Genomic DNA, 117,331 nt, shown 5'->3' on the forward strand with positions numbered 1-117,331 from the left:
ACTGGGACTTTTTTCCCTGGAGGGGCGTAGGAGGCTTCGGGGTGATCTTAGAGAGGTCCATAAAATAACGAGGGGCACAGATCAGCTAGATAGTCAATGTCTTTTCCCAAAGGTAGGAGAGTCTAAAACTAGAGGGCATAGGTTTAAGGTGAGAGGGGAGAGATACAAAAGTGTCCAGAGGGGCTATTGTTTCACACAGAGGGTGGTGAGTGTCTGGAACAAGCTGCCAGAGGTAGTAGTAGTAGAGGCGGGTACAACTTTTAAAAAGCGTTCAGACAGTTACATGGGTAAGATGGGTATAGAGGGATATGGGCCAAACGCAGGCAATTGGGACTAGCTTAGTGGTTAAAAACTGGGCAGCACGGACAAGTTAGGCCGAAGGGCCTGTTTCCATGCTGTAAACCTCTATGACTCTATCTCATATTTACGGAGGGCGGAATAGTCTGTTGGAATAGCCGAGTCGGGGGGTAACAAAGACAAGGATGAGGGTTTCAGGAGCAGAAGAGCTGAGGCAGGGGTGGAGTCGATCACTGTTACAGAGAAAAAAAACTACCAATTAAAACAGAAAATGCTGGAAATACTTGACAGATCCGTCAGCTACTGTGGAGAAAGAAAGAAGAGTTGAAGGTCGAATCTTGTGTCAGTTGGAGAACCGGCAAGAGGCCCGTGATGCCTCCTTCGGCTGCTGAACCTTGGGGTGAAAATCAGAGGCCAGCAGCTCCTTTGAATGGCAGTGCTATTGAGGACATGGCGGCTGCTGCAGGAACTATCGGAGTTCCAGGATCTCGGAGTAGCCTAGGCCACAGGAAAGCAGCAGTGGGATTGGCACCAGGGGCGGGAGGGGTGGGGGGGGTCAGAGGATTAGCAATCCACTAGCCTTAAGTATGGAGGGATCGCACCAATAAAGTGAGATAGAGAATCTGGTGAACTGGTGCGGCAACAATAATCTCTCCCTCAATGTCAACAAAACGAAGGAGATTGTCATCGACTTCAGGAAGCGTAAAGGAGAACATGTCCCTATCTACATCAATGGGGATGAAGTGGAAATAGTCAAAAGCTTCAAGTTTTTAGGTGTCCAGATCACCAACAACCTGTCCTGGTCCCCCCCACGCCGACACTACAGTTAAGAAAGCCCACCAACGACTCTACTTTCTCAGAAGACTAAGGAAATTTGGCATGTCAGCTACAACTCTCACCAACTTTTACAGATGCACCATAGAAAGCATCCTTTCTGGATGTATCACAGCTTGGTATGGCTCCTGCTCTGCCCAAGACCGCAAGAAATTACATAAGGTTGTGAATGTAGCCCAATCCATCACGCAAACCAACCTCCCATCCATTGACTCTGTCTACACTTCCTGCTGCCTCGGAAAAGCAGCCAGCATAATTAAGGACCCCACGCACCCCGGACATTCTCTCTTCCCCCTTCTTCCTTCGGGAAAAAGATACAAAAGTCAGTACCAACTGACTCAAGAACAGCTTCTTCCCTGCTGCTGTCAGACTTTTGAATGGACCGACCTTGTATTAAGCTGATCTTTCTCTACACCCTAGCTATGACTCTAACACTACATTCCGCACTCTCTCCTTTCCTTCTCTATGAACAGTATGATTTGTCTGGATAGCGCGTAAGAAACAATACTTTTCACTGTATCTCAATACATGTGACAATGATAAATCAAGTCAAATCAACTCTCTGAAATCCCCAGCCTGACCAATCAGGGTGCTTATTAGCACTGCTTCTCCCTGAAGGAGAATCCTGGGGTAGCACCTAGAAGAAGCAGTAGACAACATAAAATTAGAGAGCTGGAGGTCACTAGAGGAAGGGCTGTCAGCAACCACGCTGCGACTGCAACGCTGTTTAGGGGAGTCCAACAGAGTGCTGCTGCAGGAGGTGGTGCCGACACAGCGTGAAACCCAGGCCAACACTGCAAGGGTGCTGACCGCAGTGGAAAGTCTGGCTCAGGGGTCTGTCCTCATGGGGGACAGGGTCCAGGCCATCCTGGAGACACTACGGGTCACGGGCAAGTGTGTTTCCGGCATCCAGGAGGCACAGCGTTCGATGGCCATGGGTGTCAGGGGGATGTGGGAGATACTGCTGGTCATGGCTGGGACTCTCACTGACATTCTGGAGACACAGCAGGCTGTGGCTGTGAGTCTCGACAACTTAGCCCAGCCTCAGCGGGCAACTGCTGAGGGGCTCCAGAGCCTGGCTTGCTCACAGAATGCTGTAGCGGAGGGGCTCCAGAGCTAGGCCCAGTCTCAGAGAGCCAGAGCTGAGGGATCACACATCATGGGGCAGACGCATCTGGGCCTCCAGGACTGGCAGAGCCAGGTGACGCCAGAGCTTCTGGAGCTCAGTCCAGCCACCTTGGCATCCCATGGAGTGCCCCCGGGGCCTCCGGGCACCCCAAGCGAGGAGGAAGGGCTTGAGGCCGTGCCGGGGTCTTCCACCCAGGAGATCCCGGGCATCCAGAGACCTTCCGATTCCCCCCCTGCCTCACACCAGGGCATCTCAGAGCCAGCTAGATGAACAGGGTGGCACCGAAACAGTGCCATCCACAAGTCAGCCGGGGCCCTCCAGGTCCCGGCCACCCAGGGGACGTCTGCCAAGGGCACCACAGGCAACGGGACACCTCCACCTCCGATGTGCATCCTGGGGGAGCACCCAGAAGAAGCAGTAGACGGCACAAAGTTAGAAAGTTGTAGTTAACTCGAGTGCACGGGTGAAGGTCAGCATTAGTCAGGATTTGGTTATCATTTATGTTAAGAGCACAATAAACTGTTAATTGCACATCACGCTGTGACTAATGTGTCTCTGATTCTCTTCCCCACCCCTCACAGCTCAGTGTTTCCGACTCCCAAATATAGAGGTGCCGTCTGTTGAACCTTGCAGACTCCGCCCATGTTTCAGAGTGCCCGCCCTACCTTCCCCAACATCCACCAGACCCTTGGTGCATGGGGGTCCCGCAAGGCGATGTGTGTGCCATCCACCGCACCCTGCACGTTCGGGATCCCGGCGATAGATGTGAAGCCAAGAGCCTGGGCCTCCTGCTGTGCACGGCCCACATCAAAATTAATGAACTGCCCTGCCCGGGCCTACAGGGCATCTGTGACCTGCTGCACACATCTGTGCATGGAGGCCTGGGAGATCCCAGCTAGGTCGCCACTGGGAGCCTGGAATGATCCAGACGCATAGAAATTGAGGGCTGCCGTCACCTTCACATCACAGGGAGTGGGTGGCTGCCCCTCCCCTGAGATGTCAGGTGTGAGAGCACCTCACAAACATGGCGCACCGTGGTCTTGGACAGGCGCAGCCGGAGACGGCACATCTCTTCCAAGAGGGCCTCGAAGGAATTGCGGGGCCTGTACCTCCTTGGCCTCGGCACCTCTCGGGAGGCTGCTCACCCACCTCCTGGCCCTGGTACATACCTGGTACATAGGAAGATGGTTGTGGTTCTGGAGGGTCAGTCATCTCAGCTCCAGGACATCTCTGCAGGAGTTCCTCAGGGTTAGTGTCCTCGGCCCAACCATCTTCAGCTGCTTCATCAATAACCTCCCCTCCATCATAGGAGGCATGGTTAGTAAGTTTGCAGATGACGCCAAGATTGGTGGCATAATGGACAGTGAAGAAAGTTAGCTCGGGTTGCAACGGGATCTTGATCAATTGGGCCAATGGGCTGACGAATGGCAGATGGAGTTTAATTTAGACAAATGCGAGGTGATGCATTTTGGTAGATTGAACCAGGGCAGGACTTACTCAGTTAATGGTAGGGCATTGGGGACAGTTACAGAACAAAGAGATCTAGGAGTACATGTTCATAGCTCCTTGAAAGTGGAGTCACAGGTGGACAGAGCGGTGAAGAAGGCATTCGGCATGCTTGGTTTCATCAGTCAGAACATTGAAAACAGGAGTTGGGACGTCTTGTTGAAGTTGTACAAGATATTGGTAAGGCCACACTTGGAATACTGTGTGCAATTCTGGTCACCCTATTATAGAAAGGATATTATTAAACTAGAAAGGGTGCAGAAAAGATTTACTAGGATGCTACCGGGACTTGATGGTTTGAGTTGTAAGGAGAGGCTGGATAGACTGGGACTTTTTTCTCTGGAGCATAGGAGGCTGAGGGGTGACCTTATAGAGGTCCATAAAATAATGAGGGGCACAGATCAGCTAGATAGTCAATATCTTTTCCCAAAGGTAGGGGAGTGTAAAACTAGAGAGCATAGGTTTAAGGTGAGAGGAGAGAGATATAAAAGTGTCCAGAGGGGCATTTCTTTCTCACAGAGGGTGGTGAGTGTCTGGAACGAGCTGCCAGAGGTAGTAGTAGAGGCGGGTACAATTTTGTCTTTTAAAAAGCATTTAGATAGTTACATGGGTAAGATGGGTATAGAGGGATATGGGTCAACCGCGGGCAATTGGGACTGGCTTAGGGGTTTAAAAAAAAGGGCGACATGGACAAGTTGGGCCGAAGGGTCTGTTTCCATGCTGTAAACCTCTATGACTCCAAAAGGTCACATGTGGGGCATCACGGTGGCACAGTGGTTGGCACTGCTGCCTCACAGCGCCAGGGACCTGAGTTCAATTTCCGGCTTGGGTCGCTGTCTGTGTGGAGTTTGCGCGTTCTCCCCGTGTCTGCGTGGGTTTCCTCCGGGTGCTGCGGTTTCCTCCCACAGTCTGAAAGATGTGCTGGTTAGATGCATTGACCCGAACAAGCGCCGGAGTGTGGTGACTAGGGGAATTTCACAGTAACTTCATTGCAGCGTTAATGTAAGCCTTACTTGTGACGAATAATAAATAAACTTTTAAAGAAGTGGGGATGTTCGCTGATGATTGCACAATGTTCAGCACCATTCGCGACTCCTCAGATACTGAAGCAGTCCATGTTCAAATGCAGCAAGACCTGGACAATATCCAGGCTTGGGCTGACAAGTGGCAAATAACATTCGCGCCACACAAGTGCCAGGCAATGACCATCACCAATAAGAGACACTCTAACCGCCGTCCCTTGACATTCAATGGTGTCACCATCACTGAATCCCCCACTGTCAACATCCTTGGGGTTACCATTGACCAGAAACTCAACTGGACTCACCACATAAACACAGTGGCTACAAGAGCAGGTCAGAGGCTGGGAATCCTGTGGTGAGTAACTCACCTCCTGACTCCCCAAAGCCTGTCCACCATCTACAAGGCACAAGTCTTGATTTGATTTTGATTTGATTTGGTTTATTATTGTCACATGTATTAACATACAGTGAAAAGTGTTGTTTCTTGTGCGCTATACAGACAAAGCATACCGTTCATAGAGAAGGAAAGGAGAGAGTGCAGAATGTAGTGTTACAGTCATAGCTAGGGTGTAGAGAAAGATCAGCTTAATGCGAGGTAGGTCCATTCAAAAGTCTGACAGCAGCAGGGAAGAAGCTGTTCTTGAGTCGGTTGGTACGTGACCTCAGACTTTTGTATCTTTTTCCCGATGGAAGAAGGTGGGAGAGAGAATGTCCGGGGTGCATGAGGTCCTTAATTATACTGGCTGCTTTTCCGAGGCAGCGGGAAGTGTAGACAGAGTCAATGGATGGGAGGCTGGTTTGCGTGATGGATTGGGCTACATTCACGGCCTTTTATAGTTCCTTGCGGTCTTGGACAGAGCAGGAGCCAGACCAAGCTGTGATACAACCAGAAAGAATGCTTTCTATGGTGCATCTGTAAAAGTTGGTGAGAGTCATAGTGGACATGCCGAATTTCCTTTGTCTCCTGAGAAAGTAGAGGTGTTGGTGAGGCTTTCTTAACTATAGTGTCGGCATGGGGGGGACCAGGACAGGTTGCTGGTGACCTGGACACCTAAAAATCTGAAGCTCTCGACTATTTCTACTTCATCCCCATTGAACTCAGGTGTGTGATGGAATATTCCCCACTTGCCTGGATGGTGCAGCTCCAACAACACTCAAGAAGCTCGACACCATCCAGGACAAAGCAGCCCCGCTTGATTGGCACCACATCCACAAACACCCACTCCCTCCACCACCAACGCTCAGTAGCAGCAGTGTGTACCATCTACAAGATGCACTGCAGCAACTCACCAAAGATCCTTAGACAGCACCTTCCAAACCCACGACCACTTCCATCTAGAAGGACAAGGGCAGCAGATACCTGGTGGTGCATCTGTAAAAGTTGGTGAGAGTCATAGTGGACATGCCGAATTTCCTTTGTCTCCTGAGAAAGTAGAGGTGTTGGTGAGGCTTTCTTAACTATAGTGTCGGCATGGGGGGACCAGGACAGGTTGCTGGTGACCTGGACACCACCACCTGCAAGTTCCCCTCCAAGTCACTCACCATCCTGACTTGGAAATATATCGCCGTTCCTTCACTGTCACTGGGTCAAAATCCTGGAATTCCCTCCCTAATGGCATTGTGGGTCAACCCACAGAACACGGACTGCAGCGATTCAAGATGGCGGCTCACCACCACCTTCTCAAGGGACAACTAGGGATGGGCAATAAATGCTGGCCCAGCCAGCGACGCCCATGTCCCACGACAATATAAAAAAAATACATTTTTGAATTTTTTTTTGTTTTCCCCTCTTAAAGTACTCACTCATGATTCCCTTTGGCCTGACATGGGACTGTTCTTTACTTGAATTCAGCACTGCCCATTGACAATGGGCCAGAACAGTTTTTGTTTTATTCATTCGTGGGACATGGGTGTCGCTGGCTGGACCAGCATTTATTGCCCATCCCGAAGGCAGTTGAGAGTCAACCACATTGCTGCGGCTCTGGAGTCCCATGTAGGCCAGACCGGGTAAGGACAGCAGATTTCCTTCCCTAAAGGATGTTAGTGAACCAGAAGTATTTTTCCGACAATAGACATCCATTGACTCTGTCTACACTTCCCGCTGCCTCGGGAAAAGCAGCCAGCATAATTAAGGACCCCACACACCCCGGACATTCTCTCTTCCACCTTCTTCCATTGGGAAAAAGATACAAAAGTCTGAGGTCACGTACCAACCGACTCAAGAACAGCTTCTTCCCTGCTGCTGTCAGACTTTTGAATGGACCTACCTCGCATTAAGCTGATCTTTCTCTACACCCTAGCTATGACTGTAACACTACATTCTGCACCCTCTCCTTTCCTTCTCTATGAACGGTATGCTTTGTATAGCGCGCAAGAAACAATACTTTTCACTGTATCCCAATACATGTGACAATAATAAATCAAATCAAATATGAAGCTGATCTTTCTCTACACCCGAGCTATATCTATAACACTACATTCTGCATTCTCTCCTTTCCTTCTCTATGAACGGTATGCTTTGTCTGTATAGCGCGCAAGAAACAATACTTTTCACTGTATGTTAATACATGTGACAATAATAAATCAAATCAAATCAAATGTTTTCATGGTCATCAGTAGATTCTTAATTCCGGATATTTTTCCTTATTGAATTCAAATTCCACCATCTGCCGTGGCGGGATTCGAACCCGGGTTCCTGAGGTGAGTTTCTGGATTGATAGTCTAGCCATAATACCACTAGGCCATTGTCTGCCCAGTGTGAGCGCGAATGCGATTCCTCCCACAGCCGATCATTGCGCCAGGTGAGGAATGAGATCTTTCAAAGGCCGGAGCTGGGAATGTGCTGGAACCCTGATTCCCAGCCAACCTGCCTGTTCAACCCAACAAACCTTAACTAATAGCAGACACCGTGAAATTAAAGAGTACATATTGTCCCTCTGAGTACGCCTGTGGTTTACTGAATTTCATTGATTATAAAAAGCAAGAGTATAATAATCCAAAGTTCCCCTGGAGCAATTCTCCTGCAGCCAGTTTGTTGGTTTTATTTCTCCACAGCGGGGCTGCGAGATGTGCAAGAGCGGGCACTGAAGCCTCGTTGCTAAGTTATCCTTCTGTTGTAGTCACAGTACTCCCCTCACTAATGGCTCAGACCAAACTGGAATCCTGTACTGCAGGGGAAATTGTCGGATGGGTGGGGCACAAACACACATGCCACTGTTCCCTGGCACAGCAAGCTATTACATTAATGTCCTGCTCCAGTGCCTTCCAGAACACCCTGGGAGGTGGCTATAGTAATATCACCAAACTACACAAGGACATACCGGTCTGATAATGTAATGCAGGCTGTGGTGATTCTGGGAAATCTTAGTATCAGTGGCCTGAGGCCTACTCCACACCTGGCGTCGTTGTCAGCCAAGGATCACCCCGCACCCTCGCCTCTTGCTTAGACAGGCGTGGATTCAAGTCCACAATCTCCCCAAGGGCAATTAGGGATGGACAACAGATTCTGGCCTTGCTGGTGATGCTCGCATCCCACGAGAGAATTTTTTGAAAACATCCAGGCTGATGTTCCAAGGGAGATGAAGTCAGTGGCTAGGAAACAGAGTTTCTGGCTGGAAATGACAAGAAGAAGTCTCAGGTTAACCTGGCGTTGTGAGACTTCTTCCTGTGTTTGCCTCAGTCCAACGCCGGCATCTCCACATTATGGAAATGACAAACTCAGGCTGGGATCCAGTTCCACCAAATCCCAGCAAGTAGCAACATTTCTGGGATGATATTAAAAGGCCTTCAATATAAAATGGGGAAGCAAAAACTCAAAACACAAGAAATAGGAGTAGGCCATTTGGCTGTAAAGTAAAATTTATTTATTAGTCACAAGTAGGCTTACTGAAGTTACTGTGAAAATCCCCTAGTTGCCACACTCTGGCGCCTGTTCGGGTACACTGAGGGAGAATTTAGCACGGCCAATCCACCTAACCCCACACGTATTTTTGGACTGTGGGAGGAAACCGGAGCACCCGGAGGAAACCCATGCAGACATGGGGAGAACGTGCAGACTCCGCACAGACAGTGACCCAAGCCGGGAATCGAACCCGGGTCCCTGGCGCTGTGAGGCAGCAGTGCTAACCACTGTGCCACTGTCCCTGTCAAGCCTGCTTTGACTGATCTTTGCCTTCAACTCTGCTTTCCTGCCTGCTCCCATATCTATCGATGGGGGGGCGCGGGGTGGCCTTGTCGTGATACCCCATGGCAAGAACTGAAATGATTGAACACTTAGAATTCTTTGATCTAATGAAGGGGGCAGTGAACATGATTTTGTGATGGCACATTTGTTACTATTGCAGGTACATCACAATTAAATTGTGGCCTCTGTACTTGATCTCTGAAGGCGAAAGGGCATGTTCATAGGGTAGTGAAAAAGGCACACTTGCCTTTATCAACTAAGAAGTCTCACAACGCCAGGTTAACGTCCAACAGGTTTATTTGGACACTCTCCACTCACCTGATGAAGGAGCAACGCTCCGAAAGCTCGTGATTCCAAATAAACCTGTTGGACTTTAACCTGGTGTTGTGAGACTTCTTACTGTGCCCCACCCCAGTCCAACGCCGGCATCTCCACCTCATGATTATCAACCGAGGCTTAGATTACAAAAGCAGGGAGGTCATGTTGGAGTTGTATAGAACATTGGTGAGGTCACAGCTGGAGCACGGTGTGCAGTTCTGGTTGCCACATTATAGGAAGGATGTGAACGCACTGGAGGGGGTGCAGAGGAGATTCACCAGGATGCTGCCTGGGATGGAACATTTTTATGAAGAGAGGTTGGGTAGGCTTGGGTTGTTTTGGTTGGAGCAGAGAAGACTGAGGGGTGACCTGATCGAGGTGTACAAGATTCTGAGTGGCATGGACAGGGTGGACAGGGAGCAGCTGTTCCCCTTAGTTGAAGGGTCAGTCACGAGGGGACATAGGTTCAAGGTGAGGGGTGGGGGGTTTAGGGGGGATTTGAGGAAAACTTTTTTTTACCCAGAGGGTGGTGAGGGTCTGGAATGCGCTGCCTGGGAGGGTGGTGGAGGCCTCACGTCCTTTAAAAAGTACCTGGATTAGCACTTGGCACATCATAACATTCAGGGCTATGGGCCAAGTGCTGGCAGAACGGATTAGATGGGAGTTCAGGTGTTTCTGATGGGTCAGTGCCGACTCGATGGGCCGAAGGGCCTCTTCTGCACTGCATGATTCTATGATTGATGTTCGTGCACTCCCAGGACACAGCGAGCCAGAGCGCACACAGAGTGTTGTGATTGTGTTAAGACCCAGTCACTGTGAAGAGCCACCACCCTGTTTAGACAAACAGTGCTCTCCTGCTACCCAACCTTTGGGCATCAAGAGGTAAAAGTAGTCAAACCCCTCCGCAAGAAGGGCGCCTGTGCTATGCCAGAGCATCAGAAGAGCACAGACAATTCTTTGACACCATAACAGGGGATTCTAGCAGCATGTGGAGGCTGCCTTCAGTAGCAATGAGTAGTTTGAGAGAAGTTGAGACCTTTCTCCACAAGGCCAAGGGAAGCCAGTGTGGTAGCTCGAGTGCACCACCTAGTGGCTATATACAAATACATTTTGGAGAGACCTGAGAGAGGAATTGCCTGAATTTTATCAAGGATATTTGAATCCAATACTACTACCCTTTTAGTACATTCGAGAACAGTGGTGAACATTAAAAAAAGGAAGGAAGGAAGACCAACAAAAATGGACAAGGAACGTGTTCCACAAAACAATTGTGGCACGGTGGCACAATTTATTTATTAGTCACACTGTAATGAAGTTACTGTGAAATTCCCCCAGTCACCACACTCCGGCGCCTGTTCGGGTCAATCCACCCTAACCGGCACGTCTTTCAGACTGTGGGAGGAAACCGGAGCACCCGGAGGAAACCCACGCGGACATGGGGAGAATGTGCAGACTCCACACAGACAGTGACCCAAGCCGGGAATCAAACCCAGGTCCCTGACGCTGTGAGGCAGCAGCGCTAACCACTGTGTCTCCGTGCCGCCCCAATGGTTAGCACTGCTGCCTCACAGCGCCAGGGACTCGGGTTCGATTCCCGGCTTGGGTCACTGTCTGTGTGGAGTCTGCACATTCTCCCCGTGTCTGCGTGGGTTTCCTCCGGGTGCTCCGGTTTCCTCCCACAGTCCAAAGATGTGGGGGTTAGGTTGAATGGCCAAGCTAAAATTGCCCCAAATGTCAGGGGGATTAGCAGGGTAAATGTGTGGGGTTACGGGGATAGGGCCTGGGTGGGATGTGGTCAGTACAGACTTGATGGGCCGAATGGCCTCCTTCTGTACTGTAGTGATTCTAAAACGAAAGAAAAACTTCCATTTATATAGGGCTTTTCATTACCACAAGACAACTCAAAACGCTTTGCGACCACTGGAGTACTTTAATTACAGTCACGTTGTAATGTAGGAAATGCAGCGGGCAGTTTGTGCACAGCAAGATCCCATAAACAGCCATGTGATGATAATCTGTTTTTATGATGTTGATTGGGGATAAGTCTTGGTTAGAACACAGGGGATAAATCCCCTGCTCTTCTTTAATATCCACCTAAACGGTAGATGGCATCTGAGTTTAACATCTCCTCCATGAGAAGGCAACAGTGCAGCACACCCTCAGTACTGCACCAGAGTGTTGGCCTTGATTGTTGTGGTAAAGCTTGCAGTGACACTGGAGCCCAGAATCCTGTGACTCAGAGGTGAGTGTGCGACCAACTGAGTCATGGCTGACACTGTTTAAACATAAAATCATGTAGCTTTTTACAGGGGAGGCAATGGCTATTGGCAATGGTATTATCGCTAGATTATTAATCCAGAAACTCAGCTAATGTTCTGGGGGACCTGGGTTCGAATCCCGCCACGGCAGATGGTGGAATTTGAATTCAATAAAAAATATCTGGAATTAAGAATCTACTGATGACCCATTGTCAGAAAAATCCATCTGGTTCACTAATTCCCTTTAGGGAAGGAAATCTGCTGTCCTTACCCGGTCTGGCCTACATGTGACTCCAGAGCCACAGCAATGTGGTTGACTCTCAACTGCCCTCGGGCAACTAGGGATGGGCAATAAATGCTGGGCCAGCCAGAGACGCCCATGTCCCACAAATGAGTAAAGAAAAGATTTTCCACTCAGACAAAATGCCAGCTTTCTCGGAAGATTTATACACATCACAAACCCTGTGGGATGGGCTTGCGGTGGTGGGAAGTGTGAGGGCAGGGAGTTTCTCAGCACCCCTTGGTTCAACAAGCAAGCAGCGCCACTGTATCTCAGTACGGTTCAGCAAGGGGGAACGGTGGTTGAGGTTAAACAAATACAGGCCCCAAAAGAGGCCCAGCAGTCGGGGCAGGAGGTGCCACAGCAGGGAACAGCAAGTACAACATGTAGGCAGAGATCCCACATCACAAGTTGCCAGTCTATTTCTCATCCTGCCCAAAAATTAAGTGGCAACCCAAAAAGACCTTGGTTGATTCTCACAGCCTTGCTACTTACATCACCAATCACGATAATATTACATCTCTCATTCAGCCATGTAGCAGTTACTCAAATTGCAGTCAAAATCTAGTGTATAAAATTCTGTCAGTGGTATATGCCTACTCATATGCCCACTCACTCAGCCTGTCCAAATCACACTGAAGCATCTCTGCATCCTCCTCACAGCTCACCCTCCCACCCAACTTTGTATCATCTGCAAATTTGGAGATAATACATTCAGTTCTCTCTTCCAAATCATTAATATATAATGTGAACAGTTGGGGTCCGAGCACAGATCCCTGCAGAATCCCACCAGTCACTGACTGCCAATCGGAAAAAGACCCATTTATGCCAACTCTTTGCTTCCTATCTGCTAACCAGCTTCCATCCATCTCAAGACACTATCGACAATCCCAAGCACTTTAACTTGACATAGTAATCTGCGATGTGAGACCTTGTTGAAAGTCTTCTGAAAGTCTAAATAAACCACATCCACTAGTTCTCCTCGGTCAATTCTACTAGTTACATCTTCAAAGAATTCCAGTAGATTTGTCAAGCATTATTTTCCTTTTGTAAAGTCACCATTTCTCCTTCAACTAACACCACTGAAAGCAGATTATTTGATTATTAATTTCAGGGTGTAGTCTGTGGGAGTGTGCTGTTAACATATTGGCTGCTATTTGACTACAAGCCACAAAACAAGAACAAGTCACACCGGTTAGTATCCCCGCTTGTCACAGGAGAGACTGGGGTTCAATTGCCCGACAGGGAGCTGCAAAAATTCCTGACTGTGTCCGGAGAGCAAGTCTTTAAGGCGAGGCGATGGCCTAGTGGTATTATCACTTCACTATTAATCCAGAAACTCAGCTAATGTTCTGGGGGCCTGGGTTCAAAACCCGCCACGGCAGATGGTGAAAGTTTCAAGTTTAGGGCGGCACGGTGGCACAGTGGTTAGCACTGCTGCCTCGCAGCGCCAGGGACCCGGGTTCAATTCCCGGCTCGGGTCACTGTCTGTGCAAAGTTTGCACGTTCTCCCCGTGTCTGCGTGGGTTTCCTCCGGGTGCTCCAGTTTCCTCCCACAGTCCAAAGATGTGCGGGTTAGGTGGATTGACCGTGCTAAATTGCCCCTTAGTGTCAGGGGGGCTAGGAGGCTAAATATGTGGGGTTACTGGAATAGGGCCTGGGTGGGATTGTGGTTGGTGCAGACTCGATGGGCCGAATGGCCTCCTTCTGCACTGTAGGGATTCTATGAAGTCATTGGGTGTGAAATGAAGACATATTGAGATTGTGACGCATACTGTGTACATGCAAGTTTGCTCTTTTTTGGAAGGGCTTGTGAAGATCAGCAGATTTGTGGCTCTCCGGTTGAGCACTGGATTCTTGGTACCCCGAACTCAAGTGGAAAGTACCTCCTTCCTCTGACTGCCCAAGGGAACAGAGAGTGTGCAGAGTGACAGTCAGCAGGATGCACACAGAATAGCTCAAATTCCTGAACTGACTGCACTCTTTTATGAGATGTGGCGTCCTCACTAAGCAGTCACTAGGAGAGGCCGTCTAGACCCTCTACTATCAGCCTTGGGGCTGGGTGTCACCTCCACGCTTATTGAGAGAAGAGAACAGTTACCTATCTGTGAAAGACCTCTTGGTTGTAAATATATTTATGAGATAATGGCCACTGGGGATGTAGCAGCGGATTGCAGACAGGTCAAGGTGGTGTTCCTTTCAAAAGAATGTCGCAATGCAAACATAAAAGCAACCACACACCTATGAGCCTCACTGCTACAGAAAACAGTGTAAATACATTGTAAATAGCTAGCATTGTAGAGGAGGCTGTCAGGATCTCAGATAAGATCTAAATAAAGAGGACTAGAAAAACTGGCAGCTTCAAGTTGGTAAGTTACCCAGTCTTAATTAGCTGCATCTCAGTTGCTGAGGAAAGTAAGGGTGGAAATTGCAGAGATACTGGCCACCATTTTCCAATCCTCCTTAGATAGTTTGGTTCATTTATTTATTAGTCACAGGTAGGCTAACATTAACGCTGCAATGAAGTTACTGTGAAAATCCCCTAGTCGCCATACTCCTGTTTGGGTACACTGAGGGTGAATTTGGCACGGCCAATGCACCTAACCAGCACGTCTTTTGGACTGTGGGAGGAAACCGGAGCACCCGGAGGAAACCCATGCCGACACGGGGAGAACGTGCAAACTCCGCACAGACAGTGACCCAAGCCGGGAATCGAACCCGGGTCCCTGGTGCTGTGAGGCAGCAGCGCTAACCCACCGTGCCACCTAAAACAGTGAGGAAAATGGAAATAGACTTCAGAAGGATGTAGGCAGGTTGATGGAATGGCTGGTCGCACTGCAGATGGGTCATCAATACAAGTGTTCATTTTCTATTCCAACATGTTTTGCTTTCACCTTTCAACATTGGGGCTTTTCATTGGTTGAAGAGCGTTTGGAGCTGGATTTTGACCAGTAAATGCCCGGTTTCTTTAGAGTAGCTCCCACCTTCAGGTTGAGAACCTGGCCCCAACCAAAAGCAGAACAAAAATGATAGCTTGGGCATGCAATTTGCCACCACTGGCATTTCTCTCTGATGGCACACGGCAAAGTCTTAAGCAAAAAAAAACACACTCCTTCGGCATACACTGCTGCTACATTCACAGGTGCCAGCATTCGCCTCACCCAACTGGTTTTCCTAGACTGAGTGTCCAGGCAGGCTATTTGCCTATGGAGGCCATCACACACAAGTCCAATATGTTCTACAACATTTATAGAAATCATAGAAATCGTAGAAACCCTACAGTACAGAAAGAGGCCATTCAGCCCATCGAGTCTGCACCGACCACAATCCCACCCAGGCCCTACCCCTATATCCCTACATATTTTACCCACTAATCCCTCTAACCTACGCATCTCAGGACACTAAGGGCAATTTTTAGCATGGTCAATCAACCTAACCCGTACATCTTTGGACTGTGGGAGGAAACCGGAGCACCCGGAGGAAACCCACGCAGACACGGGAAGAATGTGCAAACTCCACACAGACAGTGGCCCAAGCCGGGATTCGAACCCAGGTCCCTGGAGCTGTGAAGCAGCAGTGCTAACCACTGTGCTACCGTGCCGCCCCTATATACACCTATGTACACGGTTTTCAGCAGGAGTCTCTGGATAGTGATTCGGGGAAGATGCACTGGCACCAAGGCCAATTATAGCAGCCACTGAGATCAGGCAACGCAGCACAGCAGTCAACAACAACCTACATTTAGCACCTTTAAACCTCACAAGGCACCACACAGGAGCTTTATGAGGCGGCACGGTGGCACAGTGGTTAGCACTGCTGCCTCAGAGCGCGAGGGACCCGGGTTTGATTCCCGGATTGGGTCACTGTCTATGGGGAGACTGCATGTTCTCCCCATGTCTGCGTGGGTTTCCTCCGGGTGCTCCGGTTTCCTCCCACAGTCTGAAAGACGTGCTGGTTAGGGTGCATTGGCCATGCTAAATTCTCCCTCAGTGTACCCGAACAGGACTGTGGCGACTAGGGGGATTTTCACAGTAACTTCATTGCAGTGTTAATGTAAGCTTACTTGTGACACTAATAAATAAACTTAAAACTTATAAAATAGAATTTGACACGGACCCGTGTGAGGAAATATTAAGACAGGTAACCAAAAGCATAGTGAAAGAGGTAAGTTCTTTTTTGGAGTATCTCAAAAGATAAGAGAGAGGTTTCGAGAGGAAATTCCAGAGCTTAGGGACCAACAGCTGACGGTATAACCACTGACGGTGGAGCAATGGAAAGGGGCCTTTTACTCTGTCTGGCCCAAGGTGCCTTTAGCATAAGGTTTTTTTTTAGCATATCTCATGCACTTTCGCGGGGAGGTGGGAGGAAGGCTCCCAGGCTAAGTATCAGCTCATTCAGCCACACCACGAACACTCATTCCGTAACTACCAAGTCGTGGCGTGTGAAGGCCATCAGGTGTGTGTGTGCGTGTGTGCGCACTTTGGATTTTATGACATCTGGACTGGCGCAATGCTTGCAGAACTGAAGCACTCCACACCTTGAAAAGATTTGCACACATCTCAGGCCCCCAGCACAAACTATCACTTCATTTTGCAATCACAGGAGTCAATTAGCATGGCTCTGAGAACGAATTCTAACTCTTTGGGAAACAAGAATTCTGTCATATTTACAAAATGTTGCTGACAGGCAACAGAAAGGAGCTGAGTTTTTTTTCTGGCCCAATTTAAAAGGAGAATGAGTCATTGGTTCAAAGAACAATCTGGAATGTCTGATTTTACTAATCTCTAAAGCAATCATTTACCACTCCTTGCAAAAAGATTGCATACTCCACCACACCCTCTTCCCACACACCTGGAGGTTCGCCATTGGCTGTTGCTAGGTAACTTTAGGCTCCTGGTTACCAACTTTCAACCTTTTTATTTGAAAGGGCCCAGTCATGACAGGAATAGTATTCAGCTCAGGGCTGGGAGAAGGTGCCACAGGTTAAATAAAAGCCTGTCATGCCAATTCCAACTTGCGTCCTTGCCAACTAAGCTAAGCGAGCCTTTGCACGTAACCCTGGTATTACACATTAAACTTCACACCACCACTACTAACACAGTAAAGATATTGGGCAGAATGCTCCTAAGGAAACCGGTGAGGTTCCTGCTGGGAAAGTCGGTGCAATTCAGTTAGCAATTCACTCACACTTAAAGGACCTAAAGACACCAGTAAGGGCTGGTTCCTCGAGGACTCACAGTAACTTCATTGCAGTGTTAATGTAAGCCTACTAATAAATAAACTTTAAACCCCATATCTCCTGACAACCCTGCGCATCCTGCCCCCCCGACCCCCCTCAGCTACCCACCGGCTAAGACCACCCTCCCACTTGCTGGCATCGTACCCCCTCGCCACACGCTAGTACCAGTACACCGCCCCCCCCACCCCCAAGTGAGCAACACCCCAATATGGGGTTGCCAAAGGCCCCACCCTACAGGAGTCCCCCACCATGGACCCCTGCCCCCCCCTTCCACTGACTTTAGGCCCCTCTTTGGCACTGCCAACTGGGCACCTAGTGGGGTAGGGGAGAAGGGTGGGTGGGGTGTTATGGAGGAGTGTCAAACCAACACCTCACCCACCGGCCACGGCACCTTCCCATGCAACTGCAGAAGGTGTAACGCCTGCCCCTTTACCTCTTCCCCACTCACCAACCCAGGTCCCAAACACCCCTTTCAGGTGAAGCAGCGTTTCACTTGCACCTCCTTCAATCTGGTCTATTGCATTTGCTGCTCCCAATGCGGTCTGCTCTACATCGGAGTGACCATAGACTGGGTGACCGCTTTGCTGAACACCGTCAGTCACCCGCAAGCAGGAGCCAGACCTTCCTGTCGCTTGCCACTTTAACACCCTGCTCTCCTGTCCACGTGTCCGTCCTTGGCTTTTTGCAATGTCCTAGTGAACACAACACAAACTGGGGGAACAGCACCTCATCTTCCGATTGGGCACTAATGGACGCTATTAGCTCCATTCCCAGCCTTTATTATCACAATTTACATTCCCTCTGTCTTTTTGTTGTGACATCTCGGTCAATGACACCCCTCATCCCCCCACCTTACAGTATAAAGCTTGCCCTATTTTCTCTATCTTCATCTCTGACGAAGGGTCAACCAGACTCGAAACGTTGGCCCTATTCTCTCCCCACAGATGCTGTCCAGACCTGCTGAGATTTTCCAGCATTTTTGGGTTTTTTTGTTTCCGATTCCAGCATCCGCAGTATTTTGCTTTTATTTAAATATGCTAGATGTCAGGGTGCAGGTGCGGGTTCGCCCTGCGCTAAGCGCGCGATGGACCCTTCCCCGGTGAATCTCCGGCCCTGCACGGCCTGGCACGATCTGCACATGAGCGTGCAAGGCCGGAGAATCACAACCGTGGTTTCCTGTTCGCCTTGCCAAATTGAAATGTGTTCACCTCTTCACTGGCCACTCCCTTCATGACTCATTTGTTGAAGGCAATCAGAGGAAGTGATTCACAGCCCAGTGCTGACAAGGTTGGACCTTGGAAAATCAATAACTATGGACCTACCATCCCCAAAGATATGGGAGCAATTTTAACCTCACTCAAAACCCACAGGAGCACGTGCAGTGATAGCCTTGCCCAATTTTACTCCTCATTGAAAAAGAAAGGACAGTATTATTTTTCACAAATACCACATATCATAGAAATCATAGAAACCCTACAGCACAGAAAGAGGCCATTTGGCCCATCGAGTCTGCACCGACCACAATCCCACCCAGGCCCTACCCCCATATCCCTACATATTTTACCCGCTAATCCCTCTAACCTACACATCTCAGGACACTAAGGGGCAATTTAATCATGGCCAATCAACCTAACCTGCACATCTTTGGAACGTGGGAGGAAACCGGAGCACCCGGAGGAAACCCACGCAGACACGAGGAGAATGTGCAAACTCCACACAGACAGTGACCTAAGCCGGGAATCGAACCCAGATCCCTGGAGCTGTGAAGCAGCAGTGCTAACCACTGTGCTACCGTGCCGCCTATATTTCAAAGCACTTTACACACGAAAGACATACTTTTGATTTGTAGTGGTCGGTGCAGACTCAATGGGCTGAATGGCCTCCTTCTGCACTGTAAAGATTCTATGATCTTGCCTCTGGGGCATGAGATTGAATGGGACAAAGGTCTCCTCTGCCTGTTTTCTTTCACAGTCCAAACTGAAATGACTTTGGATGGTCAGACACAATGAATTCTTCACGTGCGCGGGCACATAGCCCAATATTGCCAACTCCGAGATCTCAGTCCTTTAGCACTCAGCAATGACACCATGCCAGTGAGTGCCCAGAATGGTAAACCGCAGTAACTGTGGGTATCCAGACTGCCCAGTCACGACTGGGCATTCAGAATGGCAAAGTGGTCCCATTGGCTGCACAATGCAAGGGCCAACCTCAATGCATGGAAGGGGTCAGCGACATTTCATTGATGAATTGGAGACAGTATCAGAGACTAGAGACTCGCTGGTCACAAAACCGCCCCGGTGAACTAGGAGCTAGTGCTGCAGTCACCTGAACTTTCCAGATCCACCCCCCTCCCCCAACTCCAGCGGGATCTTCCAATCCCGTGGAAGTGAATGGAAGTTTGAACGGACTGCCACGTTCGCCGGAGCACCGAGGTCGGAAATAAATCCCAGCCACGGACACATCTACATCAAGGTTAGTTTAATTCAAGTGCATTGTTTTGGCAACAGGGCATGCACTCAAACTACAGGGTGCAGATGCCAGCTTCTTTCATCATCTGTTCTGAGCATTGGATAAATATTTTTACATGACACAAGATTTACAAAGAGGCGAAGATATCTGTGTCAATTATTGAAGGTGTCGTCATGAGAGAGTCACCGACTGATCAAGCTGAGAAAGACTTTGGGAAATTGCAGAACGATCTTATTGAAACTTACAGGATACTGCGAGGCCTGGATAGGGTGGACGTGGAGAGGATGTTTCCACTGGTAGGAAAAACTAGAACCAGAGGGCACAACCTCAGGCTAAAGGGACGATCCTTTAAAACAGAGATGAGGAGGAATTTCTTCAGCCAGAGAGTGGTGAATCTGTGGAACTCTTTGCCGCAGAAGGCTGTGGAGGGCCAGGTCATTGTCTTTAAGACAGAGATAGATAGGTTCTTGATTAATAAGGGATCATGGGTTATGGGGAAGAGGCGGGAGAATGGGGATGAGAAAGATCAGTAAGAAGTCTCACAACACCAGGTTAAAGTCCAACAGGTTTATTTGGTAGCAAATACCATAAGCTTTCGGAGCGCTGCCCCTTCGTCAGATGGAGTGGAAATCTGTTCTCCAACAGTGCACAGAGACACAGAAATCAAGTTACAGAATACTAATTAGAATGCAAATCTCTACAGCCAGCCAGCCCTTAAAAGGTACAGATAATGTGGGGGGAGGGAACATTAAACACAGGTTAAAGAGATGTGTATTGTCTCCAGACAGAACAGCTAGTGATATTATGCAAGATCAGGGGGAAAGCTGTGGCGAGCTGTGGGGGTTACTGATAATGTGACATAAATCCAACATCCCGGTTTAGGCCATCCTCATGTGTGCGGAACTTGGCTATCAGTTTCTGCTCAGCGACTCTGCGCTGTCGTGTGTTGTGAAGGCCGCCTTGGAGAACGCACACATGAGGATGGCCTAAACCGGGATGTTGGATTTATGTCACATTATCAGTAACCCCCACAGCTCGCCACAGCTTTCCCCCTGATCTTGCATAATATCACTAGCTGTTCTGTCTGGAGACAATACACATCTCTTTAACCTGTGTTTAATGTTCCCTCCACCCACATTATCTGTACCTTTTAAGACCTGGCTGGCTGTAGAGATTTGCATTCTAATTAGTATTCTGTAACTTGATTTCTGTGTCTCTGTGCACTGTTGGAGAACAGATTTTCACTCCATCTGACGAAGGGGCAGCGCTCCGAAAGCTTATGGTATTTGCTACCAAATAAACCTGTTGGACTTTAACCTGGTGTTGTGAGACTTCTTACTGTGCTTACCCCAGTCCAACGCCGGCATCTCCACATGATGAGAAAAATATCAGCCATGATTGAATGGCAGAGCAGACTCGATGGGCCGAGTGGCCTAATTCTGCTCCTATGTCTTATGATCCAAGTGTGTCCATTTCTGGATGGACAGGGCTTCAGGGGAATCTCCGCAGCCTGCTCTCAATGTATATTACGGAGAGGACATGTTCCACGCCGCCCCGCTTGCTCTTCTGCCCCAAACAAGAGGGACACCAGACATCAGAGGGCTGATTTTTACGTTCACATCCTCACACAAATCCAGCACCCACTCGCAGCAGTTGATGTTTAGCCGGGTGTGCATTCCTGGAGACAGCTCCAAGAACGCGGAATCCTGCGTCATGGAACTGCTCAGGATGAACCTCAACAAATACCACTGCAACTCTTTTCAAACCTACTTTGCAAAAGCACGTTCCAGAAGGAGGTGGACTCAATTTCTTCCAAGTGACCAGAAAGACCCCCTCCAGGACAATGTCTGGAGGTAGTAAGCCTCCAGGAGGGCAGGAGAGTTCAGAGAGGGACAGCCCTTCTTGCCATCAGCCATTCTGGTTCAATGGAATTGCCAGGAAAGGAGTCCCTGGACTGCGTATCCCTCCCCTCTTGTGGAAGTTAGTGGAAGGCTTTGGTAAGTTTTCATAGAGTGTGATGGGGCAGCACGGTGGCACAGTGGTTAGCACTGCTGCCTCACAGCGCCAGAGACCTGGGTTCAATTCCCAGCTTGGGTCACTGTCTGTGCGGAGTCTGCACGTTCTCCCCGTGTCTGTGTGGGTTTCCTCCGGGTGCTCCGGTTTCCTCCCCCATTCCAAAGACGTGCAGGTTAGGTGCATTGGCCATGCTAAATTCTCCCTCAGTGTACCCGAACAGGAGTGTGGTGACTAGGGGATTTTCACAGTAACTTCATTGCGGTGTTAATGTAAGCCTTACTTGTGACACTAATAAATAAACTTTAAACTACAGAAAAATGGAGTGCTTCCTGCATTTGGAGTCTTTGTGGGAACAATGTGCCCATTGTAAAGCTGGGAGGTTGGTTACACAAAGTGTTTACACTGTACCTGGCAATCTGCTTCGAATAGCTGAGCTGGATTAAATTTTGTAAGTGATCTTTCCCTTGATGTGCAAACTTTCAGTCAAAGATGACTGATTCTCAAAAATCTTAATCTCCAAAGCAAGGCCTTCTGATGCGTTTGGTTGTAAAAGGATTAGAATGGGAGGGTTGTAACTGTGCCGTTGCTATATGAATGGCCACTGTAAAACCAAGCATAAAGGCAGGGCTGAGTTCAGAGGTCTTTTCATTCACTCCTGCTTTATTTGTTGCTGGGTTATTGCAGGAAATTAAGGTACGTACACTTTATTGAAAGATACTGTTGTCCTCAGGATAATATTTGTTAAGTTTAAAATTAAACCAGTAAGGGAAAAGACTGGACAATTGGCCTCCTGTGAGACAGAAATTCCACCTGCCTCTCCATATCGGCTCCCAACTTCAACCCATTTATCTAGATTGGCATGACCGCCAATGAATCACACATGATGCAAGAGCCATGTTACAATCAGAGAATCATAGAAACCCGACAGTGCAGAAAGAGGCCATTCAGCCCATCGAGCCTGTACCGACAACAACCCCACCCAGGCCCAAGTATTTACCCTGCTAGTCCCTCTGACACTAAGGGGCAATTTAGCATGGCCAATCAATCTAACCTACACATCTTTGGACACTAAGGGACAATATAGCATGGCCAATCCACCTAACTTGCACATCTTTGGCCAATGTGTCCTACACTAGCACAATATCAGGAATTTGATAGATTCATATCGGGGGAGGTGGAATGGAGGGAGAGGAAGGCCACTTCAAGATCCTTGGAGCTGCCTCAAAAATACACAATCATCGTCTTGCAAAGGGGTCAAGGGAAAGCCATGCCTTAGTTGAAAAAAAAATACTTGCATTTATGTCGCCCTGTTCACGACCACAAGACGTATCAAAGTGCTTTACAGTCAATGAAAAAGAGTGGGGCAGTTCTCCCTCAATCTAACAAATTATCTGGCCATTGTCACATTGCTGTTTGTGGGATCTTGCTGTGCTTCCAACATGTCAACAGTGACTACACCTCAAAAAGTAATCCATTGGCTGTAAAGTGCTTTGGGGATCCTCAGGTCAGGAAAGGCACCATAGAAATATAAGGCCTTATTTTCTTCTTTTATTGCCCTTGTGAATGATGTGGCCTGCTACCTCATCCAAAATGGTCACGTCAAATGGCCCTCCATACACAGAACTTGGGCATTCTGTCTGTTGGGAAGACTTGAAATGCCCTCTCATTCTGAGATGGCTTTTCCATGGAGGAACTGCTAACAGTGTTTATGCCACTGAACAATTGGTTGGCATCAATGTCCTGCTTGATCCATTTGTGCACTGCTGACTAGCGGGTGGCATGGTGGCACAGTGGTTGGCACTGCTGCCTCACAGGGCCAGGGACCCGGGTTCGATTCCCGGCTTGGGTCACTGTCTGTGCGGAGTCTGCACATTCTCCCCGTGTCTGCGTGGGTTTCCTCCGGGTGCTCCGGTTTCCTCCCACAGTCCAAAGATGTGCGGGTTAGGTTGATTGGCCAGGTTAAAAATTGCCCCTTAGAGTCCTGAGATGCGTAGGTTAGAGGAATTAGTGGGTAAATATGTGGGGATAGGGCCTGGGTGGGATTGTGGTCGGTGCAGACTCGATGGGCCGAATGGCCTCCTTCTGCACTGTAGGGTTTCTATGATTAGTCCCATAGTAGGTGCAGCTGTCAAAAGACGGAAGGCCGACTGCCTTTGATGTTTCTAAGCTTCCTTGGCATTTCCTTCATAAGACCATAAGGCACAGGAGCAGATTTATGCCACTCGGCCCATTCACCCATCTCATATCCCTCAGCAAAGGAGGCAAGATTGAAAGATTTTACTTCTGTGATCTCCCACTGCATATTTTTATCAAATATATATCAATATGCTCAGCACTATTTCTAAAATTAAAAACATGACTCTAAAATGGTTGCAATTGTGCACATCAGTGGGCCCTAAGCAAAAGGAACCAGTTGGCATCTTTAGGAAAACTCATGCCTCGTAACGTCTGAGGATTCACTAATGACCCCCTGCAGACTATATGGCAAGTGCTATTCATGCCACACAAATGCCAAGCAATGACCGTCTCCAACAAGCGGGAATCGAACCATCGCCCCTTGATATTCAACGGCATTACCATCGCTGAATCCCCCACTATCAACATCCTGGGGTTACCATTCACCAGAAACTGTTGAGTTCAGTTCACTGGATGGATTCCAGAGATGAGGGGTTTGTCGTATGAAGAGAGATTGAACAGTTTTGGCCGACACTCTCTGGAATTTAGAAGAATGAGGGGAGATCAAATTGAGGTACACAAGATGATAAAAGGTGTGGATAAAGTAGACGTGGAGCGGATGCTTCCTCTTGTGGGACGTTCTAGGACGAGAGGTCTTAGGATAAGGGGCAGCAAATTTAAAACAGAGTTGAGGAGAAACTACTTCTCCCAAAGGGTTGTGAATCTGTGGAATTCGCTCCCCCAAAGTGCGATGGATGCTGGGACAGTGAGTACATTTAAGGAGGAGTTAGACAGATTTTTAATTGGGAATGGGTTGAAGGGGGGAAGGCAGGAAAATGGGGATGAGGAGCATATCAGCCATGGCGGAGCAGACTCGATGGGCTGAATGGCCTAATTCTGTTCCTATGTCTAATGAACTTATGATCCTATCTCGAGTGTGCTGTGGAGTTATTCATAGAAAATTGGTCACACCAAAACCAAGAGTTGGGAAATATGCCACCACTTAAATAGAGGGAAACAAATCAAATTTCTGTTGAGAATGGGGATGAGAATCATATCAAATCTCTGATTTAGTGCAGAATGAGGCCATTTGGCCCATTGAGTCTGCACCAACAACAATCCTACCCAGGCCCTATCCCCAAACACCATGTATTTACCCTGCCAATCCCCCCGACACTAAGGGGCAATTTATCACGGCCAACCTCACCTGGACTGTGTGTGGAGTTTGCACATTCTCCCCATGTCTGCGTGGGTTTCCTCCGGGCGCTCCGACTTCCTCCCACAGTTTGGAGTGTGACAGTGACTCACGCCGGGAATTGAACCCGGGTCTCTGACGCTGTGAGGCAGAAGTGCTAACCACTGTGCCACTCCAATGTACAAATAGAGCGTGGAGCGTGGCATTACAAATTGCAGCCACCACACACTGAAAGCCCACAACAGGGATAAGAAAATTCACCCCACAAATAACAGTCCCAATATTTTTGCTCGTTATCCCGAAAGGAATTAATTATCAAAATTATTGTGGCTTTTCAGATTAGCACTGCGGCACCAAAACATTGTGTGGTGGTCACAGCAGAGCTGTATGTTTCAGGGCTGTATGTTTCAGAGCTGTATGTTTCAGAACTGTATGTTTCAGGGCTGTATGTTTCAGAGCTGTATGTTTCAGAGCTGTATGTTTCAGAGCTGTATGTTTCAGAACTGTATGTTTCAGAGCTGTATGTTTCAGAGCTATATGTTTCAGAACTGTATGTTTCAGGGCTGTATGTTTCAGAGCTGTATGTTTCAGAACTGTATGTTTCAGGGCTGTATGTTTCAGGGCTGTATGTTTCAGGGCTGTATGTTTCAGAGCTGTATGTTTCAGAGCTGTATGTTTCAGAGCTGTATGTTTCAGGGCTGTATGTTTCAGGGCTGTATGTTTCAGGGCTGTATGTTTCAGGGCTGTATGTTTCAGGGCTGTATGTTTCAGGGCTGTATGTTTCAGGGCTGTATGTTTCAGAACTGTATGTTTCAGGGCTGTATGTTTCAGGGCTGTATGTTTCAGGGCTGTATGTTTCAGAGCTGTATGTTTCAGAGCTATATGTTTCAGGGCTGTATGTTTCAGAGCTGTATGTTTCAGGGCTGTATGTTTCAGGGCTGTATGTTTCAGAGCTGTATGTTTCAGAGCTGTATGTTTCAGAGCTGTATGTTTCAGAGCTGTATGTTTCAGGGCTGTATGTTTCAGGGCTGTATGTTTCAGGGCTGTATGTTTCAGGGCTGTATGTTTCAGGGCTGTATGTTTCAGAGCTGTATGTTTCAGGGCTGTATGTTTCAGAGCTGTATGTTTCAGAGCTGTATGTTTCAGAGCTGTGGTCAACGCACATCTGTAACCTCAGGTACAGCAAGGCTCTCAACACCACTGAGTTCTCCCGAATGAGTTGAATTAACGACCGCATTCATTTCTCAAAGGGTTGGAAGTGTCTGAATGAGGGCGTCGGTTGGTCAAACAAAGGAAACTGCTGTGTTTAAACTTACCCGATTGAGAATTGTGGCCTAGGTGGGGTGGGGTGCTTTTTCCACTCCCTGCCTGAGTTCCCCAAAGGAATTACATGCAAAACAGCTTACTAGTGAGAGTTACACAACAGCAACATATTTCAGTAAATAGCAATAAAACTATAATGATTGCCTGTACACTGTCCCACACATATTACATTGTCAAGTGAATCATTTTTAAGTACTGAAACTTGATTGCCTTCGAATGTATATTGTTAAACTGTACAACTGTCTGCTGGCACAGTGGGTTAGCACTGCTGCCTCACAGCGCCAGGGACCCGGGTTCAATTCCCATCTTGGGTCACTGTCTGTGTGGAGTCTGCACATTCTACCCGTGTCTGCGTGGGTTTCCTCCGGGTGCTCCGGTTTCCTCCCACAGTCTGAAAGACGAGCTGGTTAGGTGCACTGGCCGTGCTAAATTCTCCCTCAGTGTAACCCGAACAGGAGTGTGGCCACTAGGGGATTTTCACAGTAACTTCACTGCAGTGTTAATGTCAGCCTACTTGTGACTAATAAATAAACTTTAAACTTTATACCACACTGTGCCTCTCAATAGAGCATTCTAATGCTGTCACTATTAGCACAATTAAGGGTTTGGATAGAATCATGAAATATTGTGGCTTGTTTCATATACGTCACAAATCAGGCTCTCTCACCAATATTTTTAATTTGGGCTTGCCACAAAAAACATCATTTTGACAAACAGACCAGGAGAAACGGGATTCTCAGATCTCGTTCGCCCCGCCACTGCTGCCAGCGAGTGTCCAAAACTCCATTTACTGCAGCGGGACTGCAGAGTCACTGCAGCGGGACTGGAGAATCCCAGCCATGGGCGAGGTCAGAGGTTTCTGGCACAAGTCTTCGTGAGCCGTAGCCAGCATGGTGGAAGTGGAATAATGCATCACAAAACTATTACACCTTGACAAAAGCAAAATACTCCAGGGCCACAATTTGATGGTCCCCCACTGGTGGGTTATTTTTAGGTGGGGAAAGGAGGGCGAAATTGAAATGGAAATGTATTCCCTCTGGATTCCCACCTGTCCTGACCATGCAGCACTTTTACTCTGGGGTGGGCAAGGCCTCAGGTGGGTAGGCCACCCTTGCTCCAATTGAGGACCTTAAGTGGACAATTCAAAAAGATTTTGGCCAAGATGCCAAAGTGAAAAGCGCTACAATTTCTGTCAGAAGTGTGTGTAAATTGGCTTTATACACCTGCAACCACAAGAAACCATACAATAGTCTCCCAACAGGTCAGAGAAGATAAAGAGTGGTCTGTTCACTTCAATAGACACACATTGCTCAGCTGGAGGAGAAAATCAACCACAAGCTGCATTTATGAAGCTCCTTCAACATATTAAAAAGTCCCAAGGTGCCTCTCAAGCATTATCAAAGTTGGACACTGAGCCACATTAGGTCAGGTGACCAAAAGCTTGGTCAAAGAGGAAGACTAATGGAGCGCCGTAGAGAAGGAAAGCGAGGCAGAGAGATTAGAGAGGGAATTCCAGAGCTTCAGCTCCAAGTGGCGCACGATCACCAATGGTTTAAAATTGGAGATGCTCAAGAGGCCAGAATTGGAGGAGTACAGAGATTGTGGAGGGTTATAGAGCTTTTGATTTGATTTGATTTATTATTGTCACATGTATTGGGATACAGTGAAAAGTATTGTTTCTTGCGCGCTATACAGACAAAGCATACCGTTCATAGAGAAGGAAAGGAGAGAGTGCAGAATGTAGTGTTACAGTCATAGCTAGGGTGTAGAGAAAGATCAGCTTAATATTTGATTTATTATTGTCACATGTATTGGGATACAGTGAAAAGTATTGTTTCTTGTGCACTATACAGACAAAGCATACTGTTCATAGAGAAGGAAAGGAGAGAGTGCAGAATGTAGTGTTACAGTCATAGCTAGGGTGTAGAGAAAGATCAACTTAATGCGAGGCAGCTCTATTCAAAAGTCTGACGGCAGCAGGGGAGAAGCTGTTCTTGAGTCAGTTGGTACGCGACCTCAGACTTTTGAATCATTTTCCCGATGAAAGAAGGTGGAAGAGAGAATGTCCGGGGTGCGTGGGGTCCTTAATTATGCTGGCTGCTTTATGCTGGCTGCTTTACGACGATAGGGAAAGGGCCATGGAGGGATTTGAAAACAAAAGCTGAGAAATTTCAAATCAGGCAGTTTCACTCCTAATCATTATTCACTGAGCTTGGCTGAAAGTCTATTTGATGCGAAGAAGATTGGGCTTGTGTGTGGCACCCTGATGGTTACACAGCCTGTTAACACTGCTCACAGGAGGATTGACTACTCAGATGAGTTAGGTGTCAGGATGCTATCGGCACCGGTGAACCTGTACTCAATACAAGACCACTCTCTGAGCAGGGGTTGTACTGGGGTGGGGCCAGCAATCAAAAGGGAAATATTGTGGGTCTTTCAATCCTAACAGCAATGTTGGTAAAGGAGATTTATTTGACCACACCTCTACCCAGGAGTCAAAGCGACAACATTATTAAATGAGTGAGGAAGCACCCCAGACATACTCTCTTCTTCCGTCAGGAAAAAGATACAAAAGTCTGAGGTCACGTACCAACCGACTCAAGAGCAGCTTCTTCCCTGCTGCCGTCAGACTTTTGAATGGACCTACCTCACATTAAGTTGATCTTTCTCTACACCCTAGCTATGACTGTAACACTACATTCTGCACCCTCTCCTTTCCTTCTCCCCTATGTACTCTATGAACGGTATGCTTTGTCTGTATAGCGTGCAAGAAACAATACTTTTCACTCTATCCCAATACATGTGACAATAATAAATCAAATCAAATATTAAGTTGATATTTCTCTACACCCTAGCTATGACTGTAACACCACATTCTGCACTCTCTCCTTTCCTTCTCTATGAATAGTATGCTTTGTCTGTATAGCGCGCAAGAAACAATACTTTTCACTGTATCCCAATACATGTGACAATAATAAATCAAATCAAAGAATGAAGGAAATGTGAAGCATCAAAAGCTTTTATGCTGTGTCAGTGATCTGTTTTGCATAAGAGGTTATATAAATGTCTGTTTATAAATGAAATTGGTTAAAAGTGTTGGTCAAAAATCCTGTGCAACAACCATCGCTTTAGTCATCTCTTGAAGCAGGGAATGTCACCTGAGGAATGCAGTGTGCAGGTTTAAACCACGCTTCACTAACATTCAGGAGTTCCCCCACCCGATTGCTATCAGGCAGTAAATGAATGCTTTTCTGTTTTGCTTATTGTCTGAAATGAATAGCCCAGTTATGCTAAAGGATGTGCATTAAATTGGTAGTGAGTGAAACCACCAAACTCACAGCAGTCAGTCCAAGATCACCTCGAGGGTATTGCCTCACATCATTTAGTTTCCGCACTAACTGACGGCCTACTATTTTTACTTTTCACAGACTTCAGCCCATCTGCAATTCTGTTGCCCATATCCTAACTTGCACCAGGTTCTGCTCATCCATTACTTCCTGTTCTTGCCAATACACACTGGTTCCTGGTCCAGTAATGCCTCAGTTTTAAAATGCTCATCTTCCTGTTCAATCCCTCCCTCGTCCCCACCTTCTCTCTGTAATCTCCAGCTCCATAACCCACTGAGATCACAGTGCTCCAGACTCCTCCTACATGGTGGATTCCCAGGACAACCCTCAGAAGAAATGAGACCCTATCGGACTAAGAAAGACGTGCTCAGTGTTGCGGATGGGATGATTCTCTGGGGGTCCCGAGTAGTTGTCCCTCACCCAGAGTCCGATATTAATGGAACTACATAACAGCCACCCTGGAGTATCCGAGATAAAACTGCCAGCTAGGAGTTACAAGGGTGGCACAGTGGTTAGCACTGCTGCCTCACGGCACCAGGGAGCCAGGTTCGATTCCCAGCTTGGGTCACTGTCTGTGTGGAGTCTGCACGTTCTCCCCGTGTCTGTATGGGTTTCCTCCAGGTGCTCCGGTTTCCTCCCACAGTCTGAAAGACGTGCTGGTTAGGTGCATTGACCCGAACAGGTGCTGGAGTGTGGCGACTAGGGGAATTTCACAGTAACTTCATTGCAGTGTTAATGTAAGCCTTACTTGTGACACTAATAAATAAAGTTTACTTTTACTTTGCTTTATCAGAGGTGCCGCCTTTTGCTGAGATGTTAAACCTGGGCCCTGACTACAAATCAAAAACAATGCGATGTTTCCTGTAAAGTGCTTTTGGGATGCTCTGGGTTTGTGGAAGGTGCTATAGAAATTCAGCTCTTTCTTTAGCTGCTGCTCTGAGTATGAAATTGAGACTGACAGACCTCTGTGCTGAGCTTGCAGATACTGAGGTGAGGTGCTGAGGCATCCATCTCCTCTAAACTCAGGAGCGAGAACAGTTGACCACCTTTCCAGTTTTGGACATCAGTCAGTCCCTGTGGTGTAGGTACACCCACTGTGCTGTTAGGGAGGGAGTTCCAGGATTGTTATTGGACATCAGTCAGTCCATGTGGTGTAGGTACACCCACAGTGCTGTTAGGGAGGGAGTTCCAGGATTGTTACTGGACATCAGTAAGTCCATGTGGTGTAGGTACACCCACAGTGCTGTTAGGGAGGGAGTTCCAGGATTGTTATTGGACATCAGTCTGTCCATGTGGTGTAGGTACACGCACTGTGCTGTTAGGGAGGGAGTTCCAGGATTGTTATTGGACATCAGTCTGTCCATGTGGTGTAGGTACACCCACTGTGCTGTTAGGGAGGGAGTTCCAGGATTGTTATTGGACATCAGTCAGTCCATGTGGTGTAGGTACACCCACTGTGCTGTTAGGGAGGGAGTTCCAGGATTGTTATTGGACATCAGTCAGTCCATGTGGTGTAGGTACACCCACAGTGCTGTTAGGGAGGGAGTTCCAGGATTGTTATTGGACATCAGTCAGTCCATGTGGTGTAGGTACACCCACAGTGCTGTTAGGGAGGGAGTTCCAGGATTGTTATTGGACATCAGTCTGTCCATGTGGTGTAGGTACACCCACTGTGCTGTTAGGGAGGGAGTTCCAGGATTGTTATTGGACATCAGTCAGTCCATGTGGTGTAGGTACACCCATAGTGCTGTTAGTGAGGGAGTTCCAGGATTTTGATCCAGCAACAATGAAGGAACGGCCGATATATTTCCAAGCCAGGATCTTGAGGGGAACTTCCAGGTGGTGGTGTTCTCATAGAATCCTACAGTGCAGAAGGAGGCCATTCGGCCCATCGAGTCTGCACCGACCACAATCCCACCCAGGCCCTATACCCATAACCCCATGTATTTACCCTAGCTAGTCCCCCTGACACTAAGAGGCAATTTAACATGGCCAATCCACCTAACCCGCATCTTTGGACTGAGAGACAAAATCGGAGCACCCACAAAATCGGAAACCCACGCAGACACGGGGAGAACGTGCAGACTCTACACAGACAGTGACCCGAGCCGGGAATTGAACCCGGGTCCCTGACGCTGTGAGGCAGCAGTGCTAACCACTGCACCACCCGTGTGTCTGCTGTCCTTGTCCTTCTAGGTGGTTGAGGACTTGGTTTTGGAAGGAGCGTTGGTGAGTTGCTGCAGTGCACCTTGTAGATGGTACACACTGCCGCCACTGTGTGTCGGTGCTGAAGGGAGTGAGGCCTAGACAGAGAGGATGTGAAGAGGATGATTCCACTCGCGGGAAAGACTTGAACTCAACTAGGGACCCAACCTCAGAGTGAAGGGACGCTCCTTTAAAACTGAGATGAGGAGGAATTTCTTCAGCCAGAGAGTGGTGAATCTGTGGAACTCATCGCCACAGAGGATTCCAGGTCATTGAGTGTCTTTAAGACCGAGATAGATAGGTTCTTGATCAATAAGGGAATGAAGGGTTATGGGGAAAAGGCAGAAGAATGGGGATGAGAAAAATATCAGCCATGATTGAATGGTGGAGCAGACCCGATGGGCCGAGTGGCCTAATTCTGCTCCTATATCGTATGGTCTTATGGTCTAACTGGCACTATTATTGTTTTCCACATCAAGGTGACAGAACTGGAGGTGATTTTGATTCTGCCACCTCGCTGGCGTGGTAATAATCTCTGGGAGGTCACACTGTGGTGCAAGTGGTTCTACTGCGGAAGATGAGTGGTTACAATGGAGGGTGAGTGGTCACACGTGTGGGATGTAACTGGTCACAACGTGGGATATGCATGGTTATACTGCAGGGTGTGAGTGAACACACTGTGGCACTGTTGGAGAGGAGAGCTCTGGAGGGCGTCGGTGGTCACACTGTGGGACATGAGTAGTTATACTGCAGGATATAAGTGTTTTTGCCAGATGTGAGTGGGGTGTGAGTGAATATAGCACTTGGGGCAAATGGAATCAAGTTATGGGGAGAAAGCAGGATTAGACTATTGAGTTGGACGATCAGCCATGATGGTGATGAATGGCGGAGCAGGACCGAAGGGCCGAATGGCCTCCTCCTGCTCCTATCTTCGATGTTTCTTTGAGGGTCACACTATGGAGTGTCAGCAAGCTACATCACTCTGGATGTTGGACTTTAACCTGGTGTTGTTAGACTTCTTACTGGGAAGACAATTGTCAGTGCGTTTTCTGCACACTTCAATCTGGTGAAACTTCTTGTGTCTAATGTTACCTCCACAAACCTGGAACCTCGAGGGTGGTATGTGCTGAAGGCTGAGAAAATGTTCAGGTGATTCAGCTTGTGAGAGAGTTTCTGGTTCTCAGCAAACTCATGGCTTTTAAAGAAAGGTGTGACTTGCATTTTGTAAGTGGAGCTAAACAATGATCAAGGCGTATTCAGGGGTGTAGTGTTCGTGTGTGTCACCACCTAGAACTTTGCTAAAACAGGCAAAGTGCAAATTCAGCAAGAAGTGTCGTCTTTCATCCCTTTTCAATGATCATTCTGGCTGCTGTGGTTTCGATGGCCCTTGGCAAGGGGCAGATACAACTACATTTTCAGAAGCACATTCAGAGAAGGTCAGACCACAAAATAACAGGAAGGCTTGCTGAGTGAATCATGCTATTAGTAACTTGTCTGCTGTGTGTTTCATCTTGCGTGGAGACTGTAGCTGGAGCCAGCTTGAGAGCAGTGCCTATTAGTGAGAGTAATCAGGACTGAGTTTCACAACCAAGTCGTGGCAAAATTTCAGTCTCATTGTCGAGCAGATAGGATATTAAAATGACCAAATTGGCATTTGTTGAGTGTACAGTCCAGTTTGAGTAAAACTGCAGAGAACATGAAGGCAATGCGATTGTTGGCACATCACAGATCTACCTTTGTCTTCGATCCCACATTGTAACAGTCACAACTTTCAGAAATCCTTCATTGGTTGTAAAGTGGTTTGGAGATCTCCTGAGGTTGTGAAAGGCACTATAGAAATGCATAACTTTTTTTTAAGATAACTTCACAGCTATTCATATCGCACCTTTAATACTGTGCTGTGGGATCTTTAAAGTTAAACTTTATTTATTAGTCACTAGTAGGCTTACATTAACACTGCAATGAAGTCACTGTGAAAATCCCCCGGTCACCACACTCCTGTTCGGGTACACTGAGGGAGAATTTAGCACCTAACCAGCATGCCTTTCGGACTGAGGGAGGAAACCGGAGCACCCGGAGGAAACCCACGCAGACACGGGGAGAATGTGCAGACTCCACATGGACAGTGACCCAAGCCGGGAATCAAACCCGGGTCCCTGGCGCCTGTGAGGCAGCAGTGCTAACCACTGCTGCCTCACTGCGCCAGGGACCCGGATTCGATTCCCAGCTTGGGTCATTGTTCCACATCTCCCCGAGAGGGCCTCGAGTTACTGTGGATTGAAACTGCACTCAAGCTTTTCAGAGCGGCTGCAGATATTGGCTGAGAAAGCCCAGTGTGACACTGTAACTGGGAAGGTTTCAGGTCCTTTTTCCGTGTCGGTAACTCCTGCGGTCTGGACCAAAGCAATTTGCCAGTGACAGGATCCATTGTGATGCCTCCCCACCCGCCCCATGGCTAAACAGCCCATCCACACTCAGCCTGTACATCAGGAATGGGTACATAAGGTGTGACAATGTGCCTGCACAAAATTCCTCTGTCTATTTATTAACAAATACTCGACAGGCTGAAAATGAATGTACTTATTAAAATAGAAGATAGCTCAAGTTCACTCTGAAGTGTTGCTATGTGCACTTTCAACTCATTGGTGCCTGCAACGACCGATGGACTGGGACAGGGCTTTGCAAGCCTGCAAAGAGCCACTGTAAGGACGTAAATTCAATGGAAACGAGAGGGTGCATCAACTCAGGACACCAGTGGAGGGTCCGGACACAAAATGCCGTTGTCAGAGTGTGAAGCGCTTGGAATGTGCACAATGTAAGGTGGAGTACACACAGGAAAGAATGTGGAGAGGGAAGTGCTTAGTATTTTCTTCTGCCTAGTCCTGTCCTAGTTTGTACTAGTCAGCACACTGAAGAGCTTATGAAACTGAACACATCATAGAATGCTGAGACGTCTATTATAGAATCCTGCAGTGCAGAAGGAGGCCATTCAGCCCATCGAGTCTGCAGCGACCGCAATCCCACTCCGACCCTATCCCCAAACCCCACGTATTTATCCTGCTAGTCTCCCTGACACGGGGAGAATGTGCAGACTTCACGCAGACAGTGACCCGAGGCCGGAATTGAACCCAGGTCCTTGGCGCTGTGAGGCAGCAGTGCTAACCACTGTGCCGCAATTAGAAAGAGTGTTTCTGTGTTGGCGTGGACAAGATGGCCGTGCTGTATCATCTCTATGGTTCCACTGGGCTGGTGGGACTTGAACCCACAATTTCCTGGCTCAGACCTCCTTGCCAGACATTAAATCCGTACGGCCATATTGGGCTGACATTGAAGAAAACAAATGATCAGAAGCTGTTCTATTCCTGTCCTCTGGGGTTCTGTATTTGCTTAAAAGCTGTTCATCGCCGTCATTTTCCTGTTCTGAGGAAAGGTCACAACCTAAAAGGTTAATTCTGTGTTTCTCTCTCCATGATGTGGAGATGCCGGCGTTGGACTGGGGTAAACACAGTAAGAGGTTTAACAACACCAGGTTAAAGTCCAACAGGTTTATTTGGTAGCAAAAGCCACACAAGCTTTTGGAGCTCCAAGCCCCTTCTTCAGGTGAGTGGGAATTCTGTTCACAAACAGAGCATATAAAGACACAGACTCAATTTACATGAATAATGGTTGGAATGCGAATACTTACAGCTAATCAAGTCTTTAAGAAACAAAACAACGTGAGTGGAGAGAGCATCAAGACAGGCTAAAAAGATGTGTATTGTCTCCAGACAAGACAGCCAGTGAAACTCTGCAGGTCCAGGCAACTGTGAGGGTTACAAATTGTGTGACATGAACCCAATATCCCGGTTGAGGCCGTCCTCGTGTGTGCGGAACTTGGCTATCAGTTTCTGCTCAGCGACTCTGCGCTGTCACTGTCTGTGTGGAGTCTGCATGTTCTCCTTGTGTCTGTGTGGGTTTCCTCTGGATGCTCCGGTTTCCTCCCACAGTCCAAAGATGTGTAGGTTAGGTTGATTGGCCATGTAAAGGCGCCATCAGACTCGATGCGCCTTCGCGACACACGACGGCGCAGAGTCGCTGAGCAGAAACTGATAGCCAGGTTCCGCACACACGAGGACGGCCTCAACCGGGATATTGGGTTCATGTCACACAATTTGTAACTCCCACAGTTGCGTGGACCTGCAGAGTTTCACTGGCTGTCTTGTCTGGAGACAATACACATCTTTTTAGCCTGTCTTGATGCTCTCTCCACTCCCATTGTTTTGTTTCTTAAAGACTTGATTAGCTGTAAGTATTCGCATTCCAACCATTATTCATGTAAATTGAGTCTGTGTCTTTATATGCTCTGTTTGTGAACAGAATTCCCACTCACCTGAAGAAGGGGCTTGGAGCTCCAAAAGCTTGTGTGGCTTTTGCTACCAAATAAACCTGTTGGACTTTAACCTGGTGTTGTTAAACTTCTTACTGTGTTTCTCTCTCCACACAGATGCTGCCTGACCTGCTGATTCTTTCCAGCATTCTGTTTTTTTTTTACTTTAGAATCATAGAATCCCTACAGTGCCGAAGGAGGCCATTCAACCCATCAAGTCTGCACCGAGCCTCTGACAGAGCATCCTACTCAGGCCCATCTCCGTAACCCAATGTATTTACTCCAGTAATCCCCCTAACCCACACACCCTGGGACACTATTGGGCAATTTACCATGGCCAATCCCCCTAACCTACACATCTTTGGACACTAAGGGGCAATTTAGCATGGCCAATCCCCCTAACCTGCACATCTTTGGATACTAAGGGGCAATTTAGCATGGCCAATCCACCTAACCTACACATCTTTGGACACTAAGGGGCAATTTAGCATGGCCAATCCCCCTAACCTACACATCTTTGGACACTAAGGGGCAATTTAGCATGGCCAATCCCCCTAACCTGCACATCTTGGGATACTAAGGGGCAATTTAGCATGGCCAATACACCTAACCTGCACATCTTTGGACTGTGGGAGGAAACCGGAGCATCCGGAGGAAACCCACGCAGACACGGGGAGAACGTGCAGACTCCACACAGACAGTGACCCGAGCCGGGAATTGAACCCGGGTTCCTGGCGTTGTGAGGCAGCAGTGCTAACCACTGTGCCACCCACGAGTTCTTTTAATTGAATACTTCTGTCTGTTTATGTACATTACACTATGTTCACAGTTTGCCGTGTTAGCTTCTGTTTTGTGAATGGTGCACTGATGAAGCTGGAGGATCTTGAAGTGTTGGAGAGCGGAACACTTTACAGCTCAGGCCCACAGTGGCAGCAGCAAGCACGGCCAAGCTAGGTGCAGAGTGCAAACAGAAGCAGCTGCTTCTGCCTTTGAGACATTTCAATGACTATTTTACTGACCAACCAGGGGGTTTGAGTGCCAGCTGTCTCGGGTTTCATTATCAAAGAACAACAGACCATCTAATATTGCACATCACTGATTAAACCAGGCGACAGAATCTGTAAACTTGCTGATGTGCAATTAGTCGATTGTCAGCATCCTGGCAATTATCACCCGTTTCACTTAAATGGTTCATCACCTTTGTTATACAGGCAGAGAAAATAAATCAATCTGAAGGCATGAAACGCTCAGACACTCACCATCATTTCCAACCTGATACAAATTACTGCCCATGTAAGTATTTCCTGAATTTCTAAAAATTCATTCACGGGATGTGGGTGTCGCTGGCTGGACCCAGCATCTATTGCCCAATCCTAGTTGCCCCTTGAGAAGGTGGTGGTGAGCTGCTTTCTTGAACCGCTGCAGCCCCTGAGGTGTGGGTACACCTACAGTGCTGTTAGGGATGGAGTTCCAGGATTGCTATTGGACATCAGTCAGTCCATGTGGTGTAGGTACACCCACAGTGCTGTTGGGGATGGAGTTCCAGGATTGCTATTGGACATCAGTCAGTCCATGTGGTGTAGGTACACCCACAGTGCTGTTAGGGATGGAGTTCCAGGATTGTTATTGGACATCAGTCAGTCCATGTGGTGTAGGTACACCCACAGTGCTGTTAGGGATGGAGTTCCAGGATTGCTATTGGACATCAGTCAGTCCATGTGGTGGAGGTACACCCACAGTGCTGTTAGGGATGGAGTTCCAGGATTGCTATTGGACATCAGTCAGTCCATGTGGTGTAGGTACACCCACAGTGCTGTTAGGGAGGGAGTTCCAGGATTGTTATTGGACATCAGTCAGTCCATGTGGTGTAGGTACACCCACAGTGCTGTTAGGGATGGAGTTCCGGGATTGTTATTGGACATCAGTCAGCCCATGTGGTGTAGGTACACCCACAGTGCTGTTAGGGATGGAGTTCCAGGATTGCTATTGGACATCAGTCAGTCCATGTGGTGTAGGTACACCCACAGTGCTGTTAGGGAGGGAGTTCCAGGATTTTGACCCAGCAACAGTGAAGGAACGGAGATATATTCCCAAGTCAGGATGGTGAGTGACTTGGAGGGGAACTTCCAGGTGATGGTGTTCCAAGGCATCTCTGCCCTTGTCCTTCTAGATGGAAGTGGTCATGGGTTTGGGGGGTGCTGCCTAAGGAACCTTAGTGAGTTGCTGCATGGAATCTTGTAGATGGTACAGACGGCTGCCACTGTATGTCAGTGGTGGAGGGACTGTGGAAGGGGTAGCAATCAAGCAGACTGCTTTGTCCTGGATGGTGTCGAGCTTCTTGAGTGTTGTTGGAGCCGCACCCATCCAGGCAAGTGGGGAGTATTCCATCACACCCCTGACTTGTGCCTTGTAGATGGTGGACGAGCTTTGGGGAGTCAGGAGGTGAGGTATTAGCCATAGCATTCTTAGACTTTGACCTGCTTTGGTAGGCACCCCCGCCTCCCCCTTACTTGCCACTTGTCAGCCCAAGCCTGGATATTGTCCAGACCTTGTTGCATTTAAACATGAACTGCTTCAGTACCTGAGGAGTCGCGAATGGTGCTGAACATTGTGCAATCATCGGCAAACATCCCCACTTCTGACCTTATGATGGAGAGAAGGTCATTGATGAAGCAGCTGAAGATGGTTGGGTCTTGGACACTACCCTGAGGGACTCCTGCAGAGATGTCCTGGAGCTGAGATGACTGACATCCAACAACCACAACCATCTTCCTATGTACCAGGTATGACTCCAACCAGCGGAGAGTTTGCCCCCTGATACCCATTGATTCCAGTTTCGCTAGAGCTCCATGATGCCACGCTCGGTCGAATGCGGCCCTGATGTCAAGGGTTGTCACTCCCACCTCACCTCTGGAATTCAGCTCTTTTGTCCATGTTTGAACCAAGGCTGTAATGAGGTCAGGAGCTGAGTGACCCTGGCGAAACCCAAACTGGGCGTCACTGAGCAGGTTATTGCTGAGCAGGTGCTGCTTGATAGCACTGCTGGTGACCCCTTCCATCACTTTACTGATGATCGACAGTAGACTGATTGGGTGGTAATTGGCCGGGTTGGATTTGTCCTGCTGTTTGTGTACAGGACATACTTGGGCAATTTCCACATTGTTGGGCAGATGCCAGTGTTATAACTGTACTGGAAGAGCTTGGCAAGGGGAGCGGCAAGTTCTGGAGCACCAGTCTTCAGTACTATTGCTGGAATGTTATCAGGGCCCATTGCCTTTGCAGTATCCAGTACCTTCAGCTGTTTCTTGATATCACGTGGAGTGAATCAAATTGGCAAAAGACTGACATCTGGGGACCTCCGGAGGAGGCCGAGATGGATCCACTCGGCACTTTTGCGAATACTTCAGTCTTATCCTTTGCACTGATGTGCTGGGCTCCCCCACCATTGAGGATGGGGATACTTGTGGAGTCTCCTCCTCCAGTCAGTTGTTTAATTGTCCACCACCATTCTTGACTGGATGTGGCAGGACTGCAGAGCTAGATCTGATCCGTTGGTTGTGGGATCACTTAGCTCTCTCTATTACACGCTGCTTATGCTGTTTGGCACGCAGGTAATCCTGTTTTGTAGCTTTGCCAATTTGGCACCTCATTTTTGGGCATGCCACTTGCACTCTGAGTTGAAGCAGGGTTGATCCCCTGGCTTGGTGGTAATGGGAGAATGGGGGATAAGTTGGGCCCTGAGGTTACAGATTGTGCTGGAGTACAATACTGCTGCTGCTGATGGCCCTATAGTGCCTCATGGATACCTGAATGAGATGAATCTGAGTGCAACAATATTGCCACCTAGTGGCATTGTTTCAATTCAGCTCAAAAATCTCATTGTAGGATTGTTTAAAATGCTTGGCCCAAATTCTCCACTAATCTATTAAGGTTTTAAGTTTATTTATTAGTGACACAAGTTGGCTTACATTAACACTGCAATAAAGTTACTGTGAAAATCCCCTAGTCACCACACTCCTGTTCGGGTACACTGAGGGAGAATTTAGCACGGCCAATCCACGTAACCTGCACATCTTTGGACACTAAGGGGCAATTTAGCATGGCCAATCCATCTAACCTGCACATCTTTGGACACTAAGGGGCAATTTAGCATGGCCAATCCACCTAACCTGCACATCTTTGGACACTAAGGGGCAATTTAGCACGGCCAATCCACCTAACCTGCACGTCTTTGGACACTAAGGGGCAATTTAGCATGGCCAATCCATCTAACCTGCACATCTTTGGACACTAAGGGGCAATTTAGCATGGCCAATCCATCTAACCTGCACATCTTTGGACACTAAGGGGCAATTTAGCATGGCCAATCCATCTAACCTGCACATCTTTGGACACTAAGGGGCAATTTAGCACGGCCAATCCACCTAACCTGCACGTCTTTGGACACTAAGGGGCAATTTAGCATGGCCAATCCATCTAACCTGCACATCTTTGGACACTAAGGGGCAATTTAGCATGGCCAATCCATCTAACCTGCACATCTTTGGACACTAAGGGGCAATTTAGCACGGCCAATCCACCTAACCTACACATCTTTGGACTGTGGGAGGAAACTGGAGCACCCGGAGGAAACCCACACAGACACGGGGAGAATGTGCAAACTCCACACAGACAGTGACCCAAGTCGGGAATCGAACCTGGGTCCCTGGGGCTGACCGGATTAGCACCGAGACATGAATCGATTCATTTTAAACTCCTTCACGTCACCTTTTAAACAGCAGGGAGAGGAATTTGACATTTGCACTAAAACCGATGATATGGTCATATTTTAAAATTCTTTCATGGGGTGTGGGTGTCGCTGGCTGGGCCAACATTTGTTACTCTTCCCTCATTGCCCCTTGAGAAGGTGAGCCGCCTTCATGAACCACTGGAGTCCATGGCGTGTAGGTACACCCATAGTGCTGTTAGGGAGAGTGCTTCATCCAGCGACAGTGAAGAAATGGCGATATGTGCCAAAAATCACCATCCTCTTTCGCAGCTGGGATTCTCCTGTGCCGCTAAATTCTCCGTTCTCACTGGCAGTATTGTGGCCACGGATAAGATCGGAGAATCCCACCCGTAGTTTCAAGTCAGAATGGTGTGTGGTTTTGAAGGGAACTTAAGAGGTGGTGGTGCTCCTGTGAGTCTGCTGCCCTTGTCCTTCTAGGTGCTCGAGTGTTTGGGTTTGGAAGGTTCTGTCTAAGGATCTTTGGTGAGTTGCTGCAGTGCATCTTGTAGATGGTACACACTGCTGCTACTGAGCGTCGGTGGTGGAAGAAGTGAATGTTTAAGCTGGTGGATGGGATGCCAATCAAGAGAACTGCTATGATCATTTATCTCATTGCTGATTGTGGGACTTCAGTGTCCTCAAATTGCCTACTGGACTTCCTACTGTTACTACACATCAAATGTACTTCATTAGCTGGAGCTGTGAAACGATCTTGGAAGTCCTGGGCCGGACTTTTACCATCCCGCCCGCCAGGGGAATCGGAGTGGGCGAGGGGCAGACCATGGAAAGGTCCATTGACCTCGGGCGAGATTTCGGGACGAGTGAGGGTGTAAAATCCTGCCCCTGATCTTTAAAGTCACTATAGAAACGCAAGTCCTTTCTGCTCACGAAGGTTTAATTAAAAGCTAAAGTTGAAGTTTATTTATTAGTCACAATTAAGGTTTACATTAACACTGCAATGAAGTTACTGTGAAATTCCCCTAGTCGCCACACTCCGGTGCCTGTTCAGGTCAATGTACCCTAACCAGCACATCTTTCGAACTGTGGGAGGAAACCGGAGCACCCGGAGGAAACCCACGCAGACAAGGGGAGAGCATGCAAACTCCGCACAGACAGTAACCCAAGCCGGGAATCGAACCCGGGTCCCTGGCACTGTGAGGCAGCAGTGCTAACCACTGTGCCACCCCTTTAATGACTGCACCATGCCGACAGACACAGTTATTGCTCAAAAGCACACTGCAACAGAAAAAGGTACAACTAAAAGGAACGCAGAATTGCATTGCATTGATCTGAACTTTCCTTGTAATCAGTGTTGCAGGCAGGAGAGAGGGGCAAGCTAAACTTTTCACCAGCTGTCCAGAAACAGACGTGTTTTTAAGACTAGACTGTGGTCTAGTCTTAGTTGGTGTGGTCAAATTTTAGAAATAACTTGCAGCAAACTCTCTTTATGATGAACTCAGATGGTTAGTTTATTCTCTGATTCTATGAGTTTAGAAGAGTGAGGGGGGGATCTCAGAAAAACTTATAAAATTCTAACAGGGTTAGACAGGGTAGATTCAGAAAGAATGTTCCCAATGGTGGGGGAGTCCAGAACTAGGGCTCGTAGTTTGAGGATAAGGGGTAAACCTTTTAGAACTGAGGTGAGGATAAATTTCTTCACCCAGAGGGTGGTGAATGTGTGGAATTCACTACCACAGAAAGTAGTTGAGGCCAAAATGTTGTGTGATTTCAAGAAGACATTAGATATCGCTCTTGGGGCTAAAGGGATCAAGGGATATGGAGGGGAAGGGGGGCGAAATCAGGATATTGAATTTGATGATCAGCCATGATCGTGATGAATGGCGGAGCAGGCTCAAAGGGCCGAATGGCCTCTTCCTGCTTCTAGTTTCTATGTTTTACTTCTGTTGTGGGCAAAGTATTGGAAAGGATTATAAGAGATAGGATTTATAATCACCTGGAAAGGAATAATTTGATTAGGGATAGTCAGCACGGTTTTGTGAAGAGTAGGTCGTGCCTCACAAACCTTATTGAGTTCTTTGAGAAGGTGACCAAGGAGGTGGATGAGGGTAAAGCGGTTGATGTGATGTATATGGATTTCAGCAAAGCGTTTGATAAGGTTCCCCATGGTAAGCTTTTGCAGAAAATACGGACACATGGGATTGAGGGTGATTCAGTGGTTTGGATCAGGAATTGGCTAGCTGTAAGAAAACAAAGGGTGGTGGCTGATGGGAAATATTCATCCTGGAGTTCAGTTGCTAGTGGTGTACCGCAAGGATCTGTTTTGGGGCCACTGCTGTTTGTCATTTTTATTAATGACTTGGATGAGGGCGTGGAAGGATGGATTAGTAAATTTGCGGATGACACTAAAGTCGGTGGAGTTGTAGACAGTGCGGAGGGAAGTGGCAGGTTACAGAGGGACATAGATAAGCTGCAGAGCTGGGCTGAGAGGTGGCAAATGGAGTTTAATGCGGAAAAGTGTGAGGTGATTCACTTTGGAAGGAGTAACAGGAATACAGAGTACTGGGCTAATGGTAAGATACTTGGTAGTGTGGATGAACAGAGGGATCTGGATGTCCATGTGCATAGATCCCTGAAAGTTGGCACCCAGGTTGATAGGGTTGTTAAGAAGGCGTACGGTGTGTTAGCTTTTATTGGTAGAGGGATTGAGTTTCGGAGCCAGGAGGTCATGCTGCAACTGTACAAAACTCTGGTGCGGCCGCATTTGGAGTATTGCGTACAGTTCTGGTCGCCGTATTATAGGAAAGATGTGGAAGAGTTGGAAAGGGTGCAGAGGAGATTTACCAGGATGTTGCCTGGTATGGTGGGAAAATCGTATGAGGAAAGGCTGAGGGGCTTGAGGTTGTTTTCGTTAGAGAGAAGAAGGTTAAGAGGTGACTTAATAGAGGCATACAAGATGATCAGAGGATTAGATAGGGTGGATAGTGAGAGCCTTTTTCCTCGGATGGTGTTGACTAGCACGAGGGGACATAGCTTTAAATTGAGGGGTGAGAGATATAGGACAGATGTTAGAGGTAGGTTATTTACTCAGAGAGTAGTAAGGGTGTGGAATGCCCTGCCTGCAGCAGTGGTGGACTCGTCAACGTTGAGAGCGTTCAAGTGGTTATTGGATAAACATATGGATGATATTGGAATAGTGTAGATTAGAGGGGCTTTAGATTGGTTTCACTGGTCGGCGCAACATCGAGGGCCGAAGGGCCTGTACTGCGCTGTAATGTTCTATGTTCTATGTTTCTATGTTTCATGTCTGACTGACATGCCACCAGAGCAGCAACAAAGGATAATCGAGGTTTGGAGCAAGCTGTTCCAGGGGCTATATTTGTTTGAACAATCCACAAAAAGCAATGATAGATTAACTCACTTTTCCTACTATAATCCTATCTATTGTTGCCACTGTTTCTATTGGCTTCTCTGCACTGTAGTATGTTCAGAGACATTTGCTTCTGAATGCTTTGTGACATCTCATGTAGCTCTGAATCATGTGGACCAGGAGGTCACAGATTTGATCCCCAATAGCAGCTCTATAATTGGAGTCAGAACGCCAGAGATTAATGAGGGGATTGAATCAGTTATATCACTAACCAGTCACCCCCACCCCGTTGGTGAGAATGAATAGATTCTGCTGCATGGTGATGGAATATCCTGCTTACACTCAAAGGACAAAATGGCAGCATATCCCAATGTCTCAGTCTTGATGCTGAAGTGAATCACTTGATGCCAGTACCTGAAGTTACTTAAAATGAAGGCAGAAAATATTTGAAATCAAGACTAAAGGGGCGGCACGGTGGCACAGTGATTAGCACTGCTGCATCACAGCGCCAGGGACCCGGGTTCAATTCCTGGCTTGGGTCACTGTCTGTGTGGAGTCTGCACATTCTCCTCGTGTCTGCGTGGGTTTCCTCCGGGTGCTCCGGTTTCCTCCCACACTCCAAAGGTGTGCAGTTTAGGTGGATTGGCCGTGCTAAATTACCCCTTAGTGTCAGGGGGATTAGCAGGGTAAACACATGGGGTTACAGGGATAGGGCCTGGGTGGGATTGTTGTCAGTGCAGACTCGATGGGCCGAATGGCCTCCTTCTGCACTGTAGGGATTCTATGATTTTCTTCTGAATGCTTCATTAAGTCACAAGTCGTTCTGAGTCACACAGATAGGTTCTTGCCTTTCTCCGCTTTCAGCCATTTCTTTATAGCGAGGGTCAGGAGTTTTCCAGAAGGCTCTTTCCGAACTCCCCCAGTTAGGTGAAGTTTCTCACTAAATATTGGTGAGCAGGGCCTCAAGGACAATGGGGGATCTCGGTTTCCAACAGATCCACTTCCTGGGTTAGTCTGAAGTGTTTGAATTTGCTGGTGGCACCCTCGGTTAAAATGTCCCCTGTGTGGCCATGAAGAAAAGCTTTTCAGCCTTGCTGGTAAACGAAAACAAAACCTGTTCCATTCTTCTCTCATCCTGAAGTGATGTCAAACAATGATGTTTCAAATTGAAGGGGTCTCAACAGCTAGGTTAATTTATACAGACAAGCCTTTTCAGTGCGTGGTGCTCTGCATAAAAGACAAATCCAGTGACGTCTGTAGTCAACCGAGGACAATCCAGACGGAAATGGAAGGAAGCTATCATTCAACAGAGCTCAGACATGTCTGCCTTTACCAACTGTCCCCAGCACAATAGAATTAAGGACGCTTCCATGAAATAAAAATGAACAGAGTTAGTGATATTTCACCCGAGCCATCACTGAATCACAGTGTTGTGACTCAGGCTACTGAGACTGCTGCGACCATTTCAAACTCCACTTTTCACAATAACTTCATTGCAGTGTTAATATAAGCCTGCTTGTGACACTAATAAATAAACTTAAATAAATAAACTCTCTGAAGATACAGCTCTATAATGAGCAGCGCTAATCGTGGAAGCCTTTCACAAAATCATTGGATGAGTACAGATGAGAAAAGTTGGCACATCGTGCAAAGGGCAGCACGGTGGCACAATGGGTTAGCACTGCTGCCTCACAGCACCAGGGACCCGGGTTCGATTCCCAGCTTAGAATCAGAGAATCCCGACAGTGCAGAAGGAGGCCATTCAGCCCATCGAGCCGACATCGACCACAATCCCACCCAGGCCCTATTCCCGTCACCCCACATATTTACCCCACTAATCCCTCTCATCTACACACCTTTGGACACTAAGGGGCAATTTAGCATGGCCAATCCACCTAACCTGCACATCTTTGGACACTAAGGGGCAATTTAGCATGGCCAATCCACCTAACCTGCACATCTTTGGACACTAAGGGGCAATTTAGCATGGCCAATCCACCTAACCTACACATCTTTGGACACTAAGGGGCAATTTAGCATGGCCAATCCACCTAACCTGCACATCTTTGGACACTAAGGGGCAATTTAGCATGGCCAATCCACCTAACCTGCACATCTTTGGACACTAAGGGGCAATTTAGTATGGCCAATGCACCTAACCTGCACATCTTTGGACACTAAGGGGCAATTTAGCATGGCCAATCCACCTAACCTGCACATCTTTGGACACTAAGGGACAATTTAGCATGGCCAATCCACCTAACCTGCACATCTTTGGACACTAAGGGGCAATTTAGCATGGCCAATCCACCTAACCTACACATCTTTGGACACTAAGGGGCAATTTAGCATGGCCAATCCACCTAACCTGCACATCTTTGGACACTAAGGGGCAATTTAGCATGGCCAATCCACCTAACCTGCACATCTTTGGACACTAAGGGGCAATTTAGCATGGCCAATGCACCTAACCTGCACATCTTTGGACACTAAGGGGCAATTTAGCATGGCCAATCCACCTAACCTGCACATCTTTGGACACTAAGGGACAATTTAGCACGGCCAATCCACCTAACCTGCGCATCTTTGGACACTAAGGGACAATTTAGCACGGCCAATCCACCTAACCTGCGCATCTTTGGACACTAAGGGACAATTTAGCACGGCCAATCCACCTAACCCGCACATCTTTTGGACTGTGAAATACACCTCACAATATTTTTTACAGTGCCAAGGGGGCGGAGCCAGAGTGGGGTGGAGTTATGAGGGGGGAGGGAGCTCCACAGGGGGAGGGGGGGGGTAATCAGCTGAGGGGTCCTGAAGCCCGTAGTGGGGGGGGGGGGGGGGGGGGTGACAGGAGATCTCCCAGTACACTGGGAGATCGGGGTGTCGGCGCAATGGCTCCCCAGCCATTTCCCTGACCATCCAAGAGCTTCATTGGCCTCTGAGCGCCGCCTCCCCCCCCGCCCACCCCGCAAGGTGGCCATCATGACTGGTTTCTCTTTTTAGCGCACGGTTCCCGCTGTCCCTGCGGGTCAGAGAATCCTGGGAGCAGGGGAGAATCCGGCTTAAAACCAGAGTATAATTCAATGATGATTTCAATGTGCTAATCTGGTTCCCGCCCAGCACTGGCGCTCAGGGGCGGGGAAAATCCAAAAGGAGGTTCTCCCTGATGCTAAATGCACTGTGGCCCACAATTCCCTGGCCCCGCGCAGTATCAGATTGATCTGCGCATGAGCGCGCAGGACATGCCAAATTTTCTTAGTCTTCTGAGAAAGTAGAGGTGTTGGTGGGCTTTCTTAACTATAATGTTGGCATGGGGGGACCAAGTTGGTGTCAGCATGGGGGGACCATGTTGGTGATCTGGACACCTAAAAACTTGAAGCTCTCGACCCTTTCTACTTCGTCCCCGTTGATGTAGACAGGGACATGTTCTCCTTTACGCTTCCTGAAGTCGATGACAATCTCCTTCGTTTTGTTGACATTGAGGGAGAGATTATTGTTGCCGCACCAGTTCACCAGATTCTCTATCTCATTCCTGTTCTCTGTCTCGTCATTGTTTGAGATCCGACCCACTATGGTGCAAAGATGTGTAAGTTAGGTGGATTGGCCATGCTAAATTGCCCCTCAGTGTCCAAAGATGAATAGGTTAGGTGGATTAGCCATGGTAAATGCGCAGGGATAGGGCAGAGGGGTGGGGTGCTCCTTTGGAGAGTCAGTGCAGACTCGATGGGCCTAATGGCCTCTTTCTGCACTATAGGGATTCTATGATTCTATGGTGAATAATGGGCCTGAATTTTACATTCGGGGCTCATCCAAAGTTGGCATGGACTGGAGCGGAAGTAAAACCTTTTCCCACCTGAGATCGCAATATTAGGCTGACTGGCCAACTAACGGCTGTCCAGCGTGAAACACGCTCTGTGAAAGTCTGAGTGCTGCCGGGTGGGGCGGGTGTTGAGAACAGGGAGGGTGTGGCTGGGGTTTCCAATGTTCACCCTCAGGGGGACAGCTGCTGTGGACCTGTCTGAGGGAGCTGCTGACCTGTCAAATATAAATATCAGTGGAAAGCTATGGCACGATGTCTGGGCAGCACGATCATACACGGAGCTCAGGCCCCAAACACATTTGTTCATTTTATCTGAGCCCTGACCTTTCACCCCACCCTGGATCGAGGTTGCAGCGTTAAATGTAAAGGCCGCCTGGCCAATCAGCCCACCCACCAACTGTAAAGGCAGACAGGCAACGGAAAATCCCAGGTCAATTACTGTTTAATTACTCATTAAAACAGCTGCCCGCCAGTGCCCACTGCCAGCGGGTAATCGTGTCAGTGTCAAACCCGATTACTGAAGAGTGTGTGGACAAGGTGGTCCTCATTTCACCAGAGACTTTGAGGGGAGGGCAATAACTTTCTGTCACAGTGCTGTGCTGCTCAAGGTGCACTGTTCACCACTCTGCCGGGGCAGACCGGTTCCTGCCCTCCATCCCCATGCCAAGCCGGTCTTCATGAACAGCACCATGCTACTACACCCATGGACCCTCCTGTGTCACTGTCTCGGATCAGTGCTGTGCCTGGGGTTGGGGAGTACAGGGGTCTCATTGTCCCCTGGTGCCACACCAGTGTCTATCTGGACAGCACGGTGCTGTGGGACTCATGACCCTCTTGTGTCACTGTCTTGGATCAGTACCATGCCTGGGGTTGGGGAGTACAGGGGTCTTCATGTCCCCTGGTGCCACACCAGTGTCTATCTGGACAGCACCGTGCTGTGGGACTCATGGACCCTCCTGTGTCACTGTCTCGGATCAGTGCTGTGCCTGGGGTTGGGGAGTTCAGGGTCTCCTTGTCCCCTGGTGCCACACCAGTGTCTATCTGGACAGCACGGCGCTGTGGGACTCATGACCCTCTTGTGTCACTGTCTCGGATCAGTGCTGTGCCTGGGGTTGGAGAGTACAGGGGTCTCCTTGTCCCCTGGTGCCACACCAGTGTCTATCTGGACAGCACCGTGCTGTGGGACTCATGGACCCTCCTGTGTCACTGTCTCGGATCAGTGCTGTGCCTGGGGTTGGGGAGTTCAGGGTCTCCTTGTCCCCTGGTGCCACACCAGTGTCTATCTGGACAGCACGGCGCTGTGGGACTCACGCAGCCACCACAACAGAGGTCTGAAGTTTGACCGGGGGTGAAGTGCGAGCCTGACATTGGCAAGGGGGCAATTTGGAAGGAGGGCTGTGCAAGGAGTGGGGAGCAAGGGCGAGGGCTCACGTAGACAGGCAGAGGGGCAAGGATGAAGAAGACAAGCAATGGAAGGCAGAGGGAAGACTGAGGGGAGGGAATCTGGCCCCCGACAAGGCAGCGTGAAAAGCTCACAAACAAGGGGGTCAAAGGGATAGCACATTATTTACTGGGAGGGGATGGATGAAGACTCCAGAGGCAGAGGTAAAAGTGGGGCATGGGCTTCTTGCAGGGGATGGACTCGGTGGTGGTGGAGGTTGAATTGAGGAACAGACTTCTTCCTTTTCCCTCTGGGTTGCTGCCATCCTACACGGTCTGGTGAAGACGGGGCTAGAGAGAGTGATGTGAGTGTGCTGGACTGGTGTTTAAATATGGTGCCGGAACTTTCAAACCCGCTGAGGGTGGGCAGACAAATCAGCTGCCGGCCTGCCAGGATTAATCTAGCCATTCAGGTCGGCAGAACAGGCACCACGAGAGCTGCCCACCAGTGCACTCAGTCTGAAAATAGGAGCATTCCACCCCATGTTTAACAAACCTGTTGGAGTTTTTTTGAGGATGGAACGAGCAGAATAGATAAGAGGGAACTGGTGGTTGTGTGGTGTATTTAGATTTTCAGAAAACCTTTGATAAGGTCCCACACAGGAGGTTGGGAACAAAATGAGAGCACGTGGAATTGGGGAGAATATACTGGCATGGATCGAGAATTAGTTAACGGACAGAAAATAGAGAGTAGGAATAAATCGGTCATTTTCAGGTTGGCAAGCTGTGATTAGTGGTGTCCTACAAGAAGCAATGTTTGGGCCCCAGTCATTCACAATCGATATCGATGATTTGGATGCGGGGACTAAAGATAATGGGGGCAATTCTCCCATCCCGCTGCACTGATTTGTTCGCACAGTGGGCCGGGAGATTTAAGCAGCGCCTGACTTGCGCGATCCATGCTGGGTGTCCGGTCCCAAGCACAGAGCGCGGAGCTGCATAATCTATGCAGCCCTTCGTTTAAATATGATTTGAATGGCATTAGCGGGCCCGGTACTGAAGTCTCCAGGCCCGTTAGCCTCCCCCCACCCCCACCAGGAGTATTTCACTCCAGCGGGGTTTACAGTAGCTCCCCACTCGCGACCAAGCTGGCCAGCAATCGGGAGGCCGGCAGTGCGGGGCTACTGCACTTGTACCAATCTTGGCGCTGACAGATCGGCAGTAGCCCACTCAGTGCTGTGCTGTGCTGCCGGTCTCTCCTGCGGGAATAGGTCCCACCCACTGATTTTTAGCATGACTCTTGCTGGTGCACTCTGCAGTGCACAGAGTGTGGGAGTTTCAGAATGAAACTCCCATTGAAAAAAAAAGTGTGATTTAGTCCAGTTTTTACGCAAATCCGACACTTAGAATTCTTTTTGAGAGAATTGGCCCCAATATTTGCAGGCGACACAAAACTAGGAGCAGATGTGAGTTGCGAGGAGGACGCAAAGAGACTTTGGGGAATTTGGAGAGCTAGGCAATGGGCAAATGTTTGGCCAATGAAATACAATGTGGAGAAATGTGAGGTTATGCGAGTATTTCTTAAATGGGGAAGCTGGGAGGTGTTGAACTTCAAAGGGACTTGGATCTTCTTGTTCATGAGTCACTGAAAGTTAAGATAGATACAGCAAATGGTACATTGGCCTTCATTGCAAGAGGATTTTGAAGACAGGAGTAAAGAAAGATGTAGATCATAGAATAGAAACCCTACAGTGCAGAAAGAGGCCATTCGGCCCATCGAGTCTGCACCGACCACAATCCCACCCAGGCCCTACCCCCACATATTTACCCACTAATCCCTCTAACCTACGCATCTCAGGACTCTAAGGGGCAATTTTTAACCTGGCCAATCAACCTAACCCGCACATCTTTGGACTGTGGGAGGAAACCGGAGCACCCGGAGGAAACCCACGCAGACACGAGGAGAATGTGCAAACTCCACACAGACGGTGACCCGAGCCGGGAATCGAACCCGGGACCCTGGAGCTGTGAAGCAGCAGTGCTAACCACTGTGCTGCCGTGCCGCCCTTGTATTCATTGGAATGTTTGCTTGAAGGGGTATGTCTTACTGAAATTATATAAAGACCTCATCTGGAGTATTGTGGTCTCTTTAACTAAGGAAAGATATTATTGCCAAAGAGGGAGTATAACAAAGATTCACTCAATTCCTGGGATGGAGGGATTGTCCGATGAGGAACAATTAAATTAAATAGATTGGGCACTTATTCTCTGAAGTTTAGAAGAATGAGAGGTGATCTCATTGAAACATACAAAATGCTGACTGGGCTAGACCAGGTAGAAGGACATTTCCCCTGGCTGGGAAGTCTAGAATCCGGGACGCAGTCTCAGAATAAGGGGCACGCCATTTAGAACTGAGATGAGGAGGAATTTTTTCGGTCGGAGGTGGAATCTTTTGGAATTGTGTCCCAGAGGACAGTGGAGGCTCATTCATTGATATGTTCAAGATTGCGATCGATAGATTTTTACATATTAAAAATGGCAAGGGAGAAATATTATTAAAGTAAAAGATCGGCCATGATCGCATTGAATGGTGGAGTGGGCTTGAAGGGCTAAAGATCATTTTAAAAAATGGTCATCCAGTCATTTATCTCATTGCTATTTGTGAGTTCTTGCTTTTCCCAAATTGGCTACCACTTTTACCGATATGAGAACAGTGGCTACAGCACAGAAGCAACTCACTGATTCACGGCGGCACAGCAATTAGACTCACGTCACCAGGGACCTGGGTTCGATTCCGCCCTTGGGTCACTGTCTGTGTGGAGTTTGCACATTCTCCCCGTGTCTGCGTGGGTTTCCTCCGGGTGCTCCGGTTTCCTCCAACAGTCCAAAAGACGTGCAAGTTAGGTGGATTGGCCATGCTAAATTTCCCCTTTGCGTTCCAAGATCTGTAGGTTAGGGGGATTAGCGGGGTAAATATGTGGGGGTTATGGGGATAGGGCCTGGGTGGGATGGTCTGTCGGAGAATCGATGCAGACTTGATGGGCCAAATGGCCTCTTTCTGCACTGTCAGCGTTCTATGATTGCGAAGTGTATTTGTGGCATTGAAACAAATAAACAGAGATGACAGCAGAGCTGGAACAGCTCCAGGGAACTGCACGACCAATGGACTTGTATGACATTTCCCCATCTGCTATTTGGCTGAGAGGGTTATCCCTTCCAAGATAAATAGGTTCATGATTTTCTTAAAATAGCAGACAGAGGAATGTCACACACTGGGCCAAATCTTCCCAGGAAAAGAACAATACATTGTGTTGTTCATGTGCAAACTGGCCAGCAAGTTCATGGGGGTTTATGAATCTCTTACTGGTTGATTTGTAATGCTCCATCATTTGCTTTGCACAAATACCATCTTGCCTTTAGCTTCCCCTTCGTTTTAAGAACTTGCTGGGATTTGCACATTAATTGTCCATTAAACTCACCACAGAAAGCGGAGGCTCGTAAACATCCTAACGATACGATAATTACCTCCACCACTGAAGATGAGCAAAGGTAATGTTTTTGCCCCTTTTTGTCTGTAAACAATAGATCTAAAAAACGAATGGACTTATTTCAACAAAATTTGACAGGGTATGGCCCAAGGAAGAACTTATTAGTTTTTGAACCTGGATTTTTTACATCCGAGTTAGGAGAGTAGGTCGAGTAGGAGTGGGCTGATCGGATTGTAACCTCAACCCCATGTTCCTGCCCACCTCGATAACCTTTCACCCCCTTGTTAATCAAGAATCTATCCAGCTCTGCCTTAAAAACATTCAAAGACTCTGCTTCCCCTGCCTTTTGAGGAAGAGAGTTCCTCGCCACCCTCAGGGAAAAAAATTCTCCTCATCTCTGTCTTAAATGAGCAACTCCTTTTTTTAAAGTGACCCCTAATTCTAGATTCTCCCACAAGAGAAGGCATCCTCTCCATATTCGCCCTGACAATACCCCTTCAAGCAAACATTCCAATGAATACAAGCCTAACCTGTCCAATCTTTCCTCATAAAGCAACCTGCCCATTGCAGGTATTAGTATAGGAAACTTTCTCTGAACTGCTTCTAATGCATTTATATCCTTCCTTAAATAAGAATCACAGAATCATAGAATGCCTACAGTGCAGAAGAAGGCCATTCGGCCCATCAAGTCTGCACCGACCACAATCCCACCCAGGCCCTGTCCCCATAACCCCATGTATTTACCATTGCTAGTCCCCCTGACACTAAGGGGCAATTTAGCATGGCCAATCATGCACATCTTTGGACTGTGGGAGGAACCAGAGCACCCGGAGGAAACCCATACAGACATGGGGAGGATGTGCAAACTCCACACAGACAGTGACCCGAGGGCGGAATTGAATCCGGGTCCCTGGCACTGTGAGACAACAGTGCTAATCACATAAGGAGCCCATACTGTACATAATACTCCAGATGTGGTCTCACCAGTGTCCTATACAACTGAAGCATAACCTCCCTACTTTTGTAATCAATTCCCCTCACAATAAATAGTAACATTCGATTAGCTTTCCTAATTATTTGCTGTACCTCCACACTCGCTTTGTTAACATCGGGAGATGGAGCAAATTCTTTTTCTTTTAAGAATGGTGCGGGTTGTTTGATTTGGAATGTTGGAGATTGTCCCAGCTGCCGTGGTGCAATTTGTCACAGCTGTCAAAAGTGGGCAGAGTTTTCTGAGCAGGTTGTCAGATGTGGATTAACCTGAAGCCTCCTCAGTGAGATGGAAGCTTGTAATAAAAAGTTTATTTTTTCAGCATTCTAGTTATAGAGCATCAACTAGAAGGGAAAAGCCTCAAGGAAGAGCTGTGTAATTGTCATAATGTTGAGTTAAAACAGTGTGGCTGAGGTATGCACTCTACTGAATGCACACTTCGCTTGTTTCTCCTTTCCGTACCCAATTTCAATCTAATTCATCCTCCCTCTCCATCATTCCTTTGTTTAGTTCTCAATCCTTAAATGTCAGCACGGTGGCACAGTGGTTAGCACTGCTGCCTCACAGCGCCAGGGACCTGGGTTCGATTCCCGGCTCGGGTCACTGTCTGTGTGGAGTTTGCACGTTCTCCCCGTGTCTGCGTGGGTTTCCTCCGGGTGCTCTGGTTTCCTCCCAGTCTGAAAGGCATGCTGGTTAGGGTGCAATTGACCCGAACAGGCGTTGGACTGTGGCGACTAGGGGAATTCACAGTAACTTCATTGCAGTGTTAATGCAAGCCTTACTTGTGACTAATAAATAAACTTTAACTTTACTTTACGACAGTTCCATTGCTCACTTCGGTTCCTGACACACTCACCATGCCATTATCAGCTCACATTTCCAGCACATTGCGGCGGGGACTGTATTTGAGCTGAAGGTTCCAGGAAAAGTCTAACCAATGGGTCATGCCACAAGATGCTACACTTCAGCAAGATTTGACTGCTTGGTGTACAGATACGCACAATCTCATCAATGCCATGTCAAGGCCACAAAGGGTTTGAGAGACATCAGTGGCAAACCGGGTATTTGAAGAAAGGGGCAACAGCAAAAGTCATTTGGAAGAAGACATTGCCCCCTCACATGGTTGCAGGCATTATGATGATGATGAACACAGTAGCCATTTGGTGCACAGCATGGTTGAATGAACACTCGATCTGTTTTCTTTCATTGTTGACCAGCATACCTGGAAAACTTACCCTGCTCTTTAAATCGTGCTGCAGGATCGATCTGAAGCACTGTGGACGGGGTCTTTATTCATAGAGTTCATTGAATCCCTACAGTGCAGAACGAGGCCATTCAGCCCACCATGCCTGCACCGACCACAATCCCACCCAGGCATTATTCCCGTAATCCCTCATATACACCCTGCTAGTCCCCCTGACGCTAAGGGGCAATTTAGCATGGCCAATCCACCTAACCTACACATCTTTGGACACTAAGGGGCAATTTAGCATGGCCAATCCACCTAACCTGCACATCTTTGGACACTAAGGGGCAATTTAGCATGGCCAATCCACCTAACCTACACATCTTTGGACACTAAGGGGCAATTTAGCATGGCCAATTCACCTAACTTACACATCTTTAAACACTAAGGGGCAATTTAACATGGCCAATCCACCTAACCTGCACATCTTTGGACTGTGGGAGGAAACCGGAGAGCCCGGAGGAAACCCATGCAGACACGGGAAGAATGTGCAAACTCCACACAGACAGCGACCCAAGCCGGGAATCGAACCCGGGTCCCCAGCGCCACAAGGCAGCTGTGCCAACCACTGTGCCACCCCAAATAATGATTCCTTTTCTCTGAAGAATGGCACCTCTGACAATAAGGCAGTGCACTTGATAATACACTATTAAGTGCCAAGAGAAAGTTGGAATTAAAGAGGCACGACTGCCAGGCTGGCAAAACACCTTCAAATGGGCTGACAGCTTGCTTCTATTTTGCTGTGTTTTATCTGCTTTAGGTAGAGCTAATTTAAAGGCGCTCGTCGGAAGTGGTTATTTATTTGCAGAATACTGAATACTGGAAACCCTTTTCCTGAACAGATGTTGAAAATGCAGGCAGATGGGAGAGTTAGGTTGCCGAGTGAAGGAAGGCCTGTTCATCTTGCGGTGCTGTGACCACAGCTTTGCAGCCTGACATGTAACCAAAGTCACCACATGGGGGAGCTAAGTGACAGAGAAAATTCCAGCCTTCAAAATCTTCTATTTGGTATACAGGACGTGGACAGATTTCATACGCAGGCCATGCAGAACATCAGTGTGGGGCCTTCAATAATTATTTCCAGTTACATAGCAAATGCTGTCCACTTCCTGAGAGCCAGCATTTGCTACAATTAAGAAAGTATTGTTTGTTGCGTCATATCTCATACCCCATTGTCCATTGTTCTTCCTCTGTTTAGATATAGATATAGAATCCCTGCAGATTCTATGTAGGGAGGTAATCAGAAGGAGGCCATTCGGCCCATCGAGTCTGCACCGACAACAATCCCACCTAGGCCCCTATCCCTTTAACCCCACATATTTACCCCGCTAATCCCTCTAACCTACACATCCCGGGGCACTAAGGGGCAATTTAGCACGGCCAATGCATCTAACCCGAACATCTTTCGGACTGTGGGAGGAAACCGGAGCACCCGGAGGAAACCCACGCAGACACGGGGAGAACGTGCAGACTCCACACAGACAGTGACCCAGGCCGGGAATCGAACACGGGTCCCTGGAGCTGTGAGGCAGCAGTGCTAACCACTGTGCTACCGTGCCGCCCATTATTACACAGTAAGGAGTCTAACAACACCAGGTTAAAGTCCAACAGGTTTATTTGGTAGCAAACGCCACTAGCTTTCGGAGCGCTGCTCCTTCGTCAGGTGGAGTGGGAGATCTACCCATTATTTTCCAGGAGAAATGTAGCCCCTTAACACAACGGGTTTAACCAATATACTTGCACAAAATGTTCCACTCAACCTCTGCAAATACAGCTAGAAAAATAGTGTTATTACTGTTAACATAATGTATTAAGTCTTAATATCATTAATTAATTTATTATTAATTTTTGAGAGTGGGTGGGGCAGTGATCCATTCGCTTTGCTGCCTGGTTGTGTGACTGTGTTTGATCCTCAGAGTGTAAAACACTGAATAGCAGCGGACTATCTCCCTGATCCCCAGACTGAATATTCGTGAGGCAAAATTCAGCCAGAAAGTCATCAGAAAATTCAGAATAAATTCTGTTCAATGCGAGCAGTATCAATCAGGAACATTTACGGATTTCCAGAATGCTTATTTTGTCAGTTCTTACCATCGGTTGAGGAAAAGCCACAATTTCCCCCCAAACAAATATCGAGAACAATCTTGAGAAAAGCGAATGCCGAGGGTGACCTAATAGAGGTGTTTAGAAGGGTTTGATAGGGTAAACATAAAGAAGATGTTTCCACTTATCAAGGAGTCCAAAATGAGGGGCCATAAATATAAGCCAGTCACTAATAAATCCAATGGGGGATTCAGGAGAAATATCTTTACCAGAGGGCGGGCAGAATGTGGAACTCGCTCCCACAGGGGAGGCAAATGGCATTGTATTTAAGAGGAAACGAGATAAAACACTTGACGGAGGAAGGAATAGAAAGATATGTTGATGGTGTGAGTTGAACTACAGTATGAGGGTGTTTGTATGAAGCTTAAAGGACAGTATGGACCAGTTGGGCTGAATGGCCCATTTCAAAGCTGTAATTTCTGTGTAATGTCAAAGCCTTGGCTTCCTGTTTGACCCACAGCTGAGCTTCAAACCCCATATTTTAGGCAATATTAAAACAAGTCACTTCCACCCCAGCACATCTTCCTATCTTACCTTTCCCCACTTCACCCACTATGGAAAGCCAGATTTGTGCCTCCATCGCTAGACTCAATTACTTAATGCCCTCTTTGCCAACATTTTGACTGCCATTAACTCCAAACTGCCCAAACTTCACAGTCCACAACCTGACCCACACTTGGTCCCATTTGTTAGTGCTCCCATTACTGTTCTATACTGGCACCCCATCTACAAACAAATCAAATTTAAAATTCACATCCCCTTCTACAAATGTTTCCAAGGCTTCCTACCCCATCCAACCTTTGGGTTTATGTTCTCTTCGGCATAGTGTGATCCTCTCACTCAGGCCCCCTAAGTATTCCCTCTCTGCCTCCACTTCACCACGAGTAACAGGGCCTTCAGTTGCCTTGTTTTTTTGGAGTTCTGTTCCCAAATACATCCACCTCCCTCCCTTTTATCTCCATCTTTAAAATCCTCCTTGAAACCCATTGGTCGGAATCTTACCCCGTTCACGCAGACGGGATTTTCCCATCCCGCTGCAGTGAACGGAGACTTGGCTGGCTGCCAAATTCTCCGATCTCGCTGCAGCGGAAGCCTGGCATAAACAGCAGGTAAGATCGTGACCATTGTTTAAGCCAAGCTTTTGGCCAGCTCTCCTAACTTTCCTGCAATGTTTCAGTGTGAATTTTAGTAAAATGTCTCGGCATATTTTACTGGGATGGAGGCGATACTGGCAGGGTATCTATTTCCTGCATCCCTAGTTGCCCTGAGAAAGTGCGAGGCCTTCTCCTCTAAACACTGCAGTTTTTGTGGTGATGGAATTTCCACACTTGCCTTAGGTAGGAAATTCTCAGATCTTGGCTAAGTGATGAAGGAACAGGAATTAAAGAATAGTGTTAGCTTTGATTAAGTAGAGTGCACTCTCTCATAGAATCCCTACAGTGCAGAAGGAGGCCATTCGGCCCAATGAGTCTGCACCGACCACAATCCTACCCAGGCCCTATCCCCATAACCCCATGCATTTACCCTGCCACTCCCCCCGACACTAGGGTTAATTTAGCACGGCCAATGCACCTAACCAGCACATCTTTGGACTGTGGGAGGAAACCGGAGCACACGGAGGAAACCCACGCAGACACGGGGAGAACGTGCAGACTCCACACAGACAGTGACCCAAGCCGTGAATCAAACCCGGGTCCCTGGCGCTGTAGAAGATAGAACATTACAGCACAGTACAGGCCCTTCGGCCCTCGATGTTGCGCCGACCAGTGAAACCAATCTAAAGCCCCTCTAATCTACACTATTCCAATATCATCCATATGTTTATCCAATCTCCATTTAAATGCCCTTAATGTTGGCAAGTCCACTACTGCTGCAGGCAGGGCATTCCACGCCCTTACCACTCTCTGAGTGAAGAACCTACCTCTGACATCTGTCCTATATCTCTCACCCCTCAATTTAAAGCTATGCCCCCTCGTGCTAGCTATCACCATCCGAGGAAAAAGGCTCTCACTATCCACCCTATCTAATCCTCTGATCATCTTGTATGCCTCTATTAAGTCACCTCTTGACCTTCTTCTCTCTAACGAAAACAACCTCAAGTCCCTCAGTCTTTCCTCATAAGACCTTCCCACCATACCAGGCAACATCCTAGTAAATCTCCTCTGCACCCTTTCCAATGTATCCACATCCTTCCTATAATGTGGTGACCAGAACTGTCCGCAATACTCCAAGTGCGGCCGCACCAGAGTTTTGTACAGCTGCAACATGACCTCCTGGCTCTGAAACTCAATCCTGTGAGGCAGCAGTGCTAACCACTGTGCCACCGTGCCTCCTTGAGTCAGAAGGTGGTGGGTTCAAGCCCCACTCCAAAATATGAGTACATAATCTCAGCTGACACTGCAGTGTAGTGCTGAGGGAGCACTACACTGCAGTGTCAGCAGTCACTGGTACCATCTTTCGAATGGTACATCTATCCTCTTAGGTGGATGCAAAAGATCCCATGGCAGGATGTCTCCCTGCTGCCCCAGCCAATACTTAGCTCACAATTAAAATCATGAAAAGAGTCTATGTGATCATTTCTCTCACTGATGTTCACAGGATCCTGCCAAGCATAGGGCTGGCTGTGGCATTTTCAAAAACTGCTTAATTGGCACTAAAGTGCTTGGGAGGTCTTGAGATTGTGAAAGGTACTATATAAATTCAAGCCTTTCTTCCTTTAATCTATATCAAAGCAAGTTTGTTGTGTGACTTGCGAGCGAACTGAGAGGTGGTGCTCCCATAATACCTCTGTTATTGTCTTTGTGGTTGAGGTCATAAAAAGGAACTGGTGTGGAGGTCACCTTGGTGATTTTGTTTCTTTAAGAGGATGCCAACATCGCTGGCAATGCCAGTATTTGTCACCCTGTTACCCATCCGTAATTGCCCTTTAGCTGAGGAATGTTAATCACATTGCTGTGGGTCTGGAGTCACATGTAATGTAAAAGTAAAGTTTATTTATTAGTCACAAGTAGGCTTATATTAACGCTGCAATGAAGTTACTGTGAAAATCCTCTAGTTGTCACACTCTGGCGCCTGTTCGGGTACACTGAGGGAGAATTTAGCATGGCCAATGTACCTAACCAGCACGTCTTTTGGACTGTGGGAGGAAACCGGAGCACCCGGAGGAAACCCACGCAGACACGGGGAGAACGTGCGGACTCCGCACAGACAGTGACCCAAGCCGGGAATCGAACCCAGGTCCCATCGCTGTGAGGCAGCGGTGCTAACCTCTGTGCCACCGTGCCGCCCCTAGGCACATGTAGGCCAGACCAAGGACAGCAGATTTCTTTCCCTAAAGAACATTAGTGAACCAATCTTTTTGGCAAGAACATTATGACAATCAGTGACAGTTTCATGGTCACCATTACTGAAACTAGCTTTCAATTCCAGATTTTATTAATTGAATTTAAATTCCATCAGCTGCTGTGGTGGAATTTGAATCCATGCACCTGGAACAATGTGGGGTCCTGGATTACTAATTCAGTGAGCAATCCATCTTGTAGTTTAGTCATGCTGCAACCAAGGTACACCAGTGATAGAGGGGTGGATATTGAGCCCGATGACAGGGGCACTGATGAATGGGCATTTATTACTCATCCCAAGTTGACCGAATAAGGTATTATGCTTTGTAGCAGTTTGATGCAACTGTGTGACTTGCTAGGCCAGTTAAAGGTCAATCACATTGGTGTGGGACTAGGATCATTGACAGGCCCAGAACACTTAAGGACGACAGATGTGGCCAATCTGTTGGATACAACACTATCTACAGTGAAGGAAGGGATTTAAGGTTGTGTGTACAGGTAATTGCTATTTGGGGAAATGGTGATACATACTGCATGATTTGGAATTAATGCCACCCCCCTTAACCATAGTCCGGTTTGAGTTGTGCAGCTCTTCATTTTAAAGGGGGAACAGTGTGTTTGTGCCCATGGAAGGGAAAAGTGGCCAGTATGTTAGCTTGCTGTCTTCATCAGTTAGTGGCTGGCAAAAATCTATCTCAAATTTAAAGTTATTAATTAAGATAGCATCTACTGCTTTTTGTGGAGAAAACTCCACACTTATACCCAGCCTTTGTATAGAGAAGTTTTTTGTGGTTTCCCTCCTGCACAGCTTGACTCTGCTAACCCCTGTGCTGGACTTTTCCCCCAAACCCCCAGCAACAACCAAAGGAGAACGAAAACCAAGGTTTCAGTCCTTCCAATGTTTAATTGAATGAAGTTTTGACTCATTCAGCACTGAATGTTGGTCAAGGAATTTGACAACATAGATACAGTGGAAGGGTTGGTGGTAGCATGTCTACATCAACGGGGACGAAGTAGAAAGGGTCGAGAGCTTCAAGTTTTTAGGTGTCCAGATCACCACCAACCTGTCCTGGTCCCCCCCATGCCGACACTATAGTTAAGAAAACTCACCAACGCCTCTATTTTCTCAAAAGACTAAGGAGATTTGGCATGTCAGCGACAATTCTCAACAACTTTTACAGATGCACCATAGAAAGCATTCTTTATGGTTGTATCACAGCTTAGTATGGCTCCTGCTCTGCCCAAGACCAGCAAGGAACTACAAAAGGTCGTGAAGGTAACCCAATCCATCACGCAAACCAGCCTCCCATCCATTGACTCCGTCTACACTTCCCGCTGCTCGGGGAAAAGCAGCCAGCATAATTAAGGACCCCACGCACCCCGGACATTCTCTCTTCCACCTTCTTCCGTCAGGAAAAAGATACAAAAGTCTGAGGTCACGTACCAACCGATTCAAGAACAGCTTCTGCCCTGCTGCCATCAGACTTTTGAATGGACCTACCTCACATTAAGTTGATCTTTCTCTCTTCCACCTTCTTCCGTCGGGAAAAAGATACAAAAGTCTGAGGTCACGTACCAACCGACTCAAGAACAGCTTCTTCCCTGCTGCTGTCAGACTTTTGAATGGACCTACCTCGCATTAAGTTGATCTTTCTCTACACCCTAGCTATGACTGTAACACTACATTCTGCACTCTCTCGTTTCCTTCTCTATGAATGGTATGCTTTGTCTGTATAGTGCGCAAGAAACAATACTTTTCATTGTATGCTAATACACGAGACAATAATAAATCAAATCAGATATTCAGCTGATCATTCTCTACACCCTATCTATGAGTGTAACACTACATTCTGCACTCTCTCCTTTCCTTCTATATGAACGGTATGCTTTGTAAAACACGCAAGAAATAACATTTTTCACTGTATCCCAATACATGTGACAATAATAAATCAAATCAAATATTAAGCTGATCATTCTCTACACCCTAGCTATGACTGTAACACTACATTCTGCACTCTCTCCTTTCCTTCTCTATGAACGGTATGCTTTGTCTGTATAGCACACAAGAAACAATACTTTTCACTTAATGTCAATACATGTGACAATAAATCAAATCAAAATGTAGATAAGTAAGAACTGGACAGAAGTTGGGATTTGTGCCAAAGGAAAAGCTGGTATTAATTTGTAGATCCGTAAATCGACAAGATTATTTATCAGATGCAAACTGACTCACACAAAAGGAACTTTCTGTCAGTGCTACAAAGCTGAAAACAAAAAGACCCTGGAAATACTGGATTGGTTTCTGTTTCTCCACAGATAAACTGATACGTGTTTCTAGTTTTTGCAAGTTCTGGGGTCTAAGCTTGTGTTAAAAACGGTCACTGTGAGCATGACTTACGAAAAAAACAGTGAAAAGAAAAACGCCCGCCTGCGCTTCATTTAAAATGAAACAGCGGCGCGCGAACCACAAGATTTACCTGCCAACTGCCAAGAAGTTTGAGCGTCACGTGACTCCGACATCCGGGTTCTGTCAGTGGTCATTCTCCAACATGGCGTCTTCAGGTGAGTAGCTGCGGGTGTCGCGCGGGGCCGGGAAAAAAAAAGACACAAAAAAATGCGTCCAAGTTTGCTGCTTTTTTTGCCCCCTCCCCCACGTCACTCAATCGCCTCGGAAAGCGGGGCGGACGGATGTGGATTTGAGTGGCACCGCGGTGTGTGAAGGAGAGAGAGGGGGGGGGAAAAAAAGCGGGGCGGGATGGCCGCCAAATGGGTTGCGGAGCGAGCGGTAACCCGGGGCTTCGGCCTCCCGCTGCAGCTTGGCCTCCCCACCCGGGCGCGGCGCGCATGCGCGCCCCCGACCCCCACCCCCCCCCTCAGCCAGACCATATCCATTCAACTCCAGCTTCTCAAAAAATGCTCCCAACGCCTGTGGGGCCGGTGTATCTCCCCCCCCCCCCCCAAACTGTCACGCTTTGCGTACGCGTGTACTGGAACTTCCTGCGAATCATTTGTAATCGCCCCTTTTTCATTGAAAAAAAAATGGCATCTCTGCACATTCTAAATTCGCCCCAAACTTCCACCGGCTTTCAAACCTGTGGGTCGCGACTAGCTCTGCTGCCCATGTTCATCTCGCCACCATCTTGCGTATCTCCTCTGTGCTCCTTGCCTCCATCACAGTCAACGCCACTTGTGCCACGATGTTCCCTCCAGCTCCTGATCTGATTCATCGCGCCCTCGTCTCTAACTATAATGCTCCCAGGAAAACCCCTACACTCTCCCTCCCCATCTTCGATGTTCCCCTACATTCTCCACCCCTCCCTTCAAATGGAGCTTAGAGGGTTGAATTATGAGGGCAGGTTAATTTCATGGAATCCCTACAATGCAGAAGGAGGTTGGCTGCATTGCTTTGAGTGTAGAAAATTGAAGGGTAATCTGATTGAGGTATTTTAAAGGGATTCAGTCGATAATGCAGAGAAAGAATCTCATTTTGAGAGGGTGAGGGGACATGATCTTAAAATTAGAGCCAGGCCAGAGGGAAATCAGCAAACACTTTTTCACACATACTACTGGAAATCCTTTTTTCTCTGAAAGGCTTTGGATGCTGGGACAAGTGGAATTTTCAAAATCGAAATCAATTTTAATCGGTTAAGACAAATAAGCAGAGTTGAGCTACAGACCAGCCATAACCTAATTAAATGGTGGGGTTGGATGGCCTTCTGCGCCTAAGTATCTGATGCACAACTGGTTTAACCATTTATTGCCAGCTCTGGCTGGACCACATAGTGCACCATCGGGCCCTGCTCTATTTCAAAGCATGTTCAGTATTCCAGGATCATCCCTAGTGTTTCTTCACTACCAACTGTCTCCTCCATCCTCCTTGTCTCTCCTCCCCATCACCTGCGCGAACAACAGTTGCAAGGACTACTACATCACAAAGATTGCGCCTATTTGTTCAGCTATCTCTCTGGCATTCTTGCCTGCTAAGACAAGGTGTTCCCGCTGCCTTAACCATGAGCCTGCATAGTTCTGTAGTCTCTCTACTATTCTCAGAGCTCTCTCTGAGCTCATCTTATCCTTGAGTTCCAACTCTCACTGGATCCCATTGCTGTTAAACTGTTTACAACTCTAACTTTCTTCCTGGCTTCCACGCTGCCTGATGTTGTAATGGGTTTGGATACTATCCCTGCCCCCTCCAGATCTGCCATTATCACCCTTCATGCCAGAATACTCAAAAGGCTTTAATGAAAGATATCCTGAGTGACTGACCATTATGCACCGTGTCTCCTCATCTTTCACAATATCTCTGTAGACTTTGATAGGAGCAAGAAGACGAAAATAGGGATAATGGTTATGCACTCATCTGAATGATATTCTGGCATAAGGGGATAAATTATGAGGACAGATTGTATTGATGAGACTTGTATTCCCTTCGAAATACAATAGAAAATAGTATAGAAAATTAATGGGTGATTTAATTGTCGCTAGAGAATCTCCTGCATTGGTTTTGCTTCCTGCCACCACATTGTTACCGCCGAGGTCTCCTGAGGATCTGTCCATTGGGCCTCTCCTGTTTTGAATCTACATGCTGCCCCTCAGTAACATTCTGAAAAGATATGAATCATAGAATCTCTACAGTGCATAAGGAGGCCATTCGGCCCACCGAGCCTGCACTGACCACAATCCCACCCAGACCCCATCCCCGTAGCCCCATCTGTTTACCCTGCTAATCCCCCTGACACTAAGGGTCAATTTAGCATGGCCAATGAACCTAACCCGCATATCTTTGGACTGTGGGAGGAAACCGGAGCAACTGGAGGAAACCCACGCAGACACGGGGAGAACATGCAAACTCCACTCAGTCACACGAGGCTGGAATTGAACCTGGGTCCCTGGTACAGTGAAGCAGCAGTGCTAACCACTGTGCCACTATGCCGCCCAAGTTCCACACTTGCACTGACAACACCCAGCTCTACCTTACGACCATCTGTCTTGATGTCTCCATTGTCTTGTTGGCTTGCTTGTCTGACATGGTTGAATTACAATTTCCTCCATTTTGGAAGACTGAAGGTGTTAACTTCAGCTCTTGCCGTAATCTCCATTCTTTCGCAGTCGATTCCATCACACACGTAATATGCCTGCCTGGCCACTGTCTCGGGCTGAACCAGACTGTTTGCGACCTGTATGTTCTATTTGACCTGAGTTGATTTCTGGACCCATATCTTCTCCATCACAAACACCAGTTAACATCCACCTCCACAACATCACCTATCTCCACTCTCGCATCAGTTTATTTGCTGTTCAAACTCATCCACGTTACCTCCAGACTCAATACTCTCCGAGTCAGCCTCCCATATTCTGCTCTTCACGAACTTAATCAAGGCTTTGGTGCCTGTATCTTAACCCACATCTCCCTATCACTGCAACCTCTTTCTACTGTATTTCCCTTCAAGGACACTGCTTTCTGCCAATTGTGGTCTCTTGTACATTCTCTACTCTCTTTGTCCCATAAGAACTCAGAGCAGGAGTAGGCAATTTAGCCCCTCGAGCCTGCCCCGCCATTTAATATGATCATGGCTGATCTAATCTTGGCCTCAACTCCTTACCTGCCCTTTCACTAAAGCCCTTCAAACTATTACTAATTTTACTCAAGTCCCAAAATCCACCGCACTCTGGGGTAGTAAATTCCACAGACTCATCACCCTTTGAGAGAAGTAATTTCTCCTCCTCTTTGTTTTAAATCTGCCACCCCTTATCCTAAAATTGACCTCTTGTTCTAGATTGCCCTACCAGAGGAAACAACCTCTCTTTTTCTACTTTGTCAATCCCTCTTATCATCTTGTACACCACAATTAGATCTCTCGTTCTTCTGAAGTCCAGGGATTATTGGCCTAAACTGCCCAATCTCTCTTCGTAAAATAAACCTCTCATCTCTAGAATCAATCTAGTGAACCTCCTCTGAACTGCCTCCAATGCAACTACATTCCTCCTCAAGTAAGGGGGCCAGGACTGTACACAATATTGTTGACATTCATACCCTCAACCATCCAGGCCCTAAGCTCTGAAATTCCCTCCCTATTCCCCTCTTTCCTCCTTTAAGAACCTCCTTAAACCTATATTCTTAGTTAAACTTTAGGTCACTTGTCCAAAAATCTCATTTTGCTTGGTGTTGATTTTTGTCTAATTCTGCTCCTGTGAAGCAGCTTGGGGTGGTATCCTGTGTTGCAAGCATTGGATACGTTATATATCAAACTGTATCAATATAAAGAAACACCAAGTTTCATTGCTCATAACATATAACACCATCTAGATTCAAAATTAAAAGATGAATTTTCAGTGGGCATTTCTTCTGTGTATTACTGATCAAACATACAGAAAATGTAATATTCACAAACATGTCTGTGGAACGATTCGTTCCCAACACTTTGGTTGGGGGGGGGGGGGGGGGGGGGAGGAATCCAATCACAGTCATACAGCAATATAATAAAGTGTTTAAAATTATAAAAGAATGGGATAGAGTAGAAGACGTTCAGTCAAGAATTGAAGGTTTTAGAGTTGAGTTCACTTTCAGCATTCATGGTTCATGTAGAAACTCAACATTTGAGATGGGTTTGAATAGGTCAATGAAGGAAAAGGAATTGAAGGCTAATGGAAATGGTGAGTAAATGTGATTTATAGAACTGTTCGCCTGGAACTTAAATGTGAATGCAGAATTGTTGGGTCGACTGGCCTGTTTTTGTGGTGTAATTCTTGTGTAAGACTGGAATTGGAAACTTGTGATGTGGTACAAAGGGTGCAACACCAGCATCCTGTTTGCTCTTCTTCCCAGGTATTCCTGTAAAAAGTATGTGGTAGAGTGAGATTGGTTTCTCAGAATAGTACACACACTATCCCAATGGTGTACACACACTGCATTCTATTGATATGTGTTGAGAACAGTTGTTTTACCAGATTCTGGGCCTCTAAACTGTCACCTCTATGGAATTCTGCCACATAGAACTCCATTTTTGAATCTTACAGGGAGTTTGTACTTTGTAATATTTGGGACTTGTAGCCTGGACTTTGATCTGCCTTAATTTATATTGCTTACCTAAAACAAATCAGATGGGGAAGCAGGTTCTTCTTGTGAGAATCATAAATGCTGTATTATTGCCTATCAGTTGCCTCCTGTTAGTCGGCTTTATAATTTAAAACTGCTGGTTGTTGGGTCTAATCTAGGAGCAGACATTTTGTAGTGCTCCAGCATTATCTCACAAAAGTTCTGCCTCACTAACATGAGTGAGCACTGCCCATTTATCAGATCGTTGGCGTAGAACTCAATGACAACAGGTCAGGGAGAGTTCTCTGCGAAATGTCTGGTATCTCTTCGTAACAATTTAGATTTTTGTGACAGTTCAATAGATTACACGTTCTTTGATTACAGGATTAACCTTAAATGTGACTTCAATCCAAACTTTACAAACATTGTCCTCGGCGAATAATGCAACAGTAAGCCTTATTTTATGCAGTCCATTATCAAGTATGTTCCATGGATTCCTGTTACTGAAGTTTGACTGTGGGTTAACGTTTTAGCCCAACAGTTGGATTTCCCCAGCAATGCAAGAGTATGCTTTTTTTTGTTAAATTTAATAGAGTTGGTAACCTGTTGTATATTTAGTGCATAAATTAATACAACAGTGTAAATTTATAGAGTAATATCTTGCAATGCTATATTCCACTCTGCCACAGCAGTGTAAAAGCTGTCATCAAAGTCACATGATGACCTCTCTGACTATGATAGGGTTCATTTTCCCTGGTTGTCCAACATCCAAACTTGGATGAGCCGTATTCATTTCTGTTAAACATCGATAAACTGCATTTCTGTTTCCATCACAAACTTCGGTACCTTTCGCCATCGATTCCATCTCCCTCCCTGCTTGCTGTCTATGTGAACCAGACTGTTCCTGTCTTGACCTTGAGCTGAGTTTTCGATTCTATATCCTTCATCACAAAGACTGCCTACTCTAACTTTATGATATCACCCCTCCCCTCCCATGCTTGCATCATCTCATCAGCTGAAACCCTTATCTGTGCACTTGTCACATCCAGACTCAATTGTTCCAATGCTACGACCCTCCATCCACTGTTAACTTTAGCTCATTCCAAGTTCTGCTGCTCATGTATTTCACACCAGGTCCTGCTCAATCATCACCACTGTCTTCACTGATCTGCATTGGCTGTCAATCCACCAACACCTCCAGTTGGTCGTTGGAGGAGTTGCCACTGCTCCTATTTTCTTATTCATCACCGGAGCTCCCGCATTTCTGCCCAGACTCCTGAACCAGGTCATTTCCGAAATGTGGAGCGTACCTTTCCTCTTGAGTCCTTTCCCAAAGTGCAGAATCACTGGGAAAAAGCCAAGCACCCCCCACCCGGCCTCTCCTTTCATGGACTCTAGCTGTTGTATTTTGGTGCATCTTCTTTCAGCAACACATTGGGATATTTAAATAGCTTTTCATTGTGTTAGTAGTGAATGTGTGTGAGGAAGGTGGCCAGGATGCCAGCTGGTCAGGTTGGTAGGGTGGTGAGGTCAGGTCGAGTGGGGTGGGGGGGGAATTGGAAGGGGGGGGGTTGTGTTTGTGGGTGGGCAGGGGTCAGCATGATGGGGGTCAATTTAATAGTTACCCATAAGTTGTACATGGTTTTTTTTCAGTCTAATGTTTATAAATGTTATTTATAAATATGGTAAATATCTAGGTGGTGAGTTGGAACTCTCTGAAGTCTGACTCTACTTCAGAGTTGCAATCTTCAGAGGGTGCTGGGGAGCAGGGGAATATCCCATTGGAAGTTGAAACTTTTGGGGAATTTCACATGGAGTCCTTAAGTTGGAACTTCTGAGGGGTCTCACAGTGCATCTTCAGGGTACATCCGTTCTCTGATCACCTGGAGAACAAAACGTCTGGGCCATTGTATTTAAATGCCCATATGGCCACCTGTCTTCCTATCTTTGTAGTCCCCTGCATCCCACCAGCCCCTTTCTTCTCTTCCTGTTGTGGTCATGTTTTCACATATCCAAGTCCCATTTTCTAAATAGCAACCACCTGCCTCTCCTTTAAAATTGACCTCGATTTTTATCCGCCCTCCTTTGACTCTGTGTCCAGTTGTGTTTGCTTATGCATCTATGAAGTGCTTTTTTGAGGTTTTTATGCATTACCTTTTACAAATGCAAGTACTTGTTAAATGTTAACCTGTTTGTATTATTTTACAACTTTTTATTCCGAGCAATTAAAAGTTTTGCATACTTAAACATTTTAGTTGTGACTATCTTCAATGGTAAGTATTAAAAGCATGCAATATTTCTGGGGCCCTACTGTGTTCATTTTGAGCATTCCTGAACAACTTTTTAAAAATTGACAGCGCAGGATTAAATTCCATTACTTTGGGCAGATCATTATTATAAAATGAGGGAAAGATCCCATCTCTACCATGTTATTTTAATGTTTCATTTTGAAAGTCATGCAAAACATTATGTATCTTCAGAAATGATCCTGAATGGCTAAAGTTTGAACAGTAACTGGTTAATGAAGTGGATAAATGTGTGTTTCCAGTTCACTATTATATTTGATATAACTGAAATATGTATAGAATTTGAGAAAAACTTGCATCTTACAGAGAATGGGTGAAAACAAAGGAAAGCGATTGAATAAACTGCTGCATCCAGATGATTGCTGACCAAGAACGCTAATGATCTATTGAAAACCTGCGTTCCAACAAATTCAATTGTTTGACCTTTAGAAGTATTGATATCTATTAATTGTAATAGTTAATGTTTTAGAGAGTCTTGTGTTGAATTAGGATACCTTGAGCTGACTAATCAGTTAATTCCAAGCTCAAATGAATGTTTTCTTTTAATAGGCTGGTTGTGCTTGTGCTGAGAGATTCAGGACGAGTGGAAATGAGCTTTATTTCTGATTTCTAATGTGTATGTGTCTTTGTTGATTTGCTTTGACATTTGGGAACAGGCTGCATATATATTTTATATTTGGAATACTGTTAACACAAATCTCAACTCGCAGTTTTTAAATTTCTAGCTTGTACAAGATTGCTGAAAAGCTTTATGTTAATACAATTTTCACAGACCTGTTTTGAATGATGAGTACTCTTGTGATTGTGCTTATTCGAGTTGGCTTTCTATGATTCCAAGCAACAGAAGAGTCACAAGAGTGGTGCAAAATTGGGGAGTTGCCAGGACAAGCACCTTCTGCAGGGACACCTCAAAATTAGAATGCTAAACATTTTGCAACATGTTATCTACACTGATGCATTAATAAAAGATGGCTCTGCAATATGTAATGTATCAGCTCAGTGATTCCCAAAATATTTTCCAATGTGACCCTCGCACTAACAAAGCTGTAACAAAGCGGCACAATAATAATCAGGATATAGTTATTAAAGTTTGTGTGTTTATAGGTCAACTTCTTTCTTTTTTACAAGTACTTAATAATGTTATTTGTATACTCCCTGGCATTACAAGTCAAATAAAATTCCATTTTCTACTGCGGATTTCAGATAACACAAAATAATATTCATAGTCCTAGAGGCTGCAGTTTCAGTGTGGATTCTGCTGCACGCAATGCAGCTTTGCAATAAAATGAATTTAATTCCCATGGTAAGTAACAACTGAATATGGAGTCGTGCTCCTCCCAACCCAGGGTAAGTGGAGTGCTTTTGAGCAGATATGGGGCATAACGTGACAGTTGCTGACCATTGAAGTTTCAGCCAAGTTCTCCAGACTTCCTAGTTTTTCCTGCACTCTGTACATGGCAGTCAGTCAGTAAGTTACACTTGCTGGCCTCTGTCTGCAGCAAGTCAGCGCACAAACGTCCTAGCCTGCTTAACGCTTGCCGCCGAACATGTTTTCTGAGGTTAAAGAGCGCTTTGGTCTTGCCATCTGCCCCTTGCTATTTGGTGGCATCAATCCAGTGGGCCCAGGGCTGTCCTGCCAGAACCTCCGGACTGGGTAGTCTTCTCCACGGTTGCCATTGCTGCCTCAGAAGAGAGGAAGCTTGCCACCCTCATTCTATCTGTGATCCCTTTGGGGGTTGCAACCACACTTTGGGAACACCTGTAGCTGATTTTGACAAGGAAACAGGTAATGCTTGTGTAAAACTTTGTGATTTAACACTTCATGTACTCATGACTTCTATTGCCTCATCGAACAGCAAAATTCATGTTCCAGTGCTAAAATATTCTCAAGTTATTGATGATTGGAGCTTGAGGCTATATTGCACAAATTAAAGAAAAATAAGTGGCTAACACTAAAGATTTTCTGTGGCTGGTTTCAAGAGTTTGCGGAACCCAGAAAGTGCGTTGACATCTTGCTCAAGGTTCCCAAACACTTTTTTTTTTTGCTGAGCCCTCAAGCACGTGTCTCCTCACTTGCTTCAATTGAGTAATTTGGGTGTATGTTTTGGGAATGCTTGAATGCATTAATTTAAAATACACCAGCAACAACTTTACCATATTGTGACCTTTGTGAACCATTACCACTTTTAGATTGTACCTTTTTAATACAGGAAAACATCTGAGGGTATTCCACAGAAATGAAATTGGGCACTAAATCAAAATGAAAGTTATTAAGAGGGTTGATGAGGCCTTTCCATTCACTATGGAACTGTGGAATCTTACAGCACAGAAGGAAGATATTGGGCTCATTGTGTCCTTTCCAGCTCTTAGAACGAGCTGTCTAATTTAGCCCCACTTGAGAGCATTTTCCCCCATAACCTTGCACGTTTGATTTCTTTATGTCCAGTTGCCTTTTGAAATGTCACCCTTTCAATAGTGCATTTCAGGTTTTAACAATTTTCTAGCAACAAACTCTCCTAATTATCTTTCTATTTCTTTTGCTAATTATTTTAAATCTATATCCTCTAGTTACCCATCTCGCACTGAGAAGTGACCTTGTGCCTCAGTTGAAACACATTCCTGATGATTGTTGGCAATTGCGCTCACATGTTGCAATCTTTTGGATTACTTCTTTTGTAAATCTGTTAAATATACTAAAAGAACAATTCAGTATGTGACCACTGTAAAGCAAATATTCACTGGTCAAATTTACTGTTACTGACCAAATAGATTGTCTCATTTCTTTTAAAACTATAGCTTAGTTTAGTTTCTCTCTCTGGAGCCTCAATATTAAGCTTTTGGCTCTGAAATTCTTTTAGTAATTTACATAAGTGCAAGCAATATTCCACAGGATGGGAGGAAAAACCTGGGTTACATCACCAGCTCTCAAAGGTTATGGGTTATGTTTTTGAAATCATTGAAAAAAAATAAACTTTAAAAGGATGAAATTTCTCAGAATTGTGTGTTAGGACTAAAATATTTTTTGGCTTTAATGTTTGAGGTAGTATCGAACCATCTCAGTTGCGTGCGCTACAGGTATACCGTTGGTTGGTTTTGTGGCAGAACTAATTTGAGTCAGGTTAATTCGTTCTTCCACACTGCTCAATTTTTAAACAAAAAATCTTACTTGCTGAATTCTTTGTGTCCTTATTTTGTGATCTGTTCTAAATTATTGTGCATGTCTGTCCTTGCTTGCTGTGAAGCCTGTAAACTGGGCATGGCATACAGGAGATCCTATGAGGAGAGGCTGAGGGATTTGGGATTGTTTTCGCTGGAAAGGCGGCGGCTAAGAGGGGATCTTATTGAAACATATAAGATGATTAGAGGTTTAGATAGGGTGGATAGTGATAGCCTTTTTCCTCTGATGGAGAAATCCAGCACGAGGGGGCATGGCTTTAAATTGAGGGGGGGTAGTTATAGAACCGATGTCAGGGGTAGGTTCTTTACCCAGAGGGTGGTGAGGGATTGGAATGCCCTGCCAGCATCAGTAGTAAATGCGCCTAGTTTGGGGGCGTTTAAGAGATCCGTAGATAGGTTCATGGACGAAAAGAAATTGGTTTAGGTTGGAGGGTCACAGTTTTTTTTTTTTAAACTGGTCGGTGCAACATCGTGGGCCGAAGGGCCTGTTCTGCGCTGTAATGTTCTATGTTCTATGTGAGCTGAAATCAGCTTGACTTGATGAGGTATAATGAAAAGGTTTTTTCCAGAGACTTTTGTCCTGCCATCTCTCCTCCTATGGTCTAATCTGATTTTGGAGAAGTGTTCCACGTGACGGGAGTGTAACAGCCTCTAGTCAAGCCAGAGCTGCCACAAAATCAAGCTGGTGATACTCTGCCAAGTTTGTGAACGAATCATGCTGCTTAGCAAGTTACTTCTGGTCTGCTGCTACCTGTGGACCCAGAGAAGGGGAAAATAATGCACTCTTCGGCATGCATCTGTGTGAGGAAAATCAGCATTAGTTCCCCAGGGAGGAAAACCAGCCAAACTAGGACAGCGATACTTGTGTGTCCTGTGGTTTTACTGTATGCCATGCCCAGTTTACACTTTAATCTCTCTGGGGATTTTTCCTTCTGAAATGACTGAAAAGTGGCTGCTTCAACTTTAGAAGCTTGGCTTAAACCTGTGGTAAAGCAGAAACAGATTTCTCAGAAAAGTGTAGTGGGTGGGGTGGTGATTCTGGCTTCTGTACATGAGGGGAGGAAAGGCATAAGAATTCTCTTATCTTTGTTCACTTGTGCATTGTCCTGGAATTTTCCATTGCTACAGACTTGCCTTCCACGACAAAATTCTGTTACCTGCAAGATTTTCATAATTCCCTGTCTGTTCCTATAAAGAGATAGTGATATAACATACGTTCTTGGGAAGGATAAAATGATGACCAGGAGTATGCAGTGCAAGCCATTGAGAATATTGGGTGGAGTGCATATTGTGCGTATAAATTTTTACGCAGGTCTCCTTTTGTAATTCATGGTAATTCGCAGAATATGCTGTTTTATACGGAGAGGGTATTGTGCCATTTGATGCAGAATGTATTGTGTTGTATCTGTCTCTTTAATGACACAAGTTCCAGTTGGTGTAATAAACTATGCTCATTTCGATACTAATTGATCTCGAGCAATATGCTGGGGAAATTTCTATAGGTTAAAAATGACTGGTTTGCTATCTCTCCAGGGCTTGCATTTGCTGGTCAAATATGATGGATATTTTCAGAACTTGATTCTAAAAGCTCTTGCAATTCTGTAACTGCTGGTCTGCCTTAATCGTGAAGAATGTGTAAGGAGATAAAGTACTTTTTGTCAAGAGGCTGTTTACATTTATTGCAAGATTTGTGACTGTTCCCCTTTTTTTTTGTGCCGTGTTTTAAAACGGGTGCGAGGGATAGACAAGAAAACCTATAGGTCTGTCAGTCTGACTTTAGTGGTGGGCAAATTATTGGAAACAAATGCTGAGAGACAGTAAAATCTGTCACCGAAGTACAGATTGATTAGGAATGGTCAGCGTGCTTTTGTTAGGGGAAGATCGTGTCTTCCTAACTTAAGTAACCAGGAGGATTAACATAGTACAGTGGGTTGTCTAAATGGATTTCAGTAAGGCATTTGTCAAGGTCCCATATGGCAGGCTGGTCAGAAAAGTGAGATCTCGTGCGATATGGGAAGGCGGCGGGTCCGATCCAAAATTGGCTCAGTGACAGGAAAAAAAGGGTAATGGTTGATGGATGCTTTTACAAATGGAAAATAGTTTCTAGCGGTGTTCCACAGTACTCAAATGTCAGGGTGTAGGCAGAGATGTGGCAAATGGAAGTCAATCAGGAAAAGTCTTGAGGTAATATATTGGGGAGGGCAAGCAAAGCAAGGGAATACTCAATAACAGGAAGATATTGAGAGGGTTGAGAAAGTGAGCGACCTTAGCGTGCGTGTTCATAGGTCCTTTAAGGTGGCAGGGCAGGTGGTCAAGGAGACATAAAATATTTTCCTTTATTGGGCAAGGTATTGAATACAAAAGCAGGGATGTAATGATGGAACTATATAAAACGCTGGTTAGGTCACGGCTCGAGTGTTGTGTACAGTTCTGGTCACCACATTATAGAAAGGATATAAGGGCTTAATGCTCGAGAGAGAGAGTGAAGAGGAAATTTACAAGAATTATATCAGAATTTGAAAATTGCAGCAATGCGGAGAGGTTGGATAGGCTAGGGTTGTTTTCCTTAGACTAGCAGATGTGAAGGGGTGACCTAATCGAGGGTCCTAGATAGGGTAGAGAGGAAAGACTTGTTTCTCCCAGCTGAGGGGGCAATTACCAAGGGGCATAGAGTTAAGGTGATTGGTAGAAAGATTAGAGGTGACATGAGGGAAAACTTTTTCACTCCGAATTGGGTGGTTGAGGCTGAAACACTTCACTTGATTAAAAAGCATCTGGAGCTGCGCCAACTGCTGTAACCTGCAAGGCCACAGTCCAGGTGCTGGAAAGTGGGATCACGATGAGCGGCTAGTTTCTTTTTTGGGTTTTTTTTGCCAGTGAGTTGCAATGGCTGCTGGCTTTTTTCCTGCACTAACCTTTTCTATGTTTGCTTTCTCGCTGCGATTTGAGGCACTGCAGCCTTGCCGTAAAATTTGCCTGGTTAGGAAGGTAACCTCATTACCAGAGGAAAGCAATTTTCACGGGAGTATTAGTTTAGTCAATGCTCTAATATTCAGTACTTTGGGATTGAATTTTTATTTTTGTCTTGAAATCAGAATTATAAGGAGGTTCTGTGCACACAAAATTGGTGGTGAAAAGGGTGCAATGTGGGGAAGGAGCAATCAGGATGTCAACCCAGGGTCTGTTTTAATGAATAAGCAATGAACATACTTGATATAGTGTATTAATGTTACATCTGTGTGCAAAAGACATTAACAATTCTAACTCCAAATGTATAGGGAAGAAGAAGCAGAAAAAGGGAAAGACTCTTACCCTGACTGATTTTCTGGCAGAGGATAGTAGTGGGTCTACTCAGTTCTACATTCCCTCAAAGCCTGTCAGCTGGGCAGATGAGACTGACGACTTGGATAGTGAAGGTAAGCAATCAACAAATGTAATTTCTAACCTATAATATGGGTAATTCAACAGCTGAGTGGAAAATGCATGTAGCAGTAAGTTCTTAATTATTTCATGGAAATGTGAACATCATCAGCAAGACCAACACGTGTTGCGCATTTCTAATTGCTCTTGTTAAGGTGGTGGTGAGCAACCACCTTGAATCCTTGCAGCCCATTTGGTGTGGGTAAACCCTCTGTTTGGAGGGATTTTAAATCCAGTAATGGTGAAGGAGTGGTGATATAATTCCAAGTCAGGATGGTGAGTGGCTTTGAAGGGATCTTGCGGGTGGTGGTGTTCCCATGCATCTGCTGCACTTGTCCTAGGTGGTGGAGGTCGTGGGTTTGGAAGGAGCCTTGGTGAGTATCTTATAGATGGTAAACACTGCAGCAACATTGCACTGGAGGAAGTGAATGTTTAAGGTGGTGAATGGGGTGCCAGTGAAACAGGCTGCTTTATCCTGGATGTTGTTGAGTGTTGTTGGAGCTGTCCTCATCCAGACAAGCGCAGAGTATTCCAGCACACTCCTGACTTGTGCCTTGTCTCTGATGGACAGGCCTTGGGGAGTTAGGTGATGAGTTACTTGCTGCACAATTCCCAGTCTCTGACCTCTTGTGGATGGTCCAATTCCATTTTTTAAAAATATATTTTGATTGAAAGTCTTTCTAATTTTACAAATAACGTGACACCCTCAAAAATGGTATGGCACAGTTTGATCGTTTCTCCATATACGAATATAGAAAAAGACAGGAGGAAGCCAACGCAGTTCGTTCAGTAAACCCGGCGATTCCACATACAAATAACAGGATGGGGGAAAAGAGGATTAAAGCAATGGAAACATTGCAAAGTGATGCATACCCTCGCATATAGTATGTTAGAGGCAATGCTACATGGCCTACAAAAAACCTTGTGGGAGTAAGTCAGACATTACGGAACCTGTATATTTTAGATAGGGGCGCAATACTTTCTGGAATGCATCCAATTTGGATCGGAGTATACAGGTTAATAATTCCGTTGGGATTCATTTCATAATTTTATGCCAATTCTGAACAGAAGAAGACTTATCGCTATTCCAGGCGCAAAGAATATTCTTCCGTGCTGCAAATATTACATATTGTACAGCCTTTTCTCATTGGTGTCAATTATCTTTTTGTCTGGGAATCAAGTACAAAGGATCAAATTCTTAAGACCCTATCTGATGTCTTCTCAAGCTCTAAGTATGCCAATCAGTAGGATTTAATTTTGACACCGAACTAGAGATGATTGGCGGAATTTTCCAGCATTCATGTCAGCGGGATTCTCTGGTCCTGCTGCAGTGAATGGAGATTTGACTGAGTGCCAAATTGTCCCTCCTCGCTGGCAGCGGGGCGTGAACGGCCAGAGAATTCCAGCCAATGTGTGTGGTCGCCTCTCTCCAATTTTCATTTTTGGCACAGTGAGGATATAGAATCAAAAATCATAGAATCCCTACAGTACAGAAGGAGGCCATTCTGTTGACATTTTCCCAGGATCACCAAGCCTCCTAGCATATTCGCACAGGATCTAAAACATAATGTGCCATAAAATTCACTGAATTGCTTTGGTTCCGTAGCTGTCAGGATTTTTTCCACCAGGGAAACACCTGCATCAAGATACAGTGATGCCTTATTAAGGATGAAGTCTCTGAGTTGTAAATATCTGAAAAAGGAGTATCTCGGGATTTCATATTGTTGACACAGTTGCTCAAAAGATAACATGGAGGCACCACTAAACATGTCGCCTCACCTAATGATTCCCCAAACCTTCCAAATATCAAAACCATGGTCTGCAAGACCTGTTGGGAAATCTGGGTTACCCTGAATGGGAGAGAGAGTAGAAGTCAAATTAATCTTCCTTCCAATAGACCATTCTCCATCTCTCGGAATGTTAATGATTATTGGATTCTCTCATTTGTCAGACACAGTCTTGAAATCCTTAAACAACAGAGCTTGTAAGGAGTACTCAGACCGGCCAGTTTCAATATCACGCCAAATGGAGGTGAAGTCCCTTCTTAGCCACTCTCGTATTAATTGAAGATAAGAGGCTAATTGATACATCTTACTATTCAGCACCCCTCAATGCCCCCCTTTGAACTAGGAAGCTGCAATTTGGTCAGTTTTAAGCAAAATCTCTTTTTGTTCCATATAAAGTAATTAAACACCCCATTGATTTCGTTGAGGACCTTGGCAGAAAGCAAAATTTGTAGCATCACTAAAGGATACAGCCATCTAGGCAGCGCATTCATCTTGTTTATGTCAGTAACGAGGACCAATAACGTAGGTCCCACTTAATAGACACGAGTGAGGGGGGAGGGTTTGCCTTCTATAACTTAGAATGAGGGGGCAATGGAGATACCCTGAGGGGGGACCATCTAAGTCTTCCCAAGGGCACCATAATAGCAGGAACAGAGACGCGCGTCTTAATAGCAACACATCATCCACATATAAGATGATATTGTGTTGCTTTCCACCAGTGGACACTCCAAATACCGAAGGATTATGTCTAATTGCCTCTGCTAGGAGCTCAATAACTATTGCAAACAATTAACGGGCAACCCTGCCTGGTTCCTCGCTGAAGACTTAAAATGATCAGATCTATAAACGTTAGAAAGAATTACCCCCTGTGGATTTTTATAAAGCACTTGTATAACCTCCTAACATTGTTACATGAATTCTGGCCTATTATGAACCCAGTCTGATCGCCCTGGATAATCAAGGGGAGGACTTTGTCTCAACCCAACATCAGTATTTTGGATAACAATTTCAAACTTCAGCAAAGCTCTTGTGCCTCTGTTGTATCGGCACTGAAAAATCATAAAGGAAAGAAACCTTTGCTCTATCATGGAGCAAGGCCTCATTACGTCTAGCTGCCTTCAATACTCTTGGTGATCCTTGAAGTTATGAAAATGCATAATTATGGGCTGGGGTCATTGATTGTCCCTAGGCCTGGGAGACAGGAAACTATGTGCCCTCTCTAACTTAATGCGCCCAATGTTCATTTCTAAATTAAAGAATTTGCAAGCTTACCCTCGATTCCTGGCAAACTGATGATCCAGACATTTTTCCTCCGGCCTCGGTTCTCCAGATCATCAAGGAATTCTGACATACCATGTCGCTCTTTTCCAAGGATTGTAAGCAGGCCTCAGCTGAGGAAGCTGCATTTTCGACAGTAACAATTCTCTCCTCCGCTTCATCAAGCCTTTTGCCAGTATTCTGCAATCCTATAGTATAAGCATTGATACTTTGCGCTAATAGACAGAGTTTCTCATCAATGACCTTAATAATATTAGCAGTCCGTTGTGATGCCTTCGAGAGTGCCGGATTGAGAGCCTGTTTGCTCACTAAGTCGCCATGTTGAGGAGTCGGCTCCACCCCAGTTACTTCTGACTGCTCTCTTTTGACGATTTTCTTCATATTTCTCGCCATTTTGTCACCAACATTTAACCAGAAATCTCCTAGGGATATCATATGGAGTTTTCACTCCAGGATTAGGTAGGTACAAGCTGTGCAAACTCGGTGGATGAAAGGATGATGGGCTAATAGCGCCAGAGCTCATGGAAACACAGCTATTCCTATGCTTGCATCACGTGATCCCCTTCAGTTCAATTTCTGGTCCATGGTTAACCCCATGGATGTTGATGGGTGATCTAGCAACCGTAATGCCACTGAACGCCAATGGCCGATTGTTAGATGGTGGTCATCACCCAGCGCTTGTGTGGCGCAAATGTTATTTGCTGCATCAGAAAGGTGGACTGAATGTACGTGCTATAAGGTCACGATTTAGGCTCAACAACAGATGGTTTATTGAAACAAAATGGGTAAATGACCATTATGTAGTATGAAATGATAAATCTCACACCACTATTCTTCGTGTTGCATCAAATAATGCCACTTGCTCTCTGAGCAAATGCTTGAACACAAACTCACTTTTTATACTGTGAAACATGTGGCTTTGAACTGGTTTAGCTTCCCTGTTGGTTGGCATGATGCAGAACTTTTCTAAACCAAAACAGAAAATTCTGCAAACATTCCGGTCTGACACGAGTTGTAGAAAGAGAAACCGTGAACGCTTTCAGGTTGATAGCTATTGTCAGAACTGGGAAAAGTTAGCAGTGTAATAGGCTTTAAGCAAGCGAGAAGGTGGGGGAAGAAACAAAAAAGATCTGTTGAATGCTGGAAAACAAGTGATTTAAATGAAGAACGGGTACATGGTGCAAGCCAATGGAAAAGTAAAGAAACAGGCGATGTCTTGAGGATCTGTGAATGCCAGAATCACGAACAGCTGCTGCCCAAGAGCAAAAATAAGGAAAATTGAGAGAAACAAGGGGGTGGTTGGAAAACGAGCAATAAAGAAAAAGGAAGCAAAATGGGGGTAGAGGTTGCAACCTAAAATTGAACTACAAAAGGCTGTAACGTGCTCAGTCGAAAGATGAGATGCTGTTCCCTGAGCAAAGCTTTTCGAAATGACCTGTGCGGACTGCCGAGGAAACTTACCATTTGCATCAAGTCGGACTTTATCATTCAAGATCCTTTTAAAGCTATATTGAAACGAGGCTACCTCCGCCGTGTCAATATTAGTTTGTAGTTAATCTTTAACAGTAGCTGATGGTGCCAATCATGCAGTATGAAAACTGCAGCCATTTAACTGCATGTTTTTAGGGGAAACAAAATGGCACGTCTGAAGATATGCACCTGACAAGATTACCACACCCGGTCTTTCTAACCTCCGAGCTTGTGGCTTTGCCTTTGACAGCGAGTTAAAAATTCAACATCGTCAAAATTCCATTTTTGTCATCATTGAGTCCAGCAGATAACCCCCGCACCACTTGCTTTGGTCCTATGCTTGCTTTGAGCATCTTATTTCTTTGATATAAGTTCAGGCCACTGGAGGTTTAATTGATTTCATTGACCAATGTTTTGATTGTCTTTCTGATAGTTTCCACTGCCTGGCCTGGTATGGAAGAGGATAGTCATAAGCCTGCCATTAACCGGGCTTTGCTGCCAACAGCACCTCGTGCTGCTCGGGCACCAGATGTTGATATGAACCGAATTCCAAAGCAGCCACCCTACACCGCTTTTCTGGGCAATTTGCCTTATGATGTGTCTGAGGATTCCATCAGAAAGTTCTTCCATGGAATGAATGTAAGTAAATGAGACCAGTATACAGTTTATGCTGTTAGAATTAATCCCAGCAAGAGCCAATTCCAGCGAGGATCCCATACCTTTAGGGGGAAGGGAGGGAGCAATAAACTTCACATATTTTTCTGTTGCATGAAGTTCAATCCAAGGTGAACTGCAACTTGTGTAATATGCCAGATGTATAATTTGTTGTTTCTTTTGGCCTCCCAAAGATCAGTGCAGTGCGTTTGCCAAGAGAGTCCACCAACCAGGACAGATTGAAGGGATTCGGTTATGCTGAGTTTGATGATGTGGAATCACTGATGAATGCTTTGAGTCTCAATGAAGAGGTAGAGTAAATGTTTTCAGCCTTTTTGCATACGAATTTCTCTTGGATGAAATATTGTATTATAAAAATCAGTCTTTTCACTAAACCTCGGATGTTTTAGTCTTCAGAAGTTACCACCCAGTGTCTTGATGTACTGACTATTTTTGTATCGAAGCTTTCAGAATTGCACGATGCTCTCGGTTACCAAGTGTCTTTTTCCAGCTTGTCATGGAAAATGCCTTGATGTCATTTGTAAACTGACATCTTTGCTTCTATTACAAGCTCCAGTCATTGTTTACTGTCATATATAAACTGGAAAGCTGGTTCGCTCATTTGCCTAGATGGCTAACGTGGTTCAAAATAATGCCAACAGCACAGGTTTGATTCCTGTTCTGACTGAGATAGACTCTGAACCTGCCTTTTCGCCCTGCCCCTGAGTGTGGAAGGCATTGACAGGCCATCACTGACGACTTCCAAGAAAGATGGTTCAGGATGAAGCATCATCAGACCATGAGCCAAGAAGCCTGCTTTTGAACAGAGCACAGATACCATACCATAAACTGAGTGGTACAACCGCCCCTCCCCCACCATATCAGTCCGTTCCATTCACAATTGCCCTTTGTTTTCTCAGATTTTAGGACATTTTCATTCTACATTGAGCTTTTCTTGTGGTCCATGCCTTGCTATTTTGTGAGCTAAGTTCTCATGTGGCATGGTATTAAGAATTTTGCTGAAATCCGAATACATCATAGAATCCCTACAGTGCAGAAAGGGGGCCATTTGGCCCATCCAACCTGCACCGACAACAATCCCACCCAGGCCCTATTCCCCGTAATCCCACATATTTATCCTGCTAATCCCCCTGACACTAAGGGGCAATTTAGCATGGCCAATCCACCTAACCTGCACCTCTTTGGGATGAGAGGGGAAACCCATGTAGACATAGGGAGAACGTGCAAACTCCACACAGACGGTCACCCAAGACCAAAATCAAACCCGGGATCCTTGGTGCTGTGAGGCAACAGTGCCAACTGCCGTGCCACCCAGAATTCACAGAATGCCAACTTTTGACAAAGAAATCCATGTTGACTCCCTCTTATACCATTTTTATATTGGCTTTTCAGGACACCTAGGGCACCCACAAAAGTTGTTAGACTGACTGAGCTGGAGTTTCTTGGATTATCATCTATGCTTTTAAAAATTGATAATCCTTGTCATCATTTCCAGTTCTTATGATTACCTAAAGATAATGGCATGGAAAGACTGCTTTTGCTGGTTATCTTACTGCATGAAGTTCAGCTAGGTCTCGTGGCTTGTTTTACTGTAGCCAGTCAGTTCCTGTAGATGACCCCCCTCCTGTATAGCTTTCTCTGCCTCAGAACTTGTCCCATTATTGTAGGACTTTGAAATCTTCCCTAGTCATGTCTCACTGTCCAGCTCCAATCCGAATAATCTTGAGATGACTTGCATTCATATCTTGGGCCTCAGTTTGGAGTCTTAATTTCTCAAACTCTCCCATGACCTACATTCTTATGTGAAAGTGTTCTTCCATTTTCAGAAGCTTATCTCTTTATGTCCCTTGCTCTGGCATGCCCCACAACTCCCAGTTTTCTATTTATTGTTAAGTTTTTTTATGTCCTTGGCTGCATGATGCTCTTGAATACAATTTTCAATATCTCAGTCCTTATTCTCTCGCATTGAGGCCTGTGAACAAGTCCAGAACTCCAGGATTTTCCTGTACAGATTCCTCCTGTCTCCACTTTATTACATTCTCCATTTCCCCCACCCAATTTCATTCTTTGTTAGCTGCTAGCTTCTGTGTTGCTCTAGCCTGAATTAATTAGAACTAATTCTCATTAATTAGGGTCTTTTCCTCCCCATTTTTAGGCATGAGAGCTTGTTTTGAGTTACTCTGTGTAATCTCTTGAGTCGTGGTTGAATGTGGTTTGCACAAAATGACTGAATGATTTCTCAAGTTTTGCAAGACCATGTTTGTGATGGGCAATTTCCAGTCCATATGTTTTGCAATCAATAATCCTATATGTATGCCTTTAGCACCATGTTACAGCCTTTCTATTTCTTATGATCGTTTCATTCTTGCACCTAGATGTTGCAGAACCGAAGAATCAGGGTGGATATTGCTGATCAAGCTCAGGAAAAAGGTGTGGTTTATATATTATTATAATAGTGACTGATATTGAAATGTTTTGTATGTTCCATGAGAGAGTGTGCCAGAACCTGCATTAAGATTACAAGTACCCACAGGAGTTTATTTGAATAACTTGCATTTAGATTTATGAGCAGCAGAAATGATGATGAGATATATAGTGCCATTTATTTGCTAACTGTGATGTACTCTCCTTTATGACACTTTTTTCTGTTGAGATTTTGAAAGTAAATATATTTTAATTGCCCAGAAAAACTCTTCCAGACTGCTTTCTGATGTCACTTTTGCTTTTATGATGTGACTTGTATTTTTACCAGTATTTCTTCAGAGCAGGTCACAAGATGGAAACTTCATGTTATGGTGTTTATCTTGAAGGGACCATTCTATGAAAGTTTTGAACATCCTTGAATCAAATACTCTATCGATAACTAACTGTAATTGTGTACTTGCTCCTTTGGACTTGGCCAGTGAACAAAGGACTGACCTAGAAATGTTTGTACTTCATGGCTCACTGGACCGCTGAATGTAGAGTGTAAATAAAAGTACAATTCTGAGAATTTTTGATTGGCTTGACTTTAACAAAATGGTTTCCATCTCCACTTTGAATTCAGAAAGAGAATCGGGCAGGGGAGGAGATCGGGACAGAATTCGTGACGCAGAGATGGAGTCTGATTGGAGAGCTAGGCCAACGACTAACAGCAACGATGATTATCCATTAAGAAGGATGGAAGATTCATTTGGGGACAGTGAGTTCATTAGATTTTTACAGGCTGAGGTAATAGGTTAGCATGTTGCCCTTTTTCCCCTGTCCTGCTGGGCATTAGATTGTAGAAAAGTCGTCTCCTCACCCTGCTGCCGGGGTCTTGTGTGAAATTCCAGCTAAGCATCAGCCCCTGCACACGAGTCAATATCATCTGACCATTTCATGCTAAAGCCATATTGATGGCTGGCATGGAGAAGTACAATTATGTAAAAAAAACCACTCTAGGTTAGAACTGGGGCATGGGAGTGTGACCTGCGAGCATTTAATAGTGACATCAGGTGCCAGGGTAGAATAAGTGTTCCATTTGCAGCCTCTGACATCACTCACCTTGATTAGTACCATTTTATTTCCACACCAGCAAAATATACAAATATTTTTGCAGAAAAGGTGAGATTACAATGGGAAAAAACACCTGTAGTTGGAAGGATAAAGGTAACGTGTAAAACAAAATAACAGTTGAGCCAGTACAAAGCAACCAAACCTTCTGGCTCTGAAACCCCTTTTTCCCCATTGTGTGAACAGTGTTTAGCTGGAGTGTTCTTTAGAACCTGATGGTTATCTAATTTCTATTCGCCACCTGTATACATCCTTTCAAGTCACAGGCTTTCTGTACCACATTCTCAGCTGAATGTTGAATATTATGAAGTAACAAGATGACTGATATTAATTCAGGCTTTTGGTTCTGTTATTTATAATCTGCTTGAGGTTTGCTTTGCTAACTCACTAATGCATTGAATTTTTTCATCATCTGCCATCTTTAAATGTTAAGTCAAGACAGTGTGTGTTGCAGAAATTCGATTGAAGCACCTCTAGTGTTTTGTATCAAGTGCCATTTCAGATGAGCAGTTGGCAACATTTTTTAATGATGCCAGTTGAGTGGAGTAGCCATGGCATTAGAAAGAGGAATAGGTTTTGAGCCAAAGATGCATTGAACTACAGAATGAAGTTCCCCTGCATTGGTACAGTGCTGCCATTTTCTATAGCAAGAGATGTATACAAGGTAATCAAAATGTCCTAACAGTGCAGGATTTGCAAACTTGCAGCAAATTTCAACTTTTGTCATGTGATGGCTTGGTGTGGTAGTGCCCAGTTTCATCCTGCATTCCTCAGACAGTGACTTTGAGTTATTTTAGAAAATGCTAACAGTATATGCTTTGCAAAACCTGAAAGATTAAAACAAAATGTCAAGATTACATGCTGGTTCTCTGAAAGCAGTTTATTATACCTGTGAAAAGGGCTTTGTACTCGAAGGTCCAAAAGTCCCACAGATTTGATGCTTCCACTGAGTCTGAATCAGCAGAAGATAGTTACAGGTACATTCAGTCTGAGGAATGCAAGACGTACAATGCCAACATACCCTTTCCTTTACAGTGGAATAGAGCTTAGTGAGATCTTGGCTTATTGATTATCTTGTCTTCCTTTCTTGTTCCATCACCCCACAGCTTTTCCTTCCTGAGTGCTGAACTACTCAATCTTAGACAACAGTTAATGGCCCTTCTGCCCTCATATTTACTGTTTTATCTCTAACTTCTTGCCTTCACCGAGCTGGCTGAACACTCAGTACTTGTATAATTCTGCTTTTTGTTTCACTTGTTGTTTGCAGCTGTCCAGTTGAGTTTTAGGTCCGCTCCCAGCATTGAGACCTGGCGAAAGTCAAGAATAACAACCTCGAGCACTGAAATCATGGCACTTTTATCTTTCTTCAATCTCTTCATAGCTGTTAGCATTAGTTACACTATCCAGCATCACCTTTACTCTTGTTCAGCTCCATGGAAATGCCTCTGCACAGTTCTTTTAACTGCTCAAACACAGTTAGCATATCTCTATCAGTAGCTTTATTTTGATGTCCATGAGATTGGCCTGTGCATTCTTTCTCTCATCCATTCCCCCTCCCCCCTCCATGCGCACGGACACACTCGATTTGTAAAGCTTGTTTTCTAAGAAATTAAAATGATTGCAATATGCTGCAATTAGGACTTATCTACTTACTATTGGCAATATTTGCCAATATTCAATGCATAACTGCTCCTTATTAGTCAATTTCAGGATAGATGTATGATGTGCTATGACTACTAATCACCTAATTCACTACTGCGTGTGCAACACCAAGCATGGCTTACACATGCATGTCATGTAGAAGCTCCAGTTGAGACATTATATATCACTTATTAGATTTTTCATACAAGATCATTCATCTCCATTGATTCTGTTTTCACATTTTAAAGGTGAGCATTCTTATGTATACAGTTTCTTGAAATGCTTAACATTTCCGACTCCTGAATTTGCAGGAACCAGGGACCGTTATGAGTCCCGTGACCGAGATGGTCTTCGTCGGGATGGAGATAGATACAGGGATGATGGCTTCAGGGATCGTGGGTATGACAGAGGTGAGTTTACTCTTGCCACAGCTACAGGATGAACAATGAAACACTTGCTCTCCCAGTACGTTGCTGTGCACCCAAAATATTGAAGAAACAATCACCTTAGTTGTTGGCTGAGTAAATGCACTCAATCGAAATTAAGACTATGCCCATCCACTTTGGCAGCATATTAATATCACTGAAAGCACTGGTCATGTCTTTTCATTTAAAAAAAACTACTCTGCTTTCTTAAAGCTTAACAATATCCTCTTTAAGTGGAAATTTTTATAAGCATCCCAGGTAAACAAGCATTTTACAGTAAATCATTTGAAAGGAACTCTGATATGTTTTTGTTGGTTATTATATAAATGCTCCAATTTGGGTATTGCTGTGTGTGCCTAGCTCCATCATGCACACTGGAAGGGGCAGTCTAACTTGCAGTGCCTTCTGAATTGACTGCATAATTTATGAAGATTTTAAGGGTAAATATACTCAGAGACTTAATTTTTTTGATATAAACAGTCTGTGTAAATTTTCCATAAACAATGTTCATCAAATGGTATTGTACTATTGCTTTAAGAACATGGATTTCCGATTTCTGAACCAGATAGCACAGTGCTAGTACATAATCATTTCCTCGTGCAGCCAAGTGTATTATAGTACGGTCTGGGACTGGAGCAAAGCAAACCACACAACATATGTTTTTGAACACTTGGAGGAAAGAAGGGATTGCATGTGCAATCACATTGAGTTTGTTTTTCAAACAGCAGTCAAATTTGAGCCAGAAATTGGCTGCAGTGCTCAAGACTGAAGGTCACTGCACACTAAGTGCAGTTTGCCGTATGTTTTACTTTTCAAAACTTTTAAAATAAGACATCACATAGGTACAGACTAGAACCAGATTTAAATATCCAAATTTGAACTGTGGGAGGCTCTTTTTTCCCTGTTTGACTTTAATTTTATTCACAAGAACAATTCACTGTAGCTACAGGATATCACCTGAGGATATGTCGGCAAGGATCTGCCTCTGTTAGTTGGATCTGAAGTGATTTTCAGACGTCTTGAAGCACTCCAACATATTGCAAGAACTTGAAAAGAAAAGTTGCTTTTAATTAGTTTTGGGGACTCACATTTTTATTCTACTCTGTTGGCACTGTGACCATGCCCCCTTCCTTAAAGACTCAAGATCATTGCCATGTATTACCCCCCTCTCATTTTTAGCTCATTTTCAGTTATGTTTTTATATGTTTTTCTTTGTGCTGACTCTTCAGATTCTAGCAGAAAGTTTGATTTAGTTAGAGCACTTGGATGCACCTTCTGGGTCCCCTCAGTTACTGACCATTCCAAAATTATTTCTAAGCAATATAGCTTTAATGGAGGTCTTTGTTCAGGCCCGGTAAGTAGTGTATGTGATAGCCTAAGTCAAGAGAAATGTGCTCTTGCATCCTGCCAACCTAAAGTGGTTGGATGTGAGGGTTAGTTTTCTGTCAATCTATGCTGTGTAAAATTGAGAGATTTAACAAAAGTTCGTTCTGTTTTTTTTTTAAAGAAAACACCAGAGCCAATAGAGTTTTTTGCTACTGCTGAGCAAATTCTGACTAATTTCACCCTATTGCTAACTTGCTGCAGTGGGATAATGCTGTTGTTCTAATAGTACAACTGTTATAGGTATGTTTTGGTTGGTAAAGTGGACCATTAGTATGTTCTCAGAGCTGGTGCCCTTCACTGCAAGACTGAGCAATGGCATAAAAATAGGTGGTTATATTTTGTGTTCCTTGGGACCATGGCCTTTTAATAAATTATATGCAACAGTTTTGAAATATTGGGTGTTGTTCCATAAGTGAAGCAGATTGCGTAAATCATTATCAAAGTTTACCAGCAAATGAGGCATTCTGAAGAAGTGTTCTACTGAGATTAATAAAATATGCAAAAAGTGTTGCAGTTTCCACTGAGGACTGAGTGAATTAGGTGCATTATGCAGGTGAGTTACGTGGAAATAAATTTCTACAAGTGCTGACCTGTTCACCAGCGATTGTGAAATGTCTCAGCAGAGTGAATTGTTTTCTAGGCTCCCGGCGTGTATTTGGCAGTGGCTTCAGAAGAGATAATTATGATGACAAGCGGAGTGACGATTTCCGAGGTGGTGGTGATCGTTACAGTGACCGCTACAATGATGGATTTGACCGCTTTGATAGAAGAGATGAAAGGAGAAGTGACTTTGGCTCAAGAGATGAAACGAGGCATGAAGATAGAGGTAGATGATTTCTTACTAAAGGAAATGTTTTCATCCAAAACAAAACTTTGAAATGTCCTTGGAATAGCTCGCATTGCTTTTTGAGTCTTTTCCCAGTAATGATAAACTGCTGTTAACACTAAATTTTGAACTTACCTGCATGTGTCATTTTACAGGTAGGTGTTTTGTGCACTAATGTCATCAGCCCATTAACTTATCACATTCACTTCTGCCATGTTGAATGCTGACGCCTCGATTTTTGGTGCAGAATGGCTTCCAAACATTGTGCACAAAGTTATCATTCAGCAACTTGGAGTTACTGAACTTCATCCTGTGATTCCTGTCCCAACTGTATTGTCTTTTATCACATGCTAAAAGCCACACCATACTGACACTTTTCACTGCAACTCTGCTGATGCTGCATGCATTAGCAGTTTGATGTTGCTCGGCAAATCAGCTGAAAAACATCTCTCCTCACAATACTGCTTTGTCTCCTAATTGCGTGAGTGAATTTGAAATTGTGCAGTGTTAACCACTTTGTCTTATGAAATTGTATCAATAGGTTCTATGCAGAGACCTAAACTGAACCTCAAACCTCGCAGCATTCCAAAAGAGGAGGTTGTCCGAGCACCGCCTGCACAGTCATCTGGAAGATCTGCATCCATATTTGGGGCTGCCAAGCCAGTAGATACAACAGCTAAAGAACGAGAGGTTGAGGAGCGATTGAAAAAAGAGCAAGAAAAGTATCAGCGGCAAATAGAGGATCAAGAAAGGGGGATTAAAGGGGTTAAGCAGCCAAGGGAAAGGTGAGCCAGTCCAAGTGGGCCCAAGCTCTTTTCAGGGTGAATTAAACTGGTCAAAAATTGAATGTGCGTGTATTTTACTCAAATTGCCAAGACCCAGGAAGAGCTAGTGGTATGTGGTTATTGCACGGAAATGCATTTTAGCGAAGTACAATTTTATTCCCTCTGCTGAAATCGTTGCTCACCATGCAAACTTCTGTGGAAGTTCAACATTTAAGTATATAGTCAGAAGCACTTTATGCCACTTGAAGACATTATTGTTTTACCTAAAGTGTTTATATCTCAAATTTTTGCAGCATTTGTAGTTCATTCAGACACAGCCTACAGTTTTACAAACTCTTGATAACTATGCTTGCACGTATTCTTGAGGTTATTTGGCTATTTAATGCCAGAAGTTGAACTGACACTAATTTGCTTAAAGTCTTCAAAAAGTTTAAATTGCAATACCTCCACCATTGATCGCAGCTTGTACCATCTGTAGTGCCATACCAGGCAACCTAATCATCTGATCCATGATTTGAATTTTAATACTTTAAAAAATATATCTGTATGCAACACTTATCTTAACATTTTATAATTCAAGTTTTGCAGAAATGAAAGCTTTTTAGTATTAAAGATCTTTAATTTTATGCAGATAAATAGATGTGGCAATTGAAAAATCCAACAAATGTGAATATTAAGACTAAAAGCATTACACGAATACTGTGCAGAGGCAGTGGCATTTCCTCCGGCTGCCCCAGTTTCATTTCACAGTCCAAAGGTGTAGGTTAGATAGATTAGCCATGGTAAATGCGCAGGGTTACGGAGATGGGGCAGAAGGGAGGGCTTCGGTGGGATGGTCTTCGGAGAGACGATGCAGACTCAATGGGCTGAATGGCATCTTTCTGCATTAGGAATTCTATGGTTCTATGTTTTAAGATTAGATTGACAGAGTTTTCAAGTGGATTACCACAGTACAGAAGCTGTGCAGGGCACGTGGAAGTATGTTTAGGTAATATATAGTTGAGTTGGCAATATGCTGGGGTGATACGAATAAGGTGTTTCACAACGTGTTGCGTCTGGCCAAAAGTCGTCATGATGATTCAGTTGTCCATAACGATTATTTCACTTGACCAATCTCTGTAGCCTCAATTAGCACGGTGCCATAACTAGTAAAATATGTTGCTTTTATATGTCTATAGTCTCAGCCCCCTATTGATGGACTATAAATGATTGATCACCTAAGTCTGCAGATACACCCGACTTTCCTGTCTGCATCCAAAACTGTCTAACTTAGCCTTGATCCAGCCTCCACTGCTCTCTGGAAGAGCATTTCTCCTCCTCTTCTGTCTTAAATGGGAAACCTCTTATTTTTGAGTTGTGCTGTGTAGTTCTAGGTATTCCCCATGAAACATCCTCCCAGCATCAACCCTGTCAAGCCCCTTTAGGATCTGATGCGTTTCAATAAGGTCACTTCTCATTCTTCTAAACTCCAATGAGTACAGGCCAAACCTGCTCAACCCTTTCCTCAAAAGATGAACCCAAATCAGTTGAGTGAACCTTCTCTGAACTGCATCCAGTGCAAGAATATCCTTTCTTAAATAAGGAGTCTGAAACTGTATGTAGTACTGTAGTGCAGTCTCACCAAAGCAATGTACAGTTGTTGCAAGACTGCTCTACTTTTTATATTCGATTCCCCCTTGCAATTAGGCCAACATTCCATTTGCCTTAATTACTTGATAATTCCTTTTGAATCACAATAAGTTTTGAGAGCATAAGCAGCAAGTGAGAACCCTATTTCATCACAGATTAACTTGGTTGTAAATTACTCTTCTGTTCCACTGGATGCTTGTAAATTCTTCCTTGTGGTGGACAGAACATTTTGTAATGTTTTTGTCACTCCTATTGTTTAAATACTTTTGCATCTACATGTAATTGGTGATATGGCCTAAGACTAAGAAAGTAGTGTTTGTAAAAGATTGCAATTCTTCCATCAGCAAAAAATTGTGACATTTTGACCCATAAGTTAATTTTAAAGCAGTGTGGAAGAAATGCCCAGTTTACTTTTCTTACATTCTTCTGTACACATGTTTCCAAAGAGCAGTGTCTAAGTTGACACCCCGAATCATTTGGAAACATTTCTATTGACTTTCGAGTGATAACTAATTTTTCTGTTAATCAACATGTAAATCCTGGTTGTTGGTGCCATTTAATGATATATCTTGGTTCAATGTAGGCATCCAAGCTGGCGCAGTGAGGATCAGCTGGAGCGCCCAAGGACTGCTAGTGATTCTTCACAGCCGTCTGATACCACTGCTTCTGCAGGGCGAGGTAAGATTTTGTACTGGGTATTTAAACGGTGGTCTGGTTGACAATTGGGCGAGTACTTTTGAGTTTTCTGCTTTTAAGCTGTTGAAGAAGATTGGTAGTTCTAAAGCTAATAAATTCATGCATTTTTAAAATTTGCTGCTTCAGGGAATTAAAAATTTGCCCATTGCAGTGTAAAACTTGAATAATGACTATAAAGAAATCTTCTGTTTAATGTGTATTTGTCAAACTTGACATTATTACAAGTAATTTTGTCAATTATTCAATGTGCATGAGTCACAGTTTCACCTAGTTGACAAACCTATTACCGAGTATAGAATCAACCATGAACAAGTAGCAAGCAGCATGAACGGTGCAAAAACTACTGATTTAAGAAGAGTTTTTACCTATAAAACAGGAAAGACAGGTGGAAAGCAGTGAGGTAACAAAATTATTTTCTTAAATGCCTTTAGCCAGCAGCAGAATACTGTAATAAAAATCTTTCTGAAACACATGAAAATTTATACAATGCATGGAAGTACTTTAAACTGATCCAAACAATTGTGCATGTGCTGCTGAAAATCCATAAGATATACTTTCCTCCCTGGGGCCTACCTTTTGGGAGCCTGGAGCTTGAAGTTCCCAAAAGGTAGGCCCCAGAGTAAGTAGGCTTCCCTAGCTTTTTTTGTGTTCAACTTATAGGTCAATGTATCCTTTATCTGTAAATCCAAAACCCACATTTTTTGAACCTCATCAACCTTTAGCACGGAAAGTCTAGTTTGCACGGTTTACCTTGTGATTTTTGTGGTGAGCGTGTCAAAAATAAATTGATTACAGATACCTGATTTATTATTCGTGGTACATTTTACTTTTCTAGCCATTTTGTTTACTTTAGACTATAGCCAGCCTAGGCTATTGTTATGCAAGTGGATCTGGGCCAAGATGGGATATCAGAAGCCCGAAATTATCTGAAATCCAAAACGCAATCAGCCCCAAGGGTTTTGGATAAAGGATACTCAACCCTGTATTTTTCTTTCTTTTGCATATTCAAGCACAGGACCAGCCAAGGCTTAATCTCTGGAAGATGATTGTAGTGTAATAAAATGGACATATTTAAAATACCCCCCTTGTGCAAAACAAATTGCCATGACTTGTCCTGGAATCTAGCTCACTCCTGAGACATATGCTTATGTTGATTATTACTGGGCTTTGTGCACTTTGAAAGCATCCCAGTCATGAGGGGATACTCACCAACTGTTCCCCACATCGGCAGCAGGTAGAAATGCAGAAGCACTGCTGCTTCTGGCACTTCATCAACAGTCTTCACTGTTCCTGGCCTTTCCTTTGTGGTGCCTCAGTTTGTGATTGCTCTCCCAGCTATTGTTGCTGTTATTCAGTCCCAGAGGAGGAGGTTCAGCTGCTTAGGTGCTTACCAGGCAGATCCCCACCCATGAGCTTGAACTCCCAACTATTCCCTGGTGGTTGTCACCCTTTAGATTACAGATCCTAATGACCACACGTGGCTCCCACTGACAGCCCTACCCCCAGCTGCAGAAAAACAGCAACAAGGTTCTTAGATTTGCAGACATTTCTGGATGTGAGTGCAGTTGGTTAGTAATGTACCTAACTCGCGTTTGTCAGACCTGACATTGACCTCATGATAACCTCTTCACACTCCCCAGTTTGGGAATCTCTGCCCTAGTTTGTATAATATGTAACCAACAGAATAAAGTTTGAGTATATTGTGTAGTTGGGGAAATTTCTGTTTTATCAAACATATAATAAATAATATGTTGCAGTTAACAATATAACAAACTTGTGTTCCAGTCACTTAAACAAGGTAGCTGATTTGGGATCTGGTGTAATCGGAAGCAGAGAAGCGGCACATTTTTAAGTGGTTTTAATGAATAGCAACTTTGCCACAATATCAGACTTGACAAAGTCATGAAGGATGAACAGATCTAATGTTAAAATTGTCAATATAACTTAAACCGATTATGAACTGCTTATTTTAAAAAGTTGAATGTTTTGCAACTCTTGATTCTTGTTGTCTGAACAGTCGGAATTGTCCACTTCACCATAACATTAACTAGTAAAAAACAAAACTGGCCATTACAATGATTAACATGATCTGCACAGGACAATTGCTACACTTTAGCTAATGTTAATATTGTGTTCTCTGAAGCTGAAACTGATCCTCTGCTGTTTCTTCGTACATGCTTCCTAACTGTTTTGGGACTTCAAAGATAGAAGAATGCAATTGCAAAGCCACATAGGTAAAGCTTTGGCTTTTGTGACAGTTTTATAAAGGAAATTCCTCTCAAACACGTCACGACTGTCATGTTTTACTTTGTTCGAGATGTAAATGTGACAATTTTATTGATGTGTAAAGACCATACCTGGAAGGTTCCTTCAATAGGACACTACAGCTTAGAATTGCTTGTCTGTGATGTTGGCAGAAAATGGTAGAACCATGCCTCCAATATTTGTTGCAGCGTGTGATGAGAAGGCCATACTTAAATGGCCAAGAGGAAATCAAGGATGTTGAGAAAGGGAGATAGTCTCATTCCTCTTGAAATAAATATTTGCCTATTCCATATTCCGAGGTTACAATGCAATAAATTTGCATTCTGCAGAACATAGTCTCTGCCTCTATACATGATTTGCTGCTTGTCTTTTTTTTCTCTCTGCCACCATCATGCTATTTCAGTCAAACAGAAAATAATATACTGCAAAGCATATTGATTGCTTGTGGAGAAATATTAACTTAAGAGTAAAATGAACATTCATTTTTGGAACTCTAAGGTTAGTGTCAAGTTATTAAATTGTTTTAATTTTTTTTGATCTGAGTGTTTTTCTATCTAATCAAGCTACAGTTAGGAGAGAGAGTGAGAAGTCATTGGACAATGATATGTTCAGCAAGGAGGAGGAACCACAGTCACCAGTGTCCAAAACAACTAAACCAGACCAACTTCCACTAAAGATTGTACCTGCCCCACCACCTAAAGAAAATGCCTGGACAAAGAGAACAGTTGGAGGTTCCAATAGTAACCAGAGCGCTGAAGCAGAAGTCCCAGCACCCCTCTCACCTGCTAGCGCACTACCAAGTAAACCACTCGGGTAAGGGTTGCAATTTACAGAACAAATCTTGAACCATTCTAGTAAAAGTGGGAACTTTTGTAATATTGGAATGAACGCGCACCAGTGAGAGCATGCTTATGAGCATGGCACCAATTAGTGTGCGTGTGTCAAGATTTGGACATGACAAATACCCACTTGGGAGAGGTACAAGAGCTGCTCACAATGCTTGAAATTGCATCACTGTGTAAGTCTGCCTCCAGGAGAGAAAAATAGTTAATTTCTTTTGTTTTGAGTTTCTTTGACAATGAAAATTGAGCTGCAGCAGTGCATTATTTGAGATGAAGACTCCAGTATGTACCTTTTTGTGAAAGGAAGGGGTCAGAAGGAGGAGGGAAGCTAATTTTCTTTTTCTCTTTCTGGAACTTAACAATAGTTGTACTAGCCTAAAATGTTACCCCAAACTTTTGGGCTATTTGAATAAATATGGCACTAGTGTAGGCATCAATTTTTGTATTCTACCACTGTACATTTTCCTCATTTCTGTAATATCCATTGTAGAGCCAAATACAAATTACAGTGCAGAAAGAGGCCATGCAGTCTATTGTCTGTGCAAGCTTAAAAAATAAATAGCCACTCATTTTAATCACATTTTCCGGAACCTGGTCCATAACTTTGCAGGTTACAGCACTTCAAATGTAGATCCAGGAACTCTTTAAATGAGTTGAGTTTTTCAGCCTCATCCACCAACTTAGGCAGTGAATTCCAGATGCCCACCACCCTCTGGGTTGAAAGGTTTTTCCTCATGTCCCATCTAATCCTTCCATCAATCATCTTAAATCTGTGTCCCCTGGTAATTGACCTTTCAAATGACTCTTTCCTGTCTAGACTCCTAGTAGTTTCATACACCTCAATTAGGTCACCCCTTAGCTGCCTCTGTTCTAAGCTAAAGCACCCTCGCCTATCCAATATTTCCTCATAGCTGCAATTTTCAAGCCCTGGCAACATTCTTGTAAATCTTCTCTGTGCTCTCTCCAGAACCCAAAGAGTAACAAGGAGGATTGATGACAGTCTCTCCTGTAATGTGGTGACCAGAACTGTGCACAAAACTCCAGCTGTGGTCTAACCAGCATTTTATAGAGTTCCATCATTACATCGCTACTATTGTATTCAATACCTCGTCTAATAAAGGAAAGCATTCAATGTGCTTTCTTGACCACCCTGTCCACCTGTCTGGCCTATGGACATGCACGCTAAAGTCTCTCACTTACTCAGCCCCTCTCAATACCTTCCTGTTTATGGAGTATTCCCTTGCTTTGTTTGCCCCCCTCAAATGCAATTCCTCACATTTTTCTGGATTGAATTTCGTTTGCCACTTCTCTGCCTATTCAACCAAACCATTGATATTCTGGAGTCGACAGCTATCCTCTTCACTATCAACTCACGGCCAATTTTTGTGTCATCTGCAAATTTCCTAATGCTACCACATTTAAGTCTAAATCATTAATATATACAGCAAACAGCAAGGGCTCTGACACTGAGTACTGTGGAACACCACTGGAAACTGTTCTCCATTCGTAAAACCATCTATCGGCTTTGTAACTGAACTGCCACCTCCCCCTGTATCCCACGGGATCTCACGTTTCTGACCAGTCTGCCATGTGGAACCTTGTCACGTGCCTTCGTGAAATCCATATGGACAATATCCACTGCACTACCCTCATCAATCCTCCTTGTTACTGCCTCAAAAAATTCTATTAAGTTGCTAAGATACAATCTTCCCCTAACAAAACCATGCTGATTATCCCTAATCAATTCATGCCATTCTAAGTGACAGTTTATCCTGTGTCTCAGAATTGTTTCCAATAATTTGCCCACAGCTGAACTCAGACTGACTGGCCTATGATTTTGTGGCCTATCCCTTGCCCCTTTTAAAATAATAGTACAACATTCACAGAACACCCATTCTGGTACGACACATGTATCTAGTAAGGATTGGAAAATGATCCTCAGAGCATCCTTTATTTTCTCCCTGGCTTCCTTCACCAGCCTGGGATACAATCCATCTGGCCCTGGTGATTTATCCATCTTCAAGAATGCCAGTCCCCCTCGTACTTCCTCTATGCTTATTTTGTCTTGATATTTCACATTCCGCCTCTTTAATTACAATGTCTGCATCATCCCTCTCACTTAAGACAGAGACAAAGTACTCATTGAAAACCCTGCCCACATCTCCTGCATCAACCCACAAGTTTCCATGTACGTCTTTGATAGGCCCTACCTTTTCCTTAGTTAATTCTTTTGCTCTTAATGTGTTGGGAAAACATCTTATGGTTTTCTTTGGGTTTTACAGACCAATATTTTTACGTATCCTCACTTTGATTTCCTAATTTCCAATTTCTAGGCCTTCGACAGTATCAAGTCTTCTGTGACTGTCTTAAGCTTTCCTTAATTTAAATAATAAAAGCAAATTACTGCGGATGCTGGAATCTGAAACCCAAAGAAAAAATGCTGGAAAATCTCAGCAGGTCTGACAGCATCTGTAAGGAGAGAAAAGAGCTGACTTTTTAAGTCCGGATGACCTTTTGTCAATTTAAGAGTGTCTTTAATTTTGTTTTTGCAAATAACAGTGAATTTAAAATGTACTGAGTTGTCTTTTCACTTGCAGTTCACCAAGTGGTAAAGCTGGCCTAGTTTCACCTACACATACGAATATGAAGACACCACTTAAGGGTATGGCAAGAACTGGTATAAAATTGACCTAAAATTTAAATTCCTAGGCATCTGTCTTTAATCATCTGCCTCCAAGCATTACCTTTCGATTCTGAAACTATTAATATAATGAACAATCGATTCTTCTAAGCAACTGGTTGGTTCATATGATGTTGGGTTGTCGCGTTTCTCTATTGTATAATTAATCACATTGCTTTTAAAGTACACTCCCCAAATTTCACAGCTGCAATGAAATTTATTTTGGATGGTTTTACCTTTTGGCAAAATCTAATTTAACATTTGATGAAAGAGGGGAGATCACCACTTGTTGTTCTGCTGTCCTTCGAGACAAATAATCTGAACCTGAGGTGGACTCCCAAGAAAATCGGTCAATACTTTTGTGATAATGAAAGCCTCCTTTATATTACATTGACATGCTCTTGTTAAAAGGTCTGTCTGTCATCCAGGTTTACAGAAATCCTGAGTAGTATGGCGTTCTCATCAGAGCACCCATTTAAATCCCACAAACACTTTGAAAAGATCATTTTTGAATAATCACCATTAGTGGCACTTGCTGACAATTTTTCAATATCCGTCAGTTACAATGGGGTCAGGAGCTCCAGAAGAGAATCTTGCACTAATGCATCTGTTAAAACCAACCACATCTACTTTTCACTTAGGAACAAGCAATCTGACCTGAACTTCGATGCACGTCATAAATATTTAATAGGCATTTTCATGTATAATTTTAGATGATAAAGCAGAATCTGAAATAAAAGACAAAACTTCACCCAAAGAACGTGGTGGTGCAAACAGTGGTATGAGCCGGGGACAGAATGATGGCATAAGCAAGGATCGAAGGAAGGAACCGGACAGGTCTGTCTTTTACAACTGTCATCTTTCCTGATTTCTCCTTTCTCAAGGATAGTTCTAGCTCAGACTCATTTGTGCCTGATCATGCTGTCCAACAATTGTAGAGATGAGATTAATTTGTAACATTTTAGATTTAATATTGAAACATTTGTATTATATCTTTGTTTTACTGTACAGCATAATGTCATGGGAAATGTTACTGCTTACATGTGTTCCCTGCTATCATCGATCTTAAACTCCAGATTATAACTGCATGCTGTGCACCAGCAAACATCAGTTCATATTTTCCACATAAGATGCAGTCTTTCACAGTGCCTGGCATGTTTTTCCAATATATGATCATTAAATAAAAATTATGGCTTTTCATGCACAGGAAAGATAAAAAGGGCCGTGATTCAAAACCTGTACCTGAGCCAAAGAAATATGAAGAATCACCCACTCCTGTAAGTCGTAGAAATGGTGTTTTAATTACAAAAAACTAGCCTGTCTGCAATGTAAAAATAAGCTGCCTTTGAATTAACAAAAGTTAAGGATATTTTCAATTGCTAATAACCAGTAGCATGATTCATGTCCAATTTTCAAAAAGCTAGATAAATAAGTATGGATATAGATGGTCAAATAGAATGTTTACATCAACTTTCGGCTACCAACTAGAAGCTCACAGGATTGAGGTGCAGTAGTTTGCAAACATTCAAGGCTTAACCATATTAACCCAGTAAGTGGGCAGATGTGCAGATTGATTTCCTTATGTTCCATAGTGACTATATCAGCTCACCAAATCCATGCCAGCTTTGCAACCAAAATATTGGTAGAAGTAATAAATGAGGTGAAGATTGATGGGTAGGCTATTTATTATTTATTAGTCACAAGTAGACTTACATTAACACTGCAATGAAGTTACTGTGAAAATCCCCTAGTCACCACACTCCAGCACCTGTTCAGGTACACTGAGGAGAATTTAGCATGGCCAATCCACCTAACCAACGTGTCTTTCGGACTGTGGGAGGAAACCGGAGCACCCAGAGGAAACCCACGCAGACACGGGGAGAACATGCAGACTCCACACACACTGACCCAAGCGGGAATCGAACCCGGGTCCCTGGCACTGTGAGGCAGTAGTGCTAACCACTGTGCCACCATGCCACCCATCCTGGAAATGCTGACAATGTTAAGAGTGGATAAGCCATCTGATCCAGATGGCTTGATCCCAGGTTGGAGATAGTGGAAGAACTGGCCATAATGTTCCCTCAGTATGGGGGAAGTGCTGGATGATTGGATAGTTACAAATGTGAAACCCTTAGTCAAGGGTGCAAGGACATTCCTAGTGACCAGCTGGTCAGTTTTAGTAGATAAGATTTTAGAGCTAGTAATCAGGGAAAAAATGGGCACTTGGAGAGGTTTTGGGTGAGATGTGAGAAAGAATCTTTTATACAGTGAGTGATAATGACTTGGAACTTGCTGCCTATGAGGGTGGTGGAAGCAGTGATGATTGGTGATTTCAAAAGGGAATTGGATAGACACTTAAGGGAAAGAAACCTGCATGACGGTACAACATCCAGTCCATTTTGGCTCTGCAGAGCAATCCAGTCAGAGGGTGTTCTGCATCACTACAATTTTTTTAAGGGAAGTTGCGTAGGGACAGACTTAGTCATTCCACTCATTCCTGGGCACTTCCTGGAGAGCTCTCCATCAAGTTCCAATTGCTGTTATTTGTGAGGTTGTCACATGGGGCAATCATCAGATGTTCACTACATGTCCACTACTAGAACTAGAGGGCACAGCCTCAAAATAACGGGGGGTCAGTTTAGGACAGAGTTGAGGAGGAACTTCTTCTCTCAGAGGGTGGTGAATCTCTGGAATTCTCTGCCCACTGAAGTGGTGGAGGCTACCTCGTTGAATATGTTTAAATCACGGATAGATGGATTCCTGATCGGTAAGGGAATTAGGGGTTATAGAGATCAGGTGGGTAAGTGGAACTGATCCACTTCAGATCAGCCATGATCTTATTGAATGGCGGGGCAGGCTCGAGGGGCTAGATGGCCTACTCCTGCTCCTTTTTCTTATGTTATGTTTCTATTTGACTGCTCCATCAGATGCTATCTGTTCAGTTGGTCCTGGCAACTATTAAAACTACTACACAGGAAATCCCTCTTTGAAAATTGCACTACTTTAAGCTATTCCTATGCCATGTAAAAATATTGAAATCAAGATGGTGGATCACTTGCTATCTTCCAGGTTTTATTATGACATACACCCTTTACACACCCTGTACTCTGATCCATCCATCCTCCCAGGCCCTGCAGAAGTTTGGGGGTGAGCTGTTTGCTCCTGGGTTTAGCTTCCAAGTCAAAATGAACTGGTGTCATGGTACAGATCCTGGTGCTTTATTGGACTGCATACAAAATAGTTTTTTTTTAAATTGGTAATTGTTTAGAGTACAAATTTCGATTAGGCAGTTAAAAAAAGCATTGGAGTTGCAAATTTTGTGCCAGAGTTGTAGAAAACCCTTCAAATGTATAAAATTATTCACAGGTGTTGTGAGGGACAGAATTGAAATTCATGTGGGCAAATTGAGGTCACAAAATACTTGCGTTATTGAAGAATGAAGGCGCACATGAGATGACATGGAAACGGTTGATCAAAATCAGTAACTTCAAACCAGTATTGACTTGTCTAAATGTCTGGAGCAGACTTTCTTTTGCCTGGTGACACTTGACTGCAAATCCATTTATGGACACCTGGGTGAGGATATAATGGTAATGTGCCCCCACAACAGAATAGTGACAATGTTCTGTCCAGGCTCATGTGGAGCAAATTCTGTTGGGTAAACCAAAATGCTGCAGGTGCTTGAGAGAATTTCCCAGTACCAGTAAGTCGAAGCACCATCAGGAGATGTAACTGTGTAATTGCTTATCCTGCCTCATGTATTTATTCTATTTTTTGTATAGAAATTCAGCTCCGCCAGCAAATATGCTGCTTTGATGATTGATGCTGATGAAGACGACGACAGTACAGACTAAGTTCAATTTGAGGAAAACACGTCACTTTCCCCTTTTCAGAGAATTGAAAGAATGAACTTCAATTAAAATGTGACCGTTTAACAACCCATATGGCTTACATCTCCCGGAACTTTTTCTTGCATGCTGCTGCAGCCATTGAACATGCAACATATGGAGATTTCATCTTCCATTTTAAAAACATGTTGGCCTCAGGCTTTTGAGAAAACATTGTGTGCAGTAGTTAGAATGGTATTTTACATTTGGATATCCCTCTTTTTTTTGACCTAAGCAGGTAGAGTTTGGCAAACAATTATTAGTGGAAGCAGTGGGCCATGGAATGAGAGAAATTATAACTGTTGGTGCACTTTTTAAGCTAAAAATAAAATGGGCTAGTGCGATTCGTGCAAATAGTTTCCACAATTTTGGTGCTCCTTCCAAAACTTCAGATGGTGTTTTAAAAAAAAATTTATAAAAAAAAAAAAATAAGATTTGGGCCACAGTCCTTCCTTCTCTTTTCTGCTTTCTGCCACCACTTCCAAATTAGACAACCTGTTACCGGAATTAATCTTTGGTTTTACAACTGTCCATTGATGTTGCTAAACTCCTGATGATTTGTTTTGCGTTTCTCCCGATAAATTTGGGTGGGTTATGCTTTCCTTGCTGTCCATCAGATTGCTGGTATTTCTGTCTTCAGGTGAGACTATTGTTGGGGCCAAATATGCATCTTGTGCTTCTATCTGTAAACTAATGTGTGTTGGGGTTAGTGGCCAACAGTGGTGTTTTGTTTCAGGATATCTGTTGTTTCTGAAAGCACTAATACTCACTTTCAAGCCTCTGAACAATATGCATGTTATATTGCCACAAGAAAACAGTTAATGTCCTTGTACAGGTTGAGATCTCCACATAACATCATTACTAAAGTCAGATATCACTTGCAGCCTAATTTTCACAATATTTAGTCTGTGCCTCTTAATTTGATCTGTTTATAGTTTTTGAAACCCTTTCAAAATTTTAAAACTGCGAACTCTAGGCTTACTCAGTTGTGGCATTGTTTTGGTTTTGCATATATGTACAAGCTAGGACTTCTAAAAAAACAGTTTTCATCTGATCAAAATTAAATTTTATGCATGAAAGTGAACTAGACAAGCACATGTCAAATATGTATGAACATACCTGGATCAGTTTTTGTTCTGGTTCTACTGTTTCCACACTTTTAAGTGCATAACATTCCCTCATTATATGTATACGGATATCTGGCTGCAATCTTAAGTCCTAGACATTTGCAAGACTGCTATATTTAAAAAAAATTGGCCTTGCAAATGCCCAACACTAAAAGACTGCTAACTGTATTGGTATGGTTTCTGTAGTCATGACTGCATCAGTACTCCTGATAAACTAATTCCAGTATTCCTACAAATAACTTGGGGAAATCTCAAACTATTTTCCCAGCAAACATGAGTTCACAGGATATTACCCTTAACTTTAGTACATCTGAAGCAGTCTTGCATGGGTTGTAGTAGCTGGTACAGTTGTGAGTGCTGTTCCAAATTGAACATTATAAGGCAAGGTTAACACTCTAAACTGCTGTACTGAATGGAACACATTTCCTGCAAACCAGTAACCTTTCACAGTACAAAAAAGAACAAGTATGTGATTGATCTTTTTAATTTTGTTTTCGTTTACTTGCATTTAAAAAGTTTACTTACCATACAAATCATTGAAAGTTCAAATGTAATAAGACGTTATACCACTCCGCTCAATCTGACTAGTAGCCAATGGTATTCATGAAAATAATCACCTTTTTTTGTCTGTACTTGACAAGACATCCAGGCAGAGCTAAAAGGACTTAAATTCTTACAGCTCACACTGCAACTGTGTGTGTTTTGCAACACAAGCATTTTGACAAAATTACATTTATTTCCTGAATATTTAGGTGATCGAATTCCGGTTTTGGAAACATCATTTATAGTGAAATAATTGCCTGCCTTGAACCATTTCCTAACTTTATTTGGGCCATAATCTACATATGTTAAGACACAAAGTCCTGCAATTAGATCCTAGGCTCTTTTTCGGTCACATTGGGTCTAAAGGCATATGAAGACATCTGGCCCGAGTCTTTTGCTTTTCTCTTAGAGAAAAAAAAAGAATGATTCTATTTAATGTGAAGGTTTGTTTCGTGGAGGAGCAATGAGATGATTGTGGTCACATTGAAATTTATGTGACTCCATTCAGGACCCTTTGAAGATCAAATGCATAATTTGACAATGATGAATAGATGCAAGAAAAACCATTCAAAACCCATATCTTACTATTTGTTTGCAGATTATTTTGATCCTATTTATTGTGCAGTACTGACTTGTTACGAGCCGTTCAAACTGGACTCTCCCTTAACAGCTCATTAAAACCCCCTTAATCTCTCACCCACTGCTTATCTGCCTTCCAATAGTAGACAGTGTTTTGCTCTTTTACCAGACTTAGTGTCATTTTATGGCTGCAGTGGTTTGTACTGATATTAAAGCAGTTTCATCTGGTAGGAATAGGTTTGCTGAGTTCATAATATCAGCTGAAGTATTTTGATGGGCAAAAATTGGAAATCTTTGTGTATAGTACATTAAAATTGGCTGGAAGAAATCTCAAATTCAGAACTCTGGAGTTTTGGTCATACAATCCAAAAGGAAAGGTCTGTGTGTCAAGAAATTGAGTTTTAGACACATGTATTTATTGATAAGACTCATAAATAAGCCCCCCTCCCCCCCCGGCCCAAGCACCATTATAAAAGAATTTAATGAATTAGTTTACACATCACAATTCAGAGGACTTATGTAAAATTTGTATGATACCTTCTATTAAAAAAGATTTGTACTCTATAGTCTGCTTTCCAGGAGATGTCTTTTATTATCATGTATAATGCCCCATCAGTTTTCCTTCCAATAAACTAATCTTTGGAATACCTTCACTATTGCTGCTGGTTCATTTCTGTGGAGTACACTATATAGTTTACTGTGCGTTGTGACTCGAAATTGCCCACACCATAAGAGCTTAACTGTCAAGTATCCAGGAGACTACCAGCAAACTTCAATGGTGCTAGCGTGTGTGCCATCTTTGTATGCATTGCCTTTACAATAATATTTCATTCTAATAACTGTTAACCTCCTTTCTTTGCTGTCTCACAGAGAATGTTTCAAGAAAGCACAAGACACTTGGTGTATACCGGACAAACTTTATTGATATTCATTATAAGTGATTGGCCCAATTAAAGACGCACAGTGGCATCTGATGTCTAGTTCTATCTTTCAAGCTCTCTGAAGAGCTGTTAAAAACCATGTTCCTTTGTATACTGTATTTTGTCTACATCAAAAGTACATGTTGTAGATAGGACCTTTATGATGTATCCTGAATCCTTTGAAAACAATCTATTCATTGAAATAGTTGTTCACTCCAAAGCTATATTCCTCAAGCAAAACTTCCTGAGCTATCAAATCCTTATAAACTAATTTTTTAACCATTATTTTTCTATATAGTTAATTGATCCCTCTACCGATGTTTATTACACTAACCACTAAGTAAGTTTCCCGACTGTGTGGTAATGATCACAAAGCCACAGGTTCAGACAGGAGGAGCAGAAATCAAAGAGTCAAGGTAAGGAGGCTGAAGTTCGGTTATCAGAAACAATGTTTGACCGGATGGTTGATCAAGAACAAGAACAGGCAGAGGATGAAGCAGATATCTTTACTGCAGGAAGGTTGGCAAAATGACAACCGAAAGATGTAGAGGTAAAGCAGTTATATCAGAAAGCATACACAAGGAGAATCGGAGTGTTATTACATTAGAAATAATGTCCTAATGAGGAAGTGGAGAACTTTACATAGGCAGTAGGTCATTTAGGAGTAAGGAAAACTCAAGCGAAAATACAAAAACACTTCTTTTGGCCTGGACTGCATAAAGATATAGTTGAATTTTGCCACACATCAGGTGATAGGAAAACCTCAAGCGGTGATCAAAACAGCACCCTTGATACCCATTCTGGCATTTGAGGAATCTTTTACTAGGGTCTGAATTGATTGCATGGGACCGCTGCCTAAAACAAAAAGTGGGAATCAGTATTTGTTGACCATAATGAATATGTCTACCAGATTTCCAGAGGCCATTCCATTTCGCAGTATTACAGCTAAAAGGATTGCCGAGGAGTTACTTATCTTTTTTTACCAGATATGGACTGCCCATAGATCAAGGAACAAATTTTGCATCAGAGTTATTCAGGGAAGTTATGGATGGCTTAGGAGTAAAACAATTTAAATCAACTGTACCATGCAGAATCGCAGGCAGCGTTAGAGGAGTGGCATCAAACTTTAAAGACTGTTGAGAGCATATAATCAGGATTATCGAGAGGATTGGGATAAAGGAATTACATTTGTACTTTTGCAATTAGGGATGCCCCTGATGAATCCACTAAATTCAGTCTATTTGAATTGATTATTGGTTAGCAGGTAAGAAGACCACTTAAATTGATCAAGGAGAAATTGGTAAGTCAATGTTGAGACTACATTGTTGGGCTCTGTGTCAAACCTTAGGGAGTGATTAACTAGGGCTGGTGAGTTGGCTAGACAGCATTTAAAAGTGGCACAGCATGTAATTAAACAGATAAGAAATCAAAATTACGTAGTTTTAATGGAGAGAAAACATTTCGAACCATTAAAAGCAAGGTTTTGTGGGCCTTATCAAATTGAAAGAAAATTAATTGAGGTGAATTATTTGATAATGCCAGATAGAGGAAGGCTAACAGAATGTGCCATGTACAATTGTACACTGCCCTGTTTAGTGTAAAACATAGCCCCCCCACCCCATCCCAAACTTTTGGGTGCCCTGAGGTGTGCAGTAGCACAGTGGTAATGTTACTGGTTACAAATCCCACCACGCCAGCTGGGCAACTTAAATTCAGTTAATTAAATCTGGTATTAAAAAGTTAGTATCAGTAATAGCGACCATCAGTCTATCAGATTGTTTTAAAAACCCATCTGGTTCATGTCCTTTAGGGAAGGAAATCTGCTGTTCTTACCCAGTCTGGCCTACATGTGACTCCAGAGCCACAGCAATGTGGTTAACTTTTAACTGGCCATTGGTTATATCAAACTGCTACAGGTAGGTATAGTAAGAATAAAAACAGATGAATCAACTGCAATAGAGAGAGCTTTAAATCGGATAGTGATGACATTCTAGTTGTAGCAACATCCAGCAAAATAGTGGGAAATGCATACTAATTAAAACTATGCCATAAAACTCTTATTCAGTCACAACACTAATGGTGTGATTAATACAATTTCTGTTCTTATAATGAATCAATTCATTCGCAGAATTGGCATTATGTCAAAGTTTAAAATGCATAGCGTGACAGAATAAAGAACAGTACAGCACAGGAACAGGCCCTTCGGCCCTCCAAGCCTGCGCCAATCATGTCCTATCCAGACCAACCGCTTATATCCCTCTACTCCCCGTCTGTTCATGTGTCTATCCAGATAAGTCTTAAATGTTGCTAACATATCTGCCTCAGACACCTCACTTGGCATTCCAGGCCCCCACCACCTTTTGTGTAAAAAAAACTTCCCCCGCACATCTCCACTGAACCTTTCCCCCCTTACCTTGAACTTGTGCCCTCTTGTAATTGTTATTTCTGCCCTGGGAAAAAGCTTTCAACTGTTCGCCCTATCCATACCCCTCATTTTATAAACTTCTATCAGATCACCCCTCAACCTCCGTCTTTCCAAGGAGAACAATCCCAGTTTATTCAGTCTCTCCTCATAGCTAATACCCTCCATACCAGGCAACATCCTGGTAAACCTTTTCTGTACTCTCTCCAAAGCCTCCACGTCCTTCTGGTAGTGTGGCGACCAGAATTGGACACAGTATTCCAAATGTGGCCTAACCAACGTTTTATATAACATAATTTGCCAACTTTCATACTCTATGCCCTGTCCAATGAAGGCATGCGTGCCATATGCTTTCTTCACCACCTTTTCCACCTGTGCTGCCACTTTTAAGAATCTGTGGACCTGTACTCCCAGATCTCTGTGTGTCTATGTTCCTGATTATTCTGCCATTTATTTTGTAGCTCCCACCTGAATTGGATCTACCAAAATGCATCACCTCACGTTTGTCTGGATTAAATTCCATCTGCCACTTCTCCGCCCAATTTTCCAGCCTATCAATATCCTGCTGTATTCTCAGACAATCTTCATCACTATCCGCAACTCCGCCAATCTTCGTATCATCCGCAAACTTGCTAATCAGACCAGTTACGTTTTCTTCCAAGTCATTATATATATTACAAATAGCCAGAGACTCCAAAATTGGGCAGGGTAGAGCTGGAGTCAAAGACTAAAATTGGGCAGGGCAAGTGTCTGAATGTAGCCAGGATTGTTGGCTGCCGAGTCACTGTTCTGCGCACGGGAATCAATCCCAGTTGGCACTGGCTAGACCTTGGTAGGTTATTCTGGTCGTGGGAGAGATCTTGTCTTCTGGTGGGTGTCTTGGATTTAGACCAGTTTTAAGTGGTATTTAATTTGAATTCCTGAGAGGTGGGAGCCTGCAGTTTGGAAACAGAGGAGTCCTCTTCCAAGACAGGTATCTGCAGTTCAAGTGGGTAGTGTTCTCCTGAGATGCAAAGTTGCTGTTCGGGCAGGCAGAATTTTAAGATGGGAGCTTACATTGCAGTTCTACAATTCCTTCTCTTCCCCTGTACCATTATTTCTACAATCCCCTAATGATCGGCACTTGCACACCCCTCTCTTATTTCTCACTGCAGTTAAAGGGATATTTCAACATAGAGTAGATACATTCCAACGAGAGAGAATTCTAAGGGGAAGGCCCACCATCTGTGGTAAACTAAAAGTTAAAGATAGTATCAACATTAAAGAAAAGACAGATGGTAAGTCAAAAGATTGAACAGAATGCAAAGAATGACAAAATGATTAATAAGGAGGGAAATGTGCAAGAGAAAGTTAGCTAGGAATGTCAAGATGGATAGAGTTTCTATAGATATTAGCGGGTAGGGCCTGGGTGGGATTGTGGTTGGTGCAGACCCGATGGGCCGAATGGCCTCCTTCTGCACTGTAGGGTTTCTATGATTCTATGATATTTAAATGAGTTAATAAAGTGAGCATTGGTCCCACAGAAAGCTCATTGGAATAGGTAATGGAAAGTAGGGAGATGGCAGATGAACAGGTATTTTTAATCAGTCTTCATTATAGAGGATATAAGTAACATCCCAGAAATAGCCTTAAATCAGGAAATGGTCCACGTCCGTTGGGCACCTCGGGCTGGGGTGCATTATAGACCCCGATAATCACATTTTGATTTGATGTTTTAAGATTCCTTTGCACTTTGTTTCTGTTTGGGCTGTTCCCCCTCCTTTTGGGGAGCTGCCCCGTTTACTTTGTCCCTGAGTTCATTTGAGTTGGTTTATTTGGTTTGCCCTAAAAGATTTAAAAAATCAGGAAATGGGTGGGAGGGAGGAACTCAGGAAGGTTACAATCACCAAGGAAGTGGTATTGTTGGAGCTGCAGGCTGACAAATCCCCGGGTCCTGATGGATTTCATCCTAGGATCTCAAAAGGAGTGGCTAGCGAGATATTGATGCATTGGTTTTAATTTTCCACAATTCCCTCGATTCAGGGAAAGTTCCATTAGGTTGGAAAATAGCAGATGTGACTCTTTATTCAAAAAGGGAGGGAAACAGAAAGCAGGAAACTTCAGGCCAGTTAGCTTAACATCTGTATGGGGAAAATGTTAGAAGCTATTATTAAGGATGTTATAGCAGGGCATTTAGATAAATTCAAGGCAGAGTCAACATGGTTTTGTGAAAGGAAAATCATGCTAAACTGATTTATTGGCGTTGTTTAAAGGAGTCACGTGCTGTGGATAAAGGGGAACCAGTGGATGTATTGTATTTAGATTTCCAGAAGGCATTTAATAAAGTGCCACATCAAAGGTTATTGTGGAAAATAAAATGTCATGGGATGGGATTTTATGGCCTCACTTGTTCCGAAACTGAAATCCCATCCAAGGTGAACGGACTTTCCCATTGTCCGCCCCTCACCTGCTCCCATTCCCATGGTGGGTGGGGTGGTAAAATTCCGACCATAGTGTAGAGGGTAACATATTGGCATGGATTGAAGATTGGCTAGCTTACAGGAAACAGCGAGGAGGCATAAATGGGTCTTTTTCGGGTTGGCAGAATCTATCAAGTGGTGTGCCACAGGGATCAGTGCTGGGACCTCAACAATTTTACAATTTATATAAATGACTTGGATGAAGGGACCAAATGTATGGTGGTTAAATTGCCTGATGGCACAAAGATATGATGTGGAGATGCCGGCGTTGGACTGGGGTAAGCACAGTAAGAAGTCTCACAACACCGGGTTAAAGTCCAACAGGTTTATTTGGTAGCACAAGCCACTAGCTTTCGGAGCGCTGCTCCTTCATCAGGTGAGTGGGATTACAATTGGTTTACCACGGATGGTGGGCCTTCCTCTTAGAATTTTTCTTTCTCGTTGGAATGTATCCACTCTATGTTGAAATCTCCCATGATGAAGGAGCAACGCTCCGAAAGCTCGTGCTACCAAATAAACCTGTAAAGGGGAAAATACAAGGGAGCACACTTTAAAATGGCAATACAAGAAAGCACACTTTAAAATGGCTGCCTGGCACATAAAGGGTTAACTGGGAAAGCCAAAAGAGCAGACACAGGCTCCTGCTGTTCAGAAAAACCTAACAGACAAGCCACTTCCAAAGTACAGACAGTGACTCATAGCAAACAAACACCTCAGGAAGCCAAGCCAAGGGTCAAAACATCTTTTTAAGATAAGGAAACCCCAAAACAAAGAGCTTAGATTAACGTTAAAGGAAGGCGGGAAATATGAATGCGAGGGAACCAATTAGCACCTGAACGAGACGAAACTAGCCATTGATAGATACAGACATAAGGAGATGTACCCATTCATAAAATGCTAAATGTCTATACCTGTTTGTACTCTTGTAAACATGAGGAAATGTACCCATTCATAAAATGTTAAATACTTGTACTCACTTAAACAATGTGATAATGTTCGAATCACCGGTATACCCATTGTGTAAAGGGTATAAAAATGAACCACTCCCGACATACTATTGAGAGAAGGTTTGCTACAGACCATGTGCCTTGTCTCCACGGAGCTCCGTTTAATAAATCGTATTTTCTGAATCTCGAAGTCTGACTACTAGTGGATTTTTCCCACAACAAACCTGTTGGACTTTAACCTGGTGTTGTGAGACTTCTTACGGCACAAAGATAGACAGGAAAGTAAATTGTGGAGAGGACATAAGGAGGCTACAAAGGGAAATAGATAGGTGAAGTCAACGGGCAAAAATCTGGCAAATGGAGTATAATGTAGGGAAATGTGAAATGGTCCATTTTGGTAGGAAGAATATAAAAGAAGCTTAATATCTAAACAGTGAGATTGTAGAGCTCTGAGATTTGGAGCGATCTGGTACATGAATCACAAGGTTAGTATGCAGGTACAGCAACTAATTAGGAAAGCTAATAGAATGTTATTGTTTATTGTGAGGGGAATTGATTACAAAAATAGGGAGGTTATGCTTCAGTTATACAGGAGACCACATCTGGAGTATTGTGTGAAGTATTGAAGTAAGGAAAGATGTAAATACATTAGGAGCAGTTCGGAGAAGGTTTACTAAGCTAATACCTGGAATGGGTGTGTTGTCTTATGAGGAAAGGTTGGATAGGCTTGTATTCACTGGAGATCAGAAGAGTAAACGGTAACTTAATTGAAACATTTAAGACCTTAAGGGGTATTGACAGAGTGGATGTTTCCTCTTGTGAGAGAATCTAGAAGGAGTCGTCGCTGTTTAAAAATAAGGGATCATCCATTTAAGACAGAGATTAGGAGAATTTGAGGGGCGGCACGGTAGCACAGTGGTTAGCACTGCTGCTTCACAGCTCCAGGGACCTGGGTTCGATTCCCGGCTTGGGTCACTGTCTGTGCGGAGTTTGCACATTCTCCTCGTGTCTGCGTGGGTTTCCTCCGGGTGCTCCGGTTTCCTCCCACAGTCCAAAGATGTGCGGGTCAGGTTGATTGGCCATGCTAAAATTGCCCTTAGTGTCCTGGGATGCGTAGGTTAGAGGGATTAGTGGGTAAAATATGTAGGGATATGGGGGTAGGGTCTGGGTGGGATTGTGGTCGGTGCAGACTCGATGGGCTGAATGGCCTCTTTCTGTGCTGTAGGGTTTCTAAGATTCTAAGAATTTGTTTCTCTCCGAGGATGTTAAGTCTCTTCCTCAAAAGGTGGTGGAAGCAGAGTCTTTGAATGTTTAAGGCAGAGCTGGATAGATTCTTGATTAACAAGGAGGTGAAAGGTAATGGGGGTAGGCAGGAATGTGCGGTTGAGGTTACAGACCAGTTATGATCTTATTGAACGGCAGCGGATCAGGCTCAAAGGGCCGAATGGCCTACTCCTACTCCTAGTTCATCTGTGTGTTCGTATGTACGTGCCACCTCTCGGTGACATCAGGTTCCACAGGTACACAAATGGCACAGCTCTCCCTCAACAACACCTCTCTCGACTTCTCACACTTGTCAGATTGCGTGTCCCAAATCCATTCTTGGATGGACTGCAGTTCCCTCCACTTAAATATTAAGAAGGTTGAATATCTTCATCCCCCACCAAAATCTCTGCTCCCTCTCCACTAATTCCTTTCCCCTCCCCAGCCACTATCTCAAGCTGCTGAACCAGGCTGTTTACTCTTGAAGCATGAGTTGAGTGATCATCCTCATACTCTGTCACAAATATTACCTACCTCTACTGTCATAACATTGCCCACCTCTGCCTGGTGTCAGCTTCCTGGCAACTGAAACCCTCGATATTGGCTACTAATATCTTCAATCGTTCTCTTGTTACCTCTAGATTCAACTATTCCTATTGCTCACCTGGCTGATCTCTAATCTTCCATCTTTCAGAAGCATAAACTCATGCAAAACTCTGCTGCCCATATCCTAATGGGCACCAAGTCCTGTTCACCCATCACACCTATGTTAGCTGACTTACGTTGGCTCATGGTCCACCAATGCCTTGAATTTACAATTTTCATCCTTGTGTTTAAGTTCCTCCGGGGCCTCGCTCCTCCTCTGCAAACTCCCCCAGCCCTAGAACTCACAAGAAATCTGTGTTTCTCTTATTCTGGCCTCTTACACACTTCACTCCCTTCACCCCACCATTGCTGGCTGTGCCATAAACAACGGTCCAGGCCCTAAGCTCTGGGATCCACCCCCCACCCCCCCACCCCCACCCATAAACCGCTCCACCATCTTTAAGACTCCCTTTAAACCTACTTCTTTAACCAAGCTATTAGTCACCTATCCTATCTCCTTTAACTTGATGTCAGATTTTAGTCTGCTTAAGCAAACGTGATGTGCCTTGTAAGGTTTGACTATGTTAACTGTACTGTATAAATAGAGTTGTTTTTCTTAATATGATGATGGCAGATTTTTCATAAGTGAGGGTCATGGGAAGTTTTGTCTCTGTGGTCCAGTCCAAAGATGTGTGGGTTAGGTGGATTGGCCATGGTAAATTGCCCTTAGTATCCAAAGATGTGTAGGTTAGGTGGATTGGCCATGGTAAATGTGTGGGGTTACGGGGATAGGGCAGGGGAGATGGCTGAGGTGAGATGCTCTTTCGGAGAGTTTGTGTAGACTCAGTGAGCCAAATGGCCTCCTTCCACACTGCAGGGATTCTATGGTAGTTGACATGATTATTGGTGACTGAACAGGCCAATTCCACCTTTCCTGGAATCCCTGCAATCAGCTTCCTGCCCCGCCACACAGTACTGAAATGGCTCTTAGCAAAGTCAAAATCGTCCCTGCACATCCCTGTGACAAAGATAAAACATTCCTACTTGTCCTCTTAACTTGTCTGCAGCCTTTGACCTGTTTGACCAGACCATCCTCCGCAGTGCCTCTCTGCTATCATCCAGTTGGTTGGGACTGGCTCCTCTCGAGCATTTGGGGGAACAGAAACTCCTGTTTGCAGGGTCTCTGATTGGTCTGCATCCTTCAGCAGCAAATTTGCTGCTGAACTTGTGGGCTGTGTTTTCAGTTGTTCCGCACAGGAGCCTCCTGCCCCACATCCATTTATTTAGTGTCAGGTAGAGAGCTGTGGTTTCAGCTGGTCTGTGAAGCATTTGCAAAGGTACACCTCAATCTTGCTCACTGGAGCATAAGTTACCACAAAACATTGCTTCTGTCATTCTGAAATCCTCCATGTGTGATACATTTTCACTGGACGGGTAATCCAGAGACCTCGGGTGATGCTCTGGGGACGGGGGTGGGTGGGTGGGGGGGGGGGGGTCAAATCCCACCATGGCAGATGGTGAAATTTGAATTCAATAAAAATCTGGAATTAAAAGTCAAATAATAAAACCATTGCCGATTGTTGTAAAAAAAAAACCTATCTGGTTCACTAATGTCCTTCAGGGAAGGAAATCTGCCATCCTTACCTGGTCTGGCCTACATGTGACTCCACATGACTCTGCATAAGATAAAGGTGCACGGTGTTACAAGTAATGTATTAGCATGAAATCATAGAAATAGAAACCCTACAGTACAGAAAGAGGCCATTCGGCCCATCAAGTCTGCACCGACCACAATCCCACCCAGGCCCTACCCCCATATCCCTACATATTTTACCCACTAATCCCTCTAATCTACACATCCCAGGACACTAAGGGGCAATTTTAGCATGGCCAATCAACCTAACCCGCATATCTTTGGACTGTGGGAGGAAACCAGAGCACCCGGAGGAAACCCACGCAGACACGAGGAGAATGTGCAAACTCCACACAGACAGTGACCCAAGCCGGGAATCGAACCCAGGTCCCTGGAGCTGTGAAGCAGCAGTGCTAACCACTGTGCTACCGTGCCGCCCATGGTTAGAGGATTGGTTAACTAACAGAAAGCAAAGAGTGGGGGTAAATGGGTGCTTTTCTGGTTGGCAATCAGTGACTAGTGGTGTGCATCAGGGATCAGTGTTGGGACTGCAATTGTTTACGATTTACATAGATGATTTGGAGTTGGGGACCAAGTGTAGTGTGTCAAAATTCGCAGATGACACTAAGATGAGCGGCAGAGCAAAGTGTCCAGAGGATGCTGAAAGTCTGCAAAGGGATATAGATAGTCTAAGTGAGTGGGCAAGGGTCTGGCAGATGGAGTACAATGTTGGTAAATGTGAGCTCATCCATTTTAGTAGGAATAATAGCAAAAACTATTATTTAAATAGTAAAAAATTGCAGCATGCTGCTGTGCAGAGGGACCTGGGTGTCCTTGTGCAGGAATCTCAAAAAGTTGGTTTGCAGGTGCAGCAGGTAATTAAGAAGGCAAATGGAATTTTGTCCTTCATTGCTAGAGGGATGGAGTTTAAAAACAGCGAGGTTATGTTGCAGCTGTATGAGGTGCTGGTGAAGTCACACCTGGAGTACTGTGTACAGTTTTAGTCTCCTTACTTGAGAAAGGATATACTGGCACTGGAGGGGGTGCAGAGGAGATTCACAAGGTTGATTCCGGAGTTGAGGGTTGGCTTATGAGGAGAGACTGAGTAGACTGGGACTTTAGAATTGGAATTTAGAAGAATTAGGGGAGATCTTATAGAAACATATAAGGTTATGAAGGGAATAGATAAGACAGAAGCAGGGAGGTTATTTCCATTGGCAGATGAAACTAGAACTAGGGGGCATAGCCTCAAAATAAGGGGGAGCAGATTTAGGACTGAGTTGAGGAGGAACTTCTTCACACAAAGGGTTGTGAATCTGTGGAATTCCCTGCCCAGTGAAGCAGTTGAGGCTACCTCATTGAATGTATTTAAGGCAAGGATAGATACATTTTTGAACAGTAAAGGAATGAAGGGTTATGGTGAGCGGGTGGGTAAGTGGAGCTGAGTCCACAAGAAGATCAGCCATGATCTTATTGAATGGTGGAGCAGGCTGGAGGGGCCAGATGGCCTACTCCTGCTCCGAGTTCTTATGTTCTCCAGAGCCACAGCAATGTGGTTGACTCTTAAATAGCCCCTGAAATGGTCCAACAAGCCTCAATTCAAGGGGCGATTAGGATGGGCAATAAATGCTGGCCCAGCCAGCGACACCCACATCCCATGAATTAATAAAAAGATATATTGCCCAGCACACAATTGTAAGAAAATGCAGGAACCTGGGTTTGAATCCCAGCTTGTATCACTGTATGGAGTTTGCATGTTTTCCCCATGTCTGAATCGGTTTCCTCCGGTTTCCTCCCACAAGTTCGTAAGACGTGTTGGTTAGGTGCATTAGCCATGCTAAATTCTCCCTCAGTGTACCCGAACAGGAGTGTGGTGACTAGGGGGTTTTCACAGTGGCTTCATTGCAGCGCTAATGTGAGCCTACTCGTGACACTAATAAACAAACTTTAAAAATGTGACTCCAGAGTCACAGCAATGTGGTTGACTCTTAAATAGCCTCTGAAATGATAGAATCCCTACAGTGCAGAAGGAGGCCATTCGGCCCATCGGGTCTGCACCAAGCACAATCCCACCCAGGGTCTATTTTCATAACCCCTCATATTTACCCTGCTAATCCTCCTGACACTAGGGTTAATTTAGCATAGCCAATCCACCAAACCCGCACATCTTTGGACCCAAAAAGCCTCAGTTCAAGGGCCTATCTGGTTCACTAATGTCCTTCAGGGAAGGAAATCAGCCATCCTTACCCAGTCTGGCTTACATGTGACTCCAGAGCCACAGCAACGTGGTTGACTCTTAAATAGCCCTCTGAAATGGTCCAGCAAGCCTCAATTCAAGGGGTAATTAGGGACTTATTTTTGTAGTCCCTCACCAAGGGATTGCTACCCGGACCCCCTGCAGGCTGTTCAGATTGGGAGACCTTCAATCGCAACCTCGTCACTGTCCTGCGCTTCTGGGGCAAACCTTTTCATGGA

The 117,331-nt window shown here is 44.8% G+C and overlaps 1 protein-coding gene across 3 annotated transcripts; it reads left to right on the top strand.

Annotated features, from left to right (window-relative positions):
- Window positions 1-63,161: 63,161 nt before the first annotated feature.
- Window positions 63,162-105,280, top strand: eif4ba (eukaryotic translation initiation factor 4Ba). 3 transcript variants are annotated; one of them, XM_078201090.1, is made up of 15 exons: window positions 63,162-63,195; window positions 76,431-76,568; window positions 81,541-81,746; window positions 81,956-82,072; window positions 84,158-84,212; window positions 84,829-84,963; window positions 87,269-87,367; window positions 89,409-89,594; window positions 90,136-90,379; window positions 92,592-92,686; window positions 95,533-95,782; window positions 98,409-98,473; window positions 99,205-99,328; window positions 99,699-99,768; window positions 102,274-105,280. In XM_078201090.1, exons 1-15 carry the CDS (start codon window positions 63,183-63,185, stop codon window positions 102,343-102,345), a joined length of 1,869 nt encoding a protein of 622 aa, XP_078057216.1. In that variant the 5' UTR covers window positions 63,162-63,182; the 3' UTR covers window positions 102,346-105,280. The 3 variants fall into 3 exon arrangements, with proteins under 3 accessions (XP_078057216.1, XP_078057217.1, XP_078057218.1); XM_078201091.1 differs by having other exon boundaries at window positions 95,539-95,782; XM_078201092.1 differs by lacking the exon at window positions 63,162-63,195 and adding an exon at window positions 70,573-70,591.
- Window positions 105,281-117,331: the final 12,051 nt, after the last annotated feature.

The sequence above is a fragment of the Mustelus asterias genome, chromosome X (genome assembly GCF_964213995.1).
Source record: "Mustelus asterias chromosome X, sMusAst1.hap1.1, whole genome shotgun sequence".
Lineage (NCBI taxonomy): Eukaryota > Metazoa > Chordata > Chondrichthyes > Carcharhiniformes > Triakidae > Mustelus > Mustelus asterias.

Excerpts from the sequence above, each read along its gene's own strand:
- eif4ba (XM_078201090.1), top strand. Across the intron at positions 89,595-90,135 it reads AACGAGGCATGAAGATAGAG|GTTCTATGCAGAGACCTAAA; the intron begins GTAGATGATTTC and ends TTGTATCAATAG. Across the intron at positions 99,769-102,273 it reads ATGAAGAATCACCCACTCCT|AAATTCAGCTCCGCCAGCAA; the intron begins GTAAGTCGTAGA and ends TTTTTTGTATAG.